Source organism: Antedon mediterranea, chromosome 7 (assembly GCF_964355755.1).
Source record: "Antedon mediterranea chromosome 7, ecAntMedi1.1, whole genome shotgun sequence".
Lineage (NCBI taxonomy): Eukaryota > Metazoa > Echinodermata > Crinoidea > Comatulida > Antedonidae > Antedon > Antedon mediterranea.
In genome coordinates, this window is record NC_092676.1 from 786,705 (window position 1) to 908,600 (window position 121,896).

Below are 121,896 nucleotides of genomic sequence, written 5' to 3' on the forward strand. Positions count from 1 at the left end.
TTTGCCTTCATTTTCTGATATACTTTTATAATTCTGTACAATCCTGTTTCTTGTTTTCCTACTGTATGTATTCAGATTTTGTAAATAAATGTCTATTGGATTGAATTGAATTGAAATTATTGCGCGGCGCTTATACGTCCTTGTGCTGCGTCCAATTTGTGGAGTATCAACAGAGTAAACTACATGAAACATTGTGATCTTTATAATAATAGTATTATAGTCTGTCTCCTGGAAGTTCATGGCGATTATGTGAGTCATTTGTTATTACATTTGATAAAATCATCCCATAACCTGTGATCAAAAACAAGATAACTCAATTCCAATATTAAAGGGTTACTTTAATAATATTATTATTTCCTTATAATTTGTTCCCGTATAACCACCTTGACCGTCTGCCCCTGCTAACTTTATTACATGTTATTAGGTCTATTCCTTCCGCCTTTTGAGAGGATACGTATCCTGAGCTGTGAGACACTTAATGACAACATCACATATGTTTAATAGTTTCACGTTTTCAACTTTTAGTGTTGATGCAGAAATCTTGTTACATTCTGAATCATTTACCCCTACTCATTAGTCAGTTACTATAGTAACTAATGAGTAGGGGTAACACGGATCAAATATCAATTGAAATAACGTATTTCTCATGTTATGATGTAAATTGCGCATTTGTATTATAATTTGTCAAAGGATTTCTCTACAACGGCCGAGTCAAATTGATGATCGTGGTAAGCCTGCAATAATGCTACGCCCTAGTAAAATACACTATAAATAGTATAAGACTAAAACTGAAAATTGCAAAGCGACCTATATAATAGGCCTAGCTCTCTGCTGGTGTAATGTTTCCGAAAGGATAACCAGGACTTCTGAGATCGTATAGCATTACTGGAACTATTTTTTGCTGGAACTGACATAGCAGAGTAGAGGATAACCTCTCTAAATAAACGGCGATTCACTTGGTAAAAAGATATATATTGGCACGCATGGCGTACGCGTTTCATACGCATAAATTAATCTAGGACAACGTTGTGCTGGTGGTGGAACCACACAATATAATGACTTGTTGAAACTGGCATAACTCGTTAAGCTGGGATGGGGTTCTCCGTGTAGGAGACATGGAAATAAAATCTTATCCACCTAATTCAAACACACCACTCTAGGATTCCCTTATGGAAACAAAAGTCATTTATTTCATTATTTTCTCATTTTTAGCATCATCATTAAAATAATTGAAACTCGGTACTTATTAGTATTCTTGTGCTCAACGATGCATACTAATCCCTGGGGCAAAAACATTATCACATAAATTATGCAAAAGGTACAACGTGCACAACGCCCCTCGTAATTCACATATCTACGCATGCGCGCGCAGATGATCCGACAAAAGTTTCAAATTAGCTGTATAATCGATTGTTGCCGATTTCCACTGATTGGCACGAATAATTAGCCATTGTCAATGAGGCATGAACTGCGCACGCTTACGAGTAGCAGCCGATAATAATTACCCGATCCCTCCATACGCGCATACATCGTTTTCTGTAATGAGCTTAAATATTAGCGCCAGTAGGAGCTGGATTTGTCATGCAATAGTATTATTATTATTATTTCTCGTCTAAATGAGTGGTATTGATCTATTTATGGATGATTTAAAGTGCATTTCAGATATCTTGTCAACCCATTATATTATGCTTATTATCTGGGGATATATGCAAAATTACTATTATGGTGATTAACGTACTGGGGAAAGTTCAGAAGTCCACAAATTAATGTTTCCAGAAAGTAAGGAACAGACACATGCGTTACTATACTGCATGCTATAATAGTAAAAGATGTACTTATTAAAAAAAAAACCTCGTAGAATTATTACGTAACTAAGGTTTCCAGGCACGCGATTTACGGGTTCTCACACCGTACACACACATTGTTAAAGATACGTTAAAGATATTTCAATTTACCGTCTTTGGGTCCCTAGACGGCAACAACGATGTGGGTGCAACTCAAATGAGTTGACCAATCACAAGCGACAGTTCGGATGAAACTGTGTGAATGATCAAATAACTTGCGGTGCGCGCGCTTTACGTCTACTGAGGTGCGTCCAAGAGATTATGGGTATTATATCACCAATTAGCTTGCTTGATCTACTTATTCTACCACATTTTTCAACGTGACATTTTCACACTCCTTTTACTTCATTAATTGAATTTATATGTTCGAATTTCCATAATGGAATTCATGCACAGAGATTGAATTATGCATACAATAACCATTTAAATTGATCATCACCATCGCCTTTGTCGTCGTACGGGACGCGGATCGTCCTTGACAACTCAATCATACTCCGCGTACGTTACAAAGAACCGCGCACGCTACAAAGTACACCATGTCCTAAAATAAATAAAATATTCACTTTTTGATTTCACGTTTCAATAATAGCCATTTGTGCAGTTTGTTGGATGATGATCGTTGACTGCACAACTCACGTCGTTTATGAGTCATAGGTGTAATTACGATAGGTTAGAAGTCGCTGCGTCTGGGTCACTAATCCCCATTTTACCATTTTTATATAATTATGCTGATTTGTGATTTTGTTTATTATTGCGGTTCTTTGTGGATTTATAGTAATTATTAGGAATTTGGTCGGTGTTTAATCTATCCATTCAAATGATTAAAATGAATAAAAAGAAAATACAAAATTATAATAAACATCTAGGCGTGCGTTTAGTATTCTGTAATAGATGTATTTGTCAAACCCGGCAGGTCTAAGAAAAGGAGAGTTTAAATTCGATTGTCAATCTCGATGTCATGTCATAAAAATCAGCATATATATAGAAAATCACCGATTTCACCTTTTCTTGTCTATCACTAATACCAACATTGAGTAACATTTAGTTAGTGTTATAATAGAACAAGTCTAAGATAAGGACTATAAACCGTAGGTCCAGTGTACACATCTAGCTCATGTGCACTTTAAAGAACCTAGTACATCTTTCGAGACGAGCAGGGGTTACCCCGGTGTACTAGTACATCACAGCATTAATCATATCTGAGCCATCTGGGAGACCAGCCTTTGACTGAAGAGGTTACCCAGCTAGTCACGTAAATAAATAAAAAACAGAACAGCATTGGCCAACATCGCCCTCTACCAACCCCCTGCACTTTTTGCTTAGTTTAGTGACGTACATTTTGATATCGATAATGGACAAAAACCATAACATTAGTACAGTAATCCTTATGTGTAAATTGCATACCTTCTTACTAATATAATGAATAAAAACATTAAAACAAAAACCACCATGACGTCATAATATATACGTTGATCTAGATTCAAATCCTTCGGGAAGATGTTTGCAAAACTTAGTGTGGAAATCGCTAAGTACATGATCCCATTTACACTTCCACAAAGTATGTAGGCCTCTTATTGCCGCGGTGTATCCCATCGGTTAGGATAATCACTAAGACATATCATCTAACTTACACTTTCACACACAGTAGCCATCCCGCTTGACTAGATCCCAATGTGAATAACAGATTACATGTACAGATTTACACATACACACTAATGGTCTTTTTTCGTCTTTTCGTCTTTCTATTCTATAATTCGTTAGTCGTCGAGATGGGGTTACAGAGGACAACTTATTATATATCTTTTAGTTTTTCTACGTAAAATATGAACGAGATTTATCGAACTGAAATTAAAAGTAAAGACATTTCTATGAGTATTTAATGAATTGACAAATCACTGTGTATGTAATAACTCATTTCTTGATGTAATGTTAATGCGCTGTAATCTAGCAGCGGTGTTTGAGTACTTCTACGCATGTGACTAATGTAACCCACAAGGCATAAATGCAGCTTGTATTATTATAACATTTCGTGAAATGGAATTATTAAAATAAGCAATAAGTAAATGCCGTGTGTATTGTATTGATATTGTAGTTATAGCATTTACATTCAAGGTCAAGGAATATTATGATAGTCCCTTGTGAGTTAATGATATACGACAGAGGTTCCAAATATCCCGAATGGAACAAAGAATCTATGTGAAAATATGCAGAAATTTTAATTGGGTAATTCAGATTTGATTTAATGGACTTATAATTAATTCATTGCCGTTAAGTATTGAATATGGAATTGTACGGTATAAAGACATTAAGAGGACGATCGACGACCTCGCAATGGTACAACAACAACGGACACGTATATCTAGCAAAATTAAATCAAGTTTTTATTTTTAAAACCGGACTGCGAAATAATCACACCGTGCTGTTTCATCAATTAACTGAGAAAAAACAATAGTTCGGTGCCACTGTTTCCATTTTAGTGCTGCTTATTTACATGTTGCTTTGAAACATTATTATGTTAAAAAAGATACATCCATTTGGGATTCTGATTAAATGCAGAAATGTATACTCAATTTTTTTTTTTCTCTTTCGTGGGGGTCACCCACATTTATTCATTCCTTTTACAAATATATATTACATAACATACATACGTTTTTATAAAAATAAAGAACAATAAAATGCAATATAACAGCTAAAAAGGCACTATATCTATACATGTACATAAAATCGATGGAGTAAAAGTATGCTTTAAAAACGTACATTTTATGTTTATTGCAAGTTATAGTAAATGTAAATGTATACTCAATTTTAGCCTAAAATTGTAATAATAGATCTTGAAATAATATATTATTACTGGAATAAGACTAAAGTTTTCGAAACCTCTCCTGAATGGTTGTTACTGTATTTTATTAAAAGAAAATTATTATTCCCGTAAACAAATTTGGAAACCGCAATTTTAATTTTCTGATTAGCGTCCTGCTTTCTCAGCAGCAGCCAAACTTTAGAAAGACGATTGACGGTAACTTTCAACACGTGGCCTCAAATTAAACCGCCAGAATCGTCTGTACCTCTGGGGGATTTAATAATATCATCCTCAAGACATGAACAATAATTACTATGTAGTTTGAATACAAGAGATTCCAATAAATCTAGGTAGGTGGATCGAGTGACACCGGCTTTTTCGTTTATATTGGATAAAAGAAAAGACAAAACACGTGTCAACAATATCCGTCTTCTAGATATAACATTAATTTATAGTTTTTATATTAATGATTTACTATGTTTGTTGTTTCTGCTGTTTATTTTGTTTCTCTGTACTATATTGTAAAATAATGACTCTTTTTTTGCTATTTATTCCAAATTGAAATCCAGCCAATGTTTCCACATCATTGTTCACTTCATAAAGTAATTTGGATTGATGAAAATAAAATTTGTAATTTTCTATCGTGAGTTTAATGACCCGACAAAAACTAGAACGACAGACGATCAGTTATGAAAAAAAAATTAACACAAAAGCCATCAAAATAAAAATACAAAATGAGAATATAACGAATAACAGAAATATGTAACACATCATCATTGTCTAAAGCATCCTCAATACTGATTGTGGTTCACCACGCTATTGCTAAATATAGGCCTCAAGAAATGTATCGATGGTATCTCACGTCTGAATAGAAAACAGACGGGAAATAACCAATTCGTACACTCAAACAATTTTACAGACTGACAATGTTTTTTTCGTTTTCATCCTCATTGTTTCTTGATAAAAGTTGTATTACTATTAGACCTAATTAGAAAAAAACAATTTAAAGTGTTTTATTTATGTAATTTAGGGTCTCTTATATAAACCTTCCTGGTCTACTGAGACCCCCATTTCATCATTTTATTAAAATATAATATGTTCACTTATATTATATATGATCTGATGAATAAACGTGCTAATCGTATTCATAACTGAGAACAAATTAACGCTATATACAAAAAGTAAAAGGTGTGTTCTACAAGAGTACTTGGCCTTGGAATAAGTACAAGTAAAATAGTATATGAGTAGCATACGACACGAATTCTGATAATAAACAGGAAACAGAGAATGGACATACCTGATGCTTCACCTGTACAATGCGGAAGAACTTCCGAAACGACTTCAAACCCACTACCGGTATCAATGAGAGGACAGATCATGGAGGTATTAACATGACTTCCTCGATGGCCAAGAAAGGACATCTATATCACGTTGTTTACTCCTACGTTTAAAATAACCAAGTCATTGAAAACCATGACAAACTACTGTATGTACGGTATATCATTGTTCCTTTTTCCAGGATACATGACCAACGGCTTAACTTTACATCTGAAACACGACGGTTTATGGCCTTGATGGAGTGAAGAGAATATTGAAAGCTGTTACGGTTACATGTTTTAGATTAGATCATGGTGGAAAAAAGTCACATTAGTTAACGACGAAAAGTTACATTTGGAAATGTTATTGCTCGTCACTATAAACTATAATATTTCATATACAAAGTCTGTCTAATTATAAGAAGGATTTGCTGTATGGACCATGGTTCTAGCAGATATCATCCCAACACCTTCTGAAACACAGTGTCTTCAATTTAAAGTTCACAGAGTTCAATACACAGAACCTTAATGCATGAATCGCTGCATCTAGAATGAAATGTACAATAATTAGAGTGAAAGGTTTGAAAAAAGAGCGAGGTTGTGAATAACCGTAACAGTCGGCATAACGACTTGCTTGTTAATATCATCGGGAGATGAAAGCCTTATGGGAGTACTGTAGTAATCTACGGCCAAGCACAGCTGTAAGATTCATTGAATATTGAGAAAACGATGCAAAATTAGATGAAATATGGAACGTTGATAATTCGTACAAATTAATATCTGTAACACGAACCTGAAGTAGATGTTCGTGTACCCACAAGCAACGTTCATTTGTCTGCTCGTAAACGATCTGACGTTTTTTTACAAATATAAACCAGAGGGCAAATTATAGAATGTAGGTTTAATTAAATCCATTTCCAGATGAATATTTAAGCAAGAGATCTTCGTCCTAATTCTTTCATCTCCGTGAAGTCGGACTTAAAAGTTCGATTCTATCTGACGATTATCCATTTTTTCGATTGAAACCATTGGATGATACTAGGTAATCTGTGATATTTCAATAAATGTGTTTCTATGACAATGACAGGCGTACATGTACGCTCGGGATTTATAAATACATTATAGGATGATGTACGTACGCGCCAACTACTCACGCTAACAGCCATTATAGGATGATGTACGTACGCGCCAACTACTCACGCTAACAGCCATTATACTATCAAATTCCATCGCTTGACTACTGTTTGTTTGCTAATCAAAAATTGTACACATATATTTTATTTTTAAAATGTCGCGATTCCTAATTTTTGGGTAGCAAAGAATGAATGCAAGAACGATAGCATGTACTTTACTTTACACATTATTATGTTGTTGTCTACCTTAATCCAGGCAGTAAATAAGCTTATAAAATAAGTTTATTTTACAACTCGCTGCTTAATCCATGTCGACACATTTTCAACACGTCACAAGTAGATTATGTTGCGCTGATGACGTTTCATAAACAGTGGATCCTCATAATCATTATTATATTATACAATATTTTATGATATTTATAGTAGAAGTTTAAACTAATTCAATGATAAGGCCTAGACGTTTAAAAAACATATGGGATGACAAATATGACAAAATAGAAAGGATTCAGAAAATATAGTTGTTGACTAATGTGATACCGATTTTAACGGTGGTAATCCGGTAATTAATGTCCCGGAATATTTTCAGGAAACAAACCGGAAGTTTATGATTAATTTAGTTGTTAATTTAACCCACCACACTGAAGTACTACAAGCATGCATGGACAAATGAAAGAAGTGAACTCATTTTTTACTGTAAACATATTTGTGTTTCAGTTTCTCCTCCTAAAGCAGGTTGCTGTTCACAATATAGCACGCTGGTTTAGGGTTAATTATAGCCAAAGCTAACGAAGGTATGATGGATTCACGACGGCTTGCCATTTCGCACTTACGCTATACATTACAATTCATCTGTGATTTCTGTTCGACTATTTTCTATATCTGATGACGTCATGATATAGCACGTGTCTACTAAATGCCAATAGGAGTTGCATGCATCGGCGACTTTGACACTTAGTGATATACAAAAATTATATACTTTTTTATCGAAATGTCAATGCAACGGAAATTAGATGTCTATTAGGAATATTTTAAAAAGGAATCTCATGGGTGACTTCAATATGTTTTGATACAATGAGTATTAAGAGAGGTAATTTTAAAATTGTCCACTTTTATGGTGCCTCATATCATGCAACTAACATGGCTCTTGACAATTTGGAGAAAAAACCCTAACAATAAGTCAGCAGTCTGAGAGAAATAAATGTTTTTTTCTATGTTTGTGTTCAAAATAGTCTGAAAAAATTCTTATAAAAATATAATAGTAGGCTTTTGGGTAATTCAGATTTGATTAAAAATTTGTATTTAAAAAAATTAATTAATTCATTGCAGAAGTAGTGAGTTTACGGATAATTAATGCCTAAACTGCGCAGCGACATGCGACACGTGCATAAACAAGCTTTTAAAACGACGCTGTGCATCGCTTGCGTCTTCCCACTCTCATCATCGTGTGAATACCCTAAAGCTCTGTCTATACTATCAAACTAGTTTGACAAAAAAGTATGATGTGCCAAATAATATGGTAATGATATGGTCACATATGGTAGTTATATGACATCATCATGTCCATAGGCACATATAGGCTTATAATAATAATAACAACATTACATGAACTTGAACTAGTGAAGTTTAGCTGAAACACATGACAAATTAAACATCCTTCACACTAAATTTTGCTGTAATATTTGACAGCAGGTATCAATATAAAGTATATCGTTCATGGCATTGAAACAAACAGTTCACCGCAAAATGGTCATTGGATTCATTAGGTCTAATCAACTCGAAAGGCGGATGTTATTATATTTAGAAACCATGCACGTATTCATAAATGCGTCGACATTCTCTGAATGGCGACAGAATGTCAAATATTTTACACAAATTGTGGATTTAGTATCATTAAATGTATTCTGTTTGTTATACTCAATGTCAACATCCTAATGTAAACTCGTCGATGGCGCCCACGACCCGGTCTCACATATTACAATAATCCTGCAGATTTGTATTTAAAGTTGTTATACATAGTGAAACACAATGCATCCTTTTGTTTCTCTTTGTAAAAGTTAAAGTATCTGAAGTTATGCAATCACAGCTAACAAATGAAACAAATAATCGGGTTATAACAACATTATGAGAAGTACGTAATAATGTTATAATATTTTCTGTTAAGTTGTATTGTGAACATTAATATTTTTTGTTGAATATGCTATTTTAATGTCGCATAAAAGTTATTCACTTTGACCAAAAATTGAATCGAAAAAATTTACTATATAAGCAACAATAGTCAAATTGGCTGGCAGCCAATGGGTTTTTGATTAGATTTAACCATTTATTTTGTCATTAAATAATTTTATCTCCGTTTTTTTTTACGGAAATGATTGACTTTATTGAAACTAGAAAATAGGCCTAATCTATTCTGATTTTAAGTCTGATTTTATTAATCTTTATTTTTTACTTTTTTGGGGGGACAAAAAATTTCTATTGATCATACATTCCAATAATTATCGATCTATAGTTTCCCCTATGTTTCATCATTTTTGGGATTTTATTTGTGTTACAAAAGCTTGTTGAAAATAAGCACTTTCTTATCAGTGGGAGGATAGTTCAAATTACACAGTAAAATCTCTATTCTTTTGTACACACATTTTGTAAATAGAGAGGCATTTAAAAAGCTATGAAAAATAAACGGTGTGGTAAAAAATGTTATCAGATGACTAAATATAGGTAATATAACTTGAATATTACATTTCTGATATTTTTATTCAACTTCAGCTTTTTATTTTCATGCTATAGCAAAAATTATCCACTGTATATCCACCATCATTTTTCACCGTCTAGGGAGTCACCAGACATGTTATTACATTAGGTTAACTACCTAACTACTGAAAAAAAGTTTTTCTGTTTTTTATGGAAGAATTTTGCCAAATTTTGTATTTGACCATATTAAGGGAAATTTATGTTTTTTCGTCTCGATTTCTGTTACAAATATTTGATTTATGTACAATTAACCAAATATTATATTTAAAATTCATGCCTGTACCTGAGCTTTCAAGTATGTGAAGTTATTAACAAATGAAACAATATGGTTGTATGTAATATGTTATTCTTATTTTCAACAACTATTTACAATTTGTTATGAATTGAAGTTATCTGAAATAAAAGGAAATAATAAACTAAATGTATTGATGAACGTTAGTACGTTATTATGTAGATTTTATAAAATCTACATTACGACTTGTTTGGCAAATATACCGACATGTGTACGACGCTTTAAGAAGATTACTGTCACAATAGCAACTTTGGCAATTGATTTAGCAAGATTTGTTTAAATTTCCTCCGTGATCTCAGAAGAATTGTTATCGGTAACACGTTGAGTGTGGAAAGAAGATTGAAGATTTCAAGATCTTTCACGTTTGCCTTCGAAAGATATTAAGATAGAAATTGTGTTTTATGAAGATTATTTCTATCTAAATTTGAGCCATCTAATACGCATTGCGTCATCATTAACGGTTGTAAAAGTAACTAAAGTGCTGAATTATATATCGCTAACAAAGTCATAATATAGAATAACTGGAAAATAGCATGAATATATATGATTGTCTAATATATATAAGTTGAAGAAACTTGGCTGTTCATGTCAGGATTAAGCATTTGCATGGACCTAAATTGAACAACCTTTCTGACCAATTTACAAAGCTTGCGACACTGTTGTTCTATTTAATAGACTGCTTTCAGTCAAAGGCGAGAAACCACTCATATTATTACTCACAAAACCACTTAGTTACCAATATATCATCAACAAATTGAGGAAAGCAAACCAAGTATTGGTGTCAGTATATTAATTGCATTAGTTGTGTCTATAAGCCATGCGTTTGTTTCTCAATTAGAGTTCAGCCCTTGTTGACAGTTCGTATTTGACCTGTTGTCTAAGATCTAGCAAAGGAGTACTGTACGTACCCGGATGTTCATTTAATACAAATTCAGATTCAATATAGACATAAGATCAGGTTGATATTTATATATAATGATATCAGAAGACGACACAATAGAGGGAAATAGCTAACTAGAGTTATAAAATGAACAGTGGGTGTCAATCATAACAAACCGTTTGGGGAAAGTCGGAGTCTGACTCATTGTTCGCAAGATATAAGATAGACATGTCCAACTACATTAGAATTGTAAGATATGTTAACAGTAATTGTCATACTGTTGCATGGCATGATGAAAAACATCTATACCCAACTCGCCAATAAAGAGGATTTGGTCAAAAAATATTATTTACAGTAGGCCTACCTTACTCTAGAAGTAAAAATAGTTAAAGAAATATCACAACAACAAAGTATGCCTTACAAAAAGTGAACACATGCCAAAGATTTAAGATTGAAACAAAAAGTAGTTTTGAAATAACTAGGCCTATATTATTATTATACAATTCCTTACATTGATTATAGGCCTATTTCTTGAATTTATATCAATATATCAACACTAAGATTACAATCAGATCATACTTACTGTTTTGGGTTTCCATCAACATTTGTAATAAATTGAGGAAACATAAAATTATTATAACCATAAGATTGTTGCTAGATGACCCAGACTAGAATTGTGCGTTTCATATTATTTACATCCCGTTTTGTCTGCGTGCCATCCATTTCATTCCACCAGTTAAATTGAATAATAACGATCATATTAAGATTGTTATCTTCATATCTGTGTTTTAACTCATTGTAATGTTGACACATCAAGGATTAACCAGACTGTTTATTATTATTTACTATTAATACTATAATGGTAGTCTTATATAGCGTCTAATACAATGTTTCTACACTTAGAATTCTAAGCGTGTTGCACACAAAAATGATAACCAAAAAATGAAAAAAAGAGAAGAAAGCAGAGGAACCATTTTACACCACTCCGTTCTCCATCAATTTGAAGCTCCCATATGGGAGCAGTATTCACAGGAGCTTAAATGGAAAAAGGCATCTGTCTATCCTATCCTACCAAAATATGAAGAAAAACTAATTCTTGATTCAGTATTCGTTTTCTACAGAACAGTGCAGAAAGTACGTTTACCTCTTTTCTTTTATATTAACTTATATTTTAATCTTTTAATCTTCTTTGTTTGTCTGAAGATTGTTTCATTGCAATGAAAAACAAAGATACCATTTTTGGTTAGTTTACTAAGGTCAATATTTCAGCAGGCCTAATACTAATTATGAAGGTTTTAAATTGAATTATTCCTGTATATGGCTTGTATAATTTGGCGGAACCTTGAAGAATATTAAAGTAGTTGTATTTTAATCAGTTTAAACCTTGATAATTTTACAATAAAACAGAGAATCAATTCTGCTGTGGAAAAAGTTTTACACGAAGTACTGATTTCTTTCATAAAATTACCACCAGCACCATTGTTATCATAATCTTGATGATCATCAATTATTCTTTTATATTTTATTGTATTTATTATCGGTAATAATTTGTATGTATTTCAAAGATTTCTGCTGCATCAACATGAATAAACTAAAAAAAAAAATGATATGCTTGATGACGCAACCATAATGCTTACGGCAAATCACAAATACAATATCCGAAGAGCTTAGAATGTCTTCACTAAGACACTCGCAGGAGATGACTTCGGACAAACTCGATCACATTACTCCATGATCGCGTAAAGCATTGCAATGAAAACATTGCTGCCATAATTCTACATATACCACATTATTGTTTATTCTTTTTGTGTAAGAATGGAGCATGGAGGTATAAATTAGATTTTTATTTTATACCTTCATGGATAGAGTGGGACGATGAAATAAGAAATTACGCCGCGATATTACGGGTTTGGTAAGCACATATTACGTAATTTATATTCGAGTCATACCAGAAAAAATGCATTAACACCGTCGAGATCATCAAGGGTTTGAACTGATTAAGCGGAATACTACTTAACTCGCAACTTAAGTTTAATCTCTGGCTTATAACGTGTTTATTCAAGGCTGCAACTACTAGATGCAAGCTGTTTCTTTATTCATATAATCATCTCCAGATTATACATTTTTTCATAATGTAATTAAATTTTCTATTTTACGTTGTTATTGACGGCCGGCCAAGGCTATGGGGATCATCTATAGCTCTGTACCTAGATAGTAAACTGTATGAATGGCACCTGTGATCAAGAATACCCTGGATCGAACTAATATATTTTTAGAACATCCAAAGCTCTGTCTACACATGGAGAAATAACGTAACTTATTTCTCCATGGTCTACACTATTAAGCTAGTTTAACAGAAAAGTGTGATGTGCCCAATATGGTAGTGATATGCTTAAATATGGTAGTGATATGACATCATCATATCCAAATATGGGCACATCACATGTCACATAAAGTTTGATAGTGTAGACAGATCTTAAGAATAAGAATCAAATGTATATTGCAAATTTCATAAAAATAAATGAAATACCTTACTGTTGGCCCTAGTTCGTTTATTTTCCTTAATTGAATTGATCGAATAACTACTGCAGTTAAATTGAATATCAAATGGCTGAATTACGGACACTGAATGTTAATATGGAAAACGTATATTAAACAAGAGACAGATAGGTTTTGGTTTAACTCATACTAGACTAGTTCTTCATGTAAGTTGTGAAAAAGTCTCTCAATCAACATTTTGTTAACAGGTTATTTGAAACTTTTTGAAGTTAGGAACATAAAAATAGTAATTAAACACTGGTAAAGAGAGCCAATTGGGCACACATTTATAGTGTTGGACGTCTAACTAAAACTTAAACATCACTCAGACACCTGCACACTTAAAGCACAACAGAGAGCCAATTATGTAGACATATTGAAATTGGACGTCTAACTATATAAGGTAAACATCATTCAGACAGCAGACATCTGCCCAACAGAAAACAACACTTTAAAGCACAACAGAAACTAGTTCTTCTACATTCTTCTTCTAAAACAAGTTATCAACGATGTTATAGCCTACCAGTAAAAATAAATAATTTATGAAAATAGGGACAAAATCATTGGTTTATAATTAATTGCTAGAATGCGAGAGCAAATTCATACCAGTAAATTAAGTAAACACGGCAACCTATGTAACCTAATCATTGATATCGTTATAAGTATTCACGGTACCAGATCAAGTTGTTTGATGTTGTACAAACCTTGAAGCAAACATATTTATTTTGTATTGATTATAACAACAATAACCTCGTACTAGATCTTTATCAGTACAGGTATTTAAAAAGTTCAATTTTAAGAAACTTAAAGCAAGTAAAAACATTTATTGTTGACGGTTAATGATTATGGAAAAAAGTGTAAAAACGCTCTGAAAACAAGAGCAAGAAAAGGATAGAAAGTGGACATTTATGCCAGCACCTAAAACTACTACAGTACAATTAAAAAGGTATCCTATCCTAATCATCTGAAGGTCGCGTTAAAGGGGGGAAAGGGTTTTTATTTTCACGCGACGCGCGCCACTAGACTATAAAGTCATTCTGCGCATGCCTATGCTCATGTCATTTTGCCGACTAGACAGTTTCCAAATTTGATGTTTTATCATTTCAAATCACGTGTTTTTTATTTCAGAGACATGAACAGTTACTAAACTACACTGTTGTTTTTTTGTCTTCGTGAGGCTGTCTGAATAACCAGGCCAGGCTAACAAATAAAGAAACTCAATGCCACGTCAATTACGTGAAACTTTCTAATGTAGAACTGCTCAGTCTGAATTTAACAACGGTGTAATTTATGATCAAAATTAGAAAAAAATATATGTAAGGTAATCGGAAAGGTAAAATGACAAAAAAAAAAGCTTGTTTGTGTTGACTACTACGGTACGTGTTTATCTTGATTTAAACTAAGGCCTACATACGGCATGACTCATGTGACAGAATAATCTGTAAATCGTACGTCTAGCGGGTAAATCCTGCATTCCCACCTCCCTTCAAATATTTAAATGTAGGTTGTTATTTATTGGCATTTTTTATTTTTCAGTCAATAATTGAATTGACAGATCTACGCATTTACTGTTGCTTCTCGTCTTGCTTTACGGTCATCATCAATAACACTTTTCTTACATTTTCTTTGACGATTATTTCAAACCGCACTCAATACAACTCACTCACTGATGTTTCTAGTAAAACGAATTTTGGTGTGCATGACATTACTGCTGTTTGATGGTGCACTAGTTCAGACCAACAATATTGCAGAACAACTTCTGAGAGAGTAGGGGAGAGAGAGAGAAAGACACACCAACCGTTTGTTGAACCACAACTATATATAGCTATCGAGGCGAAATAATCATTCTGCGCACGCTAAGAAAATGCGCATACGCAGGTAGCTGCCTAGTCACGTGGCGCGTAGCCAGAGCCCAGAACGAAAGGTCGCTTTAATGATCACATGCGTATATCCAAAGAGTACTCTATTAACAATAGCACCTAAAATCAAATAATTAGAAAGCGTCTGCAATGTTGATTAACTAATCAATCATTGTTTGATATATTGAAAGCACAAAAGCAGTTAGAACGTAAACACAAGATACGCTACACAGAACATAACTCTTATGAAATTAACAAAATGCATCCCATAAGCCTAATCAACTTGTCCAATGTGTATATGCAAACAAAAAACATTTCATAAACAAAACACATAGTCATGTAAATACATTTAGAGTTCACATGTTTATACATTCAATAAATCCATTTCAACTAGATCGTATTTTTTAAATACGAACGCTAGATGAGCACAAATACACGCGTATCGTATGATTAAAGCTAGGTTCCCCCTTGGACGAAAGGCAACGCAAGTGAGTTGACCAATCAAAAGCGACATGTTCGGATGATCCATCACGTCGTTTACTTTGCACGCCTTGTCCTTGCGTTCGCGTCCAAATGGGAACCATTCAGATGAAGCTAGATGCGCTATAAGTTACAACACAGTGGATGTTAATAACAAACAGACGGCACACGGATACATTTGTATGTATGTCACAGTAAACAGTGCATGATTCATATAGAACATTATTAGACTACTGTCAATCATGGATTCATTTTAACTTAACAGGTGACGTAATGTGATTCCCAGCCTCGTCCTAGAAACTAGCACGTGTATATTCGTTCAAAATAATCCATTTGATGAGACACAAGTTACAAATGAGAGTTTAAAAGTTACATAACTCTTAACACTTTAATGGTTGAATTAAAATGGCATTAGCCTTGATGTAATCTTTAATTTGAACAAAGAATATTTCAACAAGGTCTACTTATTTCCGTTATCCAGCAAACTACATAAACAGTCTGGATACCTCTAGGACGCAGCGCAACGACGACGGATACGCACGAGCGAGGAATTTGACCAATCACAATCGCATCACACCTATCGCTTGATTGGTCAAATTACTTGCGTTGGGCGTACTTTCCTATCAGAAACCATGAACGCTTTAACTCTGTATCATCTAACAATCCGCAATTATTATTATTGAAGGGATGAAAAGTCTGATGTCACGTTTTCTATTTAAATGATTGACTGAGATATTATTTTTTCGGAAAGATATTTGTTACAATGCCTATTTTTCTGTAACATACACAGCTATAAAAACACCATTACTGATGACGATATGTGAGGCAGTAATCCAGTTTACAGATTATTTTCAATGCAGAGAGACTTTTTCCATTAATAACTGAAATTCAAGTAGTGAAAATAAAAATTTAAATTAGAAAAATCGTGATGTCTTGTACATTCGATGAAACGATTTAAATAATGTCGTAATACCGAGAATCCAATGTATCCGAATAATCGCAATAAAAATGTTAAATTGGAGATGTTCTTGTTAACTCACAATTGGCTGAACGATTTCAATAAGATGGCATAATCCTAAGTAAGAACAAAACAACTAGAATGAGGATATCATAACACTGCTAAAGTATGTTGTTGAATCGCGGCCGTATAAGTTTAATCGCGGCCGTATAAGTTTAATTGTGGCCGTATAAGTTTAATTGTGCCGATTATTTGCTTTGATATTAAGCTAAGCTACCAGTAAAGTTTGCAACAAAGCTTTTATGAGTATTATAGTCCACACTTATTGATATAAATAGCAGTATGCTTAATATCTTCTAATTCTCATTTCAACCATAAGTGGGTCGTAGTTTCATAATAAAATACTCTCGTCATAGATTTTGGTTAAGTATAATTGAGTGTATATTTTACTTATATAATAATCCTTAAAAAATGAAACTCTCTATTCAAGCACAGAGCAACGATATTAGATCTATAGATCAATGTTAAGAACCTACTTGTGGTGTTTTAAGAAATTAGCTTCAATTCATCAATTTCAAGTATAATTGTCCATCTATAATAAACAGCTTATCGTATTGTTGCAACACATTGAATACAAACATATAACGTGAATGTTTGAACGCTAGTCTAAAAAGTGAGCACTACTAAGGTAGTAGGTAAGGTGCTAAACAATACATAATCACTGCGTTTCTAATTAACTGCTAATGGTTAGTAAGTGATAATATTGCCGTATTCAACCTTTGTGTTCAACAGTAAATCTGTTGGGCCTTCGTACTTTTTATTCGAATGATAAACGTCAATTTATCACAAGCTTGTTCGTTAAGAACTTACTTAACGCTCAAAGTTAACTATACGTAACGGAAAAACATCCCAAAACCACAAAAACAAAGATATTCATACGTCGTTTTTTGTAGTATTGTATATTATGAAATTATTTATAAATGTATAAATAATATTTACATCATTTATAATATTATTTGAAACAATGCTATATAGGCCTATAAAAATTTATTATCAATTTTTTATAGAATAATATATACACTCATATTTATATATATAAAACAAGACGATATTATACGTTTGTGATATATACGGTAATTAAGTTGCAAGAGAGTAGAAAGGTGAAGTCACAATGTAAGATTGCTAACTCAAGGGACTTAATATCTCAGCTATAACTTAACATAACCGTACAATTGTAGAATTTTGGCATCGAACATAACATAATAAACAAGACAATTCTCTTGGCAATTATGCATCTGTATTTAAATTTAAGATGATCGATGCCTTAATGTTATCTTACATGTACAATACCCTTTACGGTGAGCAGAAATAATTGAATAAAGTTTGAAGTGATTTTGTTCTTTTTTTTTACATTTGGATTCAAATGTTTGTAAGTTAGCATAATAATAACCAAAATTACCAGTAGGAATTACAACATATAATGATAATCTTTCCTTTAATGCTAAAACGCATAATATTTAACTTGATTTTAATTCGTCACTTTTTGTAAGGGATCTGTTTGATAAAAATAATTTTCCCGACATTTAAGAATTATTTAATAAATTAGTATGTCTAGAGTTTCCGATGTATGAGTATTATTGCCAGGATTAAAGGCAGAATGGCCAATGGGCTTTCTGAATTTATAATTAAAAGAGAAGTTTTAGTTATTAAATATCTCTGTTTAACTAATGTAGACTGTTTAACTAATGTAGACTACTGACCGAATGGAGTACGAATGGAGTACGTATACTCATGTATTGCTAAACATTGTCTTTAAATTCTGAATTGATAAGTTAAAAAAAGGTATTTTCACTCGTTAAAGATCTCTCTCTTTAACTAATGTAGACATTGCTGACCAAATGGAGTACGATATTCATGTAAATTTCTGAACATTGTCTTTAAATCCACTTTTTCCATTTTTTTCTTTTTCTTACAATAATAATATGCCCCAGAAAACTAGAAAATATATCGTGACGCCAATATGCTGATATTTATCATTAACGCGATTATTTGATATTCATGTTGTATCATATTACAGGCATTAATATGATCTTCTTTTCCAAAAGGCAAACAAACCGCTTCCGAAAGGAAGAATACGTGATATCGGAGAAGATTACCAATCAAATGAATTATACCATCGATTTATCAGGTTTGCTAAACTAAGTGTATGCTAATAATAATAACGGCTAAATGTACAGCCAAATTGCAAAGTTCTATTCATTTATTGCGGTATGTTACTATTGTTCTCCTTAATACAAATATTTTATTACCACTTATAGATATGAAGGTGTAGCATCAACATCACTAACATTATCTATTTATTAATTATAATCAATCACACTCTGAATGATAAATCATAATCATCATTCTCGTATTAATCATTATCATCACAATCATTGTAATCATCATCACCATCCTCCTCCAATGGCGGACACGATATAACACTTCACAATCTTAACTTAATATTATTATCTGTTGTAGAGAGGGTTACTTGTAAATGTATGTTATTATGCATCATCTGCTTCATCATAATCATCATCATCATCATCATCATCATCATCATCATCGACATAATTATTATCATTGTCACCGACCATCTCCATCAATTGTTGTTCAAGTACTAGACTCTTATTTGTAATCGCATTATACATACATTATTTATTACACCGATATTCATCATTAGAGGAGCAGGAATATACTTTTTTTTATTTCGCATAATGTCTTTAACAATTTATTTACATCAACATTTCGAAAAATGCGCATTGTAGCCATATTATGCATGTGACTGTATTTTCTGTAAATCACTTGCAAGCGATGAGATGTCTAGTATTGCCATCAATTGATACTAATCGGCAGTAGACCCTACAGATAAAATCACCCGTCGTTTGAATACATTAATCCTTCTATAATGTTCTCAACTCTTGATCAGCGATGATGATGAAATACGAACGCGGCTTTATACATTACTCGTAATTTGAAATTAATGTCATAAGGTATTCAAGGTTTTAATGTAAGAGATCTCCACTTGAAGTGGTTCATTTAAGGGACATAGATTATCAGGAATGACAACTCGTGGAATTTACACTAATGGAGAACATGATTATTACTTTTATATAGATCCTAATGGAATGATATCAAATTACAGCTAATTCCCATTAACATTTTTGTTGAGGATGGACGCAAATTGGAAAAGTAATTAACTTGGTTAACTCCATTTATACGATATAATTTGTTAACAACATTATTACGGACGCTAACGCATGGATATAAAAACTTCGTCATAAACACAACGACGTTACGCATAAATTGGGAATTTAACAACTATTAAAGAAAATTAATTATATTTCAATTCATAATTATACAATTAATTAAACCATCCCTGATCAAACTGATTGTTAGAATTAATTTAAATCAGGGAAGAGTGATAATTTCAATCTTCTCTGATTTAAACTTAAAATTTAAAGTTCATAAGAAAACAAAATCTTAACTCTGTCACCATTAGCTTTCTATAAATAAAAGCTGACAAATTATTTCTATCCATTTATTTCAAACATTGCATGCATCAAGTAAACTAAGAAAAAAATAAGTAAAATAAGAGAAAAATGAGGAAAATAATTGATTTTTAATTGGTTAAATTTAAAAAAACGTAATAATCGTTTTAGTTGGTGTACACCAATTGTGTTTCAACCTGTTTTGTTTTCCTTCATGGAAATCCAAATGAGATTTAAAATTAACTTCCCAATATACTATTATTGCACTTTTCAAGGTTTACAGCGTGACGTTTACTCTACACGAATGCTGATTGGCTGGCTTAATATCCTGGAAGGAGGGACTATTGGCAAGTCGTCTGCAACATCTGTTCAGACTATGAGAAGGAATTACTGCCTATGTTAACGCCAAACTACACTGATGTGAAGAGAAAGCATGGAGATATTATGTGTTACTGTCATAAATGTATTCACGTAAGTTTGTTGTCTTAGGATTGATGTTGCAACAATGTATACAGTATTGTTTGTAGGGTTTTTATTCACTCTTTCCAGTGTTCAAGCGATTAAATACATTGAACGACCGTCAAATACATCTGTAACCATTGGAGATGCTGTCATCTTGCGATGCTCAGTCTCTGGCAAAGGAAAGTCAAAATTATACTGGGAAAGATTAGGAGAGCCAAGGTACAATGAGTACATCAGTATGGACGCGAACATCGACCCGTATGGAGTTTATGGTCGAGATATCAAGTCCCGATATTCTGTCGTTGGAAATCAAAAATTAGGTGAATATCATTTAAAAATTGAAAGAGTAAACGTTGATGACGATGGAGAATTTGCTTGTGTATATTTTGAAAATGGGTATAGAGATAAACATTACGTCAGTTCTTATGTGACGGTAATGTGGCCTGCGCCTGAACCACCTAAATGTCAGGTAACATACAGTATTAGTTCACAGCGGGTATCATTAATATGCTTGTCTCGCGGGGGACATCCAGTAGCCTCGCTTGCATGGACAAATGGAAAAACAAAATTGATAGGAGCGCCTCGAAAAACAAACGATGTCTCTTTGAATATTTATCAGCCGGGGACTAAAAAGTTTACAGAGAGCGTTTTTACATGTGTCGCAACTACACCGGCACTAGAGACTCCTCGAATTTGTAAAGTTTTACCCGTCTACATAAATTGGCACCGAAACAACTTATTTACAGGCGATGACGTTATCTTGACGTGTAAGGTGTTCGCACATGAAAACGACTTGGCAATTTCATGGCGAATTAACAACCAAATTGTAGAAAATTCCGGAAAATTAACGGAATTCAAAGACGGAAAACGAAAGTTGATAATATATGATCTCGATATTACAGATAATGAGCTAAAAGTAACGTGTATAGTTCGAAATCGAGATGGACTGACAGGAAATGCTAGCGAAATACTTTACGTGAGCAGACAAGAATATATAGTGTATAAACCCACTCACACTACCACGCAAAGTACACTCACACCAACGACCTTGAGTTACCTTACAACGAAAGCTACTTTATTGACCAAGAATAAAAATGGAGATATTAACAATATAATTACAACATCTGTAAAACCTACATTAGCAACTTTAACACAAAATGCTAACGTTAGTGCAATTGAGGGAACGGTCGCGTACGATAATTTACCGGGTCCGCCATTTGAAGTTGGCGTCAACGGAAAAGATGCACTCCTTTACAAAAGTTTCATGATTATTGTTAGTGTTGTTGCATTAGTATTATTTATTCTTTTGATTACATATGGAATGCGTTATCGTAGATCGAAAACGCGTTCGCGACTCGAAAAACAGCGTCAACTTGATGAAAAGTGTAAAGAAAGCGTTCCAATGACTAGAGTTATGAGTGACATGGCCAGTGAAAGTAAAAGGTCGGATAATGAAGATAGTGGAATATCATTTGGTACCGAAATAGAATCAAATATAGACTGTAATACTATTGATTATAAACAACGAGTTATGAACGCGTACCCTGATCTTATCATTAATCAGGACAAATGTATTGATAAGAAAAAAGATGAGCCAATCTATATGTGTCTAAATAATTGTTCTGATGAAGAATCTGAGGATGAAAAATATCAACAGAAAGAGACAAATAATAATCCTGTTTATATGAAACTTGACCGCGAAGCGGAGGAGAGGGACGAGGTTTATTGCAGCGTTGAAATCGGTAACCCTTTTCCAAATAAGGATAAAGACACGCACAAGCATTTGTACGCAGTGCTTGAGAGCGATTCAGAAAGTTGCGTCGTTAGTGATATGAGAGAAAGTGATTTTTGCAATAGTGGATATTATAGCGCCGATTCTCCATGTGAATACGAAGAACTTCCTGAAAGTCTACCCACACGTAAACAGTGTCCTGAACCCTGTGCGTATGCGGTCACAGACCTTAGAGAGGTAAACCGTCCTCTACGACCATCACTAAAACAAACTTTATGGAAGAAGTTAAAAAAGGGTAGTAGTAACTCTTTAAAAGATAACAGGGAACATATATCGAGACGTAGTTTACCCAAACCATCACACAAAAAGGAAATAAGCCGTGATAACGTGCATAACCCACTAACAAAAACGAGCAGTTGTCCTTTAGTTATTCCCGTCGTCGAAAGTGCAAGAACACCAAATATGGAAACTCTTAAAAGGTTACGAAACGCGCACTTCATGGCCAACAGGCCACTGATTAGTCGACCAATATTTGGACGAACTGTAAGTACAGAACAAGGAATTGTTGTCACAGACGATTATGCTGAATTAGATATTAATCCGCCATTTTCAGAAAACCAAAAAGACGATACATATGAGTCACTTGATGAGTATACCATTGTTAAAAAAAGTAGTCCCATCGGCAAAAGGCCTATCAGACTAAGTCCATCTTTCCATGGACGAGAACTCCCAAAACTAAAAAAGTCAGTATCATGTCGGAGATGTGGCTCCCCAACAGATCGTGGATTTTATAGTTCCAGTTCAGAGGAGGAAGTTAGGAACACTGGCCCACAAACACCACCTAGGATTTTAAAAAATTACAAACGAATTGATCAGATTCGAAAAGATGAAGCTCGATTAAAACGTGCTTCTTGGCCAAATCGCCAGCAAACTCGAACAGAGAAACTATTAAATAAATCTAACGCATATTCGGTTGTAGAATTAGATTAAAACGTTATCGGACTTTAATCAGTTTTTGTACCGTGGTATGTAAACAAAAACAAGTTATAATGAAACGTGTTATTACTTATTTATTAAGGAAGGTGGTGTATCCATATAAGTTTGATTCCCACTAGGACGGAAAGTAAGAACGTGATTGGTCAAATTACTGTGGTGCGCCTACGTACTTGCGTTGCATCCTATGCTTACGTTATGCCCTGATCTTGTACACATCTAATGGAAACCCTGTTCTGATCATTTACACATCTAATGGTACCATTTCAATTCATTAGTGAGAATATAAAATTACGACATTGTATAAATAAAGTTTATTATCAAAGAAAAATCAAATGACCTATTAAATGTTAGCATAAGGTAAATTATAATAGTTTAATACAAATAAAAAATTGATATATGTACAATTTAGAGTGAATGTAAGAAGTAACATGCTATGTATTAATTGTGTTTATACATGTGAATTACCGCAGTCACATTTAGTGTTCTTTATATATATAGCAAAAGAAGACAATAGGACCATTATTCTGAAAGAGAAACTATATGATACGATTATACGATATAGGAAGTCAACTTTAATTCCATTAGGTCCAAAACAAAAGTTAAATGATCACCTATCTAATAATAAACGTTGAAAATGTATTATAACATGTTACAAACAAAAATACGACTACAGTACGGTGTGCAAAATGTATTACAACTGAATAAAGTAGTAACAACAGTTTTACAATATAGAATGTATTTTGTATGTTTGAAAAGCAGTTAAATAATGACAGCAGCACACAGTAGCAATGCGCATTTGATAAATATCTGGTTTGTCTTCAACCTATTTCCAGTTTAAACATCCCTTTTCTCGGATGATTCGACTAATCTGTTTTGTCAGTTTACAGATGAATATAAGAATAATACGTGGGACTAATGTTGAATCACGGAGGAATTATTTCACTGAATGATTTCCACGCAATCAGAAGAAGTTCTAAAGTGCATCGATTGTTTTCATATAGAAAGTATACTGTAGATATCACCGGTGTAGATATATATATATTTAGGCTGATTTTCTTATTTTGCGCAAAAAAACAAAATAGAATTGAACAAGGGAATTTTACGGTTTGTATTGAAAACACTTCATAGTATTTTTTTAAGCATCAAGGTGTTAAAACCTCAATAATTTGTTTGTAATGCGTCCAAACGGAAACAATTGTGAAGGCTAAGCCGTGGGTCAGTTTACCAGATGTTGTTTGCAGTCGCTCTGTCTTGCTGGTTAAAACTAGAAATTGTACATTTCAACTGTATCGTTATTATATTCCGTTGTTTCATAAGATTCACTGAAATCGCGTGTTAACCAGAGTATCTTTTAATATCCGATTAATATTAATAAGTTTAAAATAGACATGACAGATTAGGTTTACAATCGCTTGCTGCAGAATAAATCAATATACAAGATCTTAAAAGCTAAGCATGATTAAGACAATCAATTTGAAGAAAAATATATGTACGACCAATCCAAAACAAACCCATATGAGGAAATATTTTACAAATTAGAGGAAAACAAGAAAAATTTATTACCAAATCTTGCTTTTAAATCATATAAAATCATTACGATGATGAAAAAACGTCATCATCAACAAAAACAAAACTAGATTTTAATTTAAAATATATTGAGATTTCCAATAAGGAAGGATGCTCAGCGATATTTCAATTTCTGTTGTGCTCAGATATTTCAGATATTTTATATAAGTCCATCCAAATAAATTAATAAAATGTTTAGATATTAATAAATAAAGAACAACAAGTAAAATAGTGATCATTTGGGATTACTCTATCATGAATAGAATTCATGGCGACGATGTTTCCTAATTGAATCAGCCCCATAGCACGCCTGAAATAAACAACGAATTAGATATCTAAAAACAAGCGTAAAATATGCTCAACCTAATATACTAAAAAACGATGTACCGCAGTAAGGTTTACGCTTTTCTACAGCTCTGTCTACACTATCGAACTAGTTTGTCAAAACAAGTGTGATGTGCCCAAATATGGTAGTGATATGCTTAAATATGGTAGTGATATGACATCATCATGTCCATATATAGGCACATATAAGCAGGGAGATTTATTTTACATCTCCCTGATATAAGTGAGTCGTCTGGTAAAAACTAGTCCAACAAGACCTTTCCTACCTACTCAATCCATCTACATTATATTCGTATTTTAATGACCGTTTTAAAACATCACAAAATAGCTAAAGTATAATGTTATATAACTAAATCTATTTAATGATGAATCAATCATAAATAATTTTGGCTGGTATAATTGAAACATACGTTTAAATGTTCAGATTAATGCGGATTATTCCGAAATGTAATAAATGACAAAATGAATCTTCTTTTAGCGATAATTAAATTGGGTGGCTTATGTGAGGATATGAATGCACAAGATATGTGTAGCAATACTAGCAGATAAAGATTAACGTGATAGACAGGAAAAGTAGAAACTGTAAAGCGAGTTACACTTAATGTTTTTATGCAGAATAAAAATGCCAATGCAATCACATAGATTGGTAATTCCGACATACAACAACCTTGTTGGAAACACTTTAAAGTATTAGCTACAGTATTAGCAGCAGCTAATGTTCCAATTCCTACACCCTTGGTAGTTGTCAACTTATCCATTTAACTAATTCGACCTTAGCAAATGGTATATGCGGAATATCATACCATGGGTTTAAGCAAAATATTATCAATTTAGAAGTTCTACATAAATCGGAAACATGGGAAATGAGCATCTGTCGTCCTAATAACCTCTTACTATTTTTATTAAAAAACAAAATAGACAATGTTACGCTGCTAATACTACTTTCTTCAATCAAATAAGAAACATAGCCAAGAAAACAGCATGAGACGTTTAATAGTACGATGATAGCAAACACAAAGTTCATCAATCAAATTGTTCGTTGAATTGTTTCCGGATTGGAAAGTTGTGGAAAGATTGAAGAAAGAAGATAACAGGACAATGACTAGATAGAACACACTGTACTTTAAAGGATTGCACGTACAATACAAAGAAGTTTTAATAGACGTATTTAACAGACTTATTTTAATAAACAAACAGTCATACATATTGGAGGCCTACGGTACGCCCTATTAAGAACTATAGTAAGTTAGTAACGAAATTCGAAAGGTAGTTACATTTTAGATGTCTCCAAAAGCATGTTAATTATCATTTTATAGACATAATCTTTTCTAAATTATCATCTTTAAGATTAGATATTGTTTAATTCCAGGTTAATCCCGCGGTGAATCTACATAATATTATGTTTCATCAACAAAACGTATTCATTTCTAATCATTAAAAGTGCATGTAGTATTTGGATTCCCCAAGGTCACGAGAAAACCTCGAGGCGGTCCATCTTCAAAGATGATTTAATTGACCCTTCTAGATTGTACTAATTCAATGGTTTGGAAACCGGATACGTATCTCTCATGTTGTATCAATCGATTACAAATACATATTACCAAAGGATGTAATGATTTTACCAAAGGAGAAAATAAATAATACATTTGGTCATAATGGCGTCTATAATGGCATATGTACTATTCCAAAACAAAAACTTTGAAATAATTGAAATTTAACAAATAAAAAACACAAATTAGAAACAATTCTTTGATGGAACACTCCTATTCAGCAGGAACGTTAATATTGTTAAAACTCTGTCTACACTATCAAACTAGTTTGACGAAAAAAGTGTAATGTGCCCAAATATGAATAAATACATTTTCAAAGAGGTAATTTTGTCAGTGGAGATAAATTTATTTAATTAGGCCTATGATTAGTGTGTTGTTTCTGTGGGGTGGATAGCTGTTGGAGGGTTAGGGTTAGGGTACCGTACGAAGCACACAAGGGAAAACGCTTAGAATATGTCAACAATGGAAATTTGATTTTAGACTATGCATGTTTTTACCAAGTATTGCGTGATATTAATCTTCTTGTAAAGAAGACCAACGAGCGCACCCCTCTAAAGACCATCGACGTGAAAGACTAAACAATTGTATTGAGTAAATTAGACCTACACCTATCGTGGTTTAAATTAGACCTACACCTATCGTGGTTTAAATTAGACCTACACCTATCGTGGTTTAAATTAGACCTACACCTATCGTGGTTTAAATTAGACCTCCACCTATCGTGGTTTAAATTAGACCTACACCTATCGTGGTTTAAATTAGACCTACACCTATCGTGGTTTAAATTAGACCTACACCTATCGTGGTTTAAACTAGACCTACACCTATCGTGGTTTAAATTAGACCTACATCTATCGTGGTTTAAATTAGACCTACACCTATCGTGGTTTAAATTAGACCTACACCTATCGTGCTTTAAATCAGACCTACACCTATCGTGGTTTCATACATAAAGAATTAACATTCTATTTCACGATAAGTGTGATGATGTCTAGCCGTGAATAAAAAAGAAATCGAATATATGCATACTATCAGCAAGGATTCTAAATGTAAAATTACTTTACACATTTAATCAATTTTAAAGATGAGGAGTTCTTAAAATACGAATAAGCATTGAATATCAAAATCACATTTACATTAAATTATATCGGATAGCAAGCAATTATACGGTACTTTAAAACATTAACTGGTTGAATATTTCTGTATGAATTTGTTATACAGAGAACCCCTCCTTCGGACACCTGTATTCAAAGGACACTTCTTCAAAGAACGAAGGAAGATAGCCTCCCCTGGGGGACATCAAGTGGCATCTCATGATTTGAGGTTATGGTGTCTTAAAATATCAATGTTACCAACTGTTAGGCCTATTATCTTTTTTCAGTGTAGGCCTCTTTTATACGTTCATTTCCATGTGATTTCATTGAAAACCGAAGAAATCCACAGCCTATTTCAAAACCAATGACTATTTATCCATCTCGGATGAATACATGAATTTACAAACACTAAAAATTGATTTGTAGTTTTATTATTATTCTACACACACACTGTGAGTTAGGACATTTACATCCGCAAAGTGCAAAGCCTCGGGCCGGCATCTTATACCTTGAATACGAAATATTGATTTGTTATTTTGTTCATAAAATATGAATGAACTAATTACTTTCTATTATGATCGTATCGTGACTCTAGATTATAACTTGCTATTCATACGATCTGTCATCGTTTCTAAATCCGATAATTTTAATTTATATTCTTGTATTTGATAAGGAGAGAGACACAGTATGCAAGCTTATGATGCAAGTAGTCGTTACTTCGTAATATAAGAATTCCGCCATTAGAAAAACATGTGATAACGACTTTGAAAGCTCTGTCTACACTATCGAACTTTACGTGACAAAAAAGGGTCTGTTTCTGCTGCATAACGCAATTTAACCGGTTATTTTAAAATAGATTAAAAATAGATAACAATAACAAGACCGCGTTTCTGCTCAATTTGTGCTCCGAAATAACCGGTTAAATCTATGGGTGGTCGTCGAGCAAAACGTCATCATTACCCAAAATGCAATACACTCAGACGGAAGTAGTAAGTTGGCTGTTTGTTTACATCGACGTCGTCAGTGCACACGTGTGTATATCGCCGAACATCTCAAACATGTTAAAATAATAAAATGTTGTCTACAGGTCTACAAGTTTTGTTTTTTGTAAAGCCTACTTACTGATCGCTAATAAAATTAATTCTCATGGCGCCTTCAATAACATGGGGAGGGTCGTGCAGCGCCCGATTGCCTAGGATAATTTTTACGCAATTTTTATCTAGCCTAAAATTCATCAACAAAGGCGATGATGATACGGCCCTTACCACGTGAACGACTGTTGTCTTTCGCGAGCGCGGTCCTACAAAAAACCAAACGGAAACAAAAACGAGACTTAGAATGTTGCAATACCTACCAAACGAGAGTAGATAATTGTTAATTAATTATGATTCATGAAACCCTAACTTTTATAGCAAAAATCGTCCGAATTTGTGTTAAAAACGACGAGTTTAGCCACAAAAACTTAAATCAAACGAGAGTATCCAAGTCATAGAATATCGCACGCACATAGTGCCTTTAATAGAATAATGAGTATTAAACATTGTTTCGCATAATATTATGTACTAACATAAATAATAACACATTTCTATGCTTAATAAAATCATATTTAATATATTATCAAAGGCTCTCATAACCTTTGTTTTCGGTCGATGTGATGTTTTTCTAAAAAAAATTTATAAAACGATCAAATTAAGATTGTTCATTGTTCTCCTATTAAAGGCACTAAGGGCGTGCCATAAATACGCTCGTTTGGATTAAGTTTTTGTTGCTAAATTCATCGTTTATAACATAAATTCGGATGATTTTTGCTATAAAATTTGGGTTTTCATAATTAATTAACCATTATCTACTATCGTTTGGTAGGTATTTGCAACATTTTGAGTCCCTTTTGTTTCCGTTTTGGTGTTAATATAGGACCATCCATACCCTTCGCGAGCGTGTACTACTAACGCCTCAAATTGCTTAGCTTGGGTAGTCCCCGGAACTCCACCCCAAATTCCTCTTTTACTTTCGCAAAAATGCTCTTATTTATTATCTGTGATTCTTTTCTATTGCCTGCCATTCTTCCCCGTACTTTCTCTCCCTCCACAACTGAATAACATATCTTGTGATTTCATTCATCCACATACATGTTCACTTCTTCGTTCGACTGTCAAAACCACGAGGAAAACACACACCGTATGCGACGGTATCTGACCCGGGGTCACAACTGTCAATCAAATAACCGTTATTTCGTGTTGCAGCTAAGAATTGCTCAGCGATAACCGGTTAAACGGCGTTCTAACACCGATTTAAATTGGTGTTTTTAACCGGTTATTTTGCGCTGCCTTTTAACCGGTTACCACAAATTTGTCCTGTTTCTGCTGCCAAGAAAATGGAGTTAATTTATTCACACCAATTTTAATTTATTCACACCGATTTTAACCGGTTATTTTTATGCAGCAGAAACAGGCCCAAAAGAATGTCACCATTATTATATGAACATGATGATCAAATCACTACCATATTTAAACATATCACTACCATATTTGGGCACACCACACTTTTTTTGTTCAAACTAGTTTGATAGTGTAGACAGAGCTTAATGCTTGCAGCCATTTTCCCTCTTTCAGTAGTACGTCAAGAATCTTTTTTTAAAAAAATTGGCCAATCACGACGCGATTGATCACCAGGACTGTCGCTTGTGATTGGTCAAACACTTGCGTTGTGAATTTATGTCTCTGTATTACGTACAAATGGGAAACAAACTTAAATAATAGTAGCTTTTACGGAAATTATACAGACAATACATATAGTATATACGAGAGTGTTCTAGTAATAAAGAATCACAATTATGTATAAAATGTAGTTTAACATTATTGGCTTATACTCTTAAACACTGGGCAATTAACTATATTGGAGTTGTTGAAGATCGACTATACATTTGAAATTTAACTAGTTGTTGGTGTGGGTAGTATAGATTTAAAGGAAACTCGACTAATAACTCGATTATTAAAGCTTTTAAAATTACAGATACCAATCATCAACCATGAACTTATGTAAAAAAGGGCAAACTTGTAGCTAACCATCATGTTGTCAAAGCTAAAACTGATACCGGTAACGTACATGAACTAGAACTACACAAGGACGAACATAATTAATACTTTCCTATGTCATCTGATAATGTCACTTAACAGCCAGGTGGCTGTGAATCAACTTAAGTCTTTTAACACACTGATATTCTCAAAAGCATAAGCAAACTTAACTAACTTTCACTTAAGACCGCTTTAAGGATAACAAACGACCTTGAGAATAAACTAACGTGCTAGTTAGACAGATGTCTAATAAAATGTTTTTATTATCTTCGTCGTAATTTTTCTGTTTTCTGCTGCTGTCAAATATCTATCGATTTTCTGTTTCTGCTGAGTCAAGTCTACATCGATTGCTACTTAAACGCACATTATTATTATTTTTTTGAAATATTACATATTTTGCAGAATATTCGTTCGATAGTAATCAAGCGAATATACATAATGTGTGTAGCGACGTCAGAGTCGTGTCTGCAATCGACAACGCGGTGTATTCAGCGAAATATTAAATATTCCCCAGCAATTGCTTCATTCAAAGCTAAGATATAGATCTTATTTTTTTCACAAAACTATATTTCTTTTCCTGATTTTGTTTGTATTCAAGACAGTACCACAATGTAAAACAGGATTTCTTTTACGTGATTGTGTAATCGTGTATGTTGTTAAATAAATTTAATAAATAAATATCCCCATACTCTTAAAATTCTCTTACAATCAATATTTCTCCTGTACATTGCATTACATTTTTCCCATAAAAATATTAATACACACCTATACTATATACTTTATTTATTATACGAGGGCAATTTTAATGTCATTTATTTGTCCAAAAATGTTTGTAAAAATACAGGTAGGCCTACAGGAGAAAAAAACGAACAAACCCTAGAATAAAATGGAGTAAAATTGTGCATTGTTGAAATCTAATAATATTGTAATAATTTAATTCAATTTTGTTTCAGACAAACTGTCCATATGAAACCTATACAATAAAACAAGAAAGAAAGGAATACAAAGCATTATATATTTTACTTTTTTAGCTTATATTTTGTCTTTTCATTATTTATGTATTACTGTATTTGTTTTAATGAGAATTTCAAACAAAGTTAATCAAAAAGTTATTTATGTACTGAATCAGCTGTTTGACGCGTCACGTGACACTTCTTAATTCAATGTTTTTGAGCTGCTTCATTAATCGACATTGGCAATATTCCACATTGTTGTGTGCTGTCTCGTGGCGCATACTGGTACGCGACAAGCCCTAATATTGTTTGTCTAACTCTGTTACAAATAATAAATTAAATGTCCGAATGAATGCGTGTAATTCATTATAATATCTTAGTCAGATCCCTTCTAAACGCAATAATCACATTTCAAATGCTGTTTTACATTTTATCTCTCCTTTTAATTATCTTTCTCTCATATTATCGATTCATTTGAGGCTGATACATTTACAATCATAATAAAGCATTCAGGTACAATTATTATTCATAATTAAAATTATATAAATACATTTTGTATTTTTTTGCAAACACAACAACATGAACAAAAGCAGGTGAAACGTAATCGAGAGGTATAATTACGTTCATCATTTACGTTCACCTCTGTCAGAACAGTTCGTAAATTGGAGATTCATCAGAATAATTCTATTCATAATTAAAATAAAACATTAAAACCGAACCCCTTAGTGATATTAAACTACTTGATCTATAATCACTGGAATTAAAAAATAATCTATCTTTGGCCATCAAGTCAGGAAACCTGAGGGGACTTTGATTAATTGAAAAACATTTAATTATACGAATATCCGAATATCTTGTTGCCTTTCAAAACGCTACAATTTTATTCATAGATTTATAACACAAAATAAACGTTTGCGATAAGCCTTGGCTATGCTAGGCCACAAAACACGTATGACTATCAAGTTTCGACGCGCATCGTTGAATAAACCTGTGTACAAAAGACGTACTGATATTAGAGTTTGAACACCCGCGCGTCCTACGTAAAATAAACTTGTGACAACAGACGAATTATTATCAGAGTTTGAACGCGTGCGTGTCATACACGAAATAAACTTGTGAAGGCTACAAAAGACGAATAATTATCAGAGTTTGAACGCGCGCGCGTATTGCTCACGAAAATAAAATTTCCGACACTGACTTTTTGAAATTGACAATAAACGATCAGCGTTTCTTGTTTGAAAACTGTCATTATTTCTTGGCTTCCTTTTCTAAGTATAATCAAACGAGCATTGTTTCAAATTGGATTGTCTTCCTCCCTACAGACGTGATGCTTATTGTATTGACAGCAGCCGTCGATCGCAGGGTAAGTTGTATCCGATACAAAAAAAAGAACAGCAAGTTAATTTTCCATTGAAATCAAGATCAAGACAAAATTATTATAGGCCTATAAGTATTTTGATCAATATTCAATATTATGCAATATTTTAGATTCGATTAGGCCTAAACAAAAATCTGGTTTTTTTTTCAAGGAATAAGATGGTCATATTTCTTTCACACGAAGATGCTCTATATCCATATTAATTAGGAGCCTAGGAAATTAAATTATGAAAACGCAGAGAAAGACGTACACGCGATGATTATATCATGTTTGCGCATGGACGCGCATGCACATATTACGTTTTTATAATGCGCCTTGTTATGGAAGGTCTGTTATGAGTAAAAAGATAAATGATATTCTACTTAATATTTACTTCTATTGCATTTATTTTGTCACGTATGGAACTAAGCATATATATCATTGTAAACCAAGATGAATACGGGTTAATGACCTACTATAGTAAATACTCTAAAACGGCAAATTACGTGACGTAATCATAGATGAAAGCTTTTACATATTTTAAGTAAAATATAATACGAACATTGCGTGCGTCAAATATTCTGGCTATTACGTAATGTGACATGGTACTTGAACAGAACATATGTTATCAACTAAATGATTCTCGGTATACTGTATCTAATAGAGAGAAATGGCGAACCGACGTCTAAAATCCGAGTGGGTATAAAATCATAACAAACCGTTGAGGGCGGCACATTTCCTATGTTTATACACGTGAATCATGGCGTCGTCTAACCAATGTTGTTGCTGTATCGCTCATAATTCTTTTTTTATTTGTGTATTTAGTCATCCATCATTCACAATCATATTCCTAAAAATATCTCATATCTATCTGTAGGTCTACACAAGACTAGGCCTATAGTATTATAGTAGAATGGTCTTATCAAGTATTCATTACTGGCGGTAGCCCCCCGGCAGGAAGCATCACTAGCCACATAACAAAATGGCAGTTGTCAAGCTGAAACTAAATGCTAGGCCTACGTGTCTACTAGAGATGCTCTATTTAGTCTTACTACCTAGCTAGGAGAGGCCTAGCAGCACCCTAGCTAAAGTAGTAGAAAGTAGTACAGTATGCAATAAAGAATTTCCAATATTATTATTATTATTATAATAACCGATAATCCGTGCTAGGCTCGCTCGAGTAGGCTTGCTCGAGTATGCCTACTCGAGGTCAACACAGCATCAGCGAAACTATCTAGGGCCTAGAGCTGGGTGGTACAGTATATAACAAAAACGCGTCTTAATTCAATCCAAATTGAAATAAAATATGTTAAGATTTGCCCATATAACATTAAAATTGTTAAGGGTGTTGCAAAAAAAAAAGATACTGCTATTACGTGTGTTTTAAACGTTCTTTTCTAACTACCTTTTTAACTCAACCCATCGGAATTTCCCATACAAAAACATGTGGCGAAATGGTTTGTTTACAATCTATACCCACTCGGTGAAATTTGAGTGACGTCATCGCGGTTCACCATTTCTCTCTATTGTATACATCAACATAGGTGAATCCCGTGTTACAGCATCACTGGAGCGTACCATAACCTAACCTTCCATGATACAGGAACACATGTGATACACATAAGGTACTGTAATACGAAATTTGCCTATATTTACTTGAAATATTGTCCATAATTGAAGCATACTGACAACAAACTGTCTAACCCGAGAGCACACACAAAATTAACAATGTCCCGAACGGCGCCCCGTATCTAACATGAGAGCACACACAACAAAGGCACACTTGACAGTTCGCACAACCAGTGCTTCCTAGTAAATAACCTCGAGACAAATCTAATAATTGAGTCGTTTCTTTTGACCATTTCGACAGCTTAGACATGACAAATTATCTTCAATATTAATGCAAGTTAAACAGAAAAGCCACGAAAGCCTTAAAATCATCCTAATACAGCGGTTAGGATAAAAGAGTTTGTGAACTGTAAAAATCTGACCAAAAAAAATCTGACAGCTTTAAGCATGCAACGTAAAGTTAAACAAAAATACATTTATTTGACTGTAAATGAACACTGTCATTTCGTTTTGAAAACACGTTTTATTGCTGTACTTATGAATAAAGCAAAACGTTAAAAATAGACTGGTTTAAAGTAGAAATTAGCATTGGCGTCATTATTTCAGTGTTATTTTTGTGTTTGTGTTTAAGTATAGCTAAATGCCTACGGTGGAATAAATGACGTTTTACCAAAGCGTAAAATACCACGTATTTCAGTTGTTGTCTGCATCGATATTTTAACATTAACATAACAGTATTTAAATATAGCACCAACCCAAAATGTGCCCAAACTCACGCAGTTTGGGATAGGGCACCTTTAATGTGTTAGAACGAACATTTTTGGAGAATGTTTTATTTGGAACAATTTCTTTGAAACGACCGATATCATCTTAAGCTCTGTCTAAACAAACAAAATGTGATGTGCCCATATATGGACATGATGATGTCATATCACTACCATATTTGGGCATGCGCAAGATAGATAACTGTTGCTAGGTGATATTCTACAACACTACATTCCCTGTAATCCCATAGATGCCATTCGAGCGGACATTAGCAAAAACAATATGTTTTACTCTTCGGGTGATAATAATTAGTGTCTAAAATAATTTATTTTGTAATGATTATTTAATAAAAAATATTATTAGTCTCAGTTTATGTCATAATATTGTGTTAAACCAGGACAAACGAAAGAAATTCGTTAATTGTACGTCTAGAGCCAGCATTACATGAAAATATTATAATATATAGAAATGGGTATGGAATCATAACAAACCGCTTGAGGCGCTCTATCCCGCGGTTCTTCAACAGTTCCCTCATATATGCCTAACGAATTTCTAGATACAGTATGTTCTTGATAAGCTAGGTTAAATATCCGCACAATAAAATTTGTTTTATTAATAAAACATTAATTAGGATCCTCTTAGGTCACACCTGAGGGAAAATGAGTTAGCTCTTAAATACAAATGAATAAGTAATGAAATGAATATTGAAATCCACAACTAATTTTATGACTCATTTAATGGTTAGTGGCTTACGTTTTGATATCTTTTATGATGACAATGAGTCGCAATGACCTCTAAAATGGCTCGTTCTCCGTCAAAATGTTGGTCACTGGAGGGCATGCCTTTTAATTCACACATTTTTGTAATTATCAATTTTTTAGAGAGAGCAAAATCAATTGCAAGACAAGTTTACTCAAAGCATCTGCACATTATATATAATCCCAGAAGCCTTTGCGATTAGGAAAAGTTGGGATTCGCGCGTAAAAGTGTCGGAATGGAATAACTCGTAGACGCGTGACGCGGAGAAATAATATCCTATAAGCCGTCGTTATCAGAGTGACGCAAAGGTGTGTATTCATTATGAGATGTATGCTAACATAGTCACAGCGACGAATCAAAAGTATAATTTAATTATACAGAGTCATGACTTTTACAGACTTTAGTATATAACATTCGAGGTTATTGCACTATGCGAGAAATAACAGATTTCAATACTCTCATACAATACAAGAGACACACGTATGGGAATTATGTCTACAGGCCTTTGAAAGAAACCTATGAAAGACAAGTTCGCATATAGTCTATACTGTAGGATGACTTGATAATAGTCTATGTTCTAGAACGAAATCAGTAAAAAGATAATACATAAATAATTATGTTGGCACATATGGCGTTTTATACGTATAATACATGAAAACAAAATCGAAACGCCAACAATAACAACAGAACTTTAGAATTCAAGCCTGGGATAATAAGGCGGTAGGTGGCGAAATCAATCTCTTACAATATTTTATTTCATAAATAAATAGCATATGGTCGTCGACGTCCTTCTATTGGTCCTGCCTCAATGTATACAATTTACAAGAGGGTAATATACGATTCACATGGTGTAGATAATCATTGTTGGTGATGCATCGCATCTTTGTAAAACAACAAAATATCAGAGCCATAATTATTATTATATAAAGAGTTACGACATTGGATTATAGTCACGTGATCAAAATGTGTCAAACTTGTCTCCATTAATGCATGTAAAGTATAGGAGCAACAAAATACTTTCAACTTTTTCTTATATTTAAAAAAATGTAATTGCACATTTTACGGTAAAATATCGACGTGCACAGCGTACAGAAGTACTTGCGCCAAAGAATATTTCGCGCGCGTGCGCTAGTACATTATAACGTTCTATTGATTGATTTTGGAACAAAACATCCCATAACTACGTCCTATTAATAAAAATTATGTAATATTTTCAATTCATAATGCATGCTTTGATGACTAAATAAAATAATAATGTGTTGAGGATATATTTGTTAATATACTGAAAAGGGTATGAACAATATTAAAATAATAAAGGCAAATTATTACAAATGAAATGATGAACGAGTCTCTGAATGTTAATAACGTTGGCGGCGCAGTTTGTGTAAAAAACACACAGAAAGCCATATACTGCATAAAAAGAGAGGTGAATTTGTGTGTTTTTTGTATTGGTTCATTCTTTGATGTATCCTAACTTCCATGTAGGCCCTAGCATTTATTTGTTTGTTATTATAACAAATATATATATATTTTAACAAATCAATACCATTAATAAAATTATTTACTAAAATAAAAACGGAATCCAAGCGTTATTTCATTGACAACAAAATCTAAAAATAATGCATGAACTAATAGGAAAACGCTATACAAAAAAGACGCGCGCGCCCTCAGCGTGCGAATTCTTTGACACAAAAATGGCTTCTAATTTTCAATGTCGTAACTCTTTATATATAATTATGGCTCTGCAAAATATAAACACATACCGCCCTCTACATACGTCATCGATTTATGATTCGTTGATTTGGAGCATCTTCGCTGTGTCACTATAGCGTCACAATTGCGGTTGAAATTAGTACATCTTTTCTAAATAGGAATGGCGAAAAAAATTAAGTGTTAAATAAGTAAATTAAAAACAATTTTGTGACCTGCATGTTCAGTATAACTGTCAACAACAAAAATCACCCACAAAACCACAACTCATTGACTAGTTTGAGTGAAAGATTCGAATGTGTTACAAACTATAGGCCTACGGACATGACACCGCGCGACATTGGTTTAACCGCCTTTTTAAGGAATTTAAACACCTTTAACCACCTTCCCGCTTGTGTTTGTACAAAACAAAGTAGTAGGTTATGGTACGATTGTCGATAAAAAATAAGCTGGCTAAACGCAATATGTGAGATACCTTATTTCGGAATTTTTATTCCAACGAATATTGCATTATACATCTGTCAACAAAAATAAATCGTTTAATAATTAACTGTAGACATTAGTAGGCCTAATGGTAGTTGTCGAAAAAAAAGAAGCTAAACGCAATATATAAATTTAATTTTTCTAATGTATTATATTTGTGTATATTTTTTATCTTTCTTGGTTTTAATGTTAATTTTATGCATGTGTATATATTGTATGGTTATTATGTTTGATATATAGTATGTATATACAAATATATAAACTGAAAGACACACAAATTATGATTAATAAGTTAACAAACGTTTCATAACTAAACAACTTTTTTTATTAAATATGCAATATATTTTGCAATAGATAACATAACAAAAAATATGCAGAAAATAATGTAAGGTGGTAGTTAACCACAAAAAAAATATATATAATTGTTTTTCTCTTTCTTTATTAATTCTTTTATTTCGTAACAAAGATTTTTTTGTAATGCATTGTTTCAACAAAAAATAAATAAATCACAAGATGATCCATTTTAAGTTTCACACCATGTATACTAGCATTCACAGCATAATTATTGTGGATATTAATATTATTTTTAGTTGGTTGGTGAAAGTTTGTTTACAAGCGTACCTCAGAGAGACCGTGCCAAGCAAACTTTCACTTTCACAAATCTAAGTAAAAGTCTAGCTAAGTTGGTCGTTGTTGGCAGATAATCAAATTGTAAATGTAGACTTTAAGGTTACAAATACATTAATACGTTTAATGATTTAACATCATGTTCATCTTCCTTGTGGTGACGCCTACAATACCGATAACGTGTGGTTCCCACTAGAGACGCAACGCAAGGTAGTACGCGCAACGCAAGCGAGCTGACCATGACAAGCTCGAATAATTCGTCGCTCGTGATTAGTCAAATCACTTACGTTGCGTCATCGTTAAGCGTGGTTCCCACTAGCGACGCAACACAAGAACGTAACGCAACGCAAGTGAATTAACCAATCACAAGCGATGGCTTATTCGCTTGTCATTGCGTGCGTTGCGTTTACGTCCTTGCGTTACGTGCCTAGTGGGAACCAAGCTAGTGGCGATTGAAAACGCTTGATGAAAAGTTTGATTGCACAAATAAAACATGGTGGCGCACTTCACTCTTTTTCTATCGTGGTTCAGATAATGGTAAAATGGCTTCGACCCAACTGCATGAAATGCGAATATTTTTTTTAATATCCCATTATTATGTAGAATAAGTGAGGTAATTCTATTTTGGTTTCCTTTTCTTTTTTGAAAGAAAGTAATCAACGAAGTAGAGGGTGTATTTTTTTTTCATATTAATTTTAGAGGCCAAGCTTAATTTAAAAGTACAGGATGATTCTATATTTTCATATATAATATACAGGGTTTGTTTCTATTTTTTCATAGTATAGAAATGTAGCCGTTTGTGTTGTATCGTCTGCAAATCATTCATTACAGAGATTAACACATCGGCAGTTTCTTTAGTCGTTTTCTTAGCAGCCGATTTTAAGTGTTTAGACAGTAAAATCGAAGTAAAATACACGACATCCATACGGTGCTGTGGAGAAAGCAGGACATATATAAGCAAAGTGTATTGTTGTAATAAAACTTGTTGAAATAAGCATCAACACCCTGTGGAGATATAAGAACATGGTATACACTGTATACGGACAATACGCGGTATATATAAAGTAGACGGTTGTAATAAGCAACCCCTGTGGAGACACAAGAACATGGTATACACTGTATACGGACAATACGCGGTATATATAAAGTAGACGGTTGTAATTAAACTGGTTGAAATAAGCAGCATACTGGTGGAGTACGAACTAATAAATACAAATCCTGTGGAGAGAAACACATGCTTCCTAACGCAACTAGATACGAGTAGGGATAGAGTAAGGAGTGGAATACATGGATGAAAGAAAGGACATGGGGCAGGAAAACACAATCCACACTAGTGGATATGTGCACTGTATAAATTACGTTATTAATTTAAATTAATTTAATAAGCGTGTACGCGCGTGGTGTGATGGTATGTATGATGCAAAAACCAACTTAACTACCACTAACAAACCAATCTTAAATTAAAAACTTAACTACCAACCAAATGAATAAAATATTCAGCAATGTACCAATGGTGTACAAGTAGAAGGGGGAGTATCGTGGCGGCTAGCCGTTACGCTAACCATCACGATCGCGGCCGGAGCCGATAATCGCGACGGTTAACCGTTACGCGGAGCCGGCTTGGAGCAGATTAGTGGCGTCCATCTTGAAACCTATGGAAGAGAACTGTAGCCGTGTATGAATGCGTCAGACCAATGTATACAGCCGATGCGATTCATACGTAGGCATATTAATGTTGTCGTTGATGTAATACCGTCAAGTGCTTCTGAAAACAGACAAGTCTAGGGGGATAAAAACGACAAAATGATATATACAAACACAAAATATATAATATAACAAATAGTTCTACATATCTTAATTCTTAAAAATTAAATGAAATCATATTTAACGTTATGCTGCCCTCTCTAGAGATGCAAGTAACTACTGTCCAGTAGTCTCAACCACATATATTTCACATTCAGTTTTCTAGGATGGCCGACGTTCCGTTTTTCTTTGGGATTATCCACCGTGACTTGGTGGTGGGCCCTTGGTACGTCTGGTCTTTTAATCCTTTTCCTCTTTCACATCGCCTTAACAAAAACTACGGAGTTTACACACACCGGGGCCTCCGCACCAGTGTGTGCAATGTGTGCGCGCCAGTGTGTGTAAACTCCGTAGATGTGCAAGGCGATATGAAAGGGTATCGCAGTGGTGTAGTAGTGGTGTAGTAGTGGTGTAGTAGTGGTGTAGTAGTGGTGTAGTAGTGGTGTAGTAGTGGTGTAGTAGTGGTGTAGTAGTGGTGTCGCAGTAGTGTTGCAGTAGTAGTGTGTAGTAGCAGCGATGATGATTCAGCTGGCCTGGCTCCCAATGAACTCCTTTTCTTCGTTGCTGTCTTCTTCCTACAACGGTCACTCCAGAATAAATGGAACTCACTGTACTGTACTGCTTTATATACAACCAACACATGTGTATATGCAAATTAGAATACCAACTTAAAGTACCGATAGAGGACAGCAGATAGATTTTACTTGGTCAGTCGTGATTTTTTGTTAGATCGTTACCTTCCAAATTGATCTGCGTCTCATAGTTGCCGCCGGCGGGGCGAGCATCATCTTCTAAATCGTGTTCAAATTAGAGAATGGAATATTTACATATAATGCTTACAGTTATTACTTCTATTGTGGAATTCACAGCACAGGCTCCATCTGAAACGTTCAGTATAAAATGCCACACTGTTGGTTACGGTATTTATTAATTTTTCCCTCCGAGAAAAAATAAATAGGCCTATCAAGGATTGTCGTATAGAACGACATGAATGAGCCATATCACATCAATTCGTTGATAATTTTAATTTTGTCATATTTCCGATTTTTAGTCGTCGTGGAAAAAACTACTACATGTGTCTCTTTATTTATGCACAAACGAGTTGGTTGCACTGTGATCGTGTTATAAAAAATGCAACATAACCTTAATAATGTAAACACAGCCTTAATATTACACCTGTCCTGTAGTTCATCACTCTTAATGTGTTTTGCAGTTGTTATTCATTCACATTAAGCTCGTGTATTTCTAACATTAGTCTAATTTAATTTCACGTATGTTCTTAAAATACTTTGACTAGTGAATAATAAGAAATACAGTCGCGTGGGTTGGAATCGTTGATATGGGCTCAAAATTACGTGTATGATGTATTTGTCTCATATGTTGTACAGTAGGCTAAATGACATTGTGTGTGTCGTGGGTTTTAATGTTTTCAGGCTACAAACAACATTATGATGAATGATATAAACATTCATTTCAGAAATAACTGTTATTTCACATTATAACGCGCGTTTGTTTAATGCTTTTTTTATATTAATAATTAATTAATTGTGACATTGTTTGTCATACAGAATACCAATCGTGTTATGATGTACAGGTAAAACAAATTATAATTGAAAAACAATAAATGTAATTTCAAAAATGATTAACACGTTTTGTTTAGTAACTATTATGTATGGATTTGTTCGTTATATACAGAGGGCGTACCTTTTAACATTATCTGGCAATGTTACATATTGTCGTTTGATCATAATGTGTATAGTTGACCGGCCGCGGGGCCTAAGTAGACTTGTCCCAAGTCTGTATTCATTGTCTTTTTTTATTTATTTGTTTTTATTTCGATTTTTGTCTGAACATATGAAACGCCATATGTGCCAAAATAGTTATATTTTTATTAATATTAAGACAAAACCCAGTATAGGCCTATAAATAGGCATTAGCCTGTAAATATGCATTATCCTGTAAAATGCATCCTAAAACAACGCCCATACCGTATAAGACTCTAATTGATGTTGTGTTGTTAAAAATAGGTATATAAATATACACACATGGTAATGTGTAAGTTCAATGACAGGTCATTAATAGAGACATAACAACTAGGATGTCGTTTAATTTAGATACAATCGATGTAAAATACAAAAATCCATATTTTATCAAAAAGTAGGAAATTTGTTTTTAGCTGCTTCGTGACTACATGCATTTAGTTACGTCATCACTACGTCACCTATCGACTATCTTGTATATGCGTGCAAGGAATTGATTAAACCTCGCAAATCCATTTACATTCTTATTATCTTGTTTTAAATGTTAGAAAAAGCTAGGTTAATATATTAACGGCAAAGCTAGAGTTGCGTTGACGTATTGTTCTTTGCCTTCTAACAGGTGAACATACTATCCGTCTACTAAACGACAAACACATCTGAAATTAATATGACAAAATGTCAAGAAGAAGACAGTAGAAAACACTGTGGCTGTAGGCGATTGCTTGAATTGGAACAATCATAATAAACATTTATATATAGAAGGTAATAACAACAAAAAAACAAGAATGAAATAAAAGGTTAATATACAAAGCTGGACTATTATGGAATATTTAACGAGGTCAATGGTCTTAATAAGGAAACAATAATCGAACAACATCGTTACAACAATTTGATGTTTTTTGTTAATATTATATACGTAAAGCTCCGTCTACACTATCTAATTTGACCAAACAAATGTGATGTGCCTAGATATTATGGTAGTGATATGTCCAAATATGGTAGGAATATGACATCATCGTGTCAATATATGGGAACATCACATTTGTTTGTCACATAAAGTTTGATAGTGTAGACAGAGCTTTATACGACTAGCGACGTTTCAATTTTACAAGACGCGCGCGCCACGTAAAGTACGCAACTATTGAGTCATTGACGTCGTGGTGGTGCGCATGTTTATATGCTTCTGAGCGTGAAAAAAATGTCTTTTCGACTCGACAGTTGCGTAGCCGTACGGCACAAGAGTGCATGGAAGAACCTGGGGATCGAAGACTTTCTACCAATCCATAATATAAAAGAACCGACGATACTAGGTCAAATAATAACAAAATAATACACTATTCATAAACTATCACAACAGGATATTATATGGCCAGATAACTTGGTCCAGTTTTAACCGAAAGGTCAAGCAATAATATCGCATAGGTTACTTAACATTGCAGGGCAGGTTTGCTCTTTACAAAAACAATTGTCGAACTGTTTACGTTATCATTTGTGATGGCGCCCCAATGGTATACACTATTTGTCTTCAGTATCAATAAGAGTTTTGAATTTTTGAAAATTACGCTTAAAATAAAATCTGAAAGGCATAATAAAATGACAAACAGACAAAGCCTTACCGAATTACGGTAGTAGTAATTAAGGTAGTAGTAGTAGTAGGCACACGTCACATCTGGTATAAATACTGGTAGCCCTTGACTAATACATGAATATAAAAATTGTAGCATAATTATTCTTAATAATATTAATATTATCATATCAAGATTACATAGCTGTTTATTAAATTCATGTATGTAACGTAAAATGTAGACATTATTACAAATTGTTGTTTCATACAATATTTCACAATTAACATAAGATAATTCATTATACACTATTTTTACAGTATAAATATGCCGAACGAAAGCCCGGTCGTGAGCCCGGTCGTGAACCCGGTCGTGAGCCCGGTCGTGCTAAAACGGAAAAGCACGTCAAATGGCGTGTGATTTACTATAACTTATGTATTTGACGAGGTTCCAAAAGAAACAGTTTAAAACGCAATGTAAACACTACAACTCAGGAGCGCATACCTGCCACACAGCACATTCTTCTAAGCTCTATTTGTCACTCTTTTGATTTATTGGCTTTGAGACGGTAAATATAATCAGATGACGCGTTTATTGAACGATGAAACGAGGTTTGATCGATATAATCTTATTATGTGGATTAGTTAATTCAAAACTCAATCTGCATGATGTAACTCAGACTCAAAATGTACTATAAATACAATTATTGTTATGGATAATCATATCTTTTACATATAACATGTTTCTACATGTGTCAACGCTGTACTTAAGTAGCTTAAACATACCATGAACGATTGTCAGTCTCTAAAGCATGATTCCCCCAAGAGACGGAACGCAAGGACGTACGCGCAACGCAATCAAGTTAACCAACTTACGTTGCGTTACGTCCTATGCTTGTATGTAGAATGGAAGGAACCATTTTCCTAAGTTTAATCAGGGATAAACTAGTTCTATGGTTCAATTACGTAACATATCTTTGCTGAAACTAGGTTTAATTACGGCCTGTTGATGTATTTAAGGTTCTAGATTTATATGATAGCCTAATTAAAAAAAATGATGTATGCGCATGTGCGAACGAACCATAGGGAAATGAATTCCTTTATACAGTAATAAACTAATGCTTGGTTCCCACTAGAACGCAACGCAAGAACGACATTTATTTGACCAATCACACAAACGATGTATTATTCGAACTGTCGCTTGTCATTGGTCAACTCGCTTGCATGAGTCTACGTCCTTGCGTTGCGTCTATGTGGCAACCAAGTTAAAGCAATTTGACCAATCACGATGAATTATCTGAACTATCGCTTGTGATTGGTCAATCACTAGCGTTGCGCCTACGCCCTTGCATTGCGCCTACGCCCTTGCGTTGTGTGTCACAGGGAACTAAAATGAAAGTAAAGAGGAATGTGGTGGTTGAGCCTGATTGTGGTTGAGCTCAAACGTCTCTCCCTCTCCGTCGGGTCAAGTAGGGGACACATACATCGTCTTGGCATTTCCGACAAAGGTTTACGATCCAATGAACAAGGCCGGTAATATATTTTAATTGCTTGTTATGAATGGTAATTGATATGTTTTTATTCGTTTCGTGATTACATGCTTAATCGCAATTCTTCAATAGTTTAATTTTTCATTGCTGTCACTTCTCGAAAATCCCTTTTAAATTTTACATGGACCACCCACTCGTGATAGTTAGTATTGTTCGCAGTCATTTAGCGATACAAATATAAATTGAATTATAAATGCAGAGGTGCCCCTCCTTGAAGTAAAGAAGTGGCTAAACTAATCTTAAAATAACAACCAAAGTGTTATGTTATCAACTTCATTAGCGTGATTTAAGCAGATATCGCTGTTAATAATATAACACAAAGGCCTGTATAGAATTACTTATTGTTATTCATAGTTATGATACCGTGAAAACGGTAAATACCACCTTTATTATTAAATTGATGACTTGAAAAGGGTGTCATTTGAGTAATCGCAATGCTTGATAGTATTGAAGTACCATTTTAATCCTTCGCTCGTTTGTACGTCATCGGAGGTGGTGGGAAAGGGACGACTGAAGAAACGAGTTTAGTTTTGGGTCTCATGAGAAAACAAGACCATTCAGACAACTTTAGAAACCTATAGCATGGTTTTTCAATCAATGAATGGATTGAAAAAATTATGAGTCTTACGCAACGCAACGTCCAATGACAGTTTGGATATGTTTGCCTAAGATTGTTCTCTTTCATGCAACGGAAGAGACGTCATACGCGCAACGCTACAGTAATTGGTATTATTATTATTATTATTATAATTTGACCAATCACAGCACACAGTTTGATAGAAAGTTAATACAACTTAGCTGCACTTATTAATGGTATATTGATCAGATTTCGAATACTTATAAGCGTATATTATATGGATAATAGTGTTTGATATTATATCATGTTTATACCTTCACCTGTATAAGAGACGCTCCCTTTTGTATAATAAAGGTATTGGCAAAGTAATCCTATACCAACGCTATGTAAGATGCGGCTTAAGTATTACTAATATCAATACACTTTATAATGCAGCACATATTAACTGATTCTTATTATAATCAAATATTAGCTAGAGTAATCCTATACCAACAAGGACAAATAATACTACGGCATTCTATTTATTTTATTTTATCTTAGCAAAGTATTATAATAATAGCCATTGAGGAATTAGGCCACAGTCTCGAACAAACATTGTCTCTTAAACAATCGCATAGCATATAATATATATCTTTTAAAACAATAAACAATGTATTCTTTCTTTCCTGTCCATGTATTTAACCATGAAGAAACAAAGATTCTAGTATTACAATGGTGGACAATTCAGACTAGTAAGGAAATACTTGTTCCTCATACTTGAACTAGGCTATTGATACTGCGAGGACATTGTGTGAATAATGAGTGGTTTGAACTTAGTAATATTTCGGTTTAGGAGGGTTAAGGATCATAGATGGATTATAAGGAATTATATTATGTCTGATGATTCATCAATACAGTAAACAGTCTAGTTATTTTTAAGTCATTTCATATCTATTTTATGGTCAATAATAACAAAAAGTTCAGTCCTATATTATAATCTCGTTAGCGGCGCCGCCACGAAGTTGACAATATTACACATTTATTCACAATTAACAATTACATTTAATAGTATACTAAAAGAAGCGTGCTTGTCAGTTTTGTAACCATATAAATGCATTTAATGTACGGTACATACATGCCAGACAACATTCAATAAAAATGATGTACACAAAAAAACCCCAAAAAACAACATGGGTCGCCTATGGGGAAAAACAGTACCTAAATCGCGCAGGGTTTCGCAAAAACGCGTTTGTTGAGGAAACTTTACAAAACACATAGTTTTCTTGAAGAAATTGTCAAATTTCCTATCTTCACGCCCATGGATGCGCGCACGCGTGGAGGCGTGAACTAATCCGTACAGAGTTATAAGTGGAGAATCTACGCCCATGGATGCGCGCACGCGTGGAGGCGTGAACTAATCCGTACAGAGTTATAAGTGGAGAATCTACGCCCATGGATGCGCGCACGCACGCGTGGATGCGCGCACGCGTGGAGGCGTGAACTAATCCGTACAGAGTTATAAGTGGAGAATCTATTATTTACCCTTTCACTATATGCATGTTATTGTATTTGCTGTATGATCTGTTTGCCGAATAAATAGTGTTATTATTACAATATATTTAGTTTTCTGCTAATGTGTTTGGCAAGCAATTCGAAAGATCATCAAAGAAAAGAAAAAAAATAAATATTGATGTTGTGACTGAAATAAAATGGAACTCGAATAATTGATGGGAATTCTTGACAAACGTGTTTTTGTAAAGTAATTAACGAAATGATTGTAAAAAGTTTGTAAAATAACGGATTTATTCTAAAATAAATGTGTGCTTGTGTTTGTTTTATTGTTATGTTCACACGACTTCCTTAATTAATGCTTCAAATCACAAGAGGTTCAACACATGATATTCTGTTGACCGCAATACAAGGAAAACACATTAAAGTGTAACATGCTGAATAATCTAAACAAACAACATGAATATATTTATGATGATGAAATATGACATGTTCGAATTATTAAATTAATCATAAAGCTTGGTTACAACTTTGACGCAACGCAACAACGTAAGGACAATGCAAGTGAGTTGACCAATCACAAGCGACAATTTGGATGATCCATCGCGTCCTGCGATTGGTAAAATTACCTGCGTTGCGCGTATGTCATTGCGTCCAATCAGCGATAACGAAAACTATGATGCGTCCAAAGCCAGGAATTATGTTGATGAAATAATAAATGTTTTTTGAAAGTCACGGTTATGCATTTATACTTTCTCTTTCCCTTGTCCATACCAGTACCAATATACTATAATATTAGACATTTAGATATCGCGAAAGTGTTTTTCATTATTAGTCATTCTTGACGTTTATTTATTAGCGGTAAATGACCTGAAACAAATGCGGAACCTACCTGTAACTTATTAAAATAACATGACTGTTTTTAAGTAAACAACTTTACGACCTAAGTTCTTCAAAAGAACTAAGCGTCTAATAATTTTTTTTTATGAATTCCGTTATATTATTATTCAATGGAAAAACCCCGTACTCCACGATGACTGATTATCGACAACAATGGCTTTCACTATAAATAAGGACATGTTCATCAAATGATTCTAATGTACATAGGTATGGGGCGCAATAAGCAGCAAATGTGTGTTTGTTTTGCGCCCTATCGTGTACCCACAATCCTACTTTAAATTGAATTAAATTAAGGCAGCTTAAAAGTAAATTGCAATTTGTATAAAATAGTCAGGATTTATTAAAAATACGTTGAGTAATAAGGACATGTTCATTAAATGACTGATTCTAATGTACATAGTTATGGGGCGCTATCAGCAGCAAAAATGTGTTTATTTTGCGTCCCATCAGGTACCCACAATCATATGCAACAATGCTACTTTGAAATTGGATTAAGTTAATACAGCTTAAAATGTATTGCATCCCGTTGAAATGTGTATATTAATTTGTATAAAATATTCATGATTTATTAATCATCGATTAGGCTTGTTCGTTCATATTATAATTATATTTATCTGGATCACTTGCACTGACGTTGAAATAATGATAGCACTAATAACAAGGTGAATGTGGTATTGATAGACACTGTCGGCTCACAGCAGCCAACAACAAATTCTTCCGGGTCTGCGATTGATGGTAATGATGTTTTAGTGACGTAATTGGACGGGAGATGATTTGTGTAACGCGCAACGAAAACAATCTTGTGAGATGACGGAATTTTTTTATTAGTCTTGTTAAAACATAGGCCTAAACCTGAGTTGTACATGCATTTAAAAGCATCATAGTACTACCACAGTACTAGGAACTAGCTAATGGTGGAAGGTACATGGCTAATAAGTGATGAATTTACAAAAAACAACAATGGCATACGTTGATGAAATGATAGTATAACTATGAGATCATGCTGATAATAATAATGATAATTGAGACCAGATAATCATGAAAATGGTGTTAATGATGAAAATGAATAAACAAATACATTTCATTTAGAAAACAAAAGACTATGGTTGCCTTGACTACGATGATAATGGCGATGGTAACGTCACAAAATCAGATGAAGGTTGACGAGCGCATCTGCAATTATTTAGCGTATCACGTGTGTGCGAGTTCATCCATGTTTCATAATACGCGATCGAGGGATTACAATTTTAAATTAGATTCGACATTAATTTCAATTTAATTTCACCTAGCAGCTATAAATCAATCAACGTGTAACTTTATCTCAAAAAACTAAAATCATAAATCAGATTTGTATGAGTTTTTTGGTTACTATACACCACTGACCCAAAACGGTCAGTCGAACGGTCACCTCAGGGGTCTAACTCAGTTGTCAAACTTAATATAGCAAAGATACTGTTTCATATTAAAATTATTCAGTTGTATAAACTTTAATTTAATTTGTATGGAGTAAAGGAGAAGAAATAGCCATGTAATTACAATGAAATGATTACTTCTCAAGGGGTACCAAAGTGGGTTGGGTTACTGTGATGTTTGGCTATAGTGTTTTTTGAAACTAATGATAGTGGATGAACACCATTTAAAGCTCTGTCTACACTATCAAAGTTTATGTGATGTGCCCATACATAGGCATGATGATGTCATATCACTACCATATTTGGGTATATCACTACCATATTTGGGCACATCACACTATTTTGATAGTGTAGATAGAACTTAATTGAAATACTATTATTTCCTGCCAATGGCCTTTACATTATGCATGAATCGATAGAATTCTCTTATTACAGTACTACGGCTATCCAAGTATAAAAACACAATGTTCATTTAAATTAAAAACAGCCTAAGATTATGTAAAACCTACGATTTACGCAGTCATTGCCTGTGTCCTAAGGACTGCTGGTTCAAGGTCATTGGTTGGGTTGTTAACATAATTATTTGTAATAATAATAATTGAATGCACTAGCGCTTGTCATTCATAAATCATAATATCAACGAGCACATGCGCTAACATTTTAGTTATTTTTTTAATAATAAAATAATATAATATACGCTTCGTTAGACATAGCGCGTTCTATTACTTTGTGCCATTCACTTCTGTCGTGGGCCAGGTGTGTCTCAAGAAAACTTGTGTTGTTTACATTTTCCAAATCATCTTATTTCATTTTGATGGGTCTTCCATTCCAATGAGTATGTTTATACCAGTAATATTAAAAACACTAACGGCAGGCATTATGCTAACTTTACGAAAAAGCAGTCATATTTATCAAGTTCAGAATGGTTTTCACCTTTTTGTGCTTTTGACATTTTAAAATGTTATATTTTGTATCTGGCACAGCCCCGCCGTGTCGTCTTTCTATTCTAAAAATAACATTGTCTGTGTGCAAGGAATGATTGTATGTTGACTGCTAGGCGTCATGCGCCCGCAGTTGGAAACACGAATGATTGCATGTTGACTGCTAGGCGTCGTGCGCCCGCAGTTGGAAACACGAATGATTGCATGTTGACTGCTAGGCGTCGTGCGCCCGCAGCTGGAAACACGAATGATTGCATGTTGACTGCTAGGCGTCGTGCGCCCGCAGTTGGAAACACGAATGATTATCGCATGTTGACTGCTAGGCGTCGTGCGCCCGCAGTTGGAAACACGAATGATTGCATGTTGACTGCTAAGTGTCGTGCGCCCGCAGTTGGAAACACGAATGCTCACGTGAGATAAAAGCTTAAAAGCGCTCTCAACTTAATGCATGATTTATTGTGTTTTTCTCTTTCTCGTCATTTACAACAAGTTGTCAATTTATATACAGAATTCATCTTTGTCTGCTGTTAACACGTTGAATAAAACATGTGTAAAGGAATTAAAAATTAAGATTAAAGTCGATTTGTTTTCACTAATGGGATTCAGAAGCAGGACGTTACAGTTCGGACAAGTTTCTTATAAAATATGTATAATAGCTTGATGCTGCATTGTGTGTATCAACTATCAATGTTTATAAATTGATCGATTGAAAGATTCCGGTCTTTAACAGTTTTATTGAATCTCCATATCCATGGTTATATTTGTATCGTGTCTTATAATTATAAAATCTGCAAACTAAACGCTTTGAATTTATTTTACATAATCATATTACAACCGTCATACTAAAAGTATAAATCTATTAATACGTTTCTTCTCATCCATTTTACTTATACACTCATAATGGTTTAAAGCTTGGTTCCAAAAATAGTAAGAAACGCAAGGACGTAACAACGTACGCACATATAGTTTGTTTCCAAGGACGCAACGCAGAACGTAGCGCGCAACGCACATAGCTTGGTTTCCAAGAACGCAACGCAGAACGTAGCGCGCAACGCACATAACTTGGTTTCCAAGAACGCAACGCAAAACGTAGCGCAACGCACATAGCCTGGTTTCCAAGAACGTAACGTAAAACGTAGCGCAACGCACATAGCTTGGTTTTCAAAGAAACAACGCAGAACGTAGCGCAACGCACACAGCTTGGTTTCCAAGGAAGCAGCGCGGGACGCATCACAACTCAAACACTTTGGTTTCTAAGGTAAAGCTGGGCCAATCACTATTGCTCGTCCCATATCCTTCCATATACATTATATTTCACGTTCATACCCAAACATTGACTGAACTATTGTGCTACAGTCGGTATATTGTTGGAATTATTCAGAGGATCAACATTTATTAATCAAAATGTTTTTATCAGAACAGAAATACTGTGCAACCTTTGTGTGATATCGAGTATTGTAGCAATATGTATCTATTAATAGTGACTATGCCAGTAGGTATAGACAGAACGGTGTATGCGCACGGCCAATGCATCAGGATGAATTAATCGTTGTAGGCAAGTCACCGCACTCGACGAGAATCGAGATTCCGGAAGTTTGCCTTCATGGGTTTCAATGATTTTCACTCGTGGCTGTTCATTTAAAGAGTTGTACTCGCGGGGGAATGTTGTGTTTGCGAGGAGCGAGCGAAGGCTGTTATTGTTGGATCATAATAAATCCTTACACGAATGGGACAAGACTTTATATGGTGTGAAGCTGGTATCGGCAAACGACAACAACATGGATGTTATAATAATCTACCTTGCTGTTTTAATTTCTTTATTTTGTGATTTTATACACGGCATGCAGTTTATCGAGCAGCCAACAGGGGTGACAGTAGGTGAGGGAGAAAGTTTTATTTTACGTTGTGTAATCGGCGACAAAGGAACTGATAACATATTTTGGAAAACTATGGATTCATCTACAATTTTAAGTACAGATACTGTAATAGATCCTGATAATGAACTTTCTGCAGACAAACAAAGACGATATTCAATAGTGGGTAATCACTATGCAGGAGAATATAATTTAAAAATTGAGAATGCAACTCGCGAGGACGCGGGTCGCTACTCGTGTTTATATTTTACAAAATACATTCGTTATTCTCACGTTGCCAACGTAAGGATAATGTTGCCACCAAGCGAAGGCTATCCGAAATGTAGCGTCCACCCGCATGGAGCTGTAGCCGGTGATACTGTACGGTTAACATGTAGGTCGTCTGGTGGTGACCCACCAGCGTCTCTTGCATGGGTATACGGTAACTCAATATTAAAGATGTTATTGCCATCAAATCCAGATCCTGTGAATGAAGTGAGTTATACATTAAAAGATGATGATTTAAATAAGGTGTTTACGTGTGCGGCTACGACGCCAGCGATCCAGCAAGCTTTGAGTTGTAGCATTTTGCCTTATCGTAAGAAAATTTTCGTTTTCGTTCAACCTGTTTTCAACAATGTCATGGCAGGCGAGTATGCTAACTTTCAATGTAGTTCTCCTAAGAGATCTGGAACAATCCGCTGGGTTATCGGCTCCACACCGGTCGATCCGTCCGATTCCAAATATACCATTACAAGAAAAGGAAAACGACTTAAAATATTGAAAACTAATCGAAGGGAACATAATGATGCGGTAATTTCATGTCTTATTATGGATCGGTTTGGATTAGCAGGTAACGGTAGCGCAGTTTTAATGGTACACTCATGGGAAACTACAACACCGTTTGTAACTACCGAAGAATTAGCAACAGAAATAATGGAATCAGATGTCGGTGTTACAGAAAAGCCATCTGATACAGTGTTAACAAACATACCAACTAGTGTTGTGCCTTTAATTACTGAGAGATCATTTATACTTGACAAATCTGCCATTAGGCATGCTAAGAAAAACCCCAGCAGTACAGTGACGACACAAACTGTAACGAGAACACCATTAGTGCCCACAGTGACGAAAGCGACTGAGTCGATAGTGACGAAAGCACGATTAGAACCGACAACACGGGAGGTGTCGACAGCTCAGCGTTCGATTGATGTGCTTGAGCCGCACGCGATAAAAGACTTTAGGAATGCTCAGGGAGGAAACGAAAATAACAATAAGGGCACGAACATTACCACTCAATCAGTACAAACAATGACAACAAGCAAACAAATAGACTTAACAACTGAATCGGTTCAAAGCACTCAATTAATGAGCAAATCCACATTTGATACATTATCATCTGCCTCGAGCAATGTTCAGACAACAAGACTCATGTCGTCTGCAACTGTCTCCATGGAGATAAAAACAGACGCCGATACGCAAAGTACAATGAAAAACATTGTTCAAAATCTGAGCGATCGTGGAGATCTTTCTAATGATATTGTCACAAGGAGCACGCAGACTAACGACATGGTTTCTTTAATTTTAAACTCAAATGACATTTCCATAAACAATTATGTCACAAAAAATCATACAGAATTTGACAATAACAGTGTAAGTCAGCAAGCCAAAAGCAAAAATGGTGACGACTCTACTAATGAACTTTTTGGAAAATCAATGACCGTTTTAATCGGAGGTCTTGTGGGCCTCGTTACGACAATCATAATTGTTATTGTTTTAATAGTTGTATACACCACTAAACGTAGGAGAGATACAACTGAGATCAAGGCAGTATAATCGTTCTTCCACATCATTGTGCTTTGCTTTATACTAATTATCCACTATTTTTATATCCAAGATTTGCTGTATCAAAGCCGATTAAACTATTGCACGAACGCGGACATGGACTACTTATATATATTGCTTATATAATAATAGTGTAGGCCTACTTTGTATGGACTGTATAACAATGGCTAGTGCGCTGTATACACATTACTTATACAGAGCGGTGTACCTGGTTATGGAACGAATACTGATTATAATTCACCCCATCAAATGAAATCTGGTGGCGGTGTTGGTGCAATGTACTGTACCAATGAATCGCATTATATATTTAGCTAAGTGCACTATAACTTATACAGCTTAAGATAATAATAAATAATAATACCCGATTATGTATCGCATTAAATAAGCTAAGTGCACACTATACAGTTTATGCAGTAATACCCTATTATAAAAGAATCATTAAAATTGGAGTACTTTAATGGAACCACAGCAGCAATTTCATATTATTGTTATTGTTTACACGATATACTATTATTTTATTCAAAATTGATGATGTGATAAACACGATCGAAGGCACGAGTATTACTTGTATATTCTGTTAACGCAGCGCAAGGCCGTATAGCGCAACGTAAGTGATTTAACTGCCTTTTGTCATTGGTCAACTTGCGTTGACTACCGTATTGGTAATTACGGTACGTTGCGCCTCGTGGGAATCACGCTTAAGAAGGCGATTACGTAACATAATGCAAGCATATTATCTGGACATACCTGGAGCTTAGTGAAGCCTTGTTTTATTTATTTAAATCGCGTGTTAACTAATGAACACTACAAACTATAATATGCGCACCATGTAAAATCATATTTTAAATTAAATTAATTTAATTTGTTATGTTTACTTTAATGAATAAATTACAATATTTTAAATGAGATGAAGACTATATGCATCTTATACCACATTGAACCATTCATACTGTTCCATCACAGTGTGTTCACTTAACACAACACATTCACTAAACATTCGTTTTAACTTGAATAATTTCTGTCAATTTTAATTTGACCTGAAATAGGCCTACTTGCTAATCGTATAACAGATGGCTCCGAGCAATAAATTGTGGTAAATAATTCATAAAACTAATGATGTAATTTTTATTCAAACGATAAGCTGGGTATCAAAACTGAAATAGAAGAAGAGAGAAAAGCGCGCCATTTATCATATTCAGCAGACGACAGATGTTAAGACGATTAACAAGATAAATTCTATCAGTCCGTTTTGATCCATCTGTAGAAGATATTGAAAATATGTTCATCGCGATCTTTAGTTAAACTTTGAGAAATGATGTTATGGGATGATTTGAGATGTTTGATCCTTTAGAGAGTTGGGGTAGAAAGATAAATGATAGTAAAGAACCCTTTCGTGCATGAATGATACGCAATTACAATGTTCCGTAATGACAATTTTGTTTTTTCTTGAGGATTTTCTGCTTGAGGTTTTAACGTAATCAAAATAAGACTATTGTATAATCTTGTACACATTACACAGTAGACCCATAAATCCTTCGTTTAAGTTCGCCATTAAACTTGTTAGTTCATGCATGACGTACAACCACAATATCATGATGTAAATATATTTTTCATATTTGTAAATAAACGATCTATATTATAGATGATGAGGAGGCACAGATTGTTGATCAATAAACAGGATTAATTATGCAATTTCTACTCGCAATCAGAGTCATTGTGTATAATTTATTTATATCTATCAAATTTGGTTTCCATATGAACGCAACGCGTACGCACGGTAGTACGTACGCGCACGCGCACCGCAAAAAATTCGACCAATCACGACGCGATGGATCATCCTGTCGTTTGTGATTGGTCACTGGTGTTGTGCCTACGTCATTGCGTTGCGTCCAAGTGGGAACCAATCTTTAATGATAAATGTCGTAGTATTGCGATTTGTACTTTAGGCAAATACCTCAGATGTAAATGTAGCAAACACCTACGCGTACGAATATGTGTGATGAGTCAAAATTGTCCAAACTTACATTTCAATTTGCCCTCCAGACAATTTCTAAATATACCGTACAAATTCTTAACACAAGCAAATGTGCATATGAATTTCTTTACGCTGGGTAGTTTGTATAGTTACCTTATCTCGACGCACTCAAAATGATACTGTGTAGGCCCACAGTAGGGATACTGTGTTTATTATTTTCAAAACGATACTGTGTTTATTATTTTATAATTTCTATGTTAATTATTTTCTTCGGGAAGTGCACTCAATTACTTTTACATTTTGTGAAACACAAGATGAACCTCTTTGATGATGATAATGTTTACTTATATTTTATTTCCATATCCGGAATATTTCACCCTTGACCTTTCTCTCCATGGTGTTGTTAGTGTAACAAACTGTGTTAATGATAAAACAGCGCTTCCAGACAGAGGACATGTTTTTTAAAAATATAGACACCTGGATTCTATTAAAATATCTACAGGGGGCGTCCATTACTACTGCGAATGTACATAATTATCGATTATTAATCTGATCATATCAGTAAAAATAATATTATTTCCTGTCGCAGGAAGTAATTTGCATATTAAATCATTATTGGATTAATATATGAAATCTGTGAGTGGGCATGTCACGTGGTTCATTTTTATAACTGTTGCAATTTTGATGGGTTAATTCTTATGTCATGTGGATTATTTAAATATACTATCGTCATTTACAGGCTGAAAACAAAATAATTCGTAATAATAATCTAATAATAAATAATAATAATCTAGTCCGCACTAAAACAACAAGAAGCATATATAAATACAACGCCATGATTTATAGTGTTTGTGTGTTGACAAGAAATCGAGAATTAAAGAGATTTCCCACTTAGTGACGTCATCCATAATTCATTTTAGTGTTGTAGATTTTATATATTATTTTGCTAAAACTGTACGGTATATTATTTAGTGACGGGTAGAGTTTAATTTTAACGTTGTTGTTTGTGATTGGTTAACGTGCGCGTATAGATAGATACCGTGTTTGCTGCAGGTAGTTACGTTTACACTTTTTCCGTCTTCTACAGAACGTAAAACGGCGTGATTTTGTTAAATAATGAACAATATATTAATTTAACGGCGCCGTCTTCCATTCCGTGAAGATCAACACACGTTCGGGATCGTCGCTTCCATTCCGTGAAGATCAACACACGTTCGGGATCGTCGCTTCCATTCCGTGAAGATCAACACACGTTCGGGATCGTCGTAGTCGACGGTTGGCTTGGGAGACATAGATAGAGTGGGCCTACCGTATTCAATTAACTATAGTAATATTATACACATGATTTTATTTCAATTTTATAATGAATATCGCTTTCAACTGTTGTTGTGGAGTCGTCTTGTAAAACTGTACATAGTACTTCGATGAGAAAGTGATACCTGCAAGTGATATTCACCAGTTATACCAGCTGATCACTAAAGCTATCGATACATTATCGACGTATTGTAACATGACCGAATAAACTAGTTCTCACGCAAGTGACTTCAAGAAAGTTGAAACGCAAAATTGAAACAGGAAACGCGTTTCAGATGAAAAGAAATTTACAAAGGTAATTTTGTTCAATATTATTTTGGAGTAAACACATTGCTTCAATTACAAACTAAGTCGAGTGCGGATGCTCTTGTCAACAATAATGCTATCCTAATGGGTCATGTCAGGCTTCAACAGGCTTTCGAAAACATTATAAGCGACAGACAACAAAAATGGCGATGGCCTGTAAAATATTGAATTAAAGTTGCCGATATCTAAAGAAAAACATTTTTGAGAACCACTGACATTTTTAATTTGAAGGCTTTCGTCGGGTGATAGCTAAGCCATTGGTCTCGTGTGAACATACATTAATGTGAACGCAACTTGTTTTCAAACAACTTCACAACATTCCATTCACACTATCACAAACAACGAATTACTTGCTAGGTGAATGGAGTGTTGTGTGTCTAAATAATGTGTTAAGACCTGACTCGATTGTTCACTCTCGATAAGAGTTACTTGGTTTGATGGGCATAAGTTCTAAATGTGAGTAGACATGAAAGCTCTACGAAACGAATCAGGTTGTTCAGAATTTGGGGAAATGTTTAGGCAAAAAATGTTCTTACCTTCATTAGTAGCCGACCAGGTTGTCATAAAAACATGGAGAAGATGCCCTGAAAGATATTAAACAGAATATTTAAGTTTATGCTTTGCATTTCTCATTTTTATGCAATGATTGCCAAGTGGCATATTGTCGTTCCAGAGTGGTGGCAATCTGTTTTACACAAGACGCCCTACAAAGTCCTTAGTCTTTGAGAGTGGAGTTGGACATGTCTGACTGATCGGAACTGAACCCTATGGATCGATAGCCGAGCATCAAAATTACTAAGCGTTGTTGTTAGGAGAAGGGAGGGGGGGGGGGGGAAGAGTCTGAATAATGATCATATACGTTTAAAATGCTCATATTTCCAGCTGATATAGGCATACAAATTACAAATTTCAGGTAAATTTATTCGCTTTTTTAAGGATTATATCGGAATTGAACTCTGTAAACTAGGACGGATAGGCTGACCCTTAATTATAGGCCCTTGGCTATCAGGGGCATACTTTATTTATGACAAGTGGTTCAATAATTACAATAATACTGATTACACTAAAATTATGTATACTGGCCATCATATTTACTATCGTACGAATTACTATCTGCAATGATAAATTGTGCAGTTAAGTCCAACCACAGGGTTTCGCAATTAGCATAAATTAATTTGATTTATCGCAGTATATTTATCGTATACGTTTATCAAATTCCACGTAAGCACACGATGATATATATAATATATACTGTATATTATAAATTTCACGACTGACTTTTCCTAGAAAATTTACTCTAGTAAATTGTTATTTTATTTTACATATCCCTGATTAGATCTGACTACTGGGCACTATATCTATTAATGTGACCGGTTTACACTCTGTCCATACTAAAACCAATTCCCGTGTCCCCCAGACATGAGCCAATGACAGTGTAACGATTCTGCTTATAACCAGAGCACTGCGGGGACCGAGGTTTCGAGTTGTGCTAATCGTGTCAAAATGGCATGTTTCATAAAATACAACATAATGCTGAAAAGTCAACACAACTATTTTTGCAGGTGTGTTTTTAAAAGAACACATTGTATTGTTGATTTATCATGAAACAAAATCGTTTTGTATCAACGATTGTCTGATGTTTTGTATTGTGTTCTTATACGTAGTGTGATGTATTGAGTCGATTCTTAAATCTATGACGTAAACCCGACGCTTCTTCCTTGGTTAAAACAGCTGCCGCGTTTAGTAAACATATTGTCTTGTTTGAAACAAGGTTTTGGTGAAGGAATAGCTTACAAAAAACAGCTTTAGCCCTGGTGTAGTACTGTATAACATTTGAGGTGCGTATTGCAACAAGTGTACAATGTTTTTTAAAATTGTTAAACAGTTTTCTTTTCCCTCTAAGTAATAATTTAGATTTGTCCTTGTATAGGCCTACTGCTCTAATTAATGTACAGCGCTTTGGTATTTTGGAAAAGCGCTTTATAAATCTGTATTAGTATAAGTAGTATAAGGTGGACCCTCACCACTGACTTTCTAATTTTGGTAGATTATGTCATGATTTTTGGTATCTGCTGCTAAACGAAAATGAAACCAATGCTGACAAGACGAGGAAAACAACGATGATGATGATGATGATAATGACGAGGAAAGCAACGATGATGATGATGATGATGACGGTAATAATGTAATTGTATGCAGAATTATTGTTGCTCTCTGTTTGTATAATAATACGGTATTCCGTTTACTAGCAATTCAAAGACTGACTACAGTAGTACATAACTCAGTATATAATACTGAATGCATTTGATCATGCTTATGTTGGCAAAAGTACTAAATGATTAGATCAAATTAAAACCCTTCTTGCTATATTACTATAAGTTCTAGTTCGCTTGTTGATGGATATTATTATATAACTATCTCCGTAGTAAATTTATCTAGCCCTGTCCTTGCATCGTTGATTGAGCTTTAATAAAATGATTATACAACTTGCTAATTGCCTTAAGGTCATCCACAAGGAAAGGGTTTAATGAATCATAATTAAAGCTGTAGAAAACCGTATGATGTATTGCCAATCTTAACAACTGATTCTAATAAAGAATTGATACAGTATGAACTACTATAAAAATAACAAATTTACGATCGGTTTATAATTAATAAGATATTAAAGATTTGCACTGTGCTCATAGTGTTTGTAGTTGTCATCAAGGGGCAGGCTTACGTCTACGCCACGTTGTAACACCGGCCCACTTGGACGCAACGCAATGAATGACGTAGTAATTTGACCAATCACGACGCGATAGACCATGCGTTTCGTTTAGGTCGCTACGTCACGTCCAAGTGGCAGCCATGCTTTTAAAACGCAATCTTCGATGATACGCGCATTACACACGTCGCGTTTCCACCTTCGTAGTGTTACTGACGGATTATGCGTTTAAGGTGATAATTTCAAAACATTGTGGACGTAGAGAAAACGCAAACAAGGACCTACATTGCTTTATAATGAGAAAACGTATTCCCTTTTACATCATTGTAAAGAATGAACAGACAGGGACCTACATTTGCTTTATAAAAGTAGGTCTAACATTTATGTTTAATCAATCTTTTTAAAAAACACAAAGATATTACAATGTAAAGTTAAGTATGTGTTTAGCAGTGATCAGACTTGTAAAGTAGGGCACAAGACCCCTGTATAGTGTGCTGCTGTTACTAACAATTATATAGCCAGGTAAATGTAATATTATGTGTTGAAACAGCGGGTGGGGGTGGGGTGTTGGCCGGCCTGGTGTGTGTTGGCGCTTCAAACATTCTCTACTATACCAAACACCACCCCTTCCCCTCTCCTTCTGTGAGGTGAGGATAGTTAGTGAGGAGAGGCAGCCAGAAAGAAAAAGTTGTCCTGTATAAACAAACAATAAGTAGGCCTAATGTATGGATAATCGAGGTTTCTAAATCGCGAAGTTGATCCTGAGCTGAAGGGACCCCCTTAGTACTTCGGCACTTTATTAATAAGATCTAGCCCTATAGTAAGCGTTTACAATTGTGATATTATTTCAATTTCTCTTACACACCAAGAACCAAAACAAATGATTATACATTTTTTAATTAAAAAAATATAATTCCCAGTGTTTACCAGATTTTATAGAATCTTTTACAGCCATCAATAATGCACGTGAGATGACACTCGTTTATTATCCACGTACGACTTGATAAATGTAGTGACTTGTTTCACTCTTATGTACCACTACTCGGGCCCTACTATTAAACACTCGTAAAAAAACGTAATAACATTTTAATGTGCCCCGCCATCTGTTCATAAATTAATATGTTATAGTGAGTTATTAATGTGAGTACAATTGAGTTCTAATTCAAGATATTCAAGAAATTGTATTGGTCAACCTAATCACCTAATTATGCGAATATAATGATAATCACATGATGAAAATAAACAATGTTTATAATAGCATGTTAATAAAACAGTAGATTGAGTTTGTAATTTACACATTAAAAACACGTCATTAACGACATACAACATGATAAACACACATAATACGGGATAATAATGTAAGTGAGTAAGTAATGTTTACCGTTACGCATCTTATAGTGTGACTCATGTGTTATGGATAAGTTCATAATCTGAGAGAAGTTTCCCTTTTGTGCGTACGCTTTGATGTCTGCGCAGTCGAATGAGTCACGTGACTAAACAATAATTCCGAAAATCCTATTTTATTGACGTTTTTACGCTAAAAGAAAATGCAACATAATGCATACAACATTTAAATGACGATTAAATGTTAATTTTAAGATGTCGTGTTTTCTTCATGTATATACAAAACAGTTTCAAATAAAATAGACTTATTCCAAATTATTCGTAGAAAGCAGTTTTATCGTTTATGTTCCACAGTAAAATATGGTATCATTATAGTTACTGAAAATTCGCATTGTAGACAGAGATTATATCTTGTTATATCTGACCATCAATATAAAATAACGAACTATAGCCTAATGTTATCTTTAAAAACATGAATAGTATCAGTACTAGTACCGAGCAACCGACCGACCGACTAACCAACCGACCGACTAACCAATCGACCGACATTGCACGCGACTAAAAACATTAATAGTATCAGTAGTCCTACTAGTTCACTGGCTCACTTTTTATAAAGTTCATTAGACATCGACAACATTATAAACACACATCTGCTGTGCACACGAAACTTGTATTTAAATAAATTAAAACATTGCACGCTATCTATGTTGATAATATTAACAGCGCATGCACATTTCTATCATAAAAACGTAAGCCGCAGTGAAATGAACAAGCTTATACCATTCAACATTAAAACATTAATCGATATACATAATGACGTAATCTTGAACTATAACCTAATTACTTTAAACAGATCCTGCATTGCTAAATCTACTAGGCTAATCAAATTCCGCAAATCATCGTTTAAAGCGTTTGCATTTATTTATAGATATTTTAACACACAAAACATGAACTTAATAAATATAACTTGAATATAACATCAAGGCATTTTGGTCAATAACCCGACAGCGAGTGATTTCGATAGATTTATCCTATCTCACAACATAATAATAGTTTAAACTAATTTTTACACCATGCGATATATATTCACCTTGCACAAAAGCAGGTCATTTTTAATTACATGTGTTTTTTTGGTGTTAATTTTAAGGTTCGTAGACCAACCGTATAGAGCACATGTGTTAAAGTCACTCTGCTCCACAGATAGACTTCCGTCATCGAAGAGGAAAAGGAAACAGTAATTTTGACCAAGTAGGTTACTTTAAAACCTGTAAGTGGTTTGGTAATTAAATGTCTGAAGAAAAAAGTCAAAAAACCGCAATTTAAGTTGGTTCAAACACGACACAAGTTGGGTATTCTTTACCTAAAAGGAGCATATTGAGATGTGAAATGTGCAAAAAGTCACATTGGTGCAAACAACAACATTTTGTGCATGCAAATATTTTGCACATTTCCTGGCTCAACTGTAACAGAGCCTCTCAAAGGCCCCGTTTCTGCTGCCAAAAATATACCGTATATATACGGTATATTTTATATACGGTATATTTTTTGGCAGCAGAAATGGGTCTCATAAAAAATATACCGTATATATATATATACGGTATATATACCGCATAAATATCCCCATCGTTTGTGGATATTATACGGTATATTCCAAAATATATTTAGGAGGACTCGGATTTATGGCTTACAGTTACTGCAGTAGGCCTAACACTGAAACGGCCAAGTTCTTATCTATGGAATTGAATTCAGGGGCCTACAAACTTTTATTTTTCATACTAAATAATTATTTCTCTGCGTACACGAATTCTCAAAAACAATACGAACAAAAATATTCTTTATTTACTTATCTGTATTTCACCCGTTCTCTTTGTCATTCTTCAATAAACAACTTTTTAGCCTTTGATTGCTTTAAATTTCTATGTCTAGTCTTAATGCAAAACATCATCATGATAAACCACGCGGAATAATCATGTGTATTAAATTATATTGAATATTTGTAACGATAATGTTAATTGAAAATATTTATCTTTCAACACGTTTCAACCTTCTAAATTATACAATTTCATATCAATGTCAAATGTTTGCCCACTGACAGCTGCTGTCGTCAAACCATGTCAGCAATAAAACCTTCAAGATGTATTGTCCCCAAAAACATGAAAAATGAAGATGAATTAAATCAGACTTTGGATAGGTTATTTTAAAGTTTTAATAAAGTTAATCACTTTCGTATAAAACAAAAATAAATGGTTAAATTTACCAAAATAGACATTGGCTGGAAGCCAACTATTCTTTCAGTTTCTTCAGGTAAATACATTTTGTATCAAACATTTTTTAGTCAAAATGGATAACTATTATGTGACATTAACATGGAATATTAACAACAAATATTTGCTAAGAATTCTTTTTTTAGGAGGAATACATCTGTAAGTTAGTCTAAGAATGTTGTTTGTGTTGTTTTTAAAAATGCTATGATTTTAAATTTTATATTTTAAGGTTGCACCGAGAAAGGGTTCGCAATTCTGAAATTTCTTTCTCGCTTTTTTATTTATCGTTTTGACTTAGCATTTTGCTTATAACATTTTTATTTGAATCTCCATTATTGAGATCCAGTCATGACTTATGCCCCGCCCACATTGTCATTATCAATAATTTGCCTTTTGATTTATATATTTCAAGGTTTATAGGTTTTACATATTGATTTTCAACAGTTTTCAATATTTTTAATAATATATCAACCAATTTTTCATATTCGCATCATCATCATCTTCTAATACTGTACATAACCTCATTTGAGAATGTAACTAATAAATTCGCACTGCGCACATGTCTATATAAAATATATTGCTACTGCGCATAGGAGGTATAATCATAGCAAGGACTGTGAAACAAGGCGCAGTATATTACGTGGGACTGTGATCCCAAAGCACAAATACAACAGACATTAAGGTACCTATAGTATGGCACGTACAAGTACTCTAGGAACTAAAAATAGAAATTGATTACCAGTCTGTAAATTGAATAATTAATTTTAAATTTAACTGACCAAATCCAAGACCACTTCCTTATCAACTTCAAAGCAACTGTTCTTAAATTGTGAGTTTAAAAGGCGAAACACTTTGAGCAGGATAGGTTAATGACACATATGGTAGGCCCTTGGTTGGATTAGTACAAGTCCCCAGCGCCTCATACTAACGTCATCATTAATATCGTGTCTGTGATACTCAACCAAGCTTTTCTATTTCTTTTTAAAACGTGATTCGATTGTGAGAAATTGTTTCGCATTTTTCGAATTGAGTTGATAATTAACAATGATACAGTCCTTTTAAGTGTCCACTTTGTGTCATTTAAAACAGGGACATCTGATACAGGTCAACGCCCCTTGGCATGGACATAACGATGTAAATTTACTACAAAATAGAATAGTATTGATTGTTCATATAATCCATTTTACCTTTAGACAGATATTTATTTCTCTAATGCATTAAAAAAAAATGTCAATATCATTATCTTTCATTTTATTTCGAGAGAACAGAATATTCATTAAATCAACTCAATAGTTTGTAATATTATATTTCAAACAATGTTTACAGGATTTTAACATTTTAAATTGTTACGTTTGCTTGCAATATTGTATTTATATATACGTGCATTTGATACTGTATTTAAAAAAAGTATCTATATTATAACGTAATAAGAGTACTTGCTGTTTATATTATATAATATTTACATTATTGACTTGTTTATTAACTGAAGGAGTTGGAAGTATATACTAACTTGTGTAAACTTTCTTTTTGTTTCGTCTGCCGATTAATGTCGTTATTCATTTAACAATACATTTTATTTTTCAATGTTAACTTTTCTGGTAATGATAAAATATTATTGCTTAAAAAAAGTTATTTATTTTCCAAGTACAATAACAAGTAAGACAAGGTCATTCGTAGGTCAAGTTATTTAAAAAAAAAGAAATAATTTTGAGTGCGATTATCGCATTAGTTCCAATATACTGCGTCTGTCATAACTAAACTTGAGTCACAAATCCTTTATTTGGATTATGCCATATTGTATGTATTGTGGGTATGCTTGGAATCATATTAAAGTATGGGAGGCTAATCAGTGTATGGAACGCTTAGAGTGCATATTAATACACGTCGAGCAGATTAATGAATGATGCCATTACTAATATCATACTATACCTTTGATTGGTTTGTATGTCATTATATGAATTATTCCTTGAAATAGATTGGATGTCACTTAAATGTATATGGAACGCTTAAAAGACCAAAGTACCAACGTAGACAACGATACGATGAATAATTATCAGTATCGAAGCTTATTAGGCATATCATTAGGTTCTCCGATGAAGGTGCACTGATGGTCCTTTAGATTGGGGACTTTTGCCATATGCGCGGGCCTGGGTACACGTATAAGAATAGGCCTAAACAACATGGGAAAGAGCAATTCACGTTACGTTCATGTCATCATCATTGCTAAATATTTGAGATAATATAAGTTCATGATGTGAACACTATCCACGAGAGTGAAATAATTGATGAGATAAACTAGGTTTACATAAAAATGTTCTGACAGAAATCGATAATATTTGCTTCTTGCTGATAATGGGTTTAATTACAAATCTCTTTAGGATATTGAATGTAGCCTTTAGGTTGATTTCAAGTTTAATGTATACATATTAAAAGTATAATTAATTTAAAAGTCCAATATTTTCTAATTATAATTAAACATCGACATATACATTATATTTTCTCATTAACGTTATTTGAGTTATCAATTTTTTTTATTATTTATAAAAGACGAAATAAATGAACCGAAATGTCCCTGTTCAGACGTACGGAGATATGCTTTCGTATCGTACGCCGCGGCGTACAACTGAACAAGGAAAAGATTATCATTCGTTCGTACGAAAGCTGAAATACGATACGAAAGCATTGCTACAATAATCAGTGTAAAATGATGTTACTGTCTGTAAGACAGACCTTAGAATTAATAAACCAAATGTAATATAAATATATTAAATTAATAATAGTTAAGTTGAATTAAATACAAGTTATTTTGTGGATAATGTTTATTCCTTTTGGAGGAACGTTTCACCGACGTTGATTAATGTATAGTAGAAATTGAAAGTTGCATAATATATTGCATAACAACTGCACCGTATTTCTGGGAAAGATAAAAAAATAATTGAAATATATTTACTCAACCCCACAGTTGATCGAAAAACACAAGTCGTTGTACGATAGTCGTAAGCCCGTTGAATTGATTTTAATGGATTTTGTATAAGCGAGTCTCAGGCGACGAATGAATCAATTTATTTCTGATCTTCTTGTATCAAATGTTGTAATGATGTAATCCTGGCAAAGAGTTACGAGGAACACTAATCCATCAGGATTATTTCTCATTTCAATAAACGAAATTGCATAAATTAATGATATTGACTTAGTAAATCAGTAAATGTAAATACGACACTTAAGATTGTTTGTGAAATAATAAGCGACAGTTCAAATGACTCGTCGCTTGTGATTGGTCAAATTACAAATTTAAAAAAAATTTCCGTAACCTTGATATAATTCTAAAATGATTAAAGTGAACTGTGTTCATTGTTCTATTTTATTTTGTGTACATTTTAAAAATTGCATGGAATATAAAACGAGCAGATATTACAAAATTAAAAATAAATATTGACATTTAAATGAATTGGAATTCGAAAAGTGACTCACAAATTACATAAAACCTTTACGAATTTGAAAAACACGACTGAAATAAAAAACAGTTTATAGAAACTATATGGTGAACTATGACTTATGAAACATTCATCAGCGGTAGGTCTACAAACTATATGGTGTAGACTTAAACTATGACTTATTAGGCTATTATGAAACATTCATCAGCGGTAGGTCTACAAACTATATGGTGTAGACTTAAACTATGACTTATTAGGCTATTATGAAACATTCATCAGCGGTAGGTCTACAAACCAGGGCATTGTGTTGTTACTAATTATAACCAACTCATCATAATAAAAAAAACTGGAAACTAATAATCGACAAAAGTTTCTAATAATGCGGAAATCTTTCAAAGTATTAATGACAGCATGTCTTTGTTTTGCCTGTACTTTAATGACTTTGCATTAGACATGCAAATGCTTCTTTCATCACATTTTAAACCCGGTAGTGTCATATTCCATATGGGTGAGTCAACGACCACACGGCAGTGTTACATCATTACGTTTTTTCTGATTTTTAAATTTCAACCGAAATAAAACCATAATTCTAGCAAAAAAATAAATAAAACTAGATCCATGCGAGGACCAAGGTTCATATTGGTGTGAAATTCAATTAATACGGTTTTTGTCAACGACCACACTGTGTTACATTATTGCGTTTATCTGATTTCAAATTTTAACCGTGATAAAACTATATAGCAAAAAATAAATAAAACTAGCAGGGACCAAGGTTCATATTGGTGTGAAATGTAATGAATATGGTTTTGTGTTTATCTGCATTGGTGAGCGGGTTTGGCGAATTTAGAAGATCAAGCGAGATAGGGATTATTGAGTAAGGGCTGACTGTACTTTCCCCAAGTCTGCAGTAATACTTCGAGGCTTTTCGGTGTTTGTCTGTATACAAACTCAAATATTACCCGTCTTTCAACTAATAGGCCTACTAAGTCAAAACTCCGTCTAGATCCCGGCGGAATCTGGACTGTACTTGGCAAATTCAAATCTTTAAAATGTTACAATTTTAAATCAAGCATTATGAGACGCCGCGATACGCCAAATGACGAAAAACGGCGCGCAAACATTGACAGTAACATAAAACATCACGCAGTCGCATTGATAAAAAAATACGACTTACACAAACATTTTTCAATAAGGCGATTAGTTGACAATAATACCATAATTAAGTTAATAAACTGATATAGCTACAAGCATTTGAATGTAATGTATCGTACGTCCTACGGCTACCAACAGATTGACATAGGCAGACTTAATTGCATTTGTATAATTACATTTATTTAACCTCTCAGTCAACGACTCTATCTAACAGTTCTGATGGGATTATTCATTTTTATCTCCAGAGATGAACAGAGATTATTTGGATACTTTTTAGACACAAATAAATGCCATGCCTATAGCGTGAAATTACGACATAAGCCTATGTTAGATGTAATAATAATTCTAATAAAAACACCCACATTACATGCGTTTTTCGTATGGTGGTACTGGGGGAGAAAGAAACGAGTCACTAATCTTAACTTTGCAGTCCTTGATTACGGTCCCACTTGGACGCAACGCAATGACGTAGGCGCAATGCAAGTTAGTTGATCAATCACAAATGATATAGGATGATCGGTCACTCGTCTTGATTGGTCAAATTACTCGCGGTGGGTTTCGTCATTGCGTTTTGTCGAATTTGGAACTAAGTTTGGACCCATCATGATTATCAACATTATATTAAATGATAATCAAGTTAGTATCCTCGTTATCACCGACATTCATCATGTTGTTGATACTTTTAAAAAATTATTAAAAACACATTTATTCATTAAGGCATATGGAAATCATGAGGTTTCTTAAAGTTCTAGAATTGTATAGTATACTTTTTCCTGACCAGCATTATCTTTGGGGTGCCTCTGTCTTGGTTGTTGTCTCTGAGCACCCGGTCGTCTGTGGCAAGCCAAATGTGTATCCTGTTCCTTTGTTTGGTCACCTAGGTAGCTAGGGGTCCGGGACCGCGACAGAACGAAAACGGATGGGGACCCTCCAAAGAAATTGCATTTTATTTGTCGGGCATTTGTATGATTTGTTTTATTTATTTTTTTTTTAATGTGCCTTGAGCACTCTTGAGTGGTATGTGCGCTATAAAAATCCTGTTATTATTATTATTATTATTATTATTATTGTTCGTTATTGACTTATATTCAGCGCATAATGACGTCATACACGACCATGATGTATAATACATCATGGTCGTGTATGGTGTTGGACCCAACATAATTACGTACGCGAAAGCAATTTGAACAACCACTGTGATTGGATAAACAATCAGTGGTTGGATAAAATTGCGTTGTGTTAAACGTCGTTGTATTGGACGCAACGTAATTACGTACGCGCAACCAATTTTAACCGAAAAGTGATGAACCAGTGAGTTAACGTCCTCAGTGGGAACCAAGCCTCGGAATTAATTTTCTCAACATGCATACGTTTTATGTGTTTTAATAGTTATTTCTTGACAATAGTGAAAAAAAGTTTTGATAGTTTTACCATAAACTCTGCTGATAGGTTTAACGGGTAAAATATGAGACAGATGCAAGAGAATAACAATCTAGTTAATGAGCCTCAGAGGTCTCAGCAAAACTGCCTATTCAATCATACAACAATAATGACAATACCATCTAATATACAAACATTACTATGTATTATCTTTACTCCGTACTTTAACAATATCCTAAAGTGTAATCCATCACCTTTATCATTCGTCCAACTACCTTTCTCCAAATGAACTCTCCACGGATGATATCCCCCACTCATTACGGACTTTATTTTACGAGATACTATTAACATCACTGAAGATCTCACAGGGATGAAAGAAAAACGGCGCTGTAAATTAGTATTGTGTTTTGTCGGTGATGAAACAACTTAACATTTATAATGATAACATTAATGATTATGAGCACGTGATGATAATGAGAATTTAATCTTTTGTCTCTCAAGATTTGGATACTTTTTCTTGAGCCTTGATTAACGAGTAAACAGAGTGTGTACATTAGCAGTGTACTGTTACTTGATTAGATATTCACATTGCGATATTAATGAATCCTCCTAAGATCAAACTGTGATAATAATCTCACCAACTTTGATTAAGTCACGATATTAAATCAGAAAATAATAAACACGAGAACACAAGACACAATTAATAATAGTAACTAGAGTGTTATTGTTGCAGCGTAGGTTTAGTGTATTGTGTCTCATTAGATCTGTTTTCTTTAAAACACACTAATGATGATATGTCATGTATCGTCATCTTCTTCTCACATTAGACGTGATAGTGTGTCTAAATGCAATTTAGCCTTTACTATTAAGTTAAAAATAATACTATTGTTTGAAAACAAAGATCAGAATGAATATATCAATGCTGATCACGAAGAGAATGTTTGAATTCATAATCAGTACAGAATATCTTAAAGGAAAGACAATCATAACCTTACTGCTCGGATGACCTCTCGTTATCACGCGCCACGCAAATATTGAGTCTAACAGTCATTCTGTGCAACTTCTAACCACAATTCTGTAACTTTCATACCATTTGTAACATACAGTCAACTATGATTCTTTCTCAGTACAAAAAAAAAAAAACATATAATAACTACAACTATTTATTTATTTATTTATAGCCTATAGTATTTTTTTAAAACCTTCTTTTCTCTTTCATATTCCTTTGTATGCTTGTTTATTATTCCACATTAAATATTTATTATGACTTTACCTTACATTAGGAAATAATATACATTGATGACAGCCATGAAATAGAATCAGTCATCAATAAACTGATAATATAATTTAATGATTGAAAAAGAATCATATCGTAGAAAAATGATTGAATTGAAATATGTTTTGCATTATGCATTTTGCATGTACCTTAAGCTCTGTCTACACCATCAAATTATAGTTTGAATGTCCAAATATGGTAGTGATTTACCCATATATGTAGTGATATGACATCATCATGTCCATATATAGGCACATCACATTTTTTGTTACATAAAGTTTGATAGTTTAGACAAAGCTTTAAACATGGCACTCGTCTGATGAATGTACAATGTTCCAACAACATTATGATTTTCTTTTAGTCTGATTGAACGACAAGGGGAAGGAAGAATTAAGTGTAAACGGACAACGAACTTCGAATTGTAAAAAGCGGAATTAGAACAACCAATACGATGCAGATATCGCACATGTTCTCATTTCCTTGTCAGTAATTTCTATACAAGATCATGTCTTGGTGTCGTCTGCTAGTGCATTTCGCGCCAAATTAAACTGATTGCAATTACAAAATCCTTGAACCAGTAGCAGTATTTAAATGTATGTATGATTTGTAAATAATAGCCTGTTTACACGTACCACACAAGACATGGCGTACGCCTGGCGTAGTCTACCCCTGGCGTGTGAACGGGGTCTCGCGCTTAAACTTAAGTGTTAACAATAATTTTGATTTGGAGTTAGACTTGCTCAAACTCTTTGCCACAATTTAGCGTTTCACACTTTCGAGTTGTATTGCCAGCTGAAGTATGTATGAAACGCTATGTGTGTCAAATATTTTACCAACATTAAGTCGAATCGCTGTCTAGGAACGTAGACTAAACAAGAAGAGGTACCATTTGGTTCATCGCTCTTTCCTTAGTCCACTCACCTCTATAGTATAGTGAGATATAATAGTACTGGTATGTCCTATGAACTATTTTTATTATGTTTATGGCATTTAGGATAGGTAGGCCTAACAGTACAATGGCCTATTTCTGCATACTGCATGCCTACATACTCTTTCGTCATTAATCATGAAAACATTTACAGTTGATATTTAAAAGTAATAATAATTTCACCGTTGCAAAATGTATTGAAAACATAATACTTGATGTGCAAGTCAACAACATGTTGCACTTATACTTATTAATACTTGACACATGGTAAAGTACGTCACCATTGGAAATACGACCCAACACGATTAATACCCAACAATTAGCCTGATTGGTTCATGACGTAACGAATAAAGTTGTTGATAATAAAAATAGAGGATGATGAGTCATAATGGCTCTCAATAATGTTATTGATGAAGTGTGTATCATAAAATCTAGATCTAATAGTAATGTATAGATTTAGAAATAAATTTTCATTAACACTCAATTTACTCACAATTAGACTATGCTGTATTGCACTTTGTATATTCCTAACAATACGACCGGCACTGATGATTCATGGCATTTTTCTATGTAATTAAAATATGTGTACATCATGATATAACGATACACAGCACTATAATACATCCACCGCACTTCTTCAATTAACAAATGAAATTGTTGGGGCTTTCGAGAGGGGTGAATTTGCCATTGGTATTTTCATTGACCTCTCGAAGGCCTTTGATACAATTGATCACGATATTTTATTATATAAATTACATACTTATGGAATCCGTGGCCCTGTATATAATTTATTCAAAAGCTACCTTTCAAACCGCAAGCAATGCACTAAATTTAAACACACCCTTTCTGATTTTCTTCCTATTATTTGTGGAGTCCCTCAAGGTTCCCTGCTTGGACCTCTATTATTTTTATTATACATAAATGATATCCATAATGCCTCAAATATGTTTTCTTTTCTGTTGTATGCTGATGACACAACCCTTATTTACACTGATAAAAATATAGATTCCCTTTTTAAAATATCAACCGAAAATCTACCCAAAATTTTAACATACTTTTCTGCAAACAAACTTTCTGTTAATCTAAAGAAGTGCTGTTGTATGGTGTTCAAAAATTCACAAATACCACTAAATACTAGTACTTTTAAACTAAAAATTAAAGATCAATTAATACCTATTGTTGAGAAAACTAAATTTCTTGGTGTTTATCTGGACTGTAAGCTAAATTGGAAACATCAGATTACTCAAGTCGAAAACAAAATATCCAAAAGTTCTGGTATCATATATAGATTATCATCTTTCATCCCTCAAAACATACTCCGGATTCTTTACTGTTCACTAATCCTCCCTTACCTCACTTACTGTAATATTATTTGGGGTAATACATACCCGTCCTACTTAAACAAACTGTTATTGATCCAAAAGAAAACCGTAAGATACATAGCAAATGCTTCTCCTTTATCCCATTCCAATCCTTTATTTTCTTCATTTGGTCTTCTTAAAATTCAGGATATTAACCATCTTCAACAAAGTGTTTTCCTCTATTCATGGCTAAACTCGATCCTGCCATCACACTTTGATGATTTATTTAGTTTCAATCTTAATTTTCATAACCACAGTACTCGGAGCGCAAATCAAATACGTATTCCTTTTTTTAAAACTACTTCTTTTAAACATAGCATTAAGTTCACTGGTCCTAAACTTTGGGATAACGTACCAGTTAATATAAAAAGTGCTTTGTCTAAGAAGAGTTTCTCTTTTAAATTGAAACGGCACCTCTTATCTAGTTATGTTTAATTATCCTTTCACTCATTGTAGATATTTAGTTTTTTCGGTACCCTGAATCTAAAAGTCTTCATTACTGTTTTTGTCCTGTTTCCGGTTCCCGTGTTGTCCTGTTTTTTTTTTTTTTCATTTTCTATGGGCTGCCTTATACAAGCTTTGCTTTTTAGGAATGTTGCCCCTCTTATTTTAATAATTTTTACTGTTAATTTTTATTTTCTATGAAAGACAAGAGAAATAAATGTTACTTTGATTGATTGATTGATGAGCAGCCGGGTGTGGCAACAACCCCCGGGAATGTAATGTATACGGGGGATCAACGTTTATCAATGTACGTAATTCATTAGCCGGGTGTGGAAACAACCCCCGGGGAATGTAATGTACATGGGGGATCGACGTTTAGAAATGTACGTAATTCATTAGCCGGGTGTAGCAACACGCCCAGGGGAATGTAATGTAATCGGGGGATCGACGTTTAGCAATGTACGTAATTCATTAGCCGGGTGTGGCAACAACCCCCGGGGAATGTAATGTAAACGGAGGATCGACGTTTAGCAATGTACCTAATTCATTAGCCGGGTGTGGCAACACGCCCAGGGAAATGTAATGTAAACGGGGGATCGACGTTTAGCAATGAACGTAATTCATTAGCCGGGTGTGGCAACACGCCCAGGGGAATGTAATGTAAACGGGGGATCGACGTTTAGCAATGTACGTAATTCATTAGCCGGGTGTGGCAACACGCCCAGGGGAATGTAATGTAAACGGGGGATCGACGTTTAGCAATGAACGTAATTCTTTAGCCGGGTGTGGAAACAAGTCCCGGGGAATGTAATGTAAACGGGGGATCGACGTTTGCCAATGTACGTAATTCTTTAGCCGGGTGTGGCAACAACCCCCGTGGAATGTAATGTAAACGGGGGATCAACGTTTAACAATGTACGTCCATTAGCCGGGTGTGGCAACAACCCCCCAATGTAGTGTAAACGGCAATGCATGTTTTAACAGTTGTAACAATGTCAGTATTCATTCCTGATGTATTCTCTTACATGAATTAGGTTGATTGATTTAAAAAGCACGTGAGACGGATGCGTTGTGAATATAAATGCGTTGTTCATGTTAATGGGTGAAAGTGTACCCGTGTTCTTTAATAAAACTGATCACTTATATTAATTCAGTTCACCGACACGCCACATACTATCTATTTCCGAAGTATCATAGAGTATTTGGTAATACAGCATCACATGTGGTGCCTGTATCACGTAAGGTTGGGTTAAGGTTACTACTAGATAATGTGAAACACGTATTTACCAAATATTCTTATGATACTCTGGAAATAGATACAGTACCAAGAAGAATCACCTGAAAAACTCGTCATCAATACACAATATACATTTTTCCAATAAATACTGATAACACTATAATCAAAAACAAGCAGGAGTTAGTTAATGGCCACCGATTTGAGACAAACAATACGATGAAAAAAAAAATCTGTTTAAATCGTGTGATCTACCTCAATGTGAGGATTGTTGTTTAATAAAAAACACTAACATGTATTTGTCACGCTACATCATGTTCTTCTGCAGGCTGGCAAGCTAGTTCAACAAATAAAAAACATATTGAAATTAGTTTCATGTAAATTGTTTTCTTACACACAAAGCAGATGGCTGAGTTATTTGTAACAAGAGTGTGTAACAAATGCCAGTCGAGTCTGCAGCCACATAAAATCAACCAACTATACACTATTAAAAAATCATCAAGCGTTTCTCAATTTCTGTATGTAAACGAAATATATTATTTAAACGCCTCATTTCAAACAGTCCTCATAAATATTACAATTCAAATAAATTGAATGCCTTAAGTTGAACGACCGTCGGTTCTTTAGAATGTTTAATTGTTCGCAATGCTGCGCTATGCATCACAATGTATTGCAATGCTGCTCTATGCATCACAATGTATTGCAATTTGAAATGACTAATTCCGATAGAAAAATAACACAAATGTCGCCGATTCATCTCGTCTTAAATGACAATATACACCAAAAAGTGGCTGCAAATCAGTTGTACCTGTTCTAATTCATTGTTCACGTGACTGTTTGCCCAGATCGTATCGTCTGCTTTAGATTCAGACGAACAAAGCTAAGGATTTTCTAAGCTTAGCTCATCATACAATCTATCATCAATCAGGACTGTTTATCCAAAATTCAATTACAGTTTAACAATGAAAAACCCTGAACACAGTTCAATGTTCCATTATATTCTTTAATTAAATTACGATAGATCATTGTGTCGAAAGGCATGAAAGGATCACAATTATATTTTAAGAGTAAGCCAAAATATCCACTGTCAATATTACCCTCCTTGACGCGCACGTGACGCCCTATAGAGTACGTATTATGTATGCCGATTAAACAGTAACGATTTATATACAATTCTTTTTCATTTCAATTATACCATTTTACGGTCGTCGCGCGCGCCCAACGCACAATTTTTTTCGGCGTCGGTCGTTTGCATCGTGTCGCTCAATTCAAAAACACTAATTTATTCCCGTGATTTCAAGAAAGGGATATTTTGAGTAAATATAGGCCTAAAAAGGGGTAAAACTGTGAGTAAATATCTATCTTTAAAACTCCAAGTAGGTCATATTCAAACACATTTAAAGCACATCAGGCAGCGTTTATTAGGCGTTTACACCAGCAGTATGGTACTCACGATTGAATTAAAAATTAAATTAGATTTAATTTAATTTGAATACCGATAACTAGTGCAAGTCAGCGGCAGCATATGAACTGCTGTCCAGATGTTGACGAAAAAAGCTTTTTATAACGACGTTTGTTAGTTTAACAAATCAAAGTATTTCCTCTTACAAATTGAGTGTTTTTCTAGAATTTGCATTGTGCATTGGTGGATTTATTTCTTTCCAACATCTACTTCCTTTTTGGATAAACGAACATTAAAGCTTGGTTCCCACTAGAACGTAACGCAAGGACGTAAACGCAACGCAAGCGTTTTAACCAATGACAAGCGAAGTTATAGACATTTAGCAATCACAAGCGAATAAGCCATCGCTTGTGATTGGTCAATTCACTTGCGTTGCGTTACGTCCTTGCGTTGCGTCGCTAGTGAGAACCACGCTCCAAGCTCGGTTCCCACTAGGACGTAACGCAAGGACGTAGACGCAACGCAAGCGAGTTGACCAATCACAAACGACAGTTCGAATAATCCATCTCTGGAGATTGGTCAAATCATACGATTCATCAATACACTGACATTGGTCGATTTTTAAAGCTTAGTTCCCAACGCAACGCAAGCGCAACGCGCCAATCACAGCGCAATAAATCATCAGTTATCGCGTCGTGATTGGTAAAATTACAAGTTGCGCTTACGTCTTTACGCTGGGTCCTTAGATACGTATTTAATAGTTCAATAGAGCTTTCTTCTAATATCACAACAATTCTTCTTCAAATCTTTGGATTTTTAATCTAATTTAAACACAAAACAATTTTCTAGGATGAATTTGATATTCGGAATTTAAACCAAAAATGTCGACAGATATAAGAACGAACCTTCATGGTCTTGTATGATTGGCATCGTGTTATTGAATTAGTAAACTAAGCCTAGCACTTTAAACGAGTTTCAGAAAATTGTTTTTCAAATACAACATACTTTTCTATACGTTAATTTCCTTCGTATTTTTCCCATGAGATGAAAAAGGCTGCAATTTCTCGTCTGAGAATGGTATTAATTGCACAGTGCAATGTTACATAAAGAAAAGATGTTAGCTAGTGGATCGATATAAAGTACTTACTTAAGTACTTACTTGATCGGTCACCATTCGACATTCATTAGTGTCTCAATTAACCTTAAAATGTATTTATTTTGTTATATCGGAATTAGATTAACGTAATAACATCCAAATGAATAAAGAGTGGTCATACGCACCCACACGTACGCACGTTAATAAATATTTAACTGAATTTATTAAGATCGTTATAATGAATATGCCTACAGCAATACTTTCACGAAACGTCATTTCCACGATACGTTTAAATCTCCCTGACTACTAACGGGGTATAACTAATGCATTGCAATGTACCATTAGGATTGGCCGCTGGATATTCATTTACATAACTTGAATTATGACCAATGTCTTTTAGATCATAAAACGAAACGCGATGAATAATTGTAAATCCAAAATTTACTTTATGAGACGGTGATGATTTTTAAACATTTTTATGATTATCGGTTTTTTGGTAAATTGATATAGATGATGATAGACCATGAGGTGAATTTAACCATTCATTTTTTCATTTCATTTTAGGACGACAAACTCACCAGTCGAAGCCCTTTCCACCTTTAAGTTATATATCAAGAATATAATTCAATAAAGAGCATTTAAGTAAAGTTAAATGTCACCAATTAGAATGACAAGTAAGTAATTAGTAGATACAACACACGGGGTGAACAACCATCTATCTTTCGCATCCCTAACTCCACTGATGACATTTGCAATAAAAACTGAAATTGGAGTTTTCCTTTCATATTCTGAAATTGTGAGATAATTATCAAAAGTGCCGCGGTACAGTAGTAATTTGCTTTATATACACATTTCTACAAGCTTGATTTCTATTTGGACGCAACGTAAAGCTTGGTTCCCACTAGGACGTAACGCAAGGACGTAAACGCAACGCAAGCGAGTTGACCAATGACAAGCGACAGTTTGAATAATCCATCGCATGTGATTGGACGTTGCGTTACGTCCTTGTGTTGCGTCCCTAGTGGAAACCAAGCATTAGGACGGCGAGAGCGCAGCGCAATGTGTCGACTAACAACCACGACGCGATGGATCACCCGAATTGTCACGTGCCATTGGTCAACTCACCTACGTTGTGCCTACGTCATTGCGTCGCGTCACAAGTGGGGACCAAGCTTTAATCTTCATTCAATTTTCCCTTCCTTTTCTGTAATCTGATTTCTTTTCTATTTTTCTCATAATGTTATGTCTGTGCAAAACCTCCGTGTAATTTGAAATGGCGAAATAAAATATGGCCAAATGATATATGATATGTAATGGTACAATATGATACGAAAAATATACGAAAGAAAGTTTATTATATTCAATTCAATTAAATTTAGCAGAATATTTATATCTTTTTTTCATACAAAAACCAGTATCAGCCATATTGAAAAAGTATTCGTTTCACTTTCATGCTGAAATTATTTCGTTTAAAAATAATTATTTGGATGTTGTCAAACAGGTAAAGGTGTGTTTTTAATTATCAAGGTAAATTATGAGGTGGTGCGATCCTTGGAGCGAAACCCGAGGCCCGATCAGTAAACCCGGTCAAGCACGCAGGAGCAATAGCCCAGGTGTTGGAGCACGAAAGGCACAAGGTCTTGTCTAACACCAACATCCGCTTTCCTAGCAGGGGGAAGTAAATAGTATTCAGTGGCCCCATTTATCAAGATTTTATTCAACAATTCTGTATTTTGTCAGAGTTATTAAAGTTTGTCCGCAATCACCACGATAATCTTTTCCTGGTTTGTGCTGGAATCAACGTGGGTTCGGCGGAACCTTTTAAAGTGCAGTACAATTATGATATTACAGAACCGCAGAATGTATTAATATTATAATATACGTTACCAAGGACCCTGGATGTGGGTGTGTCTAATATACCGCCCTCTAAGTGACGCGCGAATTTGTATCATTCTCAAATGTATAATGATATATATATACATTAATAATATAAAAGAGGTACTCTCCCTTTAAAGCAACTAGAAATATTGTTGTAGGCAATAATTAAAGAGAAACAATTATTTTTGATTGAAACATGAATCCAAACTTCCCAAAACCTGCTTGTTTACGCGACGTGCCTGGTCAACGGGTCAGTTGTGGCGATCAACACGTCACATCATTTGTTACGCTATAAGTGTTGATCTTGGTGGGTGGTCGCGTTAATTACTTCAATCACAAAATGAAGAACAAATCAGTAATTCATTTTCAAACGTTAAACTTGATAATGAACATAATTGGATGCTGACTGGGGACCACACAACAGGCGAATAGCGCGCCAACCAGCAGACTAGAAAACCGCATGTAACACTATAACTGTATTCCTGAACGGAATGTTTTAACGAGGTATGTTATGACATGAATTAAGAACATATTAAATGACGGCTTTTCTCGCACTTTCTGAATAATTGTCTATAAATTGTGTACAGTGTTGTAAACCATAAACGCGTTTTTGTTTGTAACGCGATGCACTGCGCGTGCGCAATTCAAGCGCAAAAAAGGTCATTTTTATCCGATCTTTGATAAAAACGTACTTAAGCTCTGTCTACACTATAAAAAAAAAGTGTGATGTGCTCAAATACGGTAGTGATAAGGCCATGTATGGGCACATCACTTTTCTTTGTCACATAAAGTTTGATAGTGTAGACAGAGCTGCTTTAGATCAATAATAATATACGATACGATTGACCACGTAAACATGTGTGTACTTTCAAACATAATATTATGGAAGTTGTAAAACCATATTGCTGTCATTTAAATGTATATAAAAGTCAACATTAAAGTGCAAATCTCATTTAATCATTCGTTTAAATAAATTTACCAATTATTCCATCCATTTCTGCATTAACCTAAGCTGACTACCGGATACACGTTATTGGTCTACAGACATACAAATGAGTGTCTGCCATTTAACAACCTATTACAAATACTATTTTAAGTCTACTTTGTGGTCTCACTTGCATATGTTTATGATTTTCAAATTTTATATTTCATTTTATGTCAGACAAAGTCACAAGTTACAATTAAAATCCTTCAGTTTGCATCCTCAACAACACCCGGTATAATTCAATTTGGTTCCTGTCTGACAGAATTCATGATGTACTAATGTCATCCGATTGTGCAGACAGTTTGACAGTACCTCCATGTTTTGACGAAACGGCAACACAAAGGAAAACTCGCCTGCTAGACCATTCCGTCATTTGAGTCTATAGTCTAGCGGAACGATAAAAATCCTGAGAAACATGAAATGTATACGTTTGGTTTCCACTATGAACGTTACGTAGGACGTAACGTATGACGTATGGGGCAACCTAAGTAATTTGACCAATGATAAGCGATAGATTATCCAAACTGTCGCCTACCAACATAGCTTGCTTTGCGTCCTGCTACTGTTCATTTTTAACTAATTTCGTATTCCGTACAAACGTATGTGTGTTGCCGAAAAAACATAACGTAGTCCAACGTTCCAACCAGCCACTGAACTGAATACGGGCTCCATGTGAACAACGAGATTGAATTATAACCATATGAGAAAACAAACACATTTTATCTAAAAGAAACCGACAACAAAAATTGGAGTTTCCACACAAAATTCTACTGACATAGAACTTTAAATAAATGTAGATATGTAAAGATCAGAATGAGTGTGTGTTGTTGTGGGTAACGTATTCATCACAGAATAACGCTTGAAAACATGCGCCGTAGGCGTTTATCAACATACCTGTTTTCAAAGGTGAGAAAAGTTTGTGGTGAAGAAAGTTGCTTTAGGGGTTGGAATTAAATCAGAAAAACATGGTGTTGCAGAAAAGAACACCCATGAGTTGAAATGAACAACTAGTAACAAATTGATTATAACTGCCATAATAATTTTGTTTCATAAAGAAATGGTCTATGAGAGTCGCCAACCTATCTGTCTTCTAAATTAGATGCTGTATCCATTTAAGTTCATTTATAATGTAAGTGATTGTCACACGTTAAAGTATTTAAAAAAAGATATGTTTACATGTAGGCCAACTTTGACAGCGATTTTGTCGCAAAAGCATGTCGTCCTCGTTTTAACAATGAATAAATAATATGATATAGAACAGTATGCGTTCTTTATGATATACAGTCCAAAATATTAAAATGAGTCGCATTGTAATTAAAGTGGAATACGTTGATGTTTTGTGTTAAATGTCTATAGATACTTTGTAATGTTTTTTTGCTGAATGTCTATAGACACTTTCCTGTTTTGTATTAAATGTATATATAAACTTTTTAATTGTTGTCTTGAATGTCTATATATACATGATACTGTTTTGTGTTAAATGTCTATATAGACTTTAGGCCTATAATATTAATTTTGTGTTGAATGTCTATATATACTATAGATACTTTTTATTTTCTTGTCTTGAATGTCTATATACTGTTTTGTGTTTAATGTCTATAGATACTTTATAATGTTTTGAGTCTAATGCCTATGTATATTTTGTAATGTCTAAATGTTTTAATATTCAATGTTCCTTCTGTGTTATATTATCCAATTACATATATATTAACAACAACCAATATTAAATGCAGATTAAGAATATTAAAAACATAAAACAATCCTAGTCAGATAAATGCCACGTGGTCTTTAAACGGGTTTAAAATACTCTTTACCAAAGATCGCCGTCTGCATTATTTCATAGCTGGCTGGGGTTGAAATAAGTACGGCAGGAAATCTTAACTTAAGTAGCTTGTTTTTTCTTAAAATCAAGCACATTTTATTAGATTAAATGTGTTGTATATCATTCCACACCGACATCTTCTAAAAGCCCTAATAGCAACGGACGCACACAGAATGTATAAGCATTGGTTTGTTACCGTTGGACAGGTCATGCTGTGCATAGACGTATCTCTTTCGCCTACGAGGAAGTCAGCCCTGACGTTTATTGATCCACATTGCCTATAATAAGATTATCAGTTTCAGATTTTGTCAACATCAAAATCACGTCCAGCTTAGGTAGCTAGTAGGCCTATCATTTCTCTTCGTTTATCAGTATGCATAGAGAGACGTACACAAACTTGTTATCGTTATGAAAATTGAACGTGCGCGAATCACGTATGTGCGCATCACGCGTGCGCGCACCACATTGTACCTTTTTTTTGTAGATGGTGTTTCCATAATGTACATGACATGCGCATAGTCTACCGATGATCAAATTGCATTAAGCTAATAACATGACTATTGGGTAATACATAGAATTACTGCTGCTAATTCTACCCAATTTAGCTAGTACTATTGATTAACCTGTCTACTCCGTTCACTGCATGATTGTGTCTATTTCTCTGTAAATCTGTAATGCTCGTTTTAACCACCGATCGATAAAATTGTTTCGCTTTAAAAGCCTTTACCATAGTTGATATCAATAAAAACACACGGTACAGACTGTAAAACGGTATACGCTATATTAGGTATATGGATATGTAATTTAGCCAGTGTGTTAACATCTCATTTAAAATGTACAACGTTTTATAAAATTGTGGATTGCGTAGCCAACATACTGTATAGGCATAATATATATGAATATGATAATTATTAATCAGGCCTCACCCAACAGGCTGGCGTCCGGAATATATAAGTTTGAGGAAGGATAGGAGGGGATGTTGTTGACTTTTAATTATCAAAACGTCGACACAAACAAAATAGTAAAGGAAATCGTAAAAATAAGATTTTCGGGTTCAACAGTAATAACAATCAAAATTTGTGTTAACAGACAGTTCATAACGTGCTAGTTACATTCTGTTAAATCTTAAAGTCCAGTTTTCATAGTTCAGCTTGCTTCCCCATATAGGACGCAACGCAACGGCGCAATGAGTTGACTAATCACAAGCGACACAGATCCACCGGGCCGTGATTGGTCAAAATATTGCAATGCACGTACGTCGTTGCGTTGCGTCTATAGTTGACGCAACGCAAGTACGTACGTGCAACGAAAGCGAATTGACCACAGTTCGAGTAATCCATCGGTTGTGATTGGTAAAATCACTTACGTAGCGTTGTGTTGCGTCGCTAGCGGAAACCAAGCTTAATTGGGAACCAATCTTCAAGATATACCATAATGTTATACACATTCTTACTAGTGCAGCAGTCAAACATGAATGATCGTCATCCACACATTTGCTAATCACTATCAATTATTGTGCCACACGAATTAACTCAATGGCGACTTTGTCTCTTTATCTCAGTTATTAATACGTTCCTAAAGAACACCAGACAATCTTCATCATCATTTGCAATGATCAATAGAAGTACTTAGGTGTATACTTTACAGTGTTGTTTACAAAAGACTTATTAAAATCTGTTATTAATACTGCCACTAATACTCTACTATAAATTGCCTTATTAAAATACAAGGACATCGCCCTCTCACGCTTCTTAACGTCAGACAGAGAATTAAAAGTTAGAATAACATAGGTGGCAGCACAACTAACAAATAAAGATAAAATGGGAAACAACAGCTTCCAAAGAAAACTAAGATTCATCATCAGTTAATTCAATCAGTATAATACAGTTAAAAGTAGGAATACTTCGCATATTACGCTGTACAGTTGTTATATACTCCCTATAAAACTGTATATTCAAAATCATCGTCATTTTGCAGTAGATTCAACATATAGGACCAAGATGTCCTTTTAGTAAATTGATTTGATTGATTTGTATGATATAAATAAATCAACTAAACATATACATTTAAAGAACCAATAAGGTATTAGTATAAGGTAATTAGTAGGGGGCTTTTTATCTAATTCAAATTAAAGAAATAAGAAAAGAGAATGTTTCTCTCGAATTTGAAATGTTTATCAATTAAACTGTCGCCCTCTAATGGCAGTGAAACTTTTACAGACGGATAGGTGGCAGCATATTAAATTTAAAAACGTGTGGCAGACAAAGAAGTGTGTAACCAAGACAACACTGATCCTAACTGAGATAAGTCGATAAATAACACAAACTTCAAATTAATATGTAGGCCTAATTAATAATAGTTGCTTGTTTTTGTCAAGGTACTCGGGTATGTCTACTGTACTTACCAGACCGTTAAAAATGGTAGTGTTTATTTTAATAACTATAGGTCTAGCTAGTTACTTTCATTATTTGCGAGAAATAATATTTTTATCTACTTTTTGTGAGGCGGAACATGCGTCCCAATCAAGGGGTTAGGGATATATGTTTCCAGTGGACTGGCCTTACGCGCTATAAATAATTATAAGTTTTAAATCTTTTAAAGATACGTGCGGAGATTCACGAAATTCGGTGGATCCTCCGTGACAAAACAGGGAGAGACATCCGGAGCCCAACTGTACAAACGTTTGTTATTCTGATCAAATTGCCTAAAATTACTTTTTATTAGCATTCAATAAATTATTGGCAGTATACTGAAGTTCAATGGGAAGTCATTAGGTATAGTGATAATAGAGTTGAAAGAGAGGTATAGCGGAACAATAAACACTCATCTCGTTTATCTACAATGTATCAGCGAAATTATGTTTATGAAAATTAGCTATTATTCACAGGAAGTTTATAAATATGAACTAATTAAGTACAATAAATGTATGGGTGGATATTAATATTGTTGTAAATCAGATTTATTAATATCCGCTAGGACGTACCCAAATTCAAATAATTTAGACCCATTCAATATCTAACATTCTGTCGCTTGTGATTGGTCAACTTTACTTGCGCTTAAAATCCTTGTATATTGCATTGGGAACCAAGATGAGTTTTTGCTAAGGGATGAATATACATAAACTATGTATAGTTTGTTTTAACCTTTGTCAAAATTAAGCCACGATATAACTAGCTGGATGAATGACAATAGCCATATCCATTAAAATAAATACACTTATTTATTCACAGTAAAACAACAAACAATAACTAGTTTAAAAACTATTTATTGTTTAAAAACAATCTAAAACTTACATGAATTTATTGCGATTATTACAAGCTCGACTTACATAATGTAGTCTTAAAAGATTAATACAGTATTTATGGTGTCTTTGAATTGAAGGTTTTAGTTGTTACTAGGATCTAATATTACAATGTGACAAATCATAAGCTATCACGTGTGCTGAACATAGACTGTAAGCATTATAACTGATGTGAAGGTTTAATGCCTTATTGGAGGAAAAGTGTGTAATTATACACACATAGCTCGAATTGTGTTATAACTCGATAATAATACGGTATAGAAACAAGTAAGTAGATTAACAATATAGAGTCATATAAATACCAGTGTAACAAGAAATTGCGTGTTGTCACAGATAGAGATGACAGCTGCCAGGGAGGTGTCCTCCTATCCACTTCTGGTTCGAATCTCTACGGGGTGTTGTGTACTTATACGTTTCCTGAGCTAGGCTAGACCAGAATTGTTCTGAAGCGATTAGAACTCGTTAGCCGTCCCAACAGGGACGCTTTTAAGCCGAATACTAATCCCGTGGCTCCAGCCATATATTTAGAAAGTATATTTCTAGTTAAGTATGAACAAGTAGGATATATGAGTGTTGGTTTAATAAGTTTAATCATCAATTATTATTCTTTCTCAATGCGTAGGTACAACGTGCTGAGAGAAATTATATACTAATGTAGGCCTTAATAACATTACAATAATTATTTCTCAATAGTAATCTGCAATGCGATTTTGACTGCTCATGCGTATCCGTCAAAAGTCAATGTCTTCATTACGATTAAATACGCACTTTTCGCGCTTCATTGCACGTACTCTGTGGCGTTCCATACATTTTCTTATTAATTTAAATTACAAAATATTTATAGTAGGTCTATTTCTATGCAATCATATCTATTATAAATGTTTATCATCATAACAGACATAAACCAGTTTCAACCTTTTGAAGTATCGTCTTTAGGGAACAAACTTAATATCTTAAGTCCTGGTATTCCAAATAGGTATATGGAAAATTAATTTAGTACCCTTCAAGAAAGATCAAAGAAAACGCCAGTGCATCCGATACTTCATAGATAGAATAACACATCTCACTTCACCGTAAAGAAGGCATATATCAATAGAGTAAACATGTGTGGAGAGTCTCTCTTGAATTCATTCACTAATTCTATATAAACCAAGCGTAGAATCTTCAAGGATTCTAAAGCTCTGTCTACACTCTTAAACTTTATGTAATGTGTCCATATATGGACATGGTGATGTCATATCACTACCATATTTGAGCATATCATCACTGTCATATTTGGGCACATCACACTTGTTTTGTCAAACTAGTTTGATAGTGTAGACAAGGCTTTAAACTGGTTGCACGATCAGTGTACAATTCATAGTTGATATCAATTTAATGTATAGTACGTCAAGATCGTCATAAGTCTCATTAAAAATTAGAAATGCAGAATAAAAAAAAAGGTAGAGCTCAAATGGACATCTTTATTGTGGAAACGAAACACAGAGGGAAGTCTAAAAAACAAGTTAGATGAAAACTGTTTTAAGAGACCACAAATAAAAACATAAATTGGAAAAGAGCAGAACAGATGACAGAATCCGGGATGAAAAGGATAAAAACTACAATAAAATAATATTGTTAATCTATAAAAGATATGTTATAACTTTCTATATTCGACAACTTATGTTGAACCATTTGACATAAAGTTAAAAGTATGTCCAGAGTTGAATTCATATACGTAGTAATATTATTTAAACGTGAAGTTATTGATGTTTGCTGCTCGTATTACTACACTTTTTTTAACAGTTTAGTATATGCATAAAATGTAATTAAACACACAGACGATATTGCCATATTTTAATAATATTTTGAACAAATGGAAATAATACATAATATTTCTAGGCGAGACATCATTGCGTAAAATGTCTGGACAGTGAACCTACCCGCCTTCCTTCGGGAACAACTAATGTAATATCCGATAGATGTTACAAGGGGCTCACGGGCCTAGACTGATATTACAAGTTTACAACATTAAGGCCTCATCTATTTAAAGTGTAAATTAATCAATCATTTCATGGCAGACATACTTAATACTTTTGTTTACATGTTGTATGACTTTTCTTTTTTTTTTATTGTAATGCGTAATAACGAATCGCGTTTTAAGAATGTGCGTCGCTAAGCAAAAGAGATGTTCAAATCATGTTACCGCTACAGCGTAAAGTCTGTCTCACTCATGATAAGTGTGAATTGTATATTTTGATTTTACTAATACAATAAATATGCAATACATGCTGATTATTCAAAACTTATTATTTAATAATTAACTATTTCTATATCTTAATGATTGTCCTCGTCCTCGTTGTTCGTCTATTTTAATTACTCACATATTTTCAATATAACGTATTGTATACTATTATTTATATTTATCAAAAAAATTACGAATGTATGTTCGATGGGAGCGACTACTAATATAGGACTAGGGTTATAAACCCATTAATTGCTTGAATTTCTGATGTACGGAAGTAACAAATATGTTACTATGAGTTATTTTCAAATTAAGTTTCTCAGTCGATACGCAAGTCAATTATTAATTACAGGATATCCGCTTTGTCTTCGACTTATTATTAGTCCCTATTAACCTATTTTTCATAAAGTTATCAGTTCAACATTTACAAAAACCTTAAATATGTCAGACTTATCATAAGCATGCACATATTGAAGTAATCAGTTTAATAAATAGAAATGTAACTCGAGGAATTTATTATTACTGTATATATAATAATCCATTGTTCGTTTAATAAACTTTATACAACATCTCGTCATAATGTTATATTGCACTGTAGCACACATGGATATTAGGTTTGTAAGCACAAAGTAAAAGACACAGGGATTATATTAAGCGCGTGTGTCGCGTGGTTTAAACTTCCTGGTTTCCACTTAGACGCAACGAAAAGGCCTACGCGCAACGCAAGTTAATTGACCAATCGCAAGCGACAATTTGGATGATCCAGCTCATCGTTATTGGTCAAATTACTTGCGTTTCGCGTACATCATTGCGCTGCGTCCAAGTGGGAGTTTTATGGTACATTGTTTGGATTACGGTACACATAGATATGATTCGAACATTTTAACTTCCTCGTGTTCTAATTGTTTTAGCAACGTCATACAAAGTTTATTTTGTTTAATCATGCTTTATCAACGTGTAAGCTATGTTAACACTGTTTCAATTAATTATTTCCATTTTTGTTAAAGTTCATCGATAAGTTGAGTGCCTCTGAATAATAAACGGAAATCATACTAATGTTACGTACACGCATGGACAACTAATGGTGACTAAAAACATTAGAAATCACTAGAGCATAAAGTTGCTGAGGAACATGGGTACTGATATATTTATTTAGAATTAATTTCATAAAAAGTGTTGGGTTGGAAATTTGGAAGGAATCCAAACAAGTTACCATAAACAGAAAAAGCGAATGGAAAAGGTCTTATGCTTATGGGCCACATGACCCGAAGAGAAAGAAAAAGTTATTCACAAAGTTCAAATGTTTCAATTAATATAAAGACATAGATTTTTTATTTCAAAAAAATGAAAATAGATCGATCAAAAAGTCATTTGGAAAAGCGTGGAGATACATTTTAACAGAAAAAACACCAATGACATGATCTTCACCTGGTAAACACAATCATCATGTTGTTCAATAAAATGTCTTCATTAAGCAAGTTACTACAGGACATACAAGAATCAATTGTCAAGTAATGTCCGTTTCTCTATTTTGATGAACTTTGTTCTGATTTACCAGTGAACCGTGTTGATTCGGGATTTTTACAAATCAATTTGTTCATATGGAGAAATTAGTTATTGTTGAATTGCAAACAGATACGATTATAATAGATTAGACGGATACAGCTTCACGTGATTAGAGAGGCGGTAGACAAACCCCAAATTAATGGATGTTAAACCATAATACATCCTCGTGATTAGAAAGATAATTGAGATACAGATTTGAGTTTGCAAAACTTAAGCAAACTCTGAGTTTAGCAAACTTGAGCAAACTCGGAGTTAGCAAACTCGGAGTTAACAAAACTTGAGCAAACTCGGAGTTAGCAAACTTAAGCAAACTCTGAGTTAGCAAACTTGAGCAAACTTGGGCAAACTCTGAGTTAGCAAACTTTGAGTTAGCAAACTTGAGCAAACGCTGAGTTAGCAAACTTGAGCAAACTCTGATCAAACTTGGGCAAACTCTGAATTAGGAAACTTGAGCAAACTTTGAGTTAGCAAACTTAAGCAAACTCTGAGTTAGCAAACTTAAGCAAACTCTGAGTTTGCAAACTTAAGTAAACTCTAAGTTAGTAAAGGTAAGCAAACTCTGAGTTTGCAAACTTGAGCAAACTCTGAGTTTGCAAACTTGAGCAAACTTTGAGTTAGCAAACTTTGAGTTAGCAAACTTTGAGTTAGCAAACTTTGAGTTAGCAAACTTTGAGTTAGCAAACTTTGAGTTAGCAAACTTTGAGTTAGCAAACTTTGGGTTAGCAAACTTTGAGTTAGCAAACTTTGAGTTAGCAAACTTTGAGTTAGCAAACTTTGAGTTAGCAAACTTTGAGTTAGCAAACTTTGAGTTAGCAAACTTTGAGTTAGCAAACTTTGAGTTGGTAAACTTGAGCAAACTTGAGTTAGCAAACTTAAGCAAACACTGAGTTGGCAAACTTGAGCAAACTCTGAGTTAGCAAACTTAAGCAAAATCTTAATTAGCAAACTTGAGCAAACTCTTAATTAGCAAACTCGAGCAAACTCTTAAATGAGAAAACTTGAGCAAACTCTGAGTTTGCAAACAAAAAGTTTACAGTGTACAAAAGGCTTCAACATTTTTCATCTTGTCACGTGTCAAAATAACCTATTTCTGAGTTTTATTTGCAGGTTGGTTTAAATTGATTATGTTATAGTTTATTATTACGTCCCCTTATTCTTATCAGAGACTGAAATAAGCTGGCCTGCGAGATAGTTTAGGAATAGGAAACACGAAGGTCTTATAATTGGTAACAGGCCACACTCTATCGACCGTTTTTTAATTTAGGTTTTTGGTTGATAAAAAAACAAGCAACACTTCACTCGCAGTGTTTCTGTGTTAATGACGGACGTGAAATGTTATTATATTAAAATGAACTTTAGATCAAATTAATATTATGCAATAATGCGTGAGTATTCAGCACAAACAGGATCTTTAAAATGTGAAAAGTTTAGTAACGCAAAGGGTATATGGATATTTGAGAATACTGTATGACAATAATACACATTGGGGCTTATAAGCTTAATTCCCACTTGGACGCAACAATCAACGTATACGCAATAACCAATGTGACCAATCACAGGGGAACATTCTGATTGGTCAAATTACCTGCGTAATTATTGCTTGGGAACTGTGAATTTTCCTACTGTAAAATCGCATATTCTCATATCAGATTTGCCTTCTTTAAAAACACGGTTTTACTGCAGGAAACCAAATTAATCGCAATTTAGAATATTATTGCAATACATTAAACAGAGTAGTGTAATTTAGATACCACCTTTTTGTGGCGATGAATCACCTTAGATTGGACTTAATTTAACGGATATTTAAGGGATAGGGCTGAACACGTTAGCTTACCTCATTTAATATTTCCTAAATTGTTCTAATTCAGTTGCTTAATAAACTTGTTTGGTGATAAAGGAAATGTGATTTCCTGTTGTACCCGTAGATAAACGTATCACAGTTCATACATAGTAAGTGTTGCAGTAAATGACTATTTAAATGACTATTGTGCATGCAAAAATATGAATATGACCAGAAAAACATATACAATACTATAATTGTAAGTAAGTGGGTAAGTTTTATTTATTGCTTTCTAAGACAATTTATAAAACAGCATAAAATATGAATGAAAATAAATACATAAAATAATACAAACATTAACAAAGGGTCTCTCCGTATATGTACTTACTTAGTTACCCACACATTATGTTATGACTAAACAATATAATATTATTATATTTGAATGCTGCTTTTTCCTGGATAAATTTAAAAATAAAGACACGTATGTTCAATAGAACATGAACCGGTGATTCTCTCATACTTTGACAAACATGCGAATATCCCTATAAATCGGAGGTAGACCAGTAATACGGAATAAACATGTTTCCAAAATGAGTTAAACAGTAAGAAAACAGAACCCAGTCAGTTTTAATTATATTATTATGTTCACAGACTATTTTTTAAAATTTCCCCCCCCCCCCCCCGTTTTTATCTGCTTTTTTAAAAGTCTTGAGTAAAATAGATTACTAGACTTCATGTTATTGAACTTGTTTTAGTCGTTAGCACAATTAGCTTTTAACTGTCTTAATTGAATAATCGTGTGTGGCATCCGAAGGGAGTTGAGATATAAGTACACCTACCTAGAGGATGCATGATACTCGAGTGTCACCGTTTTATATCAGACGGTCGAGGTAATGAAGTGAAATACATGAAGGGTGGGTTATTTTGTATTTTCATTGTTCCTGTGTTATTATATGTAACGTGATAGGCTATGGTATGAACGTTAAATGACCCTTCATTTTCACAACGCGCGCTCATGAGTTTCTGCGCGCGGAATGACGTTTCAAAATACAGTTTGGCTCCCACTCTAAGACGTAAGCGCAGCTTAAGTAATTTAACCAATCACAATCGATTGATTATCCAAACGGTCGTTTGTGATTTGTTGACACACCTGCATTGCGTTTACGTCATTGCGCTTCGTCCTAGTGGGAACCAAGATACGGAACATTGTGGTTTAGTTAGGCTTACTGGTACACTAATACGGATATTTAATTGCGTTTAAAAGCATACATTTTTACTGTGGTAATAAATGTAAGTCTAATATCATAATAATTCACATGTGCGGAAAACGAGGATTTAAAAAAATAGATTTAAATGATCCCCGAGGGGTAAATATACATTTACAAGTTGAAATCAATCCAACCAAGTCAAGGTCTTCTTGAATTTTAATCCACCTAATAAACATAATTATGTACGTGAACTTCTAGCGAAGAATATTACGTTGTTTTTGTGGGGTTTTTTTTGGATGTGGAAATCAGTCTCCGTTTTAAAAATCGTCATGAATTTGCTTTATTTCCTTTTACTTTGCATTGAGAAGATTGAATTTTGGTTAAATGTTACATATTGACATTCATCTTCAATGTACTATGTATAAATATGGTATGTTGGTTTCATTAACATTTTACTACCATCTTGACATTATACAAAACTCTATACAAAACATAATGAAGAATAAAAAAATATAACTTTGATTACCAGCCGATATATACTGTATCTAATTCCAAAGTATCATCGGCAAATATTTGGTAATAACATCACATGCATTCACATCTAGTAGAAACTTAACCCTCATATGATACAGGCACCACATGACTGTGATGCTGTATTACCAACGTTTATTATTTGATACTTCAGAAATAGATAGTATGTGGAGATACAGCACTGGGAATCGGCTGCAATAAATAATATAGAATTAACTATATTCTGTAAGTAAAGTTTAATAGTGATTTTGGATTTAATTGGATTGAACATACCTAAATATCACAGCAGGTATTTTAGAAGTTGAACGTCGAAAATATTCTGTAAGAAACAGGAAGCTGAACTGACTAAGATCAGCAGAGCTTCTAAATCAACACTCACTCACTCATACAGAAAGTTCTATAACCTTTTGCCATATTTTTTTTTGTCGTAGACGATGATTTAAATTATATTAAGAAAACGAAACATGCAGACGGTAGATTTGAGGAGCCAAAGAGATCAGTCCTGTAGACGTTACACTACCGTTAATTCTACAAGAGAAACAGTTTTGTTTCGCTTCAGTTCACTAGATTGATGACATAATGTTGGTTGGGTGATAGAGATGTGAAAAGAACATTTTCCAGATTGTTAGTGTATGGAATTAGTGAATGTAAGAGTAGTCTGCAGAAAGACATAGTCCACGTGATCTTAGACAGATGCGCAATACTATTACATCATGATGCCAAGAAAGTGTTGACGAACATTATCCACAACCAATTTAAAGTCTCTAAAGCATGAGATTAAATATTTAAATGTTAATAATAAATTGCATTAAACAGCATTGTATACCATTGGTGTTGTTATTAATTTGATTCCTATAGAATACACACACATTGCATATTTTTTTTAGAAATTAGATAGATCCAATCATATATATGTTATAGTATGATCTAATCTAAACTGACTAAAACAAAAATGAATGAAACGGAATATGGAGAATTAAATTAAATTAATTCTAAAATAAATGCATATGAATATGTCATGATTTAAGAAGTTTTGTCTGAATAAGGTATCTATGACTAAAGTCAGAATAGTGTGTAATGAATTATGCGTACTGTTTAATGGTGCGTCATCTTCAATTCAAACATCATCAACATGGGAAAAAAATGAATTACGACAGTTATGTGAAAACGAAAATCATCATGTCTAACTACCTTCAAAATTATTTAGATTCAATCAACAGTTATGGAATGAATTTTGCTAATTCATGTTTAGTTTTAATTGATGCATGTCAACCGATTCAAGACATTTAGAAATAGATAAGTTTACGTCTCAAGGTCAAGGAAAGTTTAGTTGCAACTTTGCATTTTTAATTTCTTATCCTCGTCTTGTGTTAAAATCTTAGTATGCATACACATTTCTAAGTCTTCCAATGAGATATAGGCCCAAAACAACATTCTTCGTAAGTATAAATTATAACTTCAGACAATAGCTGCAAACAAGGACTTAAACCTCCCTTTTTAAAATCGCGATTATCAAATAATAAGAAATACTAATGGAGTTTTGTTACAATATAATATGTAAACAAACACATTATTATCATTACACTAAAATGTTATCTTTATTAATATAGGGCATATTTTGGAAGGATGACTTTGTTTGGTTTCCAACACTTTATTTTACAGTACCTAGATGTTCCCTTAAGGACTTCCTGCGTTGCGATTACACAACAAGGTATAGCAGTCCCAATGGCTATCAAAACGAATCAAGAAATTACCAACAGAATAAAATAGAAATGAAATAGGGATTATTTAATAATGTAAATCTTGTACCTTAATAGAATTTAGACAATAGAAAAACTAGAACTGATAATAAACTCTTAAAATGTAAGTCATGTGTTCCAATCCCCAATACAACATATAAATACTAATTCTAATTGAATAATGAAAACCTTTGTGTGAATAATTTGTTTTACGAGTACTGCTTTTGAGCTAAAATCGACACAGATTACATTATTTTAACTCAAAACACATTTCAATTTTGCAATCTCATCTCATTCACCAATGTCACGGTTGTCTCCAATGATATATATTTACTTTTTCTTTAAATTTACTTTAATAAATTACTAGTAATTATAGCTTTTGAACAAGACAATGATACCCAAACTATCATAAAAATAAGAAAATCTTTGAACCATTTGGCAGACATGACTAAGCAACTTCTAATTCCATACACAATATTTTGATATGTTTGAAATGCTCATTTATGACCTAAATATGTCATAAGGCAACTAAATATAACTTATAACAGCAAATTGTGGATTAATCATTGCAAGAACACTAAGTAATGTGTGTAAAGTCATTTATGTTATAGAAAATTACGAAAGATACACGCTCCGGGCCGATTTTACCATTCCGGTCTATTTGATACCCAATGGGTATGCAAAACTTTGTATAACAAACAAACGTATACAAACGATATCTGTGTGCAGATGAAATAACAATAATATTTTGGAAATCATCTCGTTTGGATCCTAATATTTTAGAAGAGAATTTTTCCTTTTTTGTTGATCTAATCCAATATCTACTTGAGAAAGAAAATTAAATGTTTGCAAAACGTCGTTGTAATTACAATTTTTAGTACTATCTATTGGATCAACAACAACCACAATTATCTTCTATAATAATAGTTTTAATATTTAATATTACAGTGTTTCAACAACGCAATTCATAGTGTATCATTCATGATAGGTTTTTCGTTTGTCAGTCACAACAACTAATTGTAGTTGTAATACTTCCTATTTGTACCTCACGACCGACCATCAACCCTGTATTAAACACAGACTGCAATCTGACTTCTTCAGAAGCAAAATATGTAATTAATTTACTTCAGACGTGTGCTCATGACTAATACATGGCCTACATTCGTATTATTATCCTTATACAACTGTATTTGTTTGGATAATGGTATCAATTATATAAATATTAAATAAAAGTACAATATTTGTGTTTTAAATTTATCATTATAAAAATTGTTTTGAATGTGTGCTTGTAGTAATTCAAATTTCAAGTTTACGCACCGTTATTTCATTTTACCAAGTTTAGCAACCTTATAGAGTTTTCTTTCAATCAAACTATTCTTATTGGTGGTTTCTTCAAAGAGAAAACAATGTACAAAAGTATCTCTTTATAAAACATTCCGACAATCAGCAATGATAAACAGAGACCAACATAGACTGAACAATTTCACAGATTAAAAAATATCAGGCTCAAATATAAAATGTTATCATCTAAAAATCAATCTTAATTCACTTTTACTGTGAAAATAATTTTTAACAAATAATACCATTATGAATGATTGAATGAATAAAATAGATAATATTAATTAATAGATTAAAACCACCTTACAATCACTATCTATACCTTGGTATGACTAATACTACATACCATTTAAAGATACATTCAAAATGTCTATTAACAAGACTATATTATACCTGGACTTAATTGCAACTGAAACTAAAGGAAGTAAGCAGAATTGACTCAATAAATATCTGAAATTACTAGCAAACTTGTCCTTGATCAGTTAAAAGATTAAGACAGAAACCAACTTTCAACCACTTAACAACTTAAGCCTGAAATCAGCTTTCTCGACATTTCACTCGATTGGATGCAAGATATGTCTGAAGTGGTACTTTTACTTTTTCTTTACTTTGGTTCTACTTTTTCTGATGTCAATTCTAAATCCCAAGGCGACACAAATCGTGACCCGATGAAGGCAAGGTATATATCAACTTGCCAGGCTATCGAATGGCTCGCTAGTAGTCATTATCATTAATTAAAGTACTGTATAAGCAATAAGCAACCATACACGGGTTTTTCTTTTCGAGTATTATATAGAATGGAGAAATATTCAGCAATGAAACGTATTCAGAATTGGGTATAAAGGGGGGAACAGACACGTAATTAGTAAGACTTACCAATATAAGGTCTGTGTGTTTTCATAATGGAAATAATATGCAAGTACTTGAATGTATCCACAGTACCAGTAATAAACCAAGTGAATAAGCAATATACGGCTATAATCACTATTTAGGGACACTTTGTTGAGTCCAAAATTTGTCCCTTAGCAGAGATTAAACGTTATTACATAATTAATATTAAATTTCTAAAGAAAGAAGTGAAATAAAGGTAAAGGTTTTATTTGTACAAAACAATGACGTTTAGCCGGCACGCGAACCTTCTTTTATTAATACCAGTAATATAATTCAATTAAACGGTACATCAACTCGAGTTTACCATGTACAAAAGTTATCATGGTGGTAATACAACAATATGTATGCCAACAATGTCTATACATTTGTATTGGTCGGTAATAATGTGACATCAGACACGCATGCGCATATGTCTACACAGCGTATGTTTGTCTTGTCTGACGTGCATTTTAAAACATTACCAATAACAAAGACACCGAGTACGCATGCGTTTAGTGTATTCCGCGCCTATCTTTCGAATCGGATTTGTCGATTTCCCTAAAAGTTTCTAAAGAGGCGATGAAAACACTCTAAGGACAAGTACTTCTAGTCGGTGAATTATAATAACTTTTTACGAGTTGGAATATTACATCAAAATGCATGGACTGAGCAACACATTGCGCATTTCCTACCTTATGTGCGGAAATTATAACTACTGAGATTAATTATATAGTTAGCTATTACTCTTAGTAACGGTTAAGGGGAGTGAATCGACTGGACGCTGTCTCTAAATGTTTTGAATAACAATGCCGAAGCATAACTCTTCCTTGGCAACGAAATGGTTACTACCGTTAAAAAAGGAACAATTTGATTACAACCATAGGGAACAAGAGATTAAATCATTACGCGAATTGCTGTTACGTGATCAACAAACATTTTGACAATCAGTTGCTGTTACCGTATTGCTAATTGTGTTTTGCTGTAGGCCTACTATTTTTTAGAATGCAGGCTTGGAAAATTATTGTATGCCTGACTGCAGGTATGTGTTGTTATAGTACAGCTATTCAGTTTATTGCTGAACCATTTGATACGATCGTTAATTACGGTGAAACTGTTGTGTTAAGATGTGCCTTGAAGGACCAGGGAGACAAACCGTTATACTGGCAAAATACGGACACACAACAGTTTATTAGTATGGACCATGAAATCGATCCTTATCGATCATTTGGCAATAAAACACGTGAACGATTATCGATCATAGGAGACTCACGATACGGTGAATATAATTTACGTATTGACAATGTTACCAATCTTGATTCGGGTTCGTACGCATGTTTATATTTTGATGTTTTCGGATATTATTCAAGACCGGCTGAAATTAAAGTGGTCAACCCACCAATGAAGGACTATCCGATGTGCATGATGAGTCCCACTACCCCTGCCGCTATCGGTGATGAAGTTGACCTGCTCTGTGTCAGTTCTGGTGGTAAACCTGCGCCTATACTATCATGGACCAGCGGTGGTAACCTGGTCCCATCGGTGTATGTATCTGGAGGAATAGGTGGTGTTACAAGTAATAAATATTCATTAATACTTAACGAAGATGATAGAGGAAAGGTGTTTACCTGCGAGGCAAGCCATGAAGCGTTTGCTGTACCAAAAACATGCACAATAATACCTATTGGTTTTAACATTCCAGTTTATTTGCGACCGAAAGTTAAATATGCGACCGAGGGGCGAAGAGCTACATTTGCATGTTATACAGACAAATCTCTTGAGCCTACGTTTCATTGGTATATTGGAAATAAGCGTCTTAATAGCAATGACCCACGGGTAACACCAACGAAAGATGGCGTATCAAAACTAAAGTTGAGAAATCTTAGAATAAGTGACAACGGAACGAACGTTTATTGCGTCATCACAAACCGTTTTGGAGCAAAGAAAAACGACAGTTCTTTATTACTTGTATTCCCATCCTATTATTCTGGTGGTAAAGGCACAGGTAAGGTAAACCTCCCAGAAACAGAATCATTTCCACCAAAAGATAATGGTGACAATTTACAACCTACAGTATTAAACCCAACAACAAAAAATACGAAATTGATTACAACGAAAGACAATAGTCTATCGCCCACGACAAGTACACCAGCTACTCCAGGAACAACAGAACATACAACAATGTTCGATAAACTTATGTCCGTCAAAGATACACACTTAAGTGGTAGAACTACAATGGGAACAAAGCATTTTGTTGAAAATACGAGAGAAACACCAAAGGACCATAACACATTTGAATGGAAACCAAACATGACAACATCTAACAATTTGTCAAACCAAAATAACGATATCATTGAAAATTCAATTGAGTCAACACAATCCCCTCATGAAGATCTTGAGACGGATGTCACACATAGAGGACAGCAAACAAATAATGTTTATACATTAGATATTATAACGGAAGACCCGAATGAAATATGGGAAGCAACTGTGATTGCATCGATGAAAAATTACGTGTTTACAACAGACGCAAGTGATAACGTTAACCACTTGAAATCATCACAACGTCCAATGGCATCGGCACCACCAACGACTTCAACAACAACTGACTCTGATGGTTTCAATCTAGAAACTCCTAATCAGAACCAGCCATCATCTTCAACATCCATTCAAACTCCCAAAGCATCTGATGAACAAACCGTTTCTCTCAAAATGGTAACTAATAAGAATGTGCCTACGCCCTCTAATATTGACAACTTTAGCACTGGAGTAACCAAAACAGCAGCTACATCTATGCTATCAACATCTGGTACAGCAGCAGTAATTGATTCAGAGTCATTATCTCCATCAGTTAGTTCTCATTCAATTGAAACAAAGGATATTATAAATGAGACAACAAATTCACCTCATACTACTTTGCCTATAACCTCACCAGCTTCAACAGAAAATTTTACAATTGGTCTACAAACGTTTGTGAAAGAAGACGTAGTTCCTGTAAAGTTAGTAAATACAAACAAATGGAAGGTTCTCTCATCCACAGCATCTTATAGAATAAATTCAACTACAGAAAATATCGAAATTGAAGCCCAGAACTTTAATTACACTACTCCAAAAACAGAAGGACAAGCTACGAACTCTCCAACCACGAAAAGTGATATGGTAACTAGGGACGGTTATACAGTTAGAGAAGATACAAATATGGCGACAACTGTAAGTATGGCTACAGAGAAAATGAATAATATGTCAGCATCTACATCCGGAAAACCCTATGTTAGTGATTCTCCATTTTCTATGACAAATTCATCAACTGAACAAACCAAAATTCGCATTTCTAAAATTTATCATAGGAGTGATAAAATGAAGGCAACTGATGTAGGAAATACGCCCAGTTATGACAATTATCAGACAGACGCAATGATGCAATCTGAAAAGAGTGTTTCCGAGAAACCATATTTGGAAAATGTTTCCGAGAAACCATATCTGGATGATATAACAGATTTGGTATATAATATGCAAGACGCCAAAACGTCAACACAAATCAAAATTACTGATGAATCAATTACGTCAACAATTTCAACAGAAGAAACAACAGAAAATATTGAGCACGCACCTAATGAAATAGAAATGACCAGCATAGCATCTGGAACAAACAAGCAAATACTTACTACAGCAATCAGACAACCCACCCACGTGTCTACAAAGGAAACAGTCGTCGCAAAACAAACTACGTCACAAATCGTTACAAATCCTGTAACAAAACTAATCAGAACAATTATGAAATCAACAGAAAGAATAACATCAAGCAACTTACAAAACACGGATATAAAAACTATTTCTCCACTATGGAAAACAGAAACACTTGTTGATGATACTAAAGACACTACAACTGTTGCAACTCCAGAAACAAGTGGTACAAAACGAACGACATTATTTCATACGGAGGATCAAACTCTTTCTACAGTCCAACCTATCGAACAAATACAAACTACAAAATTGAATAGTGATACGACAATAAACATACGTTCTATAGAGAATAATAGACGCCGAATTTCAACACCAAGTATAAATGATGTTCACACAACAATATCGCAATCGCACAAAACTCATAATGCACATTTTTCTACAACTTTGGAACCTACAAGTGACCAAAAACAGACAACGTCGTCAATTATTAATGATCATGTTGATACTATAAGGAAACCTGATCCTACGTTACACCCAAAAGTGATTCCGTTTGGAGAAAATATTGATACAATTCCTGTTGTTAGAGTAACAACTATTATAAAAGATGTTAACAAACAAACAACGCCGGACTTGTCTAAACCTGGTTTAACAAATTCTGATGATTCTGTACCAAATACTCCTGAAACTTTATTAAAAACTTTGAAATCAAACAAAACACCCAGACAATTAGACGATCCGACCATTTTGAATGCTGACGATGAAATCAAAACAGCAACTGTTCGTAGAAATGCTAAAATCATAATGGCGGCAATTGTAGGAATGGCCGTTCTTAGTGCATTTATTTTGACTATTTTTTCAATTCTTATCAAATGTTTTAGTAAAAGCAGAAATGGTGTATATAATCATAATCATCCTCATCGATGGAGCTGATTGGTGTATGTAAATGAACAGTATTGTAAATGTATATATAGTATTGCCATATATCAAAGAAGTGTACATAAATAACGTTTCATTATCAATTTATAAAAACAAAAGAATGAGTTACTTGTAAATATGACTTTCGTCCTTTACTTTACTATTAATTTAGAGCTACTAATGGAGTACCGTACAAACACAAATACTATTTTAAACAAGTTTCAAATAATTGTAGGTCATAAAAACTGTACCAACATGTATATAATGTGATTGAGTTGCTTCAGTTTTCGTCTTTCACGGTAAAATTATTATCTAAAAAAAGACTGCTTGTATATGGACGAAACAAAAGAAAAACTAGGAATGTCTCATCTTATTCAGGAAACTAAAGGTAATCCTTAAGTTGACCAACAGGGAGGGTGAGGCAGTATTTTGTGACTCATTTACTCTAATACATTAAAAACACAATGACTCACTTATTATATTTTAAGTAATCTCAATTATTGAATAACCTGTTTATAATACAAATTTAAAGCAATTATGTTAATTTTATTTGAAACATGATGCTGTATATCATAATTAATTCAATTAATTAATTTCAATTACTAGAACATTTGATAAATTAATTTATAATAATTTCTTGTATATAAAGGTGTTTTATCAATTAAATTTTAATTTCAATTAAGCTATATGAAAAATAAATAATAAAGTATGCCTTATTGCCTATAGCAAAATATCACGTGACTGGTAGGATAATACTTGTAAAATGTTTCTTCTTCAAAGTACTACATGTTCATTATTGTTTAATTCAGCTGTTTTCTATGATTGATGCTTTATTTTGTGTGTGGAATACATTAAACGGTAGAAAACGTGTATGTAACGTCTCATTTGTTTTTATCTCGTCATATTTAGCAAGTTTTCTCTTCGGACGGAGATGAAGTATACGGTAATTTCATAAACGATATTTCTTTCTTAACGAATAATCATTCGCCCGGTATACACCGTTTCTTATCGAGACAGTATTTAGTCGTTCTTCCTCTTCCGAAACGAAAGATCACTAATAAACTTTTCTATCGAAACGAGTAGAGACAGAATGAGCTAAATAAATATAATAACCCCAAAAACATAAAATAAAGAAATTTGTTACATATGAATTAAATTCATAAGTTACAGTTTCTTAATTTTTTTTATCCTAAATTGTAGAGTTTTTTTTTGTAAATCAACCAGCGAAAAATCTATTAGTGCTGTACAAATATACACACAGCACAGTTTACATTATGACAATATTTTGTTTTTCTTACCTCAGTTACGTTTTGTGAGAGCACCCTCTATTGAATTTCACCCAACTTTTTCAAACTCTAGAGGGCTAGACAACTTTTATTGAAATGAAGTACCACGATAGTTTTATATTATTCGAAAAAAACAAGTAATTTTGTTCTTCATAACGGAGTTTTCTTGTATACCGCCCTCATTATCTAAAAAAACTAATAATGGCGGAGCTAGTGACATTTCTGTTCAAGAGTAGGTCTACTGTTAAAGTGGTGCATTAACCAATTGGTTAACACATGCAGCATGTAACCAATAAAATAGGTAACCAAAAAAATAAGCATGTGACATAATAGTCTATTCATTTAAAAAAAGGTTAAAATAACAGTGTGGTGTGTAAAATAACTCAATTGTTGCAAAATATTACAAAACTTATTAAATAAAAAATATAGTAAATAAATTTGTAAATAAGAGCAACACAATCTGTTCTTACAATCAAATGCTCAAATGTAACGGTCAATTAAAAATAATATTTCAAAAATAAAAAAAATTATTTCAATGCACGTTAAAAGAAGTTACTACAATGTTTTAAAGGGTATTTAAAAACCTTTTAAAAGATAGTCATAAAACCTTGGAAACTAAGAATTAAAATTAGCTCAGAAAATGTATATCATATGCTTTGCGGAAGAAGCGTCTTGCTGGAGAGGAAGTACCCTATTTAACGCGCGAGATTAATAATCATTTGGCTCACAGCATGCATATTCTCACTAGCGTACACACCGTACGCGCAGGCAATTTGACCAATCAGAATCGCTTGCGTTGCGTCCTTGTGGAAATAAAGCTTACGTGTTTCTTTGATAGGTTTGTTAGGCTAAATTAATATTCTCGATTTAATACAAACGCATACTGTATGCATCAAGGTAGCATTTTACTTTCTAGATAAGATAGCTCTAGCGATTTTTTCAGTGCATTTCATCCAATTACTCCACCACTTCGCGTACGCCTACTCACAATGTTGGTTGATGTCTTTCCAAGTTACGCTTGAAAAGCAGTATTTCAAACCCAATTAAAATCAACAAAATAACACAAGTGTTTCCAATTTTTAAATCTCTATTTAATAAATATAATTTATATAATTTATAATTTTGGTGTCTAAAATATCGTACTGACTCTGATAATTACGGTCAACAATTGTAATAGACAAAACTGTGAAAATGACGTGGCCGTCTGGTGGCAAGCATAGACCCACATCTGTTAGTCTGGTACTGGCAAGAGAAGCAGGCTGATGGATGCTGTAGCTGGGCCCTTAGTAGTGACTCATAACCCGCGTTGTACTGCAATGAAATTTTGTCAGATCATACGAATAATCTGATTCTCAATGGTAACTTCTGTGCGTGGTCAATTATTGAAGCCATTGACCAAAGTACCAGTTAGCCCTGTCGCGATTTTCTATACAACGGTACTAGAGGTCAATAATAAATTGTCTACAATGGCCTATTGTAATCTTATTACTAAATGACTAGTACAAAGTGTAACAGTGCGAATAAAATCCATAGTCGCCAACATCCTCAAATTCGAGAAAGTTTATACGTATTGCACCGTAGGTCCATTACATGCTAAATGTTTTGAAGTTACAGTAGCGGTGTATCGTTTTCACGACGCGCCACGCGGTTACGCGACTATCGAGCAAAAAATCATTAAACGCATGCTCATATTTTTTTAGCCTACGCACAATTTAAATAGGCCCACAGTAACACAATTACAGAGAAAAGTTTCATGTTTACTCAAACTAATTTCTGTTATATATGATGGGTCAATAAAAATTACTATGATTATACTCATGGCTGTGAGTAATGTTTTAGGATATTAAAACCCAACCTAACCTATTCCAGATATATTATTATGACTTAGCTGTGCGAATGTAGTATCGTATTTATAGACAACTTTAGTTTTTGTAAGATACTAAATTCCATCTAACCTATTTTAAAAAGGTCAAGTTGATATTACAATCTGCACACCTTTTGTAGACATAAGTCATCACATTTTGTTGCACTTTCACATTTGTTTCTGTCACGCAAAATGTGAATCAAGGCTCGCACAATCTGAGGTGTGTTTTAGAAACTAGGCTGCTAAATTTAACTCGTAACAAGTTATTAAAGTCTGTGGTTCTACAGGTTATTGGACGAGTTAGATGACCCCTGTAAATGGGATTTTAAAATGAGTTTACTCCGATAGGTACAATGTGTAAAATTAAACGTACTCCTAAACAAATAAACAGCACATCAGAAAGGAGCGAACATGATTTTGTTTAAATTGTCTTGGCACTGTTTATAAGAAATTTGGAAATTCCATATTACGAATAGAATTCTAAGAAGCAAGTAAACCCACCCACATTGTCTATTAAAATCTGACATAAAGACAGAAGAGTAGAATAAAAACGGGAAACTATGTTCATATTCCCCAATCATTACATTTGGTATTGCTTCTTAGTATATTGGAAACTTTCCAACACAATCTTTTCAAATCTATGGCTGTTAAATGTTAAACTATTATTCTACAACAAAATACGTTTATATAGAATGTCCCTCTCCTAACAAAAACCTAAAGTAAGATAGCTGATTTTTGTTCTCTTTTGTGAGGTTCACTCACCTTTATTTCCATTTCAAAACATAACTGTTACATAACTTTGTTTATGTTTCCAGTCTTTTGATGTTTTTGTATATATTATATTTATTTAATTTGTGTTAATGTATAGTAGGCTTACGTCCAACCTAACCTTTCCACCTGATTGCACATTTTTGTAGACATCGAAGTTTTTACAAAAGTGTTTTTAGCCGATAATGTTTTGTAGTTTTCATACCATACTCTTTACATTAAATGTGGTGCTCTTTTCCTGTGCATTATAATGAACGATTTCCGGTTGCAATGCCGAAGAAAGTAGGCCTACACTGAAAAGCAACCCACTATCGTCATAAAGCTGGTTAGATACAAAAAACACATCTTAGAATAATAATATTTATTTACAATCCATATTACATACAATTATATATTTTGCTGGAAATGATATTTATTTATTTCAGTGGCGAATAATTTCGACTTAACTTTTTTAGAATAAACAAAATTACAAACGGTCACCGCAGAAGTATCACCTAACACGTCATTGCTGGGAACGAAATTGATTTTTTCTTTGAAAAATACTAGCGCTAACTGATAATGCAATAACTATTTCGCAAATCAGTGAAAGTTTGAGATTATAACCTTCAAAATAACCAAACACGAAACTAAAATTTAAAAAATAAACACTATAAAAAAATGAAACCGGTTTTTACCAGATAGTTAATAGTATCAGATTATTAGAATCAAAACACAACTCAGAGTAAATGGCAAAATAATGGACAGTATTAAATATACGTTTTGTTTACTGATTAGCAACATTTGATGAAATTACAACTCATCTTAGCTAATCAGTCGGATGTTTATAAGCACATGTGCTTACATCTAATGTATGTATCCTCTAGATATACCTTAGAGGGACATTCATTAATATTCAGTAATTTATACAGTTCCTACTTACGTTTTCCTCTTCTTCTTCCTGTAGCTTCTGATACCTGCAGAGCGTTTACTGGTCATCTTCAATTAGTTCTTAAAAGAGATACAAAGTGTTAATAATTGTCAGTCTAAAACGCTGCCTTGTATTAAGTGGTTCGTTATCTTTATATGAGTGGTGATTGAGACTAATGATTCGAAACAAATGGAAAGTATCTGTACCCTTACAAGTTAGAAACTACTTTGTACACATCAACGCATGGTTTATATCTCAGAATAGTTCTTTCAAAATGATCAATCTGGTGTGAACTATACGTACATTTGTGAAAATTAATTATTACAATTTTTACTTCGTTTTTGAAATAAAAACCAGTTATTTCGAATAATATATAATTTAATTCAGCTACAGAGAGAAACTTTAATTATTATTGCCGAAATGTTAAAAACTGGCTTAGATCTTTTTTTCTTAAAATAACTTCAACAGTGTCAAAGTTTTTTAAGTTCAAACACTGAAGAAACAGTAAAAATATGTTTAAATTCAATTAAGTGCGCGATGTGAACATTGTCATATAACTTTAAACAATCCAAAACATTGAATATTTCTTTCTCAAGATAACTCCACTTCACTTTAGCAATTAATTTAATTAGTTATTATAAAAATGTTTTCATTTTCTGACAATTGTTGTCATATGTATAACAATTGATATATTGGTACTCTCTAGTACACTCACCGATTTGTTCTTTTAATGCCTGACAAATATGCATGATCTTAAAGTTACAACCTTATCATATTTACAGAAGGCGAGCGGGTGTACAATTATATAACCAATAGTGCATTATATTCTTCAGAGAGTCAGACACAAGAATGTTTCACGTAAGAATAATTTAATCTCCATCAACTAAAGACTTTATCATTCTATGTCTGCTGTCATGAGACATAGTTCCCACAGGGTAGTTTTCAAGTGACTAATACTATACTTTTTTATTGGTGAACTATGATTCATAATATATTACCGATTTCAAACTGTATAAAATTCGTATTTAGCGCTATAATTTAGAAATACACTTATTCACTTCTTTTTTATATCTGTTTTTACTATTATTGAATGTTTTATTGAACTTGTATTCTAAAGAGATGTCAAGTAAGATGTTTCACTTCATAATCACAGGGATAGAGTGATAAAATCCTACGTTTAACAAATGTCTGCTTGATCACTCAACTAGGGTGAAAATGTTTGGTAGCAATCGTCTCATTAGAAACGTCATGGCATGAGTTCGATTTAGTCACGTTGATATAAATCTACATATAGTAAACTTATGCTTATTTTAAAATCACAGAAAAACTTTGAAATGTTGTCATATTGTCAAAGTGATCGAATGAACTAAACTATAAGACTGACTAGCCAGATTAAGTATTCACTGACTAAGGATTACCCACATTAGGCATGTATATACAGATGCCATTACGCGATAAATTAATTGATTTGAAACATGGATAATTTCATAAATTTGAGACAACGACGAAGTGAACAGTTTAAGACAAATTAATGTGGGAGGTTGAATAAATGCTTTTGCAAAAGTTTAAATCTTTACTGAACTATGTGCATTTACTTTGTTGAACCAATACAACTAATTCATTCAATGTTAATAATATCGGAATGATGTCTTTGCTCTTTTAATTGATACAATATTTCGAGCTATAGTCATCGCTTATCATTTCCAAAATATGTCAGCGACATTGAATTCCTGAAAAAAATCTTTGCATATTTTCGTTTCTAATGTTTTAGGCTTAACAAGGATGCGATAAGCATGTACACAATTACAGCCTAAGTCATTAATTATTGTTCTTAATTGTTGATTAGTTTGTGCTTACTATCAGTAAAGCAGGTCTAAAGATACAGATATGTTTGGATATCTGAAGGATATCAAGAAATCATAGATAACTCTACGATGATGATTATTTTGTCGAATGAGCTGATTTAGTAATTAATTTGTGCGGAACTAATTCCATATTCGTCGGTTTTAAGGAAATTCTTTAATTGGATAAATTGTCGGTATTGCTATGAATGTCTTAGTGGTGTGAGAAAGTAAACCTTATTTTTGTAGAGTCATTTAAATATGGAGATTTAATTTCAATGTTTATCCACTCTATTTTATTTCGTCAGTGATAAAATGTGTAACGAAGGAACAACGAATAATGTTTTTTTTTCTTTAGATAATGATTTTTAATAATGAATATTGAAACGATACTTCATAGAAGATTTTTTCCAAGAAGTTTATGGAGACTTGGTCTTTCTAGAGTAAGAGTTAAAATGAATACCTGTAATAACAAACTATGTATAATGTAGGCAATCTGACCGTAGAATTGAGTAATTTAAAAATGAATTTCTTAGTTGAGGAATATATTTCACTGAATCAAAAGATCACAAGTATAGTTATTAATATAAATATCATTCGTCAAAGCAAGCATATGTGTTCCATTAACTTTAGGGAAGTTAGGTTTAAATCTATCAACATCGACTTAAAAGGAGCCTAAAGTAGTTATATTGAAAGTAGTTCGAAGCCTTGCTAGTGCATTACCATAATATAGAGACATATCACTTATTTTCACAGGCTACAGTTCTGTATACAACATCTAACCAGTTACATACATGTATACAATGTATCTACAACATGTTCTGTTCCTTTTAACTGTTGTTATAGTATACAGTAATAGTCTTTTACGTTAGCGAAACTTACTTTAGCGAAACTTATACTTTAGCGATACATAAAATTATTCAATGTCACAAAATGATGACCACGGTTTCTTTTGATATTTTTTTTAATTGAGCAAAGTCATGACTACCGTAAAATTGTTGTCAGAAACAATATAAGTTATATAACTTACGTCCTTGTAACATACAGTACGTAGAACAGCCAGGTATTTTGACCAATCACAAGTAATGTATTATCCGAACACTTTGTCATTGGTCATTGATACCCACTATGCGCGCGCGTGTGTTTATGTCAACTTACGACGCTTCGAAGTACTTGGTCACCATAGAGTAAAGAACGGAGGGTGTCACTAACGATTAAAATCTATGTAAATAGTGAAATACAGTCTCTACCTAACACAGAAAAAATGAGAGATTAATCGATTGACGAACCGGGGGTATGATTCATTTGTAAGTTAATCCACCGGGAACATAGACGTTCTCTTTGCTGTGTAATCAACGGCCTTGCAGTAGTGTAGGGTGAGACACAAGGGAAAACAATTGCACGCGTCAAGAACAGTGATTCAAATATACTTTTCATACAATTCAAATTAATATAAAAAAAAAAAGTCCACCCGATAAAGTCGAAAGAAATGAGTCTACCCACTGAACAAAAAAAATGGAATGACAAGTCAAGTATTTTAACATTAATTTTTATCTGAAACTTAAATTGACATTCCTACAAGTGGTATTCAATCAAAGTATAAGCCCCAACATTTAGGTAATGTAATATTACATAATCTAATTTGTCGTAGTAGTATTCATTGCTATGGGACTTTACGTTTTACTTTTCATATTTAGAGCAACATTGCGTGCAGATATTTTATTATGGAATAGAAAGTAGAAACATTAATGTAATTGTACAGAGATGTATTTAAAAGGGGTGTTTCTTTATTAAAGGTAAAAACGATTAATATAAAACAAAATCAACTAAAAAATAATTATAAACACAAGAAAAACTTGCTCCTGCTCCTTATATTTGATAAATGAATACATAATTCTAACCATAGTATGGATTGATTAGCCAAAAGAAACGAGTACAAAAAAATCTGCTTAATTTAGTCATGCACTTAAGTCCTACTCTAGCCAAAAGAAACAAGAATTTATTTATATTAGTTTATCATGTTTTGTTAGTTCTATTGTGCCAAAAAAAAAAAACAAGTATGCAAATTGCAAAAAGAAAAACGGAATGAAAAGTGTTTTATCATTTGGTATTCCGAAAGAAAAAAGTCTACCAATTAGGGAAAAAAATTGGCAAGTAAAGTATTTTACGATTAATGATATTAGTTATAGTCTAGTCAAAAGAAACAAGTCTACCAACAAGGAAAAAATGGCAATTGAAGTATTTTACCATTACTGTTAATATTGGTATGCATTTAAGTTACACTCTAGCCAAAAGAAAGAAGTATACCAATTGCACAAAAATGGAATGAAAAAGTTAAGTATTTTAACATTAGCTATTTTGTTGTCATGCATCATTGCTAAGTCCTACTTCAGGATGCTGTGGCTTCTGTCAACTATGGACCTTTGATTGATCAACGAAAGTTTGAAAAGGAATAAACAACGGAGACAAGAGAGGAAACATCAGCCAAAAATAAATTGAGGATTAACACCTTCTTGAAAATACCCCAAATTAATTAATACATTAATCAATCAATCCATCATTACGTTTTATTTGACACACTAGTAGAAGTTCTCCTCACGGCATTCAAAACATATAAAGCAGGATCGGTTCAATATGCTGTTTTTTAAAGTTGTATAGCGGTTTTTCTTCTCCATTTATTTCTCTCTTTTGATACGGTTTAGCAAGGATAGGAGAAAGAAAAAGAAGCAAACTTCAAAAAAGATGAAAAAACGGCCTTCAATGGAAATACGTTTTAAGAGTTGTTTTAGATGTGTATTAAAACAAGTAAACGGTAACAAATATAATGAATGTATAGTTGATAACTAAGCACTTATTAGTTGAACAATGTATCAATGCCATCCTGATTTGTAAGTACCAGACTTAAGTACCAGACTTGACTTAAGTTGTAATTCGTTTCGTTTCGTTTATTAAACAATTCTCTACACATACAAAAAAATACAAGATGTTACATAGTAAAAAGCATGTCTAAAAGGAAGCCTAGATAAGTTTTTTGTTACAAACAAATAAACTTTAAGCCTAGACTCCCTGCAGTAGCACACAAAATAACAATGGTTGGGACAAATGAAAAACCATATATACCAATATAAAAAAACAAAACAAAAATTAATAAAAATAATAAAGTGAAAATAGAAACCCCAAAAAGAAAAAAGCGAAACACCGGACAGACAAGGACTTAAATCAGTCGAGCTCATAAAAAGACATTAAAAAAAACATTAGTAAAGAAAGATTTACCAGCATTTTATTTATTTATGAATTAATCGTCATATGCAGTGATCAGTGCTTGTTTAAGATTTAGTTTGAAACTAGCAATTGATGGTTTGTTAAAACGAGAGAGAAAGGTAGTGAATGCCATAATTTGGGACCACAGAATAGAATTGAGTGACGTCTCAGATTTGAAATAGTTAATAAAGAAGAAGTATAGGTTTGGGCGAATCTTGTATTGTGACTATGATAGGGTTTAGAAAACAGAGAAGCGATTTGGGAAGGCAAGGAACTCTGATGTGAGCGGAACATAAAGAGGCAAATTTGAAGTTTTTTAAGGTCGTAAACATTTAAAACGTTATACTTATAAAACAAGGATTTGGTATGAGATTTGAAAGAAGTGGAAGCGCAAAGTCTTAATGCTCTTTTTTGAAGTCTAAAAATGTTATCAATGTGTGTTGTTTCGTAACTGTCCCATGGAGATAAGTTAAGAAATTTATCAACAGTGGTGGCCCGGGAAATATTGCAATATGAGATATAAGGCAAAACTAAAGTGTTATAAAGAATTAATAATATATTAGAAGGAAGGGATGATTTTAATTTATTTACAATAGCTATGTTTCTCGCGATAATGTTACAGATTCGATATATGTGGGGCTTCCATGTAAAATTAGAGTCAATTGTTACACCTAAAAATTTAGTTTCATTGAGACGCATGATTTTGTTATGATCAATGTGTAAACGATGGCCATCGGAAAATATAGATTTGAGTCCAAACAAAATATAATTTGTCTTAGAAATATTAAGGGACAATTTATTGAGTTTAAACCAATTAGTAACTTTAACAAGTTAGGAGTTAATAATTTGATATAGAGATGTCTTGTTGCTGTGGGAATACAATATATTCGAATCATCAGCAAAAAGAATAAATTTTAAAAGTTTAGAGGAATTTGGCAAGTCATTCCAGTAAAGTAAGAAAAGAAGAGGGCCTAATATAGAACCCTGGGATACACCACAGAGCACACGTGACAGTTTTGAGTTAGCTAAATTAAAGTTAGTAAACTGTTGTCTATTGGATAGATAGTTTGAAATCAGTTTAAGAGAAAGGCCTTTGACACCTTAAGTGTATAATTTTTTTTCAAGTATATTATGGTTTATGGTGTCAAAGGCCTTGCTTAAGTCTAAAAAGACAGTTTACATTTTCTACACTTACTTCAAAACAATGAATACAAGTGAATAATGTTAAAACCACTTCATGTTTTAAAAAACCAATGTGGACCATCGAAAAAATTAGCGCCTCCAATGATCTGAGGAAAAATAATTGAATATTCATTCAATAATGAATGAAATGTGTCAGACATATTACCTAACAATTTACGAATTTAAATAAAACTATCTAAACTGTACTATTTAGTTATCAAACGGTTTGATTCTTAGCTGAGACGGCTGCCACGTCACTATACCGTAATGGATCATGATTACACAATAAACATTGATATAATCTTGTAATTCTTGTACATAACGAGGAGTGTAGAATACGATAGTAGATCTTGAATGATCTTTTTATAGAACTGATTTTTAAGGAGCCAGGTACACAATCCCCGTCGAATCCCCCGGGAATCAGGATATAATACAGTTTATACGTCTGCGCATGCGTAGTTATAATTGAATTGCGACTAGAATGGGGGTTATCGTAAAATTCCTTATTTTACGCCCTGTAGACATGTGATCCCGAGGCGTTTACTAGCAATGATATGTAGATGACTTTGGACAAGTTAGGCTGAAATATGCTTGTTAATTAACCATTTAGTAGATATAATCATGCAGTCACGTGACGTCATTCTGACAAGACGATGTAGGTCATCAAGAAGAAAAAAATGTGATTTTGTCAACTAACAATTTAGGAACATTATGTTAACAATTTTTCTGTTTTTAATACATCTCAGAGCAAACATAATGTTAATGTATATTTTATATGCAAATGACAATAAATGGAAGTAATTTTCCACTGATGAATGAAAAAGAAAGTAATAACCAATAAAATGACTACGTAAGTTGCTGAAAATAGTGTATGCTTACTTTGGGAAAAAGAATTTCTGAAGCCTGGGATATATCCTGTGTTCTATCAATAAATTTACAAAAAAAGTTTTCATAATATTCTTTTTAAAAGAAGACCTGGAACTGACATTTGTGACCTCTTTAATATTTAACATAATGATGCATCGTTTTCGGATTAAGTTCACTGAATGACTCTCACGCACCTAGATGTCATCTTTTGTATAACTTTCTTGGCTTTAATAATCTTTGTATTAGTCACTTTCCCGTACCCTTCACTCTGGACAGTTTATTACCGTAATAATAAATCAATAATCTACAGTATTTCTTTATTTCAATTTATCTACATACAGTATTAAAAACTAAAACACAATTTATAACGTCTGATATCTGATCGCAATAGGCATTACACGGGTTATGGCGTCCACAAAGACCGATACTCTTGTAAAAACAGTAATTGTGAATAGTTCATGAACCACCAATCAAGAAGAAGATAATAACATAGCTGAAAAGAACTGACATTAACAAACTTGAAGAGAACAATGCATGGTTTAATAAAATTTAAATTATGTTTAATTTGCAAGAGTGTACATGAAAACTAACAATTCTTGCCAAAGGTTATCGGAAGGTGCGAACGTACGTCATACAAAAGGTAAGTGCTTTCTCCAATACATTTTTACTAATCGTACCATCAGTTCAAGTATAGGCTGCCTTAAAAGACTTACAATGGTATTATTGGATAAGAAAAGTAATTTAATCAGAAACAATCAAAACCTTGATTTAGTGTCGCAAAACAAAACTTTCACAAAGAAACGAAATAAGTTCAAAGATGCGAAATATAATGTATTTTTTCCAGATCGTCGGTCAGTGCACTGATGTGAATGATGCTGGGAAGTTTCCAGAAGAAACAATTTAAAAAGACTGAAAAAAGAAAAACTTGACGCAACGCCAAAATGACCTTAAACATGTTATTACATTTGAAGGCATTTGACTTTGCTTCAAACATGTACAGTATAAATTATCAGGGACTTTCCTGAGTGTTATAAAGTATGCTTAAATATTATTATCGCACAATATAAAATAAAGACTGAGATTACAACAGTGAAAACATAATATAACTGCGTTGTGACAATGATTGGGTTCATGAACCAAACCCATTGAGTGGATACAATAGACCTTCTAATCCAGGTAAATTACTAGGTCCGAACGCATCCTACAGTATGTTTGACACTATATGTATTTTGGAGTGATAAAAACATAATTATAGAGTTTATAGAATCTATAATATTATTCATTCTTAGTAGGCTCTATTTTATGAAATTAATCACACTGTAGAACGTTGGTTTATTAACTTACAATTACACTAACACACAAATGTTCTAAAGACGACTTCAATTTAATACAACAATGAATGATTTCACACCCACCGCCAAATTTGAGTTTAAACCGTCTTATATTTAAAATGTCAAAGAGACTGAATAAATAGCAAACAGCTGTATACCAACACATAAAATCAAATCGACGCATTTGTCTTCAGGTCAGTCAGATATTTCCAATTAGAAACTTTGAAATGATGTCATGGGGTTTTATCCAATGAACCAGTCATAGGAAGTAAACCTAATTGACGGGAAAACACGAAACATTCATAAAGGCACTGGCATACAGAGTGCGTCAAACACTGACGAAACCTGCGTGCAGTCAATACTTACGCGGGCAGGGAGCACATTTCAAGATATTGTATTTTAAAGCTAACACACTCTAGGTATTTTAATCATGGAACTTAACTTGATTTTGGTGTTGTTTACATTTGGCTTGGCCAGTGGGTTCGAATTTGTAATTGAACCAAAAAGCATAACAGCTTTGAAAGGTGAAGATGTGTTGTTATCCTGTTCGGTGACGGGAGTTTCTGATCGTGGGACAATATTTTGGCAGCGAGTGAACACTGGACGATATATTAGTATGGACTATGTTGTAGATCCATATGATATGTTTGGAGATGACATGAAAGATAGGTATAGAATCATCGGCGAGCCGTCTGTTGGTGAGTACTCATTGTACATAACCAATGTTAAGAGGTCAGACATTGGCAGATACGCTTGTTTATATAACGAGCCATCTGGTTTAAAGACAATCAGTCGTCATGCCACGCTAAGTGTACTAGTACCACCAGGTCCCCAGTATCCAAGATGTCGAGTTGAGCCCGAGGGAGCGGTTGTTGGCGCCGCTGTTGATCTAATCTGCGACTCAGAAGGTGGGCTTCCACCAGCAACTCTGACATGGTTCCGTGGTAATGAGATTTTAGATGGAAATTATGGTAAATCAGGAGCAATGACAGAGAATCGTTACCGAAAAGTATTACAAGCCACCGATCGTGGAGTAGAATTTGTTTGTGAAGCCTCGGGAATCGCGATTGGAAATACTTTGCGTACTTGCTCATTAACTCCGTTAGGTCTTGACATTTCTGTTCAAATAAAGCCACAAATTAAAGTTGCGAATGAAGGTTCTAGAGCAACGTTTACATGCATTGCACCAGGTGATATGAACAATTATGACGTGTACTGGTCACTCGGCGAAGAAGAAATACATTTGGAAGATCCAAGACTATCATTTAGAGATGGTCATCCTCGATTAAGAATAGATCCTGTCAAATTGAGTGATCATGGCAAAATGGTTGCATGCATAGTATATGACTTTCATGGTTTTCGGGGCAATGCCTCATCTGTACTATTTGTTACTAAAACCGAAATAGAACAACCTTCTAAAAATACAATTGTATTCGAGATGGAACCAGCGTCTGAAATACCTACTAAAATAAGTGTAGTTGCATCGGTTGAAGGAGCTGCTAATGGTGTGTTCACAGCAGATCTGCCCGCTGCTGACCAGGCTACCGCTGGAAATCCTAACTCCGGTAGTGTTAATCCTTCTGTTTCACCAAAAGCAGGTAAAGAAATGGTAACAACTAAAACTGATTCACCATCGCCCTCACCAGGTGCTGAAAAAAATAATCCATCGATGATATTTACTAATCACTTTGCAATGCCAACTGTCGGTGACAATGCAGAAAATGCAACCACACCACCACCAATTAACCGAGGTGACACCCCAAACCAGAACATCCAACCAACAGAGATCTCAACTGAAACAAATCAGACCGCTAACCCAATGATGGAAACAACAGCATATGTTACTGATGAACTCAACGCGAACGAAGTAGAATTACCTGAACTACAGAGTGACGTTCATGCAGAAGATGACGTCGAAGCAACTGAAGAAAATGTTAACGAAGTAAACGATGACGCGCCAGTAGTTGTCGATACTCCTGCAGACAACAAGAATGAAACTAACAAAGTAGCAAATAATTTAGAAGGTACAGATACCGATACTGTAGCAGACGAAAATGAAGAAACAGCTGTAAGTGGACAAACCATTCGAATTAGGATCATCTGCAGTGTGCTTGCAGTTGGAGTAGTTTTAATAGGTTTTGGATTTTGGAGATTTAGCAAGACACGATAATGTAATTTGTCAAAACCATTACGATAATGGTTGATGTATGTGGTGTAACAGTGCTGATGAATTTTAACTTAGTGCAAACTATATTCAACACAGTGCAAGATTATATGCATTAGGCTTGGTTCCAACTTGGACGCAACGCAATTTTACCACCACGACGCGATGTGCCGTTGCACCTACGTTACTGCGTTGCGTCTAAGTGGAAACCAAGCTTTAAAGTTGTCTTTACGTGATATCAATTTACTGTACAAAAGTTTATTTTTTAGAATAAAAGACGCCTCAGAAAGTCCAAAAAAAGTTTCCTAATGTGATAAATATTAATACAAATTTTGATTATTTGGTGCCCACTATTTTATTATGGTATGTCGGTCGGTCCATTTTTATTTTGGCGGGATTTTCTAGCCTTTGTCCATGGGTCTTTGTACATTGTCCGTCCGAAATACTGTAAGACTTGCATTAAATAATTCGTTATTTTTTCAAATACAATCAACAATGTATAGTGATAACTTTATTATAATGTATGTGTTATAAAATTAACTAAACACCATTGATCTGGTAAAGTTGTGTTTCGTAATTTTGATGATATATTACTCATATTTTTTATAATGCAATACTCTACTCTGTGTATAATAAAATTATTTAGTTAGAATTATAATACTTACTACTTTTATTTTCTGTAATTTTGTATTATTGTGTTTTCATTAATTATTACGTTTATCGTTGATTCGGATGTTGTTATAAGTTTATAAATAAACTATATTTAATTATTTTGATAGGATAAGTGAACATTTAATTTTAATATTGAGAGTATCGATATATAGCTGTGTAATATATCAACTTCACGAATAAAACACAAAATTGAACAATCTGTATACGTCATTTATGTATTATCTTTTGACATTACAGTACAACATCGCGCGTTGAGCGACATAAAGTCGACGCGCGCGTGTAAAAAGGTATTATCAACGCACACCTTAGAATTGAGAATGATTCATTTTTCCGTTTCTTCTTGTATAGGCCTACTTCCTGTGTAGAGCCTCAACAATTCAGGGTTGTAAGTTAACAATTGCTTTAGATTAAATTTCTAGATGATGATCAGTGTTTATTAACTTCACATTGTCTTTTGACGTATTATTCGGTTTTTTACTTTCAAATTTCCAGAAAGGAAACGCGAATAGTCTCCAGTGAAAACTAGAACAAAAGTGAAATTGACTTGCAGATACATAACTCAAATAGTTCATCAAAATGAAATGTTTATTTTATACTAATTACACATTAGTGTAACTTATAACACAACTTAACAAAAAGAAACAGCTTCGATCAGCGCTTAGATGATATCTTCATTTAACCAAAGGTAACCTTTGTAATGTTTTATTCATGAATCACATAAATTAAAACATGAGTCAACAATATGAAACATTATATCATTAATGTCGTATTTTGTAATGTATAGCATAAAGTGATAGTCAGGTGACGGGGAACTGCACATCAAACACACTTACTTGTACCTATGTAACCTTTTACTTTGTAAATGTAATTAAATGCAATAGGCCTATAATAATGATGTTTCAGTTACAAAAGTAATCAATAAAATATAAAATTAGAATCAAAGGATTTTGAACCAAGACTATAGTTTCTGTAAACCTCATATTATCTAGATTACCTTACTTTTATTCAATCATTATATAATATTACATTGCACAATTTAAGCTAAATATTTATTTTCCACATTTTATACCAATCATTGAAAACTATAAATATTGAATCTATCAGAAAATGACAGAATGTACATGCAGAGTCCAGATGATTCGGAATAATTGATGTTGACATTTTGTCTTTATGATGTGTCCTGCTTTTATTGTGAATGACACCTGACCATAAAATGATGAATGTGCTGAGGTTTGACAGATACTGATTGTTAGACCTTAGGCCTAATGATTCTTAAATTGAAAGTAAAATAATGCAGACCAGCAGTAGGCCTAGTAATAATAATTATATTATTTTTAGGCGAGGCTAAATGTAGGTCTAGGCTAGTGCCTATTTATAGCCACAATACGTGAAAAGAATTTTTTTAAATAGGTAGGAAAAGAACACCAGGGCTAGGACTTCCTACCCTCTCCCATTAGATATCATGGTAGACTGCCTATGCTTGAGACATCAGTCCAAGTCGCCCTGCTCCTCGTCCTCGATGATGGCTCTAAAATAAATAGTAGGCCTAGGAATAAGGCCACATGTGCCTACTGGTATAAAGACAGGAGATATGGAATTTCTGAAAATAAGGTAATGTATACTAAAGCAATGTCTTTATAGTGTAATAAATAAATACTTACCACCAAAACAGATGATAAAATCCAAAATTAAATAACGTAACGTAAGTACGACGCGCAGACTACCTACTACAGACGGCTTCTTATGACACAGCGCCCCCAACCACTACCAAATATCTTTAAATCTTTGTTGAAATTAATTAACTTTTTAAAAACCAATTAGGGAGTCGATTTTTTCATTTTCAAAGGAATAAAAAAATACCGGCTAGTATGAATCCATTTGATATGTCACTGTTTTTTAATCCTTTATAATTAGTTCACTTTGCACTCGTGTCTGTTTCACTACCGTTTTAATCCAGGGGGATATTGAACAGGAACTATTCAGCATAATGATGGACATTAACTAAAACTAAACAACTAACTTACCACCAACCAACTAACATTATACGTGTTGGCCTAACTATTGAGCATCGGCAGTTATATAAAGTTTCGTCCACAGCCTCAACTGTCATCATTACTAGATTTAAACACTCTTGTTTAAGTATCGGCATTTATAGCGTTTTTCTGGTTTTTGTTTTGTGTTTTTTTTTAATCCGTTCTCAGAGTCGACGATGTACGGAATCCGGAACACTATTCCCAGTTTCATGATTTTTTTTTATCTCCGGCCAATGAACCGAACATTTTTTTCCTTGATGTAAATCTAAAATCTTAGTATCGAGTTAAACCTAATCCCCTAAATCAGGCTTTCTTAACGTTGCTTAGGATTACAGTAATACTTAATGCATGATACCTTGTGCTAATTTTAGAAGTTAAGTTGTGGTAAGGACTTCCTAAAATAATCTAATTATAATTATTATATTCACTTGAGAGCATTATAGGCCGACCGCGTGCTTTACATGATGATGCTTTTGTATAGGTCTACCATTGAATTAATAAAAAATGCTGTATAATTATTTTTGTTAGGTAACGCTATTTCCACTATAGAACGCAAGGCACGGACGTAAGCGCAAACGCAAGCGACTTGACCGATGACAAGCGACAGTTTCGGATGATCATTCGATCGTAGTGTAGCTCACGTTGCGCTTAACGTCGTTGAGTTGCGTCCTAGTTGGGAACCAAGCAACACACGATTGTTGTATACGATTGATGATCCAACATCGGTCTATCATTCGGTAAGCACTGTTCTTTGGCTGATTTTGACGTATCACTATAATGTTGGTTGCTTCCTACAATCCCCAATAGAATGGGTACGAATTACAGATCACATGGTACTATATTCACCTTTTGAACTCTATGTAATATGGTACATGTGGTTTTCATGTTCCTTTTCAGGCAAAAACAGGCAAAAGAGTTAGCAGTTTTCAAATTGTAAAGCATAAATAATTACAACAAACAGTTCATTTTTTGTTTGTCACAAACCACTTAAAATGAATCTTCCCATCCGATAATCGTACAGTAGAGACAAAACTGCAGGAATTTGCAGTTTGGTTGCTATTTCATGAACTGATAAGAGTCATCCCTTTTCCATTGTTAGCTTGCGCATGCATCTTACGCGCGCGTGCCAATGTGGTTGAAGCACACACAGTTTTCACA

General features: G+C 33.7%; 4 protein-coding genes and 2 long non-coding RNA genes across 6 annotated transcripts; 4 read left to right on the forward strand and 2 right to left on the reverse strand.

Moving 5' to 3' along the window:
• Positions 1–20,782: 20,782 nt before the first annotated feature.
• Positions 20,783–24,609, forward strand: LOC140054468 (uncharacterized). Its single transcript, XM_072099469.1, has one exon. The coding sequence runs from the start codon at positions 20,884–20,886 to the stop codon at positions 23,560–23,562; it is 2,679 nt and encodes an 892-aa protein (XP_071955570.1). The 5' UTR covers positions 20,783–20,883; the 3' UTR covers positions 23,563–24,609.
• Positions 24,610–44,270: 19,661 nt separating this feature from the next.
• On the reverse strand, positions 44,271–73,741 carry LOC140054474 (uncharacterized). The gene is made up of 3 exons (XR_011846523.1): positions 73,681–73,741; positions 59,242–59,289; positions 44,271–44,678 (listed from the first exon to the last, which is right to left on the reverse strand). It is a non-coding gene; the product is annotated as an uncharacterized lncRNA (long non-coding RNA).
• LOC140054470 (uncharacterized) lies at positions 52,994–56,815 on the forward strand. Its single transcript, XM_072099473.1, has one exon. It carries the CDS (start codon positions 53,026–53,028, stop codon positions 55,099–55,101), a length of 2,076 nt encoding a protein of 691 aa, XP_071955574.1. The 5' UTR covers positions 52,994–53,025; the 3' UTR covers positions 55,102–56,815.
• A 24,998-nt stretch (positions 73,742–98,739) lies between the features above and the next one.
• Positions 98,740–103,432, forward strand: LOC140054467 (uncharacterized). Its single transcript, XM_072099468.1, has one exon. It carries the CDS (start codon positions 98,969–98,971, stop codon positions 102,575–102,577), a length of 3,609 nt encoding a protein of 1,202 aa, XP_071955569.1. The 5' UTR covers positions 98,740–98,968; the 3' UTR covers positions 102,578–103,432.
• A 3,024-nt stretch (positions 103,433–106,456) lies between these two features.
• On the reverse strand, positions 106,457–120,444 carry LOC140054472 (uncharacterized). The gene is made up of 4 exons (XR_011846522.1): positions 120,367–120,444; positions 113,685–113,778; positions 107,400–107,467; positions 106,457–106,802 (listed from the first exon to the last, which is right to left on the reverse strand). It is a non-coding gene; the product is annotated as an uncharacterized lncRNA (long non-coding RNA).
• Positions 116,215–118,902, forward strand: LOC140054471 (uncharacterized). Its single transcript, XM_072099474.1, has one exon. The coding sequence runs from the start codon at positions 116,300–116,302 to the stop codon at positions 118,037–118,039; it is 1,740 nt and encodes a 579-aa protein (XP_071955575.1). The 5' UTR covers positions 116,215–116,299; the 3' UTR covers positions 118,040–118,902.
• Positions 120,445–121,896: the final 1,452 nt, after the last annotated feature.

What these genes read in the sequence shown, in the direction of transcription:
- LOC140054468 (XM_072099469.1), top strand. Translation starts at nt 20,884, where the DNA reads ATGTATACAGTATTGTTTGTAGGGTTTTTATTCACTCTTTCCAGTGTT.
- LOC140054467 (XM_072099468.1), top strand. Translation starts at nt 98,969, where the DNA reads ATGCAGGCTTGGAAAATTATTGTATGCCTGACTGCAGGTATGTGTTGT.
- LOC140054470 (XM_072099473.1), top strand. Translation starts at nt 53,026, where the DNA reads ATGATTTTCACTCGTGGCTGTTCATTTAAAGAGTTGTACTCGCGGGGG.
- LOC140054471 (XM_072099474.1), top strand. Translation starts at nt 116,300, where the DNA reads ATGGAACTTAACTTGATTTTGGTGTTGTTTACATTTGGCTTGGCCAGT.